This window comes from Pieris napi, chromosome 1 (assembly GCF_905475465.1).
Source record: "Pieris napi chromosome 1, ilPieNapi1.2, whole genome shotgun sequence".
NCBI classification, from domain to species: domain Eukaryota; kingdom Metazoa; phylum Arthropoda; class Insecta; order Lepidoptera; family Pieridae; genus Pieris; species Pieris napi.
In genome coordinates, this window is record NC_062234.1 from 4,140,677 (window position 1) to 4,265,670 (window position 124,994).

Genomic DNA, 124,994 nt, shown 5'->3' on the forward strand with positions numbered 1-124,994 from the left:
GAAGCGTACCTAAACCAAATGTTAGCAATCATCGCGCCCTTGAAGCCAAAATGAGCTCTTTAGTTTTTCCCACACTAATAAATTGTAATATAACATTCTAGTTAATCCGATAATGTCCAAAAAGGTCGAAATCACTTGTATTAAAGTGTCACTTAGATTTATAATAATAATAACAAGGCTTTTTTCATCCACATCTTATTGACATACATTTAACAAAAATAGGTATAAATGAAATTTTTACTCTCTAAGTCCGGGCCAAAGCCTCCTCCAACTTTTTCCACTCTTATTTTATGCCATCGTCTTAAGACATCATTTAGATTTAGAAACCCTTAAATAAGCCAAGTTAGATTTTAGTTAGCGTCGCAGCCCCACTACCTCTAATTTTATGTTAGTTATAAGCTCATATTTTAAACGATTAAAGCTAGTTGACACCCAGATTCAAACAAACTGTTTCATTTAACATATATTTGAACATATCTACAACAACCGCAACTGAACTTAACTCGTGCTATGCAACTTCAGAACTAAAATTCAGTTACAAGTAAAACGCAGTAAATTTTATACTTCAATGCCATCTGAATCTGGGGCTATAATTTTACTTTCTACATATAAAACTATTTATTACATTTTATTCACAGCATTTTTGTATTAATTAAAATATGTTTCTTGTATTTTCCCCTAGTTTGTTATTTTATTCTGAGGACTTGAAGATAAATCGGCCCGTGGCTACGCTAATTAATTGTATAAATGTCCTTTTATGCAATGGTAAGATAATAAAAAAAAGTGTGTGCGTGTAACCTTTACGCGCGATTGAAGTAAAACTTCTTTGGCGTTGACGGCATATATCACTGAAATGATTACATATTAACTTAAATAATAAATATCATATTATAATTTAATTATAGTTATTATTCATGTGCTTTACAAAGATTATTCAAATACGACGGTTAGATCAGCATATGTCAATATAACCTTGTTATAGAATGTCGCAATCGTCAGAAAATGTATTATTAATTTACTTATTTTAAAAATAATAAATGAATTAGTTTATTTAGAGATTTTCAAAAAACTTCGCAATTTAAAATATTTACGAAAATTTTGGAAATAAATAATCCTAATTGATTATGATATTTGCCAGTAGCTGGTGTATAAGTCAAGATATACTTACGACCAATCCGAATTATTATTTTTAAATAGCGGAAACTACACAGACTAACTAACTACACAAGTAAGCGTTACTTCCGTCAGAAAAAAAAAATTAGTTACTCCCTAGTCGCGCCTAAAGAAGTTTTACTTGAAAAATATTTGTACATGAAACAGGGGAGATGTTACATATTACTTAGAACTTCACGAACATAGGTTATATTTATTTTCATAAAAGCTAATAATGACGAACGAATAAACTGCGGTTAAACGTGTATACCGGCTGGTTTAGTGAAACCACAGAATCCTGGTAAATACTGAAACTATAAAGTTTATTTAGATGGGTTATAGAAAGGTATCTGTGGTTTTGTATTTTTAATATTTTTTTTCTATTCATAAAGGAACCGCCTTTTACAGATTATTAATATATATTAAAACATGTAAAAAAACAAGTCTCGCATCGCAGTTCTTCCATCGTAAGAGGTTGTGAAAATGTAATACCAAGTGGTTTAATTTAATCAGTCCCTACAAAAGGGACGTTCTGTGTTAACGTTATGTAATTTAGCTAAACATCACAACATCGCATAGTGACTGTTAATCAATATTACAAATCTTTTATGTTTTAAATAAATACATGGTTTGCCCCATACTGACTGATACAATCTGCGTACCAAATATTCCATCATTATATTATAACTGTAGAAATAACTTTGTGTAACAAATATATGCCCTGACTCCTCCGAGAAAAGGATAGTACCTCCCTGCCGCTTTTTTGTTCGACTAGGCGGGCGCACTGCCGTGCCCTCAGATACCAATGGCGCTTCGATATAGGTATGGGCCTACTGTGCCTGTTCCATAATCAGGCAATGTTCTAAAGGGCAAGCAGGTCATCAACCTTTTGTGCCTGACATGAACCGTCGACTTTTTGGCATGCCGGTTTCCTCGCGATGTTTCCGCTACCGCACAGTCGGGGGTTCGAAACTACAACCCCCGGGAGAGACCCACGCTGAAGTCTGTAGGTCGACACTGCCCTCAATATATTATTAATATCGACTGTATTATAAAAAGTAAAAAGCACTTTATTATCCTAAAGTATACTTTTTACACGCTTTATATATATTAGCTTCACCTGTATGTATATATGTATTTAACCGACTCCTTCGGACTCGATTTTGACCCACTTTTAACGGACAGATTTAATTCAAACTTTGCGAACCTGTCAAAGATCGATGACAATGCAATAATCCGAAAAAAAAATGAAAAAAATTAATAATAGTTAATAAAACTAAAAAACACGCTTTTAAAGCACATCAAACTAAAAAGTGAAAATAATTCCTAGTTTAGGCTGAAAATGGTAATGAACAAAAAATACTGGTATTATTGTGAAAAAGCGTGGGGCGCTCTGTGCCATATTTTTCGTCTATCGAGCAAACCATTGTAAGACAATGTCTACTTTAGTTGAATATAATATAATTTAATTTTTAAAGTAGGTAAATACAAGTCTATACCTACCTGAAACTTGGGTAAATATCATAATCGGTGCCTATACCGAAAATCTTAAGTACAAATATAGGTCGACTTTGTGTAGGCTCCTCAGTCGCCCCAAGCAACGTTAAATGAAAAAATAACACAATAAATATTTCTATTTCCTATACTGTGTAGCTTGGGGACAACACGACATCTACACAAAACTTGTTCGCTTTTTCGACTTTTACTTTTTCTTTGACTGGCTTTATGAAAATAAGTCCTTTTTTTAATAACTTTTTTTAGTCACTTCAATGTTATAAGAATATTTTATTATTATTTTTATTATTATATTAATGAACACTTACAATATTTAAAAAATTCATAAAAATATCTATATAACATGTATGCCATATTTCTTCCACTTCTCTTAACAAGACGATTTACCACGAAATGATATAGTAAATTTTTAATATATATACTGATTTCATTATATAGGTATGTATTAAAATGACATACAGCTTTAATAATGCAAAATAAAACATACAAAGGAATCCTTCGTCGATTAGCACTTTACAAAATCACAAAAAGCGGTACTCTTTAAACATTTCTCTGCATTTGTAGTATTATCAGTGAGTACTATCGTGTAATAAATCACAGCTCACTGGATCTCAAGTCAGTGAACGTAAAATACTTTTTATTGTTTTATCTCATTCACTATCCGGTTTGATAGGAATGGATATGTTTTTACTAGAATTCTGCATTTATGTAGTATTTCCATTTCGTTACCCGCTACTAATAATCCTTTTTTGAACACTTTCACTCTCATGAAATAATCCTTTAAATCAGTTTTTTATTAAAACTCGCACTACGTTCTAGTGAGAGTCTACAACGAGAATATATTTACTTCAACCCTTGTTCGTAACATATTCAATAACACAAATGAAATAACTAGTTCAACTCTATAACAAAATAAAAAAAGATATTGTAGCAAACTACCTAAATAATGTATCCTTATAAACAAATGCAATTTAAATCTGCATAATTCATTTTTTTTATAAATATAGGAAACTTCAAGCGATTCAATCAAACGCCTTTCTCATTAATCTTTTTATAACATTTTCAGATTAAGAAACGATATTAACTGAATTGTATGCGACTATTACAGAATGTGATTGATTTTCAAATACAAAAAATAAACGCTTAAAAGCATTTAAGATTCAATTTAGTTATAGCGGATATAGGAAAAGACTGCGTTCACTTCTGATTATTAGCGCCAGCTAAGAGATTTGAACTAGTTGTTTTGACCCGAAGAATTACGCTTTCTCATCTTAGTGAGCAATATGTTAGTATACATAAAACAATATTGTCCTAACTACAATTATCTTCAGACATCGAAACAATGAAATTAAATAAAAAAAAGGATGCGCATTTGGCATTATTAAAAATAGTTTTTGATTCCATGCAAATAATTAATTACAATCAAATAATCAAAGACTGGAAAAGGAGTCATTATAGTCAATAAAGTTCAGTTTACATTTGAAAAATTAAATAAATAAATATTTATTATTATTCTCTTACATTAAGTGTAACATAAATTATATTATTATTCGAATGTTGTTTTTAAATTATGTCCAATGCCGTAGCATCTTCCGTGGGCAACTTCATTCTGTTAATTTTGTGTCACGGTGCGCGCGCATCGTAAAATTTCACTCTCATCAATTTTTCATAACGCGCCTAAAAAGTATAACTTCAAAAACTATATTACAGAACTAGTTGTATTATTATTTTCGGTTCGCTTGAGTATGTGAAAATTGTGAAACGTTTTGTATTTATAAAGCATTAGCCTACCACATGAACTGGACTGGATCCCTAGTAAATCGATTTACAGCTAAGCGAGGGAAGAAATCCACGAAGTAAAAGTTATTGTTTGCTTAAAATACAAACCGTTAGTGTGGTTCTTTAGAAAACATTGAAAGACATTTTGCTCTTAAACGAATGTGTTCAGTTTTACATATTTTGAAATAAGAATACTTTTCCTATGAAACAGGGCGTTTCCCACTGCAAGAAATTGTTAAGAAAAATCATCACCATTGATCCATATTCCGGGTGACTTTATAAGAAGCAGCTTTTCACATTGTGGCTGGTACCAAAGCCTTGAAAGCAATACTAGAAAGGAGGGGTGTAGTGTACCAAACATACAGTTTGTTTTTGCTAGAGTAAAAGCTTCTATCAAGCACACGTACACCTAATACCTATCCTTACTTAATGAGTTTCTTTATAAGAGCATTTTACAAAATTTTCATTTATAACGTACATATTTACATTCTTTTTAGAAAATCAAAGAATAATTTTCTGCAGCGCGCGATAATTACCTTCTATTTAAAAGGCAATACAATTTCAATTTGTACAATTCTTATTAGAAATTAAAATTGAATCTTTATGTTTTCGTACCTGCAAACAATACCATCTGATCTCCTTATGTTGGTTTAGATTGAATTACAAAATTAATGAGCTCTTCTGAAAGTTTAATCTCAAATAGTAATATAATTTAAAACGTATAATTGGCAAATTTATTCAAACAAAATTGTGGAAAATCGTTTACGTACTTAATGAAATAAGATGAAAACTTGACTTTAATTAAATATATTCATTCTATTCTATAATATTTGTATATAACTTATTTTATTTACGTGAAAAGTACTCATACAGTAAATGAGAGGTTTTTTGCTCCTCTTACAGTGGCCATAAATTCAGAGCAATCACCCTTTTTGTCAAGTGGACATGTTTCGGTTTAGGCCCGGACTGATTTATTCTCACACGCCGAAACGATCGGTTATCCTTCCATATTTTATTTTTACAAAAATCCACAATCTATATGAAACTGTATAGACGTTGACCGTTGATTTATTCTTTATACTTTAGTTGTTATATAAGTATTAACCTAAGGCACAAGTCAAGAAATAACTATATTCGTCGAAGATAGGGCTTTTTGTTCTATAGCATTATTAATATAGTGGTGACTGGTCGTACTTGAATTCGTGTATGCGGTGATGTTGGTTATTTCGACGATGTATGCGTGTTGTTCCCACGAGAATGTAAGTGCGTGCTCCTATTTCACCATGCCTCCTGCTGATAGAGGACAAATCTTTGTTTTTAATTTATGTTATTATTATTAATTACTTAAAATGTCACATGGGACATGGTGTAATGGTTGCAGCTTCTTACAAACATTTTGTAAAACAAAAAAATGGCGATTAAAAAGAGTGTCGGAGAGTTTATTGCCAGTTCTTCTCTCCCGTTCTTTGCCCTTGATTTGAGAACTGGCAGTAAATGTAAAATTAGAAGCATTACTATATATTTCTTTACTGACAAGTCATAAGTGTACATTATGTTACTTATGTGATTAAATGTTGTTTTACTTTACTTTATTTTACTTTAACTATAGCGGGGATACTCCAAAGTAGACGGTACAACCTACAACAAACAATATGTTTGATACATATTTGTATAACCTGTACAGAATCACAAACATTTATATTTCGAAATTTCTTACGAGCCTGCGTTCATAGGGCCATGAAAACTACGAACGCGATATGAAATTCTTGCTAAATTATATATACACTGCTAGGAATTCCCCTTTGATGTGGTTTCTGTCAACTTTGATATAGTCTTATAGCTATTTATAATTATAAATATAATGAGCGTTCTAACTGGCGGTGAACGAAGCTAACCTGCGCCGGCCTAGTTGTCGGAGTAGGTCGGCTTAGCTACCACTGGATCGACAGACCTGCTGCAACTGAAAGCCAACAATTTGGGGAAGGTGACACAGAACAGGGACCGCTGGAATATTTTCGTGTCGCAGAGCCAACGGAGTAAGTGAGTTACCCTCTTTTTAACAGGAGAAATTATTTGAAGACTGACAACGATAAGGTTTTTTTAAATGTTTGATGTCGTTAATTTCTATTTGGTGCGATGCAATGTCTTAGGGTATATCTAATGTCTTTGGCTTAAGTATAATATATTTTTTTAATTAATTACGTTTTGTATTAAGGTTTCAATATGAATTGCATAAACGTAAATATGTATCCAATACGAAGTAAAATCATATCTAGTGCTATTCAAAACGGCATCCCATTGTCCGCAAGAACTAAAACCTATGTAATAAAAATTAATGTATGTAAATTCAGAATAGGATTAATTTTGTTAAATTATTATGAGTTTGACTTGGCATTAGTAGACCAACACGTATTTAACGAATTTTGACAGCTTATTAATTAATTAAAAATAAGAAAAGTTCATCTGCAGCAGTGGTGTAGAGCTTTCGACTATGAAATCCGAGTTTGCGGGTCTAACCTCTGTGAAAGATTTATCTTTTATAAATACACTTAACACTTGTTTCTACGGTGAAGGTGAGATAAGAAACCGTCAATTCGAGGCCTATAAAAGTAGAGTTATCAAAAAACCGGTAATACAATGTAAGACGAAAACTTTTAGAGTAGTACTCTAAGTAAAGTTAACTAAACAGTGTTCGTCTTAAATTGTATTAGCGGTTTTTTGATAACTTTATTTAGAGTACGACTCTAAAAGTTTTCGCCTTAAATTGAGTTGTTTTTTTTTTAATAACTTTACTTAGAGTACTACTCTAAAAGTTTTCGTCTTAAATTGTATTAGCTGTTTTTTAATAATTTTATTTTACAGGCCTAGACGATGGGGTTTAAGGCTATATAAATTATTATTGACTATAGGAATAAGACGATGTCATGTGACGAAATAAATTCAGTGAATATATATAGCCTTTGGGCGAAAATTTTGCTTTACATTTTTTTTATTTTTTTTTTACTGAGAAAAAGCTTGCCAACGCTCGGCACACTGGCACATTGGTAAAAACAAACACAAAATACAATTTTTAGTGTGACAAGCACTTAAAGGCAAACATGACTTACAAATATATAGAGATCATAACCTATTACAACACAAACATAACAAACATTACAAAAAAGAAAACAATTACTTATCAAAGAAAAAATTCAAATTACAGAAAACTAAACAAAAATCCATTTTATAGGGGAGCAGTTATGTATATCCAGACCTAGCTCGTTTATAAGAATGCTGATGTTTATACATAAATGTAATTTAAATAACTGAGTTTGCAATTTTAGTCATCTACCCTTTTCTCTCAGAATTGTTAAAGAGTGATGTGATGTAGCGCAGATGTAAGGCGTCGTAATAAAACGTCAGTCGCACGTGGAAGTTTCATCTCGTGTAATTACTGAGGCGTAGTACCGTCTACCGAGCATTAAGCATCTTTCAGTGTGTCACATTACCAATGTTTAGCAGCGATTGTCACGTTGGATATGTTTTTGTGATGAATTAAACTAAATTTTTGTGAAGAAAAAATAAAGATACACGTTATTGCTTTTCTGGTTTTCGATCTTAAAACGTATATATTCAGAACATGTTATAAAATCATAGGTACGCAAATGAGCTTAAATTTAATTGAATGTTGGTAGAAATATTTAAATAAGAAGTCATTACAATAGCGTTTTGGATCACTAATCCCCGTGATATTGCGGATACCATTATTAAAATAGTATATTAATCACATTACAGCATTAACATAAACTAAATCATGTAGCCCTAATTACGAAGTAAACAGATTATTCGTAAGTAATTATATTACTGAATGAAAAATATTAAAGGTTTTTAATTATGCTTATTATGTATAAAACTATTGCATGTATTAGGAACATTACCTGAAATTGAAAAAACATTCGGCTTTTACTAAATCTTCATTAATTTGATTACGATACTCAAGTTCTAAATCTCTAACATAGATGCACACACTACTATCAACATGATTACTAACATAGACAAGGGAAACATAGAGCTATATCTAATAAACATAGACAAATTAACTTAATATTTTATGGCTGACAGAAATTAGCCACGATATAACTCTTACTATAAATTATTAACATTTTATAGCGTCCAATTATTATTTTAATTTAGCTAAACAAGCAAAATTACTGACAATTGTAAATTTCCACTGAAACATAATATATGTATGTGTACACGATTGATGCTTGCAATAATTGTTGTGAGATTGAAGCGCACAGAGACACTTTGATTACAGCCTTTCCGCTACATCTGTGCTCTTGATCAAAACTTTTTTATGCAAATATAATATTATTTGCAGTCATTTCGTTGGCCTTTTTCACTTGATAAATAAAATTAATGGCAGCTTGTTGAAGTTTCTACTCCAGATACTTGACTGGTCTAATTACGCATTCCATTTTTTAGATTTTTTTTTTGCGCACAACGTACGATTCACAGTTTTGATAGATAATATAATACAAATTGAAACATTAATTTTAAAAGTAAAAAATTTGCTTATCGTAAATATAGCCACATCTCGTTAAATTAGGTTAGATTTTTTTAAGAATAGCATATGATATCACAAAATTTGATTGTAGTTTTAAATTAATAATAGTATCCACAAGATTTTTATATTTTATTTAAATTGGCCTAAGTTTTTAGTATAAGTGTAATTATACCTGTGTCTTATGTTGCATAAACATAAACATTATGCTAAAAACTTATAAAGCATAAAATGGGTACATATTGTAAGTTTTCTCAAGTAAATCATACTTTGTATTTTAATGAGAAATAAAAATCCTTAACCTAATTAAAAAGTATTCTTATTATGAAACACACTCATTACTAACATTTACTTAAGTTTTATTTATTGACTCTGCGACGGAAAACAACATTGCCATAGTTGAATTTCGCCAGTAAAGTATTCAAACCTCAACAATTCTGTCTGCCCAAAATATTTGTATTCCTATAGTAGTTACATCCGAAATCGGGGAAGTAAGAATTTCATTCATAATTCCAAATCAAAGTTATAATCTAGAATTGTGTGACAGCCATAGTTCGTATATCAGAATTCCCATAATGTCACCGAGCCAAAAACATTTTCGTTAAACAACGACGCATACAGAACTATTAACATAAGTAAAGAGCAATAAAGTTCGTACGCAATGCATATAATAATTGTAAATTCTCTGTTTGTCAGGTAACTGCTACGATGCATTGTCTCACAGAGTATTAAATAAAACACATGTGTTTAAAAAAGTTTCATTATGACTTTTTTAACTAAATCCTTTTTAAAACAACTGATTTTTGTTTATTACAAATTTGTACAAGTATATGATATTAAGTATCAATCCTCAATTACATTTTATTCTTATTCAGATATGATAACATAATAATTAAAATTAACACATTTTATTCAAATTAAATTCTTCTATTAACCTATAAAGGAGCCTTAGAGACGAGACTTTGCGATGCGTCAAAAACATGTTAGATTACGACATAAGAGATAATGTTTGTGAGAAGTCTCTTTTCTAAATCGTTCCCTAAGTACGCTTAAATGAAAGCCTCATATTTAATTTATAATTTGTATGTACATTTGGAACAAATGGCAAAATATAGTCTCAACAAGTTCGTGGCTCTACGCGGTTCAAATGAAGGAAGCACAATATATTTGAGTGCACTTTTTATACTCTATGCTATGTTATGAATTTTTCATTTAACGAACGGAGCCGCGCGCTCTCGCGGTAATGCAACGCCGTTTTTGGACATGCATTGAGTTGTAATCCCAGTCCTAACGCCTCATTTGGTACACAGTTATAATCACAAAGTCAGTCACAAAAAGCAATAATATTTTTATAGGATTAAATTGAATAACAGTTTCACTTTTCATGTGGAATTCTGAAAAACATTTAACAAAATCAGTGAACAAGAGGTGTTCAAAAAAAGTGAAATTGGGTTCTTACCCATTAGGCAATTTTCTATCATTAAATGTAATTTTATTATTATATATTTTGCGTATCTATTTTCAAAAGAGAAAATTACCTTTTTTTTAAACCCTTACTATAAAAAATCGTATAGGTACCGCGGCGACTACTCCGTCATCATCTTCAACTTTTATGGCCCTTGCGATGTTCCAATAACTGGAAATATGTAGGAAATAGGTCCAGTGAATATGAAGGATGTTCCATCAATTAGATAGTCAATATATTAATTCGAAGCAAGCTTCCTGAATAGCCATTGAAACTCTGGACTAGTGCACGGCGTTGTATATGTATAAAAACAAATAACTTTAACGAGTTCGCCATGCCGTTGCTTGCGTATTTCCTCACGCAACTTTGTTATTTTTCCTGCGTCCAACGTCCCTGTAATAATGGCCCTGAATTGAGGTATTCGATCATCGCCCTTTGCTGTCCCAGAAAAAACAGCTTAACCGCCGTTTGGAGGTCACGGTCTCATCCTACGATGTTTTTTTCGTTTCCGGTAACTAAGAAAAAATTCGGTCATGATCTTATTGTAACCCCAAACCCCCAAACAGCGAAATTCTGAGTCTCGTTTGTTTCCGCGCGTCAGAAATGATTCTGTGCAACACGCAGACACTTCTTTCATAACCAAATGGCTGCGTAAAATGTTACAAACTTTCTACAGAAATCTTCATTTATTTTGCTATCAAACTAACAATAACAGAATGTGTGCAATTCTTTTAATCATTTGTTCATCTACCGATGTACGGCTTCCCGAGCGGGGTCGTCGTTCCTCGCTTGAACTCAGCACCACCGCGCAACCGTTGAATATGAAGGAGAATTCACCTCTTATGTTGCTTTTATATCTTATTTACCAGCTCCGTAGTAACAGTTTTCAAGCAGAAATATCTTATTAACGTGCTAATTTCGATTTCATTAATTTTAAAGAAGACGTTCCGACACGATGCAAACAAATGACTTCTATTTTAATATCTAATGTCTGGACTATAGATGCCAGTATTTTTGTATTTTGTAAGGAAAGAATATAGCAATAGCTTTATCACTGTTTCTTAAGAACTCCTATGTAAAAAAAAGTAACATAGCATAACACTGTATAAGTAACATAGTATATAATTATCTGACCAAAAGGTATAACTAAACATTGTCAACGTACCAACCGCAGAAACAGCAATGAGCATGCCCCAGCCGCCGAGACGAAGCGCTCGTTTGTGGTGATGAAGTTTTTAATTGTTCTTTCCTCTGTTTTTGTCGATTCGCATGTTCCAGCTGCGCATTATTGAAGCGAGGACATATTATGGAATTGTCAATATTGTTTATATTCAGACTTTTACAGCCTGCCAGTTTTTAAAGAGTTAAGCTACCAAATCCAAAAGGGAGCAATCGTTATTCGTACTTGACCCCTTAAACATTTGCATGTGTGTATTTAAAGTTACATTTACTATGTTTAAAGGGTGAAGTACAATTTATCTTTTTTACTAACTATAAGTAGATACTATTAACATATTCTTAATTGGATGATTATTACTACTAAAAGTGCTAAAAATAAATGTTCAGGTTTATAAATATTTATAGATGTAAGAAGATATAAAATCGTCCTTTGCAGTAGAATATTTTACTTCTATATCATAATAAGATAAATCTGCATCAAACCTTGAAACGTCTGTTAAAGCACTGTTTGTCAGTAAAAAGTTTTGTAAACAAAAATATAGGTACTATCTTAAGCCAGCTTTTATACATAGAGACCGTTCCATATGATAAGCAATTTTATCGATAGAAGATCGATAGAGATATTTGATGATAAAATCAACGATCGTGTACCTTTTTTTACCATTGGGGTTTAATACATTGAAAGTTTTATTATAACGCAATATCTAGTTAAATAAAGTTTATTGAAATATCACAAAAAAAATATCTCTTCATTATTAAAGAAATTGACATTTTTTATTTTAAAATGTTGACTATGTTGTTGGTGTCGGTTTATTGTGACGGTGGCGCGCGCATCTTAAAAATTATAACTTAAAAAAAATAACACAACTCATAATTAAAAAATCTGAGCTGACACCAGCAAGCACGGAATCAAAACAAACTTCAATGATTTTATAATAAGGTAACTTTTAATTACACAGCGCTCTTAATATCCAGCTATTCCTTAATAGCGGCCCATAAAAATGTCTGCGGCTTGTATTTATGCGAGTCCTATGCCTGTTCTTACCGAACGTAACGGACTTTATCTTCATATTTGTTATTACGTGCAATTCTGGTACAATTCTGAGTCTGAAAGAATTGTTTGGTTGGCTGAACGCGCTTATATCAAGGCGATTCTATTTATTGAGGAAGGCCGGCAGTATACAACCAAACAATTATATCTACAATACAAACGCTATAACTAAATTAACTTACCTAAAACCGTAGAGCAAGCAGCCTTAATAGGTAATCCCGTTTTAAAAAAGTTCAAAACACTGTTTCGATTTTAAAGAAATGTGTCTGCGCCATTTCCTATGGTAATTTTTTTGCTCGTCCTAAATTGAAGATTTTTAAAATCTCTTCATCTATTTATATAAATACTGGGTCTATACTGAGTCCTTTATTGTTGAAGGATTATCTATCTAATATATAAAATTCTCGTGTTTGTCACAGTTTTCGTTGCCATACTCCTCCGAAACTGCTTGACCGATTTTGATGAAATTTTTTGTGCTTATCCGGTATCTATGAGAATCGGACAACATCTATTTTTCATCCCCCTAAATGTTAGGGGTAGTCCACCCCTAAATATTTTTATTTATTTTTTAGACAAAATTTTTAATTTCAATATTTTTATGATACAGCATTAAAGAATACATACAAGCCCTAACTTTTACCCCTCTACGATCAACCCCTATTTTTTTATTATAAATGATATACAATTATACATGGCAAAACGACGTTTGCCCGGTCAGCTGGTATGATATATACGTGAGATATAGCTTGAAGTATTCAGAATAACTTGTCTGTTTAAATATTGGAAAATGTAGGAAAATCACTTTTACTTGCAAACATAAAAAATACACTTTTGCTAAGATATAAGACTGAGCGACTTAGGGATACTACTAGATGATGAGATGTGTTTCTCATACAGGTAACATAACAGAAAAAGCATATACACAACTTAGCTTCTTTAAACGTGTATGCACATCTTTTAAATGAATGAAATTAATATAAATGCCATAAAATATCTGAACGTTGCTTTTCTTAGGAGCACACTAGAATGAACATGATTGCACTGTTTGGTCCCCAATCTACAAGAAATACATTGAAGCAATACAGAACATTAAAAAAAGTTTCTTAAGTTTTTAAGTATTAACGATTTTGAAGGTATACTCGTAGTAGCTATATAGATTCCTGCAAGTACTTTGGTATTGATTCCCTAGAATGTAGACGTAAACAATACGACCTGACGTTGATGTTGATGCTATTTGCAACGGTTTAATTGACTGCCCTGACTTATTTTCGCTTTTACTATTTCCCTTCTCATACAATACAAGGCAAACCCAACTATTTCAAATTCCTCGGTCCCATACAAACTATTTACGTAACTCAGTCATGTAACCTATACCTCCAGATTAGAACACAAATTACCAGCAAATATATATTTAACTAGCAGACCAGCCAAGCGTTTGTTGTGACAGCATAGTACTAAACTATTCAAGGAAAACGGCAGGACAGGAACACGTCATGGAGACCACCATGCTTTTTTGATGGTTATGCCATTATATATTTTGCAATAAAATAATATTGCGGGTATAAATTGAGACGGTATCCTATCTTTTAAGTTCAAACTGCACACGGTGTGCAAATTTGATTGAAATCGGTTCGGTAGTTTAGGAGTCCATAGCGGACAAACAACGTGACGCGTAATTTATATATATTAAGATGTAACTAAAAATGCCTAAAAAATAGTATAAAAACTCTGGTATTCTTTATTCGATATCTTTGGTATTCCTCTTTTATATTAAATATATAATAATTATCAACGCATCTTACAATTTATTATATATTATTTTGTATAAGTAGGTAATAATTGTTAATTGTGTTTTATGTTTATGTTTGAATGTGTATTCCGTTTTTGGCTTTTGTATACAATTCAATTCTTTACATATTGTAAATCAAAAATACTAAATATTTATTTAAATAAATATGATTTTTTTTAGGATAAATATAATAAATAGTAGGGATGCATCCGATACCGATGCCGATACCGATATATCGGCGATACTTTGGGTTTGCCGATATATCGGCATCGGCGATATTTACATTGCCGATTCACCGATACTTTTCAAATTTCACGCTTTAAAAAAATAATGTAAACGCGCATTTTGTATGATTTAGTTTGTTGCGCGCGTTTTATTCAGTTTGTTGTCTCTATCATTCGCTTGGGGACAAAGCATTATTATTTATGTATATCTGTATTTCATTTCGCTAAACACTATTTATTTATTACCACTTTGTTGTATTACAATATAAAAATTGAACATAATTAAATAAAAAGGAGGGCAAAAATACATATTATTACATATAAACTAAAAAAAGTCTACATGAAAAATAAAAAGTGCGCATGAATCACGATAATTTACGATCAGTCTTACGTCAGTTAGTTGTTAGTTTGAAAAACTCTTGTTGGATTGATTAGTAGACCAAAATTTTTACTCGAGTCAACTATCTTTGCCAGCGCATAGTTATTAGATATTATGGCTTGCGGGAGATCATTGAGACTTTATTGAACGTAGATTTGAAGATCATTTAGTTGGGTTTTAACTGCTATCGCGAGTAGTATTTTTTCGATACCAAATTTAATAAAATACAGAATTACAACAATGTTATCATTAATTTTAATTTTAACAGTTATTTATTTTATTTTAACTTAATTATTACTCTTAATTCTTAATTGTAGTAACAAAACCTTTCAAATTATTCAAAGTTTGTGACTACTTTTTGTATACATGTATATTTTTTTAATAAACATTATAAACTTTAACTTAACTTGATATATTTTACCTTAATTTAATTTTAATTAAATAAGCGTTGGTATCGGAATCGGTATCGGTATCGACGATATTCCTATAAGTGTATCGGTATCGGTATCGTATCGGCAAAAAAGCGTATCGATGCATCCCTAATAAATAGTAATAAGTGGAGACATTTTTGCACTTTCTACTTCGTTACTCTCAGAGTCTGGAGACATATAAGGCCGGCAACGCACTCACGAGCCCTCTGACATTGCGAATGTCCATGGCAATATCAGATGAGCCTCTTGCCCGTTTGCCCCCTCTTCAGGTGTTCAGTTGCAGCGCCGATTCTCCGTAATTTCCAATAGCGATTGCGATCCCGGCGTTTCTGAGTGCAATTTCGATATAGTTTTGCAAACCGGGCGTTGTTGTAGGTACGCTGAGCCCTTAATTTTTCCTGAGCCCGTCTTAGGTTAAAATCATGATCCAAAGTCGAACATGCTAACGAATAAACCAATGCTTAAAAAGAAAACATACATGGATTTAAGTAAAGCATTTAAAACATGTCTGTTTCAATGTGTAAATGATTTGTAAACCAATTAAAGCCGGCTAGACCGCAGCGGGTGACGGAGGGCGTCTGATTCAATTACTCGCTATGTAAATGAACCCCCGACCTCGGATACGATAAGCATTCACGCCTAGCACCATTTTGCTAAAATACAGTATCGGAAGCGCTCTAAACTGAACGAACTGCTTTTAAGTACTACTAAAAGCTCCATAGTAAATGCACAAAATCACACAATTGAAGTAAACATTGATTTAAGTCGAATTTACAACTATCTGACTTTCATAAAAGATGTTTCTTGTAACCCAAATAAATCAAATAATCTAAATAAGACTGTCAGCAATGAAGTACTATTTAGAGGGAGCGTATATATATTTTCACCATAAACAAAGCCCCTCTCATCTCCACGGTTGATTAAAATTAAAAACCGTAAATCTCCGGCCCGCTTAATTAACTCTTGGTCGTATTTTTAACTTATTAAGAAGTCAATCTACGAAACTAAGCACGTTTCGTAAATATTAAAGCATGCCTAAGCAATGGTGTCGATTTGTTGCAGATTTGGATTTCCATGACGACATTTTAGTGTTATTAATGTTGAAAATAAATACTATATTGTTTCTTAATCTATTCTTCTGTGCACATTAGCCATCATTCAGGCTCAGGGTGACATCGGCCGCCGTTACTATTTATGCCTACAGCTTAAACTAACCTTTTGAAAAAGGTACACATTACCTTGCCTTGAAATACTGAACGAACTTCATAAATTAACGGCCGTTTTTATTACCCGTTGAGTGAGCAAATAAAAGGTTTGCTTTATGTCATTCCTATAGTGGTAGTAAAAGGTAGGTATTTTGTAAATATTTTGACTGTTAAATGTATGTAATATGAGTGTTAATGCAGCAAGCATTGGGGTGAACCGTAATTGCATTTTATCTGGTTAAATAAACAAAATAATAAAGAGAAACCGTAAAAAACGTGCAAATAAGGAAATTCACGTTCTAATGTCGGTTTTAGTTAATTAAATGCAATTGATTAGTCTATAACCTTAAAATCGTGTACATGGTTACCAATTGCCAATTTTTTCCTTAACTTATGATTTCTTCTTTAACACTGATGTTCACGTCCAAACAATATGACGTGGTGAGCAATAAACCCAAGAAGGTTATTATACTTTTTTTATTTAAAAAAAAAACAGCTGTCAAAATCTAATGAGTGTGACGTTCTGTTGCCAAAATCAACAGCTTGAATACTTCTGGGCATGCTTTCCACGATGGTTTTTTATAACGTATTGAAGAATAAATTCGCACTATTCTGTAATTACTGTTACTCCCTGATGTTTTGTGGAGCAGGTTGCACTGATCTTACTCATCTCTTTAGAACATCCAGATATACTTGGATTGGTATCAGTGAATGAAAAAATTCCCAGAATTTACTCCACTAGTATCTATTTACATTAATATACAGACTACGTCATTTAATTAAATTTCATTTAATTACCTAAAATCGACCTTAGAGCGTAAATTTCCTATATGCCCGTTTTTTGCAAAAGAGTTTATATATTCACGCTGTTCACGAAATAAAATTATATAAACTCTAATAATAATATTAAAAAAAAAACAATTTTAGTTTCTCAAATGCAATTCTAATATCTGCAAAGAGTTGAGTTGTTAACAATTAGTTGAGAGAAATGGAATACTTCAATAAAGTTTGACTGGAAATAGCATTGTAAGTAATGTGATCTCGAAACCTTACGAAAAAGAACCATCATTTATTTAAATCTAATGAATGAACAAATAAATATTCATTTATTCACACGTAAATATGTTTCCCGCCAAGCCATTAGCCGGGAACGAAAAAAACATGATAAAACGCAAATTACTAAAACCATTTTAGTAAAGCACGCGGCCATAAATCCAGCGAAAGTATTAAATATACGTTAAGTATAGCCCGCTTTCAAAACGCAATTTATAATATCGAATACATTAGCTGAGAAACGGGAATCAAGCAGGAATGTAGATTATAAAGGTTTTAATATGTTCCTCATTTCCTTTGAACATTTAATTTTAATAGCTACAATGCAATGGAAAATTTGAGGTTTTATTTTCTGAATGATTGTACCTACAAAGCAGATTGACGTTTTTAATAAACCTTTTTATTGATTACCCATAATTTTTTTATCAATTTTCAATCAGACAGGGAAATTTTACAAAATTGTATGTTAGTCTAGTCGACAAGTTGAAAATGGTACAAAATAGAGATACTGCTCTTAAAATTATGTGCGATAGCTCATTGGATCCGGAATGACGTCTAGAAAAATGTGCCAAAAGCGTGTATTAGCACATAAAAAATTGCCAATATTTAATAAACTATTAATATTTAAGCAATTTCATTTTTAAGAGCAGTATCTCTGTTTTGTACTATTTTCAACTTGTCGACTAGACTATGTAGAAGCTTTTCGAATCTAAAAAAAATGGCTAAGTTATCAACAAAAACAACATTACATTAGAGACTTTTCAATGCCCAAAACAGGCTTTCTGACACCTAAAAGACTTTCCTTTGACAAGAAAGTCTGATTGTACTGAAAGAGGCCCATTCACCTCCAACCATTCATTATGTCATGATATCGCGTTTTAATGGTTTCATATTACATTAATAGCAGTTTTGCCGACCTTTAGTCATCGCCATGGCTCTTTAGAATTATCTTCAACTGTATCAATGAATTATTTGTAATTTATCCACCCCACTCACAAACAGACGCATAAATAGTTTACGCAAGTTTAATATTTATAAAGTTTTAGTAAATGAGTTTCTTTTTTATTTTCGTAAGATACAATGTTTCTTATCCCATTGTGTACATTTATGAACGTCTAAAATCAAATTAGTCGAAATTTGCATTTACTGCCAGTCGGCAAATAAAGAGCGAAGAACGAACGAAGAGAACTGGCAATTAGGCTCCGCCGATTTTTAATCGCCAAAATTTTTGTTATACTACCTTCTTCTAAGCAGCTGCAATCATTGAATATAGAAATTCTAGGACATTTTCGTTTTCATTATTTAATATTGACAGATTTATTAAGTGTTAATACATTTCCTGCATGAAATGATTTTTAACGATTTTAAGATTTATGTAAACATTTATTTTATTTTAATTGTTGTATATCTTAAATCGGGAGTTCAATAATAAATGTTGTTACTATAATTCGGGATACAGAAGTTTCATAAATCGTAGTTGTACGAATTGACAGTTAAGTGAAAAGGGGCGCGTTGACCTTTGGAAATTGAGCTTTTGTCGACTGTCTAAGATTCATAAATTATTCCCCATTGAAATAGCGAATATATAAAAGTCTATTTAAATGTGCTACGAAGACAGACCTGACTTTGACCAGCTTAATTAATATGTTAGCTACCTCGCCTTCTAAAGTCGATAATATATATATATATATATATACCTAGATCTTACCAGTGTACAAACAAATAGGTCTACCTCGATAATAATTATATTTATTATACTTATGTATTGCTCGGCGCTTCGCTAACCAAGTTGGAGTAGTAAAGTAAGTAGTCAGGTTCTTGCTTGGAACGCGTAGACCCCGTCTCTCCATTATATACAGATTATGAACCCAACCCGTAAGTATACTAAATAATTACACTGACAAAGCAAGCTCTCTTCTGAGGCGTAGCTGGTCATATGATCTTGCTGGGAGAGATCATGAGGCTATATGTTCTGGACAAATATTGCTGCTGCCGGAAACATAACCTTTTCGCTGTGCGTTCGGCTCGCACTGTCCAGCGACAACAAGCGCCCATTCCCCGGTTACTCTCACTACTTAATGGGTTTCTCGACTCTTCACCGGAGAGCGACCTGTTTGGAAAGCTTATGGGGGTGGTATACTGTGGTTTCAGAGTGTACCTGGAGGGGATAAGAGGGTAATGCTACCCTGTACTGTAAATTTTGTAAATCCTAATAATTGTATTTTATTGTTTTTAGTCTAAGTTTGGCCATTGAGCTTTTAATAAATAAATAAATAAATAACCCACCAAACCCATGTTATGTCATTAGCTTCCTATGTAAACTTTAAATTTCTCTATTGCTATTGTAACGCAAGAAAATGAGGGTAGTACGTAATTTCGTGGCTTAATACGGTTCGATTGAGATGCTGTTATAGGTTGTTCTTGTAAAATAAACAAAATTAGCACAAGATATTTATAAAAGAAATCACAATCAAGTTATCTACCACAATACAATTACTATAATATACTAAACTGAATCTTATAATTAACTTTAATAAATAAAGGTGGGCGCCTGTGTGTTTTTTACCACATAGTTTGTTATATTATTATCCCATAATTGGACACCCAATTTGAGGGCATTTCCCAAAGCTAAAAAAATGAAAAACTTTTCAAATATCTTCACAACAAAATAAAACTAGACTAAATTAATAATTAAAATACACATACAACACAAATCCAAATGTAACACAAGGAACAATTTATAACTCAAAAGCGTCCAATACACGGCAGTCACCATCCGTGTCTGTCGATTTCACTACCCTCAACCTATTATAATGCGTTCCGTAGCCTATTTTTATAAATATTTCGTTAATTACATACATACACACATACATACATACATACACATACACAACATAGACTTAATTTTAAAAACGGAACTTATATTTGATGTACTTATAAATAATGTAAAGAACAAGAAGATCTAACTTTTAATGAAGCTCTGAACAAATTTATATTTATTTACTGTATTGAATGTATTGTCTTTTTGCTAATGAGAATCATTAATGAGATTAACAAGTACGAATCATGTCTTAATATGTACTAATAAATATAACAGATACATATTTGAGATTTGAACTCTTTTTCGTGTGGTCTTCATATGTTAGTCTATATTATATTTGTATTTATACATTGCAAAACAAATATACATAATACTCGGAACAAACGCAGGCTGCAATTTCCCCGTACTAGACTATCTAAAGTTAGTAATTCTTTTTGGGAAAAAGGATACTTTTGAAATAAAACCCCAGAGGCTTTTATCTCTGCCTTTTAACAAATTTAAGAAATGTATCAAAGAAAAGCTGTGTATAAAGGCTTACTATAAAGTTAACGATTATCTAGTTGGTAAAAGGGCCTGGGACTAGTGCTAGACAGGCTACTTCTAATTAATTTGCGATATTTGTTTTAAAATATTGTTTGATGATTTGCTATTCTAAAAGAGTACCGAGAGTTTTTTACGCCGGCTTATTCTGTCTTCCCTCTGTCTTCTTTGCCGATGAGTAGGGATGCCTACAGATTCAAATTCAATGACGTGGAATAAGTGATAGATGTATCTTTTGTTCCATAATAAACATATTTTTTACATAAACATTTTCACTGTCAAAGCAATGAATTAGGAACATGGTTAATTGGTTTTCTATTAGTGAGTACAGGCTGCAGTGAAACGAAACTAGTCCAATTTCCTCGGCCAATCTTGTTAATTACCTATCTTTTAGCGTCGCATACGAGCAAGGTATAAGAAAAGCGCGATATCTACAAACATCATACACTACAAATACAAGTACAAATTCTATTATATCGTACTAAAATAGATAGAGATAGTTTAGTTCCTTTTTTAAAAAGTATTTAAGTGACCGATAGAATTGTATAGCGAAACGTATGGTATTTCGTTCAATCAGTGTTATCTGCCGGTATAGCGTTCTCAATCCTGAGATCGTGCATTTAAATCCCGGCTGACAAATGTGTTTTTCTTTTCATGTAGAATTAATACTTAATCGTATGGTGAAAGAAAACATTGAGATGTTGGATATTAAGAAAAGAAGAGCGTGGCAAACAATCTTTGCAATCGTGGAAAATTTACAAAAAATAATATCAAGGAAAAAAAGAAATCTAATACAAAATGTTTTTGGGTTTCATAACTCTCAAATATTTAATGTTCATTCCGTCGACACGGTAATATCTCTCCTCAAATTAAAGAACATATTTAAATAAAGATTTCAAATCGACAAGATATTTCCACAACATTCGGAGAATTGTTTATATAAGCTTTAATAATGTAGAATGTCAGTCATGAAAAAGGATTGACATATATATTAGGAAAGAAAGAAAACAAGGAATATATTTTCTTTCTTTTCTTCGGCGTCGGGATTTGACGACCCCAGCGCACACTGGTCAAATAGCGTATGACAGATGACAGAGGTTATTTAACCAGAGCAATCATTCAACCTCTTTCCTAGTGGGGGTACCATGCTGTTGCGTTCGGGCTTCAGTAAAATGGGCAGGCATGACCGGGGCAGTACCACTGTCTCACAGAAAACCGGCGTGAAGTGATGCAATAGGTTTACCTAATTGTACTGGCGTTTCGTGTGGTGAGTGAGATTTCCTCAGCCCGTCCTCTTTTCCTAAGATGTATAAAGGTGCAGAATAAACAGACATTACCACAGGTGGGTACCACACGCGCTCGCGGTGGAGCACCCCACCTTGTTAATACGGCTTTCGTTTGGTCACCCGGCTGGTGACCTACTCGTTTACCTTACACATAGATGGGCAGAGGCAAATGAGTCCAAGAGGGAGGCGCCGACGGCTTTGAATTTTTTTGAGAAAGCTTCCGATCTGTTTACGATGTGGTACAGAGACCAAACTCCAAATTTAAACCCGTGAATGCTGGTGTTCCAGAAGACTGTGTCCTATTCCTAACCCTGTTTTATCTGCTATCAATTATATGTTGCAACTTAGTAACATTCATTGATATGCGGACGATAACACTGGGAATACCCTAAAATACTGGCCGTACAGGTAATATTTCGGGCAGTTGTCGATCAGTATCGGAACAAACTTGTGTCTGAAGTCGAAACTCTACTAGGTGGAGTCTCAGACTGGGGTCGAGTAAATCTAGTGCAATTGAACCCCAAGAAGACACAAAAAGCGTTTTTCGCAAAAAAGAACCCTTTCGGGCAATAAAGCACGTCTATGAAAATAATACCGATATAATTCAATACAAATATTAATCATCATGGTATCAGATGTAGAACAAAAAACTCGTCCGCTTTTACCTTATACACACACGAGCACCCCGCACCCTAACCAAAACCCAAAAGTCTTTTTTGTATCGCCGAACGAAACCTTTTACAGACGCTTGTACACTATCACATGCACATAAAGACCACAATTGCCCGTGCTGTTTTTTAAAATAATAACAGAAGCGCTCATAAAACCGCACATTTGCTGCCCAAATTCCGTCTTTATTGTAGTACCTAGTGTTAGGACTATTAAAATTTTTAGTAGCTATTCATCCGTGGTGGAGTTTGAACGCTTTTCGAGTCGTTAAGGTAATTGCTTTTGATTTAGTGCCATAATTCTGTGAAGTTAAAGTAGGTGGAGCATTCGTACAATGCATATTCATTTCCTTTTATGCAGTTTAATTCTAGCGGCGAGTTATTGCTGTATCTATACTAGTACTCTGAATCTTGGGTTGAATTGTATGAAAACGACTCTTTAGTAATAATTCAACTAAATATTTTAATAGAAATTATTTTAAGAAAGATCGCCAAGTATTTTTTCATATATTTGCAATGTTCACGGTAAATTAAACACATAAAAAGGTAGAAATTAATCGCTAAATAATATTTTAAACTATTATATGGTCTATTACAAAAATTAGCTAAAACGTATTTTCACTTGTAAAACGAACTTATGGAATTTATGTTTAATGAAATTAGTTTTGCATTATGAACTCTTTATGTTAGTTATGTAAGTATCTGAGTTCTGAGCGCTAAAAGACCGACTATTATTTTAGTAATCAGGTTGATGATTGATGAGAGATGAATTTATATACTATAGTGTAATTTATATTGCATTTCAATACCGAGCAGTGTTGGCTAAGAGTAGGCTTAATGTTGACTGTCAATGTTAAATACATAACATACATTTCTAAATAACATTAAGATAAACATATGTTCATGGTGAAAGCGTAATTTGAAGAAATTAGTTCTGTTAAATCCAAAAATCGAAGAGTGTCACGAACACAAAGCTTTTATTATTAGCACATTAAAAAAAAATTGGAATCAAATGATCTGACGCAAGACCCATGAATAGTTGTGGGGCCACTGGATTATTATTATTATCAATGTAGCATTGATATTATGTAGCATCTCTACGAGCGCTTCTACTACACGCTACACGCTGACATTCATAAGCATGCTCTAAGAAGCATCTAAATTGAATAAACGTATTTTGTTTTTTTTTTTTTTGACATGCAACGTGTAGCAGAAGCTACGACTAAAGCTTCAATCAAAGAAAATTACATAACATAACAATAGAATTTAGTTACAGTATTATTACTAGACACCGATGCACCAGATTGCATCAAATTTGCTTCATTAATTTTGTGTTAAATGTATATTTATGTGAGCAGTATCAAAAAAAAATCAGGTGAAGCCTAGATTAATATGGAAATACTTAAAAATAGGGTAACCACGAATTAAGTAGCGCGGAAGTCGCGTCCTCATTAAAGAAAATCCAACAATATTGTGTAACACTGAGTATTGAATGACCGGCGCAAACGGGGGGCCCTCCATAATTTTCCTGTCTTGTTTTATATAGAACGAACAATGGAACTCATTTTGGCACAATGAATTTAATTTCGGCCACAATCCACCAAAATACAAGCCATTAAAAAGCGCTTCGTTCGTGCGGGCTATTGTCAGGACAAACTACTATTTGTTAGTTGTAAGGTCGATAAATCCGGTAAATGTTTAAGTAACTATAATAGTTTATCTATACACACAGACATTTTCCCCTTGAACGAGTTTCTGTTATTATATTAATATAAACTTTTATTATATACATATATCAGTAATGTAAAAGAAAAATAATACAACGCTTTAATTGACAAAATTCTTCAAATTAAATATCTGACATTTTCATATCATAAAACCAACATTTTTATTCATAATTTTCCATCGATCATTTATACTTAACAATTTATAGACGCTATCAACAATCTTATTTAAATTTTATTGTTATATAGTATTCATGGTTAAATTAGAAATATAATCGTTGTTCGGGAATAGAACTAATATTGTATCTGACACCTATCTAGCCCACCACATGTAACATCGTCTTCTAACCACATCCGTCGGCTCCCTGTATTATAGATAAGTGATTGCACTTTAAGCCATAGTCAGCTTTATCAAATAGTAATAGATTTAAAATGAATATAATGGCGTCATATATTCATTTTAAATCTTATTTGTATTTATTAAAACGAAGAGATATTTCTCCGGCTTATATGCACCTTTTTGGGTGTGTGATTGAAAAGCCCCGCGTGGAGCCTTTACCTTCTTTCTGTTTTGTCTTTGGTTACGGGAGTACTACGCATTAAAAAATTTCTTTTAAATGGTATTAATACTTTGGGGCCCACAGGAAAGTGTAACCAAGATTCAATGTTTCATTATTAAACTTATTCAAGAAATTAAATTATGTAACACTCGCACACAGCAAAGACAATTAAAGTTAAACAGTATATAAGTCCGCAACGCTATTTGACTAATATTTTTTTCTAACTAAGAGTGCTTTGGTTGGTTGTGACTTTTGTTGATTAATTCTGAAGGAAGGACTGACGATGTCATACTTACCGGAATTCAGTAGTAGGGTGTTCTTCAGAGGGGTCACAAATGTGGAGGAAGGAAAGAGCTGCTGTTCCTCCGACCCCAAGTTACCAGGAGGGGTTGAGTGGGTAGAGCTGTTAGAGCGAGTCCCACACACTATGCGGTAATGCATTCCCCTCAATTAAAAAAAAAAAAAAACAGGGTTTGTCATCATCGCAGTGATTATAGGCGTAGATTGTACGTGTCGCTACATCCTGATCAAACGTTATTAATGAGTCTCATAACTAAATCTCCATCGATATACTTACTCATTCGCTGCACGTATCAATAACTTGTCCGCCGTAATCCACAGATGTCCACGCAATAAATAATGATTTGATCTCTATATTTTGTTATCGAGTAGCTTAAGTAAAGTTCAATCATTAATGATAAACATAGATTGCCTAAAGCTATGGTTATTCATGTAAAAAATGGCATAAAAATAATTAACAGCAAGAGGCCATTCCAAAAAGAATCTACTAGTATAATTCGTTATCATTTAGTCGTTCGCTGATGTGCTTTACTTATAAATGAGAAAAACAACCAAAACTACTATATTTATACTAAGAAGCGATAGTTAATATAAAATAATGTTTGTAGAAAAAATGCAGCAACAGAGGGTTACTGAATTTCGCTGTTTCCTGCTGAATTCCATTGCTAGTTTATATATTTTTTTACAGGATGGGGCCGACGTACAAGAGGCTCACCAGATTTTAAGTGATAGCCGCCCATAGTCACTCACTGTCAGAAGCTCGCAAGTGCGTTCCGGCCTTTTAATATTACTATAATCTTTGACTATTGGTGAGTAAAAATATACCTTTATAGTTTACCAGTAGTCTGGAAAAGGCCTTTATATTTTTTGAGTAATAAGCTAATCCTAAGCTACTTTTTATAACAGTCGGAATACAGACAATCATTTTCCCAAAAAATCCGTTTTCAAGGTCATTATTAAAATGACTGGAATCTTCGTTGATATTTGTGGCATGTCGATTGTTTTTGTGGAAGGACGTGTCAAGAATTTCTATGTCGGCTAATAGAACCTCGATGCTTTGTTGCCCGTCGCGTGATTTGCCGTTCAAAGAAGTTTTCTTATTTGTGTTGCTAATGTTTAAATGAGGTCCCTTTTGGAGTTACTGTTGGCTCATTAAAACTAATAGGTATATTGGATTTGATTTTGCTATATATTTTCAACTTGTTTTACTTTATAAGCAAGCCATTGTAGATTAAAATTAAACCTACTTCCCTTATTTAAATTAAACCTTCCCACTAAATTCAATCGCTCTAGTTCACTCCTGCTTAACGACAACGCTAAACAACCATCCATCGTACTCCCACACACCACATTACCATTTTTTTTTAATTTGGATAACTTCTTGAAAGGTATAAAATTCAACTCTGATGGGGCAGTTGAAAGTTGTTATTTCGACTATATGTTTGCGTGTTGTTCCCACGAGAATGTAAGTGCGTGATCCTATTTCACCATGCCTCCTGCTGATAGAGGACAAGTCTTTGTTTTTTTTTTAAATTTATGTTATTATTATTAATTACTTGATATGTCATGTGGAACATGGTGTAATGGTTGCAGCTCCTTACAAACGTTGTGTAAAAAAAATGGCGATTAAAAAGAGTGGCGGAGAGTTTATTGCCAGTTCTTCTCTTCCGTTCTACGCCCTTGATTTGAGAACTGGCAGTAAATGTAAAATTAGAAGCTTTAATATGTATTTCTTTACTGACGATTCATAAGTGTACATTATGTAACCTACATGATTTAATTATTAAAAAAAAATTAGTTATATTTACTCTTTAAAATACACAGATCATGTTCACATATAAATATTGTGTTTGTCACATGTTTGTCATGATTTTAGGTATAACTTGACACTGTCAGTATACTTAAAACCATGTATTTTAAATTGTGCCTATCATGAACAAAGTAAAAACAACTCTCGATGGTTTCCGTAATAATATAATATTATAATGTTGAAAATATAGTAAATAATCCCTCATGGAATGGTGGGTCTATGGTCCTTTGATAATGGCAGTTATAATGTTCCTGCTGGTCGGTACTGTATTTGAGAGAAGAATCGAAGCGGCGATACGGCGGCGATTTAGTAAGTTAGTTATAAAATTTCCGCTTTGTATCGGTTATTCATTTTTTTATAAACGTCTAACGATAAATAAGTATATGTTATGGCGTGTTATTTGCCCATTTGTATGGAAAGTAAAAATAAATGTATCTCATGAACCGTAAGTTTCCACAAATTAAAACTTTGCAAAACACTTTTTTTAGTAAGTACTATATACAAAAAAAATATGGGCATTCAAATCGATGGTCCATATTGTAAAGTTTAACCATAAATAATAACGGAAACCATTTCCAACTTAAAAGCCTCTTAATAATAATAACATGTAATAGACACCGACGACACATCATACGTATGTTTGATCAAAGTTTTTATATTGAAATTACGATGTAGTTAAAACATTATCATGTTTTTAGTGGAATTTCAACACGAACAACTGAGTCAACGTGAAGCCGCTGTTACTACAGAATCAGACGGACCTGCTTCAGAATGTTTGAAACCGAATCCATCAACTGCCATGATTTCCACAAATTCTGTCCAATCTCTCAAAAATCCCATCAAACCCACCCAATCCTTAACCGCATCACCTATTCATCCCATTATTAAATCTAGTAAATATTCCATGTTTAGAACCGTATCCCAAAAAAATCTCTCCTCTGAAAAAAGTGCTACAGTTATACTAAATAAATCTATGCCAAAATTACACGCTTAAAAATACTTAATTTGAATTGAATGTTAGGTTTTTATTTACGAAATGCTTTATTATAAAATTGTCAGTGCAGCTTAATATCAAATTTTTAATTTAATGATATATGACCATATAGAGATATATTAAATTACTCGATATTAGTGTGTTTTAACTCATCCTATTATTTAAGTAAATGTCAATCTTATTAATATCCCGTCTGCTTGTAGCGATTTATAACATACTAAGGCCCAGCGCTCATTATCGGCATCGGAACGGCTGAGGATTTTAGATGATAAAAAGCATTATACATTAACTTCATGGCAATAAAGTAGAAATTTCCATGATATATGATCGAGGTAACAAAAATACCGCTTCGGTAAGCTTGAGGCTACTGCATCGGCAGCTTTGAGGCTGCTTTGGGATACTTCGGGATCCTTCGGTACGCCGTCGCCCGCCGCGCTGCCGGCGCCAAGGCAACACTTGAGGACAGTGCGGCATGCTTAAGGACGCCTCGTCATCCCTAAGAACGTTGCAGCATGCCAAAGCATAATTGCCGATAGTGTGCGCTTGCATATAGGATGCCGAAGGATCCTTTTCCTTGCCGATGCCGATAATGGGCGCCGGGCCTTAGTTGCTATCGTTTATGTTTTAGTTATTGGCATACGGTGGAACAAGTTATGCCAATAAAATAACAGCGTCTGAATATTATCATAAAATAATTTTAACACAATTATCGTTGTTTTTGTGAATATAAAGTTGTGAAGTGAATTATAGACGTATGATGGCTTGATCTGAACCACCGCCGTACTCTCGAAATGAAACTAGAAGTGGAGTTATAATTGTCCCGTTTATTGGTCTAAGGGTCAAACAAAATTACAAGATGAAGCAAGCTTATGACTAACGTCCGATATTATTTGTATTCTTTTGTAAGTCTATCTACAAAAGAATACAAATAATATCCTAAACTAAGGCCTAAAACTACATGCTGGTAAAGGGACTCGCCGACCCTTCCGCTACCTGCTCTCATACCGGCCGTTTGCTGGCTGCCAGCTTCGTTTACCAGCTTTAGAAACTATATTATCCGTAACAGACTGTGTATGCGCTTTTTTGGTGTCTTCGTGCTGCATTTTTACCTCCCTTTACGTAAAATTATATATTATATATACTAGCTGATCCGGCAAACGTCGTTTTGTCATGTATATCATTTATAATAAAAATAGGGGTTGATCGTAGAGGGATGAAAATTAGGGGTTGTATGTATTTTTTAATGCTGTATCATAAAAAAATTAAACAATAAAAATTTATCTAAAAATTAAAAATTAAATTTAACTAAAAAAAAAATAGGGGTGGACTACCCTTATCATTTAAGGAGATGAAAAATAGATGTTGTCCGATTCTCAGTATGTCTATTTGGTCATACAGACCAATATGCACACAAAAGAGAGTCGGTCGAGCCGTTTTGGAGGAGTTTAACCACAAACACCGCGACACGAGAATTTTATATATTAGATATATAAATTTAAAAAGTTGTTTTTGATAATATCAACTTGAAAACATGGAATATAACTGCAATCAAAGCATACTGGAATCGCGTAGTGATCTATCGGCTATTCGTGTGTTATTTCAAATGTTTGTAACATCTCAACAACAGACAATAGATGCATTGCATCACAGACTATTATTGCCCATAAATACAGGCAAAGTATATTAAGGAATATACTCTAAATCTAAAAATACTCTACCTAAGAAAAGTTATGTGATTAGATTGAAAAAAAGAGAGTTTATTTCAAAGTGAAAGATTACCAAGTTAGTATTGGCGAAGTCAATTAATCTTCTACTATTTCAGTTCTTCCTATTCTGTTTTTTGAGATTTTTTATCTCTGCAAGAAATTCGAGATAGTTTTCTGAGAAAAAATATAAATCACAGGAATTCCTGAAAATAATCACGACGGTGAGATACAAAAGAAATAAATTTCTCTAATGTCCTTCCAAATTTTAAAAATAACGCCTTAAAATAAAAATAAACACTGCTTCAAGAATGCTGATATAGCCTTAAAGCTGCTACGTAATGAAAGTAAATTCCCTATGCACATAAAGGTTTTTTCCGAACAAACACCCCTACAAAATCAAATTTATACCCAGCTTAAATGCAAAATTAGATCCTTAAAAATAGCCCTTAATATTAAACATGTTAATGTTCTGTAACTGATCAAATCTCACACATTATCATATCAATTTCCAATACACATTACCTTGTAACAAAAATCTATTCCGACCTAAAACTATGTAGTGAACCTGAAATTTAAAAAAAAAAATCTAGATTCCAACTGCAGGCAAAGATAGAACACCTAATATTGCCATTATTACCTTATGTTCACTTCATCCCTGAATATTTCTAAAGTTTCATTAGGCCGTAAAACCGATGTTAACAATAACCGACCTATAGGTATGTTTTACCAGTAATGTCCAAAATCCTTTAAAAGCTTCTTACACTTCAAAGCTAAAAATAAAACAATACAACCCTTTAAATCAGAAAGGCGTCCTATTGAAATAGAAAGACAACGAAAAATATCTTAGATAGACCAATCTCGAGAGTAACCTGTCGTGGAGAATACACATCTACCACGTCAAGTCAAAATTATCTTCTGTTGCTGATGCACTTCCTAAAGCTATATGGTTTCACAGTTATAAAATTGATGGAAGTATGGTATAGTGCTTCAAGTAGTAAACTTAATCAAACAATTAAAATACTCTTTCTTTAATACAACAATTTTTTACCTGATTGAAGTTATATATTTACAATTATTTTACATAATTTTAAATTTAACCGATGTTTCGCGTGCTTTATAGTGCGTGGTCACGGTGACTGAAGACAAAAGGTGTTGAATGTCAAAAAGTATCACAGCTGTAGTAAAACTTGTATCATCTGTATGTATTTCCCCGGAGTTGGTATCGACTTAAAGATGGAGGGTTTTGGCAGAAATGGCTCACGGATTGTTTTCGCGGATTGTTGTAAATACATAACTTCAATCCGGTAAAAAATTGTTTTATTAAATGTGTAAAAGTTATGTCAATAAAAGACAATACTATACTCTTTCTTTATCCTACTCTACTCCCACTAACCAATTTTAAATTGACACAAAATTAATATAAAGCAGTTACACAAATACACAACATTCATCTTAGTTAAGAAAATTTAAATAACCAAATACATACAAGCATTCAATTTAACTTTAATCCCACACGTAGGCGGCATAACACTAATCGTATACATTTACCTAAAATCAGAACCGAACACGGTCGCAAAAATATAACCTTTATCGGGGCGAGTCTTTACAACACCTGAAATACGAAAATAGTAGCACTGCCCTGCGATTCTATAACTCACTTCACGAACTCACACAGCGGTTTTCGCATCGGCGGTCTCTCTCAAATCAGTCGTGAAGCAGTCATTTTATGATTTGGCATTCTGATAAACAATAAAGTACAAACTCCCACCTTTTCAGAATGCCAAATCATAAAATGACTGCTTCACGACTGATTTGAGAGCGACCGCCGATGCGAAAACCGCTGTGTGAGTTCGTGAAGTGAGTTACAGAATCGCAGGGCTGGGCCTGTTCCGAATACGCCTGAGAAGTGGAATAATATATTTTACTTTGTATGTTTTTTTCTCACGTAAGTGATTTGTGTTTTAATGGCAATTCGACGACTCATTGGTCTAGTGGTTAGTACCCCTGACTGCGAATCCATGGGTCCCGGGTTCGATCCCCGGCTGAGGAGAACATCGATGTGATAAGCATTTGGTGTTGTTCTTAGGTCTTGGGTGTTTAAATATGTATTTATATCTATCTATAATATGTATGTATATCCGTTGCCTAGTACCCATAACACAAGCTTCACCAGCTTAGCATGGGACTAGGTCAATTGGTGTGAATTGTCTTTTAAAAAAAAAAAAAAAAAAAAAAAAAAAAAAAAAAAGTCTATAAACATATAAATCAGTAGTAAGTTTGTCTTTAATAAACGAAAAGAAAAAAGTATTAAAATACAAAAACGATTTTTGCTAGCTATATGTACACACTAATCTTTTCATGCTCTTAAAATCCTATACGTTTTTGACATACCTTACACTGTATCTGGGACAGATTTATTTTATTTTATCGTTTAATACTTTGTCAAACTCATGAAGCTACAGTAGTGTGAGTAAATCACATCACTTTCCCGCCACCATTTCGGTCAATCCACTCCAATTTGCATGTTTTATTATTTGGGCTGAAACGTTTAATATACATGAGCCACGAGATACGGCTGCTTACACTCAAAAAATATAACTGCTCCCTTCATATAATAACACTAGCACTCAGAATGGTAGAATAATCATTTCAAATATATCTAAACAGTTGAACGACTTGTATGGGTCCATATAGGTTATAATCAAACCTCCAGCTGCTGATTGAATTTATAGTTAACTTATAAACTACCAAATACGTGTATCTTCACTTGAATTGGTGTTCAAGAATTAATGTTTTGGTAGAGCTAATACTATATATACAATATTACTTATTATATCTAGTGAATAATATCATAAAAGAGTTATGATAGTCTTCATATATAAAAATAGCACAAATTAAATACAATAATTGTTCATTTATATAATCTAATCTCGGAATCAACAAGACGGGTATGACTTATGACAAGGACGTATTATCCGGGTGACGGCCTGGTAACCGGGTGCCAGGGTAACTTGCCCGGGTAATTTCCCAAGCGACCGCGTCCTTGCATGCCACTTTCGGTCTTACGTCAGCCTTGTACTAATGTTGCGCGGTTTCCTCTACAATTTAAATTTACCTGTGTGTAACTTACAATGTTAAGAGGTGTGCTACCTCTGGAGCTTCTAAACATTTACTTTGAGTCTTAATTTGTAGTGTTGATTGTAAAACGACGTTGGACTGTAGAGGTGTTGTTGACTAATCACAGTTAATGCGCCATCTGAATTAAATAAAAAATAAAACCGAGTGATACTACTGAGCTTAGAGAGCTATTATAAGAATAACCTTACTTAAAAAAAAAGATTTCCAACTGAAGAGTTGTACAAACATGAAAATTGCTAACTATACGCCAGCATTATATTCTTCGTTGTGCCTACGAAGCACGCAACCTCTCCCACATCGTCCCTTGACACCCCAAAAAAGGACTCATGACCACAACTCAATATTAATAGCTACGTAATTTGCAAGAATATCTTTGCACGTAATCAATACATTAATCGCTCAGCGTATCTCTACAGTAGCTTAAACAAAACCCTTAACTTGCATAACCTACCACAAATGTAAAACGATTTTATACTATTGGCTCGGAACATTCAACTATAACAAAACAGAAGCATTACTTAAACCATCATATTTTTTCCTTCATCCATCTGTTTAATGCACACATTGACTTAGGTTTGTTCACACATACACAATCATCAGTTATTAATTTTCACTACTATCGTTTTAAAATCAATTGTGTTATTTTTTTTCTAACTATGAATAGTTAAGTCGACTAAATAGTATAGTTAACACAAAGCAATTTATTCTATATTAATCAAGTAAGTAAGTAATGTTAAATTTCTTAACAAGATTAGGATAAGGGGACTGATTAGGATTATTTCGTAAGATAGATTAATTAATTAAAATAATTTACAATAAAAAACAAACTTATTTTTATTTTGATAACTATAAACAAACAAATTTTTATTATAATTCAAAATAAAAAGAAAATTTACAAATGAGGCAATTAAAAGCAAATATAATTTAAGACGGATTAATTATCCTAGTTTTACAATTGTTTACTCAAATCAACGAGCTTTTATTTCGTAAAATACTTTTCTTAAAAATATTGTAAAGTTTGTTCATTTTCACCTTACGATAGCTGTACGCTAAGCTCACATAAAAAATACACACATGCATGTAAACATATGTATGTGTATGTTTTACTATACATATAAAGAAATATTTGATGTAATTTTCCCGGTGTCCTGTTTATCTGTGAAATGATAAAAAAACGGTCCATGCATATTAATTTGATCAGAAATAGAATATAGAAGATTAATATATATACTTAAATAAGTTAATGGTTTTAAAGATTGTTAATATGCGTAATGTTAATGTATATAAGGTGTTTTTATTTGTAATAAAACAAATGATACTGATAGACATTAGGTACTTCTCCAGCCTACTTTGTAGGTTTAAACCGAACCGAACAAAATACAAATGTAACATATTCGTGGCAATAATTTAGCAAAGCTTAATCTATATTCCTTTGACTTTTGTGTTTCAAGATCATTACAATGTTTAGTATGTTCGCATTCGTTCACTTTGAAAATGTAAGGCAAATAAAAAATGTGTTTCGTCATGTATGCTTTGGGGAATTCTCTAATAAAGTCTCAAAAAACCTCTCATATATAATTTCTGCCTTCTTACCCAAATCACGTACGTACGTGGGAATACCTTTCAAGCAAAACCTAATGATTATCAAAACAAATAGCAATAATTTAATAGAAGAAGGATAATATGTGATTTATATTAATGTATTCATGGATTCATTTCTGTTGAGATGGTTCCTGGTGTAGGATTTGTTTTAAGCATAAACTGTTTATATGGAATGGAAATATTTTAGCCGTTTTTAGCCGTAGTTAACTTTAGAGATAGCTCTAGACTCTAGAGTGATGATCGTTTGATACAAATATAAAGCGATTCATAGTTTTTCGTAACACGCAACCTGTACTAATTCTAAAGAAACCATAGCTATGTACCTATATATAAGCATGATGTTAGTTATATTTATTATTTACCTATTTTATTTATTAACACTTCGTTGCATACTGAAATATAATACAATTGACATAATTAAATGAAAAGGAGGGCAACTGGCGGCCTTACGATCTCTTTCATGCAACCACTATTTTGAGCGTGTAAACCAAAGCCTAGCCGAGTTTTCTAATACCACCTGTGTACCAATGATTTTTTAACGTATACCTAGTACCGTAATAAGTCTATAATATAAACTTAGACTAAACCAAAATGTTGTATATTGTATTATTGAGTCGGGTACCTTGTAATTGATACATTATTGGCCTAACTTTAGACATAAAATAGATCAAAACAAGACAAAACATCTTCAATAATAATAAAAAAAGTCTTAAACGTGGCACACTTTATCACGCGAAAACTGGGAGCCATTACGTATGCCAAACAACTTTTTTATTGGAAACATGTTAAACGCGGCTCGAAAGCGTTTGTATGGGACTAACAAATACAATATGTAAATTTAATTCCGAACCACTTACACAGATGAAGCAACTCAAATATGTCGATAGAAAACGATTCCATCGATTGAAGAAGAGACGCTTTTCCTCTGCTTTAAGTAAAAAATTGACTAAGGCCGTAGGGATTTATGAATTAATTGTGCGATTAATTTCACGTTTAGATCTATTCAAGTCATAGAAAAACACTTTTTTAACGGATTTGAAGTTATGTTTTATTATAAATTTACAATTATTTTACATAATTTTAAATTTAACCGACGTGTTAAATTTGTCGCGTGCTTTACAGCGTGCGTGGTCACGGTGACTGAAGACAAAAGGTGTTGAATGTCGAAGAGTATCACAGCTGTAGAAAAAGTTGTGTTTTCTGTATTTATTTCCCCGGAGTTGATATCGACTAATTAGTTTATAATAAAACATAACTTCAAATCCGTTAAAAAAGTGTTTTTCTATGTCTCAAAGTTATGTCAATTAAAGACAATACTCTATTCAAGTCAGCTATAGGTTAGGAACAATAAAACTAGTAAACTTACATATTTATGTAATTTCTAACCGATACTTTTTCTGACTCGTGACTGCCATTTCATGTAAAATTCTTGTTTGATTAGCTATATCTTAAAGAAATGTAACACGAAGTGTAGGTATATATATAAACCACAAAGAATATTGAAGAGTGTATTCGTACAGAATAAATCTCGAATTCAAAACGAATTCTTTCACGATTTCATACTACAATAATATGCAAAAAAACATTTTACTTCACGGATAAATGGACTTCTGTGCCCATCACATGTACACAAGATAATGAAAAAAGTTCTGACAGACGACCTCTGTGCGGAAACCGCGTCATTAATGTTGTCAACAGCTCTGGGTTTAATCGGGAAATTATCCTGACTCTACTTTCACTCTCCGAAATGGAATTTCTAAATTGGCTGTCTAATGTTTCAGTTTAGCTTAAAAAACTAATTTACACAATGCCTGTTTTAACATTGTTACAAGCTTGGATTGAAAACGCCGTAAATCTAATCAAGAGTTTATTTGAAAATCAAGAAATAATAATACCTAAAATCCACAAATTACTTCAATTACCCGTAATTTACACAGTACTTCGTCACATGTCTTATCTATTTGCACTTTTATCTCTTCCATGTTAACCTGTTGGAATCGCACGCGAAACTGAATAAACTGGTCGCGTTTCGGTGCGCTTATATTATGTAATAATGGGAATAATCGCGAACAGTATTCGAGAACTTGCAAGCATGGTAGTGATTAGTTGGTTGCTATCCTTATAGCACGATTCTAGATGCGTGTTCTAGTGCGTACTTTCGCACATTGCCTCACTCCGTCCTTCTCGTAAGGCGTTTATTTATTCAACATTCATTAGCCGCGCTTAAAAGGTGACACATAACAAAAAAAACTGAAAGGAAAAAAGAAACAAGTTACAAAATTTATAACCAATGTGTAGCGTTCTAGGATGTCCAGATTGGTTTCGAGACCCTCTCTTGAGTGTATTATCATACCTAGAAAATCCACTCTATAATATTCCTTCATCAGAGGGGTCAAGTCAGGGTTTCCTGTAAACTGTACCACTCGACTACACATCCTGAAAGCTCGCCAACTTCATGTAATAGACCACAAGCCCATGAACAAAAAATACCTGTGAAATGACCCAACCTGAATTACGCTTAGAAGGCTGTTACTATATCTGAAAATAGCTCTGAGCACTATGCCGTCATTTCTGAGCGGTACATGTGAGTACGGGAGTGAATGGACTTTCTCAAGTACAATGGGGGAATTTCGACTAATTATTAATGTACGGCTTTGTTATAAGTGTATAGATGATTAAAAATAAATGTCGAAAAACCTAGTGCCGTACAAAAGTGATGGTGCCGGAAGTCGGTGCAAATTTTTAATTCGACGACAGTTGCAGAAGCAATATAGGTCATTTATTACTGTACGGCATTTGTGTGATTCCTTTTGGACACATATACAGATACTTTACCCGTAAACGCCGTACATATTTCTAGCGGAGCGGTCGAAAGCCAAGGGTCGGAACCCTACCCCTACACCCATATACCCTAAGGTCATTGTAAAATGTACGGCAACATGTTTAAAATATTATTTAACACGGACAATAATGTTTTATAATTATGCCGTCCAAATATTATAGTTAATATTTGTGAAATTAAATATTTATCGAAATTTCAGGATTTACCAAGTTCTTACTGCTGTAAGATCAGAGAATAATGTACGGCAACTTGTTTTTTTACATAATGTTACTAAATATTACCGTTGTACATTATAGCCGTTCATTATAAATGGTAACAAATAAAAATATTATGATAAAAAATATATGAAAATTCCGAAATTTAGATGACTTTTCAAATGCTCCTAGAGTAATATGGGGAGTAATATTTTCAAAGATTATTGTTATTTTATATGTAACAAATATAAGTAAACAAAAAAAACCAGATGCCGTACATTTTACTCCAGATTATTCTTTACAGCTGATAAAAACTTCGACGACGTTTGAGGTGTTCCTTAAGGTCATTAATAACTGTACATATCTGAGTATACTACCATAAGGCTGTAAAGTATATTTACAGCCTTATCGTACCAGCAGAGAGAGGTAAAGGAAAAATATTTTTAACAAAAATAAAAATATAATACAGGGCGTCCCAAAGTCATGAGACATGAAGGTAAAGTACCTTAAATATCGCAGATAGGGTATTTTACTAAAAGAAGACTTTATGTTATTTTTAAAAGTTAGTAATTCTGCATTCAAAGATTTTTTAAAAACTACTTGCCTCATCTGGAAATCGAACCGGCTTAAATTAAAAAAAAAACACCCCTACTTTTATGATGCCAATCGAAAGAAAGGCCAAAACCTAATAACTTTTCTAAAGTAACAGACTCGTAGGGGATTTTTTTAGGCCGAATACGATAGATAATGTTTTTAATTTAATTAAAAAGATATATTCACGCTGTTACTTTCTTTTACAATACTATGTTACTTAAGAAGAGTTATTAGTTTTTGGCCATTCTTTCGATTGGCATCATAAAAGTAGGGGTGTTTTTTTTTACATTTAAGTCGGTTCGATTCCCAGACGAGGCAAGTAATTTTTAAAAAATCTTTGAATGCAGAATTAATAACTTTTAAAAATAACATAAAGTCTTCTTTTAGTAAAATACCCTATCTACGATATTTAAGGTACTTTCCCTTCATTTCCCATAAATTTGGGACGCCCTGTATTGGTAGGCGCTGGTAGCGGAGTATCGAAAGTGTACGGCATTTATCTTTTATTGAAGATTGTCTAAAGTATTAATAACCTGTGTTATTGCCGTACAGATAAAAGTCACCGGAAAATGACTCTTTTCTGAGGTAAGTATTTTACCCCATACACCTATGTGTTCCACAAAAAATGTACGGCATGCTGGAAAATGTTATCTATTTGTGAAGTACTCTCAAGATCATTTAATTTTATGTTGTTTCATATCATCATCACCTATATGCTAATCAGACATATGTTGCGACCCTTGGCTTTCGACCGCTCCACTGGGAATATGTACGGCGTTTACGGGTAAAGTATCTGTATATGTGTCCAAAAGGAATCACACAAATGCCGTACAGTAATAAATGACCTATATTGCTTCTGCAACTGTCGTCGAATTAAAAATTTGCACCGACTTCCGGCACCATCACTTTTGTACGGCACTAAGTTTTTCGACATTTATTTTTAATCATCTATACACTTATAACAAAGCCGTACATTAATAATTAGTCGAAATTCCCCCATTGTACCTGAGAAAGTCCATTCACTCACGTACTCACATGTACCGCTCAGATATGACGGCATAGTGCTCAGAGCTATTTTCAGATATAGTAACAGCCTTCTAAGCGTAATTCAGGTTGGGTCATTTCACAGGTATTTTTTGTTCATGGGCTTGTGGTCTATAAATTCAAATTTTCTGGTATGTGATAGAGAGCCTCTTTAATATATACATTAAAGTTATAAATCATACGTTTCTAACTTGTAGAAACATCAAGAAACATTTCAGTCAACCCGTCTTCGTTACAATATAAAAATACTTTTTTTTTCACAACAAAACATAGAAACGAACATAATTGAGCATACTGTGGCAGGAGTTTAAAGGAACGTTCTATTTTCCATACATTCATCAAAACAAAATCAATGTGTAATGTATTTCAACGCCATCTTGTGTGGTACTTAAACACTACGGAAGAATTAAGGCTCACAAACTACAAAATCTCATAGATGTCTCAAAAGTTTACAAATTTACCTAGGGTTATTACATTTACAAAGCAAAATTCATATTTGTACAAAGTTTGTGTTCATTAAAGACAGAGCATCTTGTGTATGTCTCAACTCTCATAGTCAATACCCATTGTCTGCAAACCAGGTTGCTAACTACCGATATACCTCCCTATGAATAATAAATCGTTACCTTTTCATGGACATTACTTGGTTATCTATTTTTTATCTATAACAAACACCATTATTCATAAGTTTTCATTACATATTGAAAACTTAAAATAATTGCACGCCTCGCAGTGCTTCACTCATGTCAAAAAACCCAGTCTTTCGAAACTTGAATGACTTTTTTCTCACTAATATAACACTTACAGGATAATATGAGTGCACTAAAATCGAGTTAAATAATCTATCAAGCACATATGGTATTTTTTATGAACAATTATTTTGTTTACATAGTAAATAATAACATTAAAATCAATCATTATTGGACGTCCGTCAGTCTGAGTTTATCCGGATATCCATATCTGAGTGGATCCATGTATAGGGTATTTCAACAAGAAGTTTGTTTTTCAATTGTGGCAACACCGAGAACGTGATAGTTTTGACATTTAGTTTTTGGCGGTATTCGTAGCAGGTGCTTTGGCAATTATTACAATGAATTCAATTTCGCTCGAAAATCGCATTAAAATAATTCAAATCCACTATAAAAATGGTGGTTCTGTTAAAGTTACATTTCGTAAAATTCGTGATATTTTCGGCCAGCATAATCGTCCTTCTGAGACCGCTGTTAAGAATTTGGTCGCGAAATTTGAGTCGACAGGCTCGGTACAAAATGTGCCAACACCAACACGTGTTCGACCCGGTCGTTCAACAGAAAACATCGCCGCCGTGAGCCACAGTGTTGAAGAAGATCAAAATTTGTCAATTTCACGACGTTCTCAACAATTGGGGTTATCCAAAAGCACAACATGGCGAATTTTGCGAAAGGATTTGGCTTTGAAGCCTTACAAGATTCAACTGGTGCAGGAATTAAAGCTGATCGACCATTCAAATCGCCGCAGATTCGCTCAGTTCATTCAGGAACAACCTGCTGGTTTTTCTGAAAAAATAATTTTTTCAGACGAAGCCCATTTTCATTTGTCAGGGTACGTCAACAAGCAAAATTGTCGCATTTGGGCTTCTGAAAATCCTAAAGCAATTATTGAGAAGGCTTTGCATACTCAACGTGTTACTGTGTGGTGCACTATGTGGTCTGGAGGCGTGATTGGGCCGTTTTTTTTCGAAGATGAGGCTGGAAATGCGGTAACAGTCAATGGATCACGGTATCGCGAGATGTTAACCACTAAATTTTGGCCTATTATTGATGACATGGATATCACTGAAATGTGGTTTCAACAGGACGGTGCCACATGTCACACAGCCAATGAAACGATCAATTTATTGCAAACCAAATTTCCCGAGCGCATAATTTCGCGAAATTCAGCTGTTAAGTGGCCAGCCAGATCGTGTGATTTAACACCACTGGATTATTTTTTGTGGGGCTATGTTAAAGACAGAGTCTATACGGAGCCAATCGAATCGATTGCAGCCTTAAAACTCAAAATCCGTGAAATCATTAACGAAATAGACCCTCCATTTTGCCAAAAAGTGATTAAAAATTTTGATGAAAGAATCAACATCTGTCAGCGTGGTCGTGGTGGACATTTGCCAGATATCATTTTTCATTCATAATTGCCAAACTTTTCTCTTTGTAATACAATAAAAATTTTATTCATTTTCCTCTAAATTCTTTGTTTTATTTTGTTTTAGAAAACAAAGTTCTTGTTGAAAAACCCTGTATGTGGCAGAGAAATTGGTCGAAAAATGTATCGTACCAGAATACTTTTTTTCTTATTATATAAAGTTATACCCTGGGCTGGATTCCTAGTTAATATTAGCGTTCTAAATACTGTACTTAATTATAATTTGTAAAAAACTAAAATACGACTGTTCCTCACCTTAGAGTTATGGCGCCACTAAATATGTATGTTTGAATATTCTTCGTAGCGTGAGACTTAAAGATAATAATTTATTTGTTATTTTGTTTTAAAAAACTTGAGTTTTTGTTTTAGTTTTTTTTTTTAAATGTGAATGAGCGCTATTAGGCGTGCACTTTTGGATTTTCCAAACTATATTTTAATACCTATATCTGTCTCTAGTCTATAATTAAAATTGTTATGTAGTGTGATATAAGATTACCCATTACATCCTACTCAAACGTTCGTTTTTATCTACTTATTGGTGACCAATCGTCAATGTAAATATGTACGACAACTTAGGTACTTTTTATGAAAAAGACTGTTTTTATTATGTTTATTGTAATGCGTGTAGGAATCTGTTTTAATATCTGTATCTACCCAGCCGATTTATCGAGGGAGATATATATCGCAGGGGATCGTAAATATTAAAAAGATAATTTAAATTTATAGATATGTTATTGAAAATTACTACATGAATCACAAAGTTAACAAAGAAAGAAATACATATTTAAATTGCTTCATTTAAAAATTGTACAGCTTTCACGACGATTCATTTATAATTAATATCCAAATTTGACCTAAACTTTAACCGATGTTCAATTTAAACAAAAATATCTACAATCTTTATAAATAATGGTCCCCGTATCTGCGTTTTGTAATAAGTGAAAGTGAATGCTGTGCCTCTTCTGAACGCAGAACTGTACATGACACACGCCGAAATGGTAAGTTAATTCATCTTAAAAATTATTACATTTCAATAATAATAGTATTCAAAACTTAAATTACTTTTTATTTAAAAAAAAATAGTAACTTTATTTATTTATTTCCACACGTTCGAATTGGAAAATATTAAATTGCTTTCTAATAAATATTCAGGTTTAGAAACGCATTTACGTTGTATCTGTATGTATTAGGTCGATAAGTATTTGAAATTAATAGTAAGTACCTAAAGTGTGTGAAAGTTAGTTTTATATGTTTTTGAGAGAAATTGTTTGATGTTATACCGTTTGGTTCAATACTCCAATACGCAAATATAAGTTAATTATTCTTTGAAGATGTTGTATTTTTTAATAAGAAATAACTACATTACAACGATGTCCTTTTTGGGTTCAGATGGAGGGGTGACTTAGATTTGGATCTATTTCATTAATTTTTTTATAGTATAAGCCGTCTTCAGCGTGTCTTGTTTTGAGTCAAGGATAATGCCCGCCTCCCACTGCGAGCGGAACGGACCCATTACGGACTCCGCTATTCTCGTAACGATGATTTTCATACATTAACATTTTTATTTCCGTGGGAAACTCGGTCAACTCCCTAACCTCATATGTGAGTCTTTCAACTCGCTCTCTCCGCTGCGCTCGTCTCCGCTTTGGTGGAAGCACATGTATGAAAATTATCATCACGAGTATAGCGGAGTCCGTAATGGGTCCGTTCCGCTCGCAGTGGAAGGCGGGCATAATACTGGACACGCATGTCAAAATGGAATGTTTTGACGTACAAAAAATTTAGTTCGCGGCAAGTGTACTCTTACCGTAAAACCAAACAAAAAGCTGTGAATTAAAATATCAATACTTATAAAAAAGTGTCTAAGAGACCTTTTCTTATATCATATACGAGTATTTATGGAAAAACCATTTCTTACAGGGTGCATCCCAAAGTGAATTATCGGACGCCAACTCAAAAGGGGATTTGGTGTCTAGAATCAAGTCCAAAGTTGAAAATGCAGACAAGGATAAGGCAAGGGAAGTCGGAGGCGTATTCTTATTCAATATTATCAAAGGCACGTCAGTTTATTCTTGGAGTAAGTACTTCTACTGACACATAAATATACCTGTATATGTAGTCCAAAAAGTCGTGGATCAAACGCAAATAGGATCCCCTATACTAATTAAACAACTATAAATATTATGTCTAACGCAAGAACTCATCAGTACCAATTTAGTGGATATTATGAAAAAGATACAGGATGTAGATATTTTCGAATTTTAATAAGAATTAGTAGAAAAAGTCAATTTTCTTATAGAAACGCAAAATAAATTATAACTCTGCAGGGGTTGAGCTTAGAGACCTCCCGTAGAACATTTTTTTGCAGCTGATGACCTCATCTATCCCCTATTTGCGTTTGATCCCCGACTTTTTGGCCACCCTGTATATGATATACTAAAATAATAAAAAATACTTGATAAAAATAACTGTTTTACAGCAATGGACCTAAACGAAGTGACTGTATACGAGGGCGAGCCCACAAAGGATCCCGACACAACATTTACGTTGAACGAACATTATTTCAAACAACTAGTTCAGGGCAAGGAAGATGCTAGGGTCATTATGCAGGCTGGAAGGTGCTCTGTGACCGGAGATATTATGAGAGCTATGAAGCTGGAGCCATATATTAAATTAAGTTAAGGTCATTAAGCTTCACAAAAGTACAAGCTTCAATGTAATTAAGTACAGATAGCCAGTGACAGTTGGTAATAACCAAATTTAATTTACCGCGTTAAGTACGGACGTTACGGACGAAAAGGTCAGTTTGATAAAGCGTAAACAATAAAGCCAGTTTTCTAAAGATTCGAATAGTAAAGGTATATGTTGATTGTTATATACTTACAGACCAGTTTTATTTAATCGTGGTTAAATTTTATAACTATGAAAGACCTGCTTCATTTGCCTATTTTAAATAGTAGCATAGTATTAGTAGTGGTAATTTTTTTTTAATAAACATTTTGTATTAGACGTAATTTGTGTTTTAACAAGCCTTACGATAACCTTCCTTTCGTAAATAGTGTTTACTATCTAGTAAATTTTATTATACTTATTTTCTATCACAATATTGCTAGTACCAATTTTAATGTAACACAGTAATTACAGTATATGCATTGTGTATTATATATTTTATTCGTAATATGTAACGGTTTTATCAAAATCTAGCATAGCATAATAATTAAACGTCAATCAATCATCTGTTCTTTATTAATAATTCCAATTTAGCATCGATCCTGTTTTGTTCAGGCCAATGAACTCGTTCTATCATTTATTTTAGTTTGATGTTGAGCTGCAGATGAGCTGGGGAACCTGACACAGGTATTTTTTTACTTAAAAGGGTTTCCAAATCTTAAACATTGTAAGGAATTTTTGTCAAATGATTAAATACATTTTTTTAATGTTATTTATACCAATATTTGCACAATCTAGGAACACATGAAATTGAGTTTACCTCAGACGATCGCCACTTTTATAGTTTACAGTTTAATTCGCTTGAGATACATCTGGGGTGTTGGGGTGAAACAGTTGGGGTGCTTCGTAGATATGGATGTTTAGGCAAAACCGCCTAAACATCCATATACCTAACTGTATCCTTTTGGCGTTATATATTCAATAAAGTGTAAAAACACACAGTTAACAGCTAATACACAGTGTGTTAAAATGAAATATTAACTATTAATTTAAAGTGTATTATTAATTTTTAAGATATTTAGGATTAATGTTTTATCTGAAGAATGTTGATGATTTCTATGTATAAAGCCATGTTACTATATATCATATTTAAAAAGTGATAGCGTGAACACAGGCTTTTACGATCTGCGATCAACAGGTTTCATGTTACGGTACATCGGGTCAAGCACCGCAGAACCCTGACATTAGCCACTTAGCCTAGGTATATGTATAATATATATAAGAATCCCTTTATACATTTCTAAAACTGACTAGGCACCACTTTTTTGGTGTGAAAATATGTCTCCTACACAAATATATTCAGGATAAAATACCTTTGTAACCAGCGTTCGTTGCAGCGTTTTTGCGATTACAAACCTAAATTTTATCCAAAGTTTCGCATTGTGGATTTTAAAAATGATATATAGCGGTTATACAATTATAATATAGCGAAATATTTCTCCTAAATTAAAACAGTTTTTTTTATATATATTTAACTAAATAATATGTACTTAGTATTATTAATTATAAATAATTGCAAGAGAACGGCCCTATTAGGATAACTCAGTACAGCTGCATTAACCCTTGATCTATTAATACTGCACTTGAAGTACACTTGAGTTGGTAAGTGATTTAGGTAAGTATATAAAGATTTTAAAGGACAATAAATTGACCCATAGCATGGACTTGGCAATGAACTTTTTACTCATGGCTCGGTTACTTTATACGAGTATATCAATACTGCAATACATCCTTTATAATATAATCCATAATCTGTTAAAAGATGAAAACATGTTACTAATACCATGTAAGGTCTCGAATCCGTGCTAAAGTTGTGTTCCTACGTAAACATTTAAAAACTTAACAAGTAACCGAAAAATATTTTGATTCAATTCAAATTAAATTGAACTATAGAGGTAGGCTCTATATTTCAATAAACAAGTTGTGGCTACTATTTTACAAGTATACTTTTCTCGTAACTGTACTGGTATGGCAAGTTCTAACGAAGTCTTAAGCAGCATTTTTCATTATTTACATTTGATTCTCATCCGTGAAACGGCTCAGACATTTGTTTAAATTTATTAAATTGTAAAAATGAATTGTCCAATTACTATTTTGACCATATCTACATTACTGACTGCTTGTAATGGTAAGTTTTTTAAACAATATATATTGCATTGTACACGCATTAAATATCGTTAATTATTTAACATTGAATCATAAAATTATATATTTATGTAAGCATATTATGTGTATTGTATAAACAAATATCTATTTATAATTTAAATAATCAGGAGCTCGGCCGAGTAACTATGAAATTAGCAGAAACCAAATAGGCACAGCTAAAAACGGTAATTATTATAACGTGTATTCAATTCATTATTAATAACCCTTTTTCATTAATATCAGTTCATTTTAGTTATATGAATGGAAATCATAAACATTACATGCATCAATCATTGGCTTCTTCTTTTATTTATATACAAAAATGTCCAGCATCGAGTTGTTATTTAAATACTCCCCAAATTGTAGGCTTCATGTTCATATTACCATCATAGGTATTAGGCATAATATCTATGCATATTCATATCTATACATACCGCTTGAAATAAAAAAAAATCAAATAAATTTACGAAAACCTTTTTTAAAATTTAGACCTATACCTATACACCATTTTCTTGTTCTTCATTTATTTTCAAGTAATAACCTATACCTATTCAGTATCGTCAGGCGCAGTAGGTAAGCTGGTTCTTTGGTTTTCCGGGGTTGCCATATTCAACATCACCATCGTGACTAACCATCATTATCATCGCTAACCCATCATCTCATTACCAGGTTTCGGTCTAAATGACATATGGAACTATTTGCTAGGAGTTGGCTACGGTCAATATGGGCAGTACCCTGGACAATATCCAACTGGACCGGGGCAATATCCGGGTAACCAGTATCCAGGGCAATTTCCGGGTAACCAGTATCCAGGTCAATATCCTGGTAACCAATACCCAGGTCAATATCCCGGTAACTACTACCCGGGTCAAGATGGCCCGCCAGGTGCCCATCCGGGGTGCCCGTTATGTGACTCGTCAGTCTACAGTTACTGCTCTCATAAACAAACCCATGACTCTTGCTGTTGCGAAAATCAAGCATGTGAGTTTTTCAACAATATACTTTACGCCTTTACCTTTATATGTCTGTTACTTTGCAAAAGTACTTTAGTACGAATTTAATATTTAAGTCAATAATTTAACTGGCACAATACTAACCCAATGGACTTATAATTATTGTCTTTTTTAAATTATTTTATAACTACATGATATGAATCTATCACCGTAGACTGTAAAGGATATATGAATGAAACTTTTGCAATATTTTAAGATCTACCATTCTCCTGCCGTAAAACGAACTGCAATTTCCTCCACGCCAACTCTTGTCAAGAATACCACCTGATCACCAACTGCTGCTGTGTCGATCTTCAGAAAAGCGCTGCGGCACCCGTTGTTCCTGTGGCTGCCGTACCAGTAGTAGTTTAAGAAGAATTATATATCAAAGCAATTTGACTGAATATTGGGCTGATCTCATAAACAATCTAACATGGCATTTTGATTCAATATTTACAATAAATTATTAATATACCTACCTACAAAAATAAAGTTGTATGTAAAAAAATGGATTAGATATATGATTAACCACACTTAACTTAATCAAATAGACATTAATGTTTCCTGACCTTGTAGAAACAAGATAGATATAAGTATAGAATCGTTAATTTAACATAAGCTTTGAAATAAATTAACAGAAATGAAAAGTTATTTATTTACTGAGTCTGTGTCTTCTTGCATCTTTTCAACTGATTACTCATATGATTTAAATATAGATATTTCATAAAAGAATTGTTTATGAACATTGTATGGAATTGAAAGTGTTGGAAGTACAGAAATAAAACAAATATTTACCTCATATTATTTTACTCATCTTACCCATTCATTCTACACACTGAGTACAGATAAACATTCGGAACACTTAATAAAAATTACAAACAAAATATATAAGATTTTCTTCAAATTGTTTAGCTTGAAGATCATTCAATATTCTTCACTATTTTATTAAATCCTGCCTGTAAATAACTACTGCATTCTTGCTACCATTTGAATATACATACAAATATACTTGTATGTTGATCAAGACAATACTGAACAAAGGCTGCTTAACTCTGCACATCTCTTGCTTAAAACATCAATTTTAAACTCAAACTTAATGTTTAAGAACTTAAAAAATTGTCATCACAGAAATTGTATTTTGAAATCTTAACATGAGAATATAAAACTAATACAACTTACAGCTACCTTATATAAAGTGACATACCTAATTATATACTTATGTTTGCTTCTTCGTGGAAAATTAAAGTAAAGAGCAGAGCAGATACATCAATAAACAACTACAAATTAAAATTTTACCTTGAAATTTTTTTCTGAATTATACTTTTGAAATAATGATCATTTAACAGATAAAAATATTGCTAAAAGAATAAATGATTCCTGAGGCCATACTTAAAGCTGCTAAAAGTAACAACTAGTACAAAAAATTGCCAGAGTTAAAAAGAAACACCTTGACGATAATACGACGAAATGGAAAGTTGCAAAACATAAGTTAGTACCACAAGAAAATGAGTTGGTATCAACGCATCCGGTAGTGATTCTTTTCTTGCACCTGGCAAAGCTCGCCCTTGAATGAAATTTCGAGTTCAAAGTCGAGGTCTCTGTTGTTCCTCGCATTTTGGCGCATGCCAAAAGTGCCTACTATTTCTTCACCCTTTTTCACCTGAAATGTAAGTTATATAGCTGTTGAGTTTATTTATAAATTTTAATAAATTAATATATTTTTTTATTTTTAAATACAGATTTTTATCTGACGGTAGAACAGAAATTGGTCACAATTTCTCCGTCCACCGAAACGTCGACATTTATTACAATACTAAAATAATAATACTTAAAAACAAAATTAATTACGAATTACATATTTTATTAAACAAAATAAAATACACACGATTCATAATTGGTTGGACGGCGTGCCAAGTGACGAGGTACAGGTGTCCTTAAAATTGTCTTATGTTTGTACAAGTTGATAAATATAATTTAAAAGAAGAAAAATTATTAAGAGTTTTTAATATTATATTTGATATTTTTATGAGTCAGTTTTTCATGTAATGATTTTAGTAAAGAGTCAATTTAATTTGTAATTGTATATGGTTTAGTGTTATTTCACCCTATCGTTTATACCTTGGCAGCTGTACGTTATTATTGTTATATTTTTCTACGTGCGGAATGGTATGTTTTGTACATTTTGTGTTAAATAAAATTAGTTTAGAAGTGTGAAATAATTTTTTTTTTGTGTATATGTAAAATTTTACACAGCTCAAATAACTTGCGATAGTCTTTGTCTTAATATTTTGGGTTTGTTAGGACTATTGCTTATAAATTCTCAGTTGTATGGCAAATATACAGACAAGATTGGTTTTACAGGTTATTCAATAACTGGATAGGCCGTAAGATATAATGCATTCCACCAACGCTTTATACAGTAGTAGTAGTGTTTTAAATATGAAAATTGAACATTTTGCTAGAATTTCTCTTAGGTAGACACTGTATTGAGGTGCGGTTTTCAATGTTGTCTATCGCCTATAATTAAGCCAAGGTACTTATGTCTTTGCACTAACTCGTTTGTATCACAGTAACAGTTTACGGAGCTGTTTGTATTGTAGTGCAAGCAGAAGTGGTTGTAGGCTATCAGTTGCGCAAGTGTAACAACTATAATAGTAACTTATATTTTCATTACAAAAACTAAATTAGGAAATAAAAGTATATTGCAAGATGCTTAAACATAAAGTAAGTTGCCAAGATGACAATTTTATACAAATCATCTAGTAAGATACTCACAGTCATATATTCATCAAAGTAGAAAACGGTCTGTTTCCAGTGTGTGTAGGGTGCCTCTGGGGCAGTACTAAAGCCCAACCGTTTATGAGATTTCGTAAACTCCACATTAAAGAATGTCACCAAAGCTTGAATAAAATCATTGCGACGAACCTAAAAATCAAACACCAGTATATTATTGCCCAACATTTTCCATTACAACTTGAGACATTTTGTGTACTAAAAACACCACCAGCAAATATTTTTCTTATTTAGACATATATGAAGAGTTGTCTGAACAGAGTCCTATAGAGAAATATCTTTAAATGCTTTAGTAAAATAGTCTTCCAAAAATATGACAGACGGAAACGTTACGAGTTAAACCAATCACAACAAAAATATTCCTCGCATTAATCTTATTAATTTTTTCTCACCTGAAGATGGAACTTTGCTTCAAAGTTAAGATCTTCTTTCTTGACAACATATAAGTCTATCTCTTTCAACATACAAGAGTTTGTGACCACCTGGGAAAACAATGTTTTCAGAATTAACTAAAAATTTATGAAGTAAATAATATTAAGTTTAAAAATTGTATATTAAGTTTAAATAATAATTATTCATATGCACATAAAATTGCAAGCATTTATTGAATGAAGTATGTACTACAATAAATTAAAGAGCTATGATATTATAATTCCTCCTAAATATATTATATGTAAAGTTGTTTATTGACAAACCTGTTTAGCATCAACAACGTCAACAAGTGGTTCAGAGATAGCCACCTTTCTGATAGACGACATGTCAAAGCCATAGACATCATCCCACCAGTTAATCTTCTCATCTTTGTACTGACGGTCCTCAATACCACAAATAAATAATGTGCACCTATTCATGAAAATAACAGTTGTAGTAAGGGCATTAGACATTTTTTTTTTATATTTTTGATAGTACATAATATATCCCCATTTTAAGGGATAGTGTAAAAATATTAATTTTTAAAATTATATTTACTTATTTGGTTCTATTAAAATCATTATTATAGTTATTTAAATAGAACCAAAATTTGATAATTGCTAACTCTAAAAAATATGGCAACACTTAAAGAAAATTGCAGGCATTGACTAACTAGTCTTTAAAATTAAATTTAGTATTTAAAATGTAATGTCATAATCACCTGTCAGGAAAGAGCATACCATCCTCCCTTAGCCATTTGTCCCGAGCATAAAGAACTGTGTCCAGCATGCTTTCATAGAAGAGACAATAACCCATCCATTCAGAAATTATTATGTCAACCTTTTCAACTGGAAGCTCAACTTCCTCCACCTAAAAAATTGGTTGTAAGTTGCTTTACTGATTAAAAGGCTTAATAACTCCATAAATACATTACTTAAAATTTAAATTGATTAGCCAAATATGATCAGTCGGGTCAGGCCAATGTGAAGAATATACAACAAATAAAAAGAAACCAATTTCTTACCTTTCCTTTAATAATTTCTATGACATCATCAAGTCTGTTCGCCTCAACAATTTTTCGGGCATAATCTACAATATTGGAGCACTCTATGGCAAATACTTTGGAAGCGCCTGCTTTTGCTGCAAACATGGAGAGAATTCCTGTACCACATCCAATGTCAAGTACCGTCTAAAACAAAAACATTTATACCTTATTAGAAGTTATATTAATGTTTATAGTAGTAAGTTAGGTGGTATGGATAACCTGTAAAAAAATTTGAACAGTTTTATTGTTAACAATACCACAAAAGCATTAATAACTTACTTTTCCTTTGAATAGATGCCTATTATGGTACATAGCATTTCGATAGGTAAGAGTCCGCACTTCATCTTTCAACATTTCCTCGTGTATACCAAAATGCGCGTAAGAATCAAAATAGTAGTCCCTCGATGTCATCTCTTCGGCTGTAACATTTTTGTCCGGGCCTAAAAATCATAAACTTGATTAAACCTAAGAAACTAATTCGACAAAAGAACACGTTTTAGTGATTTCAATACCCGGCTTTTTGAATTTTTAAAGTAAAAACCTACCATTTTCTTGCACTGGGGTAGATGCTGCAGATGCTCCTTCTAGTGCGACGTCCATACTTTCCATTTTATCTTTTTTAAACAAAGATTCAACAAAAATTAAAAATTAAAGCGTACTTTATAACCTACACGCGGTTATGCCAATTCAATGTGTCAATTTTCTTATTTCAGCAAAATTCTATTGTATACAGAGTTTTACTGCAATACGCTTTTAACTAATATAATTTTAGCTCAATAGTTAACAAAGAACACAAATTTGAGATTGGAAGCCACTTCGAAAAGAAGAATTACTGAGCTCATTGAAATCAGCAAACTGCAAAATTGATTACTAAAATTTGAAATTGTTGAAACTTGAAGTTAGAACCAAAGAGTATCAAAAACCACAGACAATGAAAGTAGGCTTAAGAAAGGAATACTATGTTGAATGCACAGAGTAAACATGCAAGTATATTCTCTTGCCAAGCCTATAGTAAAGCATATAATGTGCGTTTTCCAATTACAGCACTAGAGCGCATTGTGCGGCATAATGCTCAACGTTGAATGTTCCAACTACAGCAACGCTTCGCACAATTGAGCACTCCCAAAACGAGTGCTCTCGCGTGCTTCTCGCAATAAATACCAACACTGAACACAGTTACAGAAAATTGACCAGTGTTTTTCTTTAAGTTGGCATTTATCGAAATTTTCGTTAGTAAATATTATTTATTGTTGAAAAATTTGTTTCGTCGTAGATTTTGAAAATAATTAAAGTTAATTCAAACTGCTAAAAGAAATAAATATAAGTATGGATAAAGGTATAAATAGTTACTTTTTTATAATCAAATTTATTTTACAGGATTATACTCTTGTAAACATTGCAATGGTTTTGAAAAAGTATATAATTTTTTTAGAAATCATTTTAAAAAAATTACTCAAAACGTAAATGATGTAAACTTCTTACATGAAACTATATATTTTATTGTTAATTTAGCTTGTTAAAACCTTATATTCTTTAAAGATTTTCTCTTATTTCAGTAAAAAAATGTTAATGAAATAATTTGATTATTAAAATAAGCGTAAAAAGTTTTCAACCAATTATTATTGTTAACCACATTATTTATACATTAATGAGGTTGCTAACTCTATTCAGAACATTTTTTTTTTTTTTTCAACACTGACTTAGCACACTCTGCTGATGCATTTGATAACTAATTCACGTTCCAATTAAGCTTCAGCATTGTGCGGCATTGTGCGGCACTGAGTCGCATAATGCTCTGTAATTGGAAAACGCAAAATAATATTAAAGTTTTACTTGGTGATATAGAACTCATTTTAAATTTGAAGATATCTAGACAGATAATTATCTTTCTATAATTGGTATAGACTTGCTCATAATTAACAATTACGAAAGTAAGTAAGGCAATATATTGTATTTAGTTTACTTTACCGTAAGTTCATGATTAATTATTTGATTAAGCTGTGATAAGATGACCTTAAAAGCCCATTAAAACACACTATGTAATCTTAAAATACTTTTAAAACAACAATTATATTACGTGAATAAAATAAATTGTGTAAAAAATTATACCTACTTTTTCAAACTAGTATAGGTATGTTATCTAAAGCTGGCGGCTTCAACACATTTACACTTTGTGCTTGTGTAGTGTCTGTGAATAAGCGCGAGACGTGAAGTACATACATGTACATGTATTAATTTTCGGCATTGGTAGGTATAGTTTTATGTTGTGAGAAAAACTATAACCTTTATTAAAACTCTATATTTATTGTAGCTTTACCCGTAGTGACGTTTTTTTATTTTAGTGCCACTAATACTATTGTCCATGCTTTCTTCAAATCGCATGAAAAGCAAAATCGAACATGGTGCTTTCAATAATGTGCCATTACATGTACATTGTCAATTACAAAACATAAGTAAAGTAATTATTTTAAGTTACGAGACTTTATTATTATGACGTTATATTAGTGGTTTAAAAGTAGTATTGTACGACACGATGGCGTAATTCGGCGGGAAATCGTAAAGACTACTATGTATAAAGTCAAAATTTTACTAGACAAACAGAAATTTTAAACTTTCAGTTGACATTAAATTCGTTAAATTAAACGATTAGTATACAGTTGTTTATATGCGTTTTATGACTAATTATTTTTGTATATAAAATTATCATTATACCTAATACGAAAAATAGACCTGTTTTTGTAGATACTACCTATATATAAGAAATAAAGAAATTTACTCATTTATTTAAGATGATAGTAATATCGCCTTCCCACCACCAAAAAGAAAACTAGACCACTAAAAAGAAAAAAAATCTAAAATTTTTAGAACTTCTACTACCAACTAGTACTCATATCAAGAAATGTAAACTAACCAATAAATTGTTGTATGGATTCATCAATAAAGCTTTAATAAACTTTACATACCATACTAGTGCCAAATATACATCATCAGACCGTCTTTATCAATTTCTTTATTGCTGTTCGGTTTACAATACCTATGACAATCGCTGTAAGTTAGAGTTAATAGCGCAGCTTGGCGATTGTAGCTTGAAGTATAGATTTAGAATTAGATCCTTCACCAAATGGGCGTCTCGGATCTTGACTTGGCAGTCGCAGACTTTTCTCGTAGGACAGACCTTGAAAGACCTTTTTTTAACTCTTCTCTTCATTACATTACATATTCTGGTGTGTATAATAAGCATTGGCATAAATAATTTGTTTTCCCCGTATATTTTGTAGTTTATATGAGGACCTGTATAATATACTTTTGTTGTCTATTACGTGCTTAATTAAGTTAGGTACCTTAAAGTTTTATAGGCACAAACTGTATCGTCAAAAGTTTGAACATTATTTTTGAATGTTTATAACAAAAATAAGGCCTAAACCCTAAAGGAAATAAAATATGTATTTTGTCCACCATCACAGCTTTTGTTATTTATATCATGCAAATATTTACAATAACACAGTCGGGTATGAAGCTTAAGAGTATTGAGCAAACGATTGTAAAAGTACAAATAATGGATATTTTCCAAATTATTGACTAACTGCATTACAAGGGCAAGCTCATGATTGTATGTAGGTCACTAAATTACTCGAACACGCGAATATCTACCAAAATAGCACTATGCGATACATCCGAGCAAGGTGTGACTAAACGCCATTCGACGATTGTAGGAATTCAATGTCATTAACGTTTAATTGAATTAGACCGAGCGAACGTCTAGTAACAAAAACGATTACTATCATTTCACGTGGATATCTTATCGTAAAGTGTGGTGAGAACATTTAGATTAAAAAGATAGTGACCAGTGACCACGAGGCACAGTCCGCACATATTGTGTCAAACTGTCAAAGTAAAATTAAAATTTGTCAGAATAAATAGAAAACCAGCAGTTGAGCAGTCCTCGAAAACACGCGGAGAGCGATACACGCGTTTGCGCGCTATTTTAAGTGAAATATATTTACGAGAGAAAAATATTGTGACCAAGTCACTAAGTAAGTATTTCATTTTAATATAGTAAAATATATAGGTAAAACAGTTTACTTATAGTATTAAAAAAATCTAGATATAATATTTAGGAAATATTGCAATTTGCTTTGCTATAAATAATCCTCCTCGAAGTAAAATCGTCAACAAACTGTTACTACAAAAGCACCTCTTATTGATTTAATGTAATAATTTTCTGTAGAATTAAATAATACAATTTCAAATTAGACACGGAATGATTCCTGTTGTAGAAATAAATGTTTTGTCTAAAGTACAATGTCCTCTTCCTAGAACCCTAAATTAAGTCCTGTGTGAGCAAACGTATTAACCTGCTGTATACCTTATAGATATATTTTCTAGATACTAAGTATTTAAGATGCTGCTGTTTGGCTGCTACCCCAAACAAATTGGAGAGGTTTTTAGTCTATAAAGTTTTTTAAACCGATTTTTATAATTAATTCCTGGTTATTTTATATTTTATAGACTTAGTCAAAAGCCAACTGACCCATTGAAAGGGGCTGCTCTTGATACATACACGCTTGTAAAATGATTGTAATTATTAATCACTGTGACTAATTGCTGTTATTTTAGATAAAATACTTTCAAGATCATGGACAGTAGCTGATAAAGTAAATAAGAATGGTTATTTTGATAAAAATAAATACCTATAACTTTTAAAATTGACGACTCATTGGACTAGTGGTTAGTACCCCTGACTGCGAATCCATGGGTCCCGGGTTCGATCCCCGGCTGAGACGAACATCGATATGATGAGCATTTGGTGTTGTGCTTAGGTCTTGGGTGTTTAAATATGTATTTATATGTCTATCTATAATATGTATAATATATATCCGTTGCCTAGTACCCATAACACAAGCTTCACCAGCTTAGCATGGTACTAGGTCAATTGGTGTGAATTGTCTTAAAAAAAAATGCAATCTCGATGACCGGAAGACTTCAAGACTTCATAGTAATCGAAATAGAAACATGTCACAGGCGCCTTCTGAATATTATCAACCTTATCTAACATAGTAACATTTTTTAGTATACATACTGCTATCAGTGTTCAAAATATGTATTTTTATGATAGAGAATTAAATGCTTTAGCAGGCGAGTTGTGATAGTATCAAGAACAATTATTATGCCATACTTAAACATGCTTAGCATAACTTATTTTTTAGTATAATATTTTTTGACATGAAACTAACGATCCACGACATATTTTAAATAGCACGGCCTGTATGGTGATCTACTTCAGTAATTAAAAATATTTTTGTGGAGAAGAAAGCCCCACCAGATTACCTAAAACTTCTTGTTATTAAACTTCACTAACAAGCTTTTATATGTTGAAATATGAAAACGGTATTAGAATAAGCTGATGGTTTATGCTTTCTCCATATAATTTAACCTTTTCCTCTATCTTAATAAAATAAGTTTTTCCGCTGAAAATTTCACTCTTTTTACACAAAAACATAATTGGTATAAAACCGTAGTCAACGCAGTTTTACGTCAAATTTTAAGGTACATAGTTTTTTTTTTTTTTTTTTTTTTATGTAATAGGAGGCAAACGGGCAGGAGGCTCACCTGATGTTAAGTGATACCGCCGCCCATGGACACTCACAATGCCAGAAGGCTCGCAAGTGCGTTGCCGGCCTTTCAGGAATTGGTACGCTCTTTTCTTGAAGGACCCTAAGTCGAATTGGTTCGGAAATACTTCTGTGGGCAGCTGGTTCCACATAGTGGTGGTGCGCGGCAAAAACTGCCTTAGAAAACGCTCTGTTGTGGAACGACGGACGTCGAGGTGATACGGATGGTATTTTGTATTTTGCCTTGACGTCCGATGATGAAACTCAGCTGCAGGTATTAGACCGAACAACTCCTCTGAACACTCTCCATGGTAAATGCGGTAGAAGATGCAGAGAGATCCCACATCTCTACGCAACGCCAAGGGATCAAGCCGCACTGAAAGTGACTGGTCGTCGACGATTCGAACCGCTCTTCGTTGAATACGGTCAAGTGGAAGGAGCTGGTACTGGGGAGCTCCCGCCCAGAGGTGAGAGCAGTACTCCATATGGGGCCGAATTTGAGCTTTATATAGTTGCAAGCGGTGGCCCGGAGTGAAGTACCGTCTCGCCTTGCTGAGCACACCAAGCTTTTTGGAGGCTAATTTAGCCTTTCCTTCCAGATGACCGCGAAACTGAACGTTATTCGATATGTCAACGCCCAGTATTCCGATGCTAGCTGAGGCTTTAAGGAGAGTGTCTTCAAAGAGGGGAGTAGCGACAAAGGGAGTTTTTTTAGCGGAAAACGCGCATACTTGTGTCTTCTTGGGGTTAAATTGGACTAGATTTAGTCTACCCCAGTCCGAGACTCCACGTAGAAGAGTTTCGACTTCAGACACAAGTTTGTTCCGGTACTCATCGACAACAGCCCGAGAAATACCTGCCCGGCCAGTGTAAAAAGTATCCCCAGTGCTGTCGTCCGCATAGCAATGAATGTTGCTAAGCTGCAACATATCATTGATATGCAGAATAAACAGGGTCGGGGATAGGACACAGCCTTGTGGGACACCAGCATTCACAGGTTTCAGGTCGGAGCATGCTCCGTCGATGACGACTTTGATGCTCCGATCAGCGAGAAAGCTGGAAATCCAGTTGCATAATTTCTCAGGGAGCCCGTAGGCTGGAAGCTTCGAGAGCAGTGCTCTGTGCCACACCCGATCGAAGGCTTTCGCTATGTCCAAACTTACCGCCAGCGCCTCCCCCTTGGACTCAATTGCCTCTGCCCACCTATGTGTAAGGTATACAAGGAGGTCACCAGCTGAGCGACCACGACGAAAGCCGTACTGAGAATCGCTAATCAGCTGGTGGCCCTCTAGATACCTCAGGAGCTGGCTGTTAATAATGGTTTCCATTATTTTGGAGAACAAGGAGGTTATAGCTATTGGGCGATAGTTGGACGGATCAGAGCGATCGCCTTTTTTAGGGATCGGATGTATCGAAGCGATCTTCCAGCACTTCGGAACAGTGCCGAGCGTGTAAAGGTACCGGAAAAGGCGCGTTAGGACCGGAGCCAACTCAGGAGCACAAGTACGCAGCACAATTGGAGGGATGCCATCGGGTCCGCTCGACTTATGGATGTCCAAGGAAGACAAAGCTTTACGGATAGCACGTTGCCGGAATATAACTTCGGGCATCGTAGTATCACACCGCAATAATGTCGGTGGTTCCTTCCCTTGATCATCCAAAGTGGAGTTCGACGCAAAGAGACAGCCTAGAAGATCGGCCTTCTCTTTCGCGGTATGGGCCAGTGAGTCATCCTCCCTATGCAGTGGTGGAATTGAGGGCAGACAGAAATTCCCTTGGACAGCTTTGGCAAGAGACCAGAAGGCTCGAGTTCCCGAAGGGAGGTGGGCCAATTTCTCACCAAATCTGGCAATGTGCTCTGACTTTGCTTTAGCGATTTCTCGCTTGAAGGACCTGGAGGCTGAATTGTATGCTTTTTTACGTTCGCCGATAGTCACATCACAGGATGTCACCGCTTCTGCCCAGGCTTTAAAGCATTCACGCTTACGGCGCAAAGCCGCTTTGCAAGAACGCCTAAACCAAGGCTGGGACTTGCCACCGACCGGCACCGCAGAGAATGGAATAAAGAGTTCCATACCCTGCAGGACCACCTCGGCGACAGAGTCAGCGACGGCATCTGGAGTACTCGACGAAAAGCAAATGGGCCCCCAAGGGTAGGACGCAAAAAAAGACCGCATCCCGTCCCAATCTGCTGACTTATAGTGCCACACGCGGCGACAGCCAGTGAAGCTAGGCCGAAGAGGGCGCGTGAACGGCACAATGCTCCGGACCACACAATGATCTGATGAACCCAATGGCGGTTCAACAGAGACTTGGTAGTTCTCCGGATGTGAAGTCAGCAGAAGGTCCAACAAAGAGGGTTTATGACCATCCACATCTGGTATTCGCGTAATCGCAGGGACCATTTGCGTCAAGTCGTAAGCCAAAGCAAAGTCGTGAAAGGATCTTCCCGCATGATCGGTGGTTTCTGAGCCGAGCCAATCGGCATGGTGGGCGTTAAAATCGCCAAGTATCACGATTTCAGCGGTAGGAACCCTTTCGAGCAGGGAATCTGTAGCCATTTGGATGTGCTCAATGAGTCGGTCAGTTTCGGTATTTCCGCTATGGGACCTATACAGGCATGCGTAGAATCGCGGATGGTCATCGCAGTCTACGCGCAGCCAGAGGTTAGATAGGTCCCTTCCTTCAAGCGTCCCGAGGCGACGAGAACAGATATCCTCTCTGACGTACACGCAAACTCCCGCCCGCGGCACAAATGAATGTTCCAATTTGTACCCCGGGTAGGAGAGGTAGGAAGTATCAGCCGGGGGGGATATCTGAGTCTCGGTAAGAAAGAGCAAGGCCGGCTTCGCAGTCTCTAAGTGGTAGTGGACAGCGTTGATGTTGGAATTGAGCCCCCTAACATTTGTGAAGTCCACGGCGAGTGTGGACGGGGGTGCCTTTGTTAAATTGCTCCGTTTGCCCCGAGAACGATTAATGTTTTTACCGAGCGCAGAATTGCCCCCCCCAGAATACGAAGGGCAGCCTGTGCGTCCACCACCGGGCGCAGAGTGTCCCGGTGTTGGACGCCCAGAGGGGGATTCTCCACCGCGAGCGCGTGTGGTACCCCCCTGGGGTAGATTCTCTTTTTTCTGCACCTTCATATTTCTTGGGGGAGGGGGAATGGGCTCCGGGAGTCTCTCTCACCGCACGAAACGCGAGTACAATAAGGTGAACTTATTGCATCACTTCACGCCGGTTTTCTGAGAGACAGTGGTACTGCCCCGGTCGTGCCTGCCCATTTGGCTGAAGCCCGAAGGCAACAGCATGGCACTCCCACTAGGAGAGTTTATTGTTAACCATAAGGAACGCGAGAGTATCCAGTTCTTAGACGTATTTAACTTTAAAATATCGCCGACCTACTTGTTTTTGTACTTATTTGTTTAATTACTCTTAAGACAATATTTTATTAGTAACCTAGCAATATGACTTGACTTCGAGTACCTATATTATTAACAAGAATAACTAACTTAATCACGTACTTGTCCAATGTTTTACTATTAGGTGTGTGAAATAGGTTTAAACAAACTAAACTGCGCATTATGTTTACGTAATTAATAATTCTAATGTTGTCAGCTTTTAAACTGACACTTCTTGCCTTCCAAGTATTGCAATTGTATGCAGATAAAACATCGGAATTTCTTATTGTAATTATTTGAATACGACATTGAAAGACAGTTTCTATTTGTTCGTTTTGGCTTGTCAAATTTTAAGTTATTGCATTTGATAAAGGTTTCATGGAAATGTCTGTCATGTTCATCTTCTTTATGGACAAACATATTTATTTACAATGCGGTAAGTATTAATAAATCTGCCTGTTTTAATGTTAACGAGCCTGCTTTAACGTTAGATTATTATCGAATGTGCTAATTTAAATTGTAATCGTTTGACAAGTGCAGATTGCACACGTCGAGCAAACAGTTCGTCGCCCTTTTATTTGCTAATTAAATCGATAAGTACATCTTAAAATGCATTTATCTTATCATGTTGTGAAGGGTTGACAAGTACAATACACATATACATTGTCATCGCAAGGAGCAGTCATAAATGACTTCTGTGTCTCGTACAACTTATAATTTTATCATAAATAATGCGTACTTATGTTTGACAATTAACTTACTTTGATGGCTTAAAGCGGCCTTGATCTAATACGTCTCATAGTCTATTTTAAATAGAGTAGGTACTAAATTATGACAGTATTATTCTGTGATAATTTAGGATGTTGCTTAAAGACACAAGAACTAAGAATAATTACGAATGTTTACTATTTGAATAATCGGTAGCATTAATGTTTCTGAAACTTTAAAGAACCTTATACGTAAACATAAAGTTTGGCTGATCATAAAAAAGAAAGATAATGAAATAGTAGTAATTATTTTTACATTTACTTTTATACATGTCCTTTGAAGGAAAACACTATTTTCTCATTTGCTCGTTAATTTATTGTTTCAATATAACATAATTGTTGTCTGAGTACAATTTAAATAAATATTGTAGTCATATTAAAAGTAACCAGACTTTAATTAGGTAATTAGTATGTTATCGTTGTTAGAAGTGTCATCATGCCAATTGCTAAAAATAATAGATTATTTCTATATTATTGTTCGATACGTGTGATACGTATAACAAGACATATAATGTTACGCTTTTTTATACACTGTGACTTTGATTTCAATGTTAATATCGTGATGTACTATTTATCGCTGATTTTCGAAACATGTGCCAATAAAAAAAATTACAAAAATTCACAAATCACATTCTCGATACAGATTCAGTTACAATTCGTCGGTAGTATATATGTATTACTAGCTGATCCGGCAAACTTCGTTTTGCCATGTTTATCATTTATAATAAAAAATAGAGGTTGATCGTAGAAGGGTGAAAATTAGGGGTTGTATGTATTTTTTAATGCTGTATCATAGAAAAAATAAAGAATATTTTTTTTATCTAAAATTAAAAAAAAAATTAGGGGTGGACTACCCTTAACATTTAGGGGGATGAAAAATAGATGTTGTCCGATTCTCAGACATACCCAATATGCACACAAAACTTCATGACAATCGGTCGAGCCGTTTCGGAGGAGTTTAACCACAAACACCGCCTCACGAGAATTTTATATATTAGATTATAAATTAAATGTACCAATCTAAGAAATATGCGGTATCTAAATTAGATCAGTAAAAAAGCCGCTTCAAAACGTTTTTAGTAATCAATTATTGTTTCAATGCGTCTTTTTATCAAAATATAGATGATATTATACTATACTATTCATGATTGTATAATACTTCGTCGCGTAATAATCATGATTAAGTATAATCGGAATGTCAACAAATGAAAATCATATTCTAAATTATTCACTTTTATTTTAATGAAGATAAAATTTATATTATTGAAGCAATATAGCAATAATTATTTTATAATAAGTACCAATACAAGAATTGAAAGCTTATCATCGATTGCGTTGCCGGAAAATAATAAATTAGCTTAACTGTTTGCTAATAAATAGTAAGTAGGTACAAACTACGTAATAGTACCAAAGGGAAACATATCATTTAAACTCGTATTTATTTTTAAAATTTTATATTTATTTTCATAATTTTCCTCATATGAAGCATTACTACTAGCATTAAAACATAAAATACGAAGTTTTATTTAAGTTCGAGGGTAAATAACTATCTGCATCTGATAACCTACGATTCTAGAAACGTCAAATTAAATGAAAAGAGAGGTTTTAGGAACAGAAAAAGAACTATAGCCTGGAAACTCCATACCTAGTGATTTATTGACTAAGCTTGCACCTAAGAGATAATCTTACCAAAACACAAAAGAGCCAACAACCTATTAGCTTTGAAATGGCAAATATTTACACAAAATCCAGTGGCGCTATAACCCTTGGTCTAAACCTCAGATTTCTGTATCTATTTACTGCTTTTTTCTAATAAGAAGGAATATAATCAGCCTGATACGCGCCGTCGACTTCTTGCGTCTAAACTTGAAAGGCAAGTTCTTTAGCGTAGCGTTTACTAAAGCAAGTAGCGTTTACATGTTTCAACTAAAGTACTATCCTAAAGCACTCTCCTAAACACTAACATCATGTAAATCGGCCTTTAGTGTTTAGGAGAGTGCTTTAGTACAACTTGAAAGGCAAGTTCTTTAGCGTAGCGTTTACTAAAGCAAGTAGCGTTTACATGTTTCAACTAAAGTACTATCCTAAAGCACTCTCCTAAACACTAAGATAATGTAAATCGGCCTTTAGGCATCTCGGTTTCCTAGCGATTTTATCCTTCACCATGCAAGCGATAGTTCGAATGCGCACTCAGAAACTTTATTGGTGCACAGCCGGGGATCAAACCTACGAACTCAGGGATGGAGAGTCGCACGCTAAAGCCACAAGGCCAACACTACTCGTTAACAATCAAATACTAAATTGTTATGACGTATAAAATGTCATTTATTTTTAAATTAATTATTTATTATCAATGTTATTCCATACGTAATTATTAAGTAGGTACAAGTTTTAAATATCCTGTCTATAATAGACTAGTTAATTATAGTTGATAAGTGCTGATAAATAAATGAATAGTAATAAAAACTGCAATATTTTTAAGTAAACTCTGAGCTTCGTTTAATTATAATCATGGAACTGATGAAAGGCTTGAAAACCTTGAATCAAAAGACATACTAGGGCTTGACCAGAATTCATTTTATTAAGATTTGTTTGCTATTCTCTTTAATGACGAATCACAAGTGTACATTGTGTTACCTACGTGAATAAATGAATTTTGACCAGAATTCATTTTATTAAGATTTGTTTGCTATTGCCAAGATATTGTTGAATTTATTACAAAAACATGTTGCTGAGCTGATATCTTTCATGCAAACGTCACACATATTTGGCTTTCCGACAACTGACCTCAATAAAACTTGATGATCGTTTATTGGAGTACTTCCCACTTCCTGTTTAATTTGGAATTTTACTTGCACGACTAAACGGACCAAGAATAGGTGTTATTTCCCATTCATAACATACATTCCTATTTAATGACACATTTTATATATGTTTCTGTAAAAGTAATGTTTTTAAACCAGATACGAAATGGCGTAGACTAAGATCACTGGTATGACTGTTTTCCTCCTAAAGGCCGATTTACATTATCTTAGTGTTTAGGAGAGTGCTTTAGGATAGTACTTTAGTTGAAACATGTAAACGCTACTTGCTTTAGTAAACGCTACGCTAAAGAACTTCCCTTTCAAGTTGTACTAAAGCACTCTCCTAAACACTAAGATAATTTATTTCGGCCTTTAGGGAGCGTTCAAGTATTACATAACGAATTTGAGGGGGGGATCCGTTTGTAAAACGTTACAATGCGGGGATAGAATTACGCGTTATTGTTAATATTATTTTCGACTTTCCAGTACTTTACACCACATAATGGTAACTTTTAGGTATAAAGAGTCACTAGGTGGTCACGAAACGTTTTACTATACTTGGGTACAGAAAAACGTTACGGCGCGTTTTATAGGGGGGGGGGGGTCAATAATCTCCAAAAATTGCGTGACGTAATACTTGAACGCTTCCCTAAACTGTTAAAACCATTTCTAGGGTTAACTTAAATTATATTTTTAAATTTTGTATTACACACACAGTATACTCATTCCGTTATATTGAGATGTTTCTAAAGTTCGTTCACAGTATAATTTGATTATATTAATATAAATCACTTTTATTAATTCTATAAAGTCACTGTCGGCAGCTTGCGTCTCATTGATGTCTCATAAAGAACCAATTTTATATGTGTAGTAGTTAAGAATGTTGTTGAGCCGACTTAAAAAGCCGTTGTGTTCTCATTTCATCATATACATATATATATACGAGGTTTAATAGATATCATGTGTTTATTTCAGACCGAAAATGACCCAGGAAAATTGTTTGGAAAGTGATAAAGATGAAAAAGAAGATTGCAATGATCGTGGTAGTACAATAAAATTGAAACGGGAACTAGGATTATTCTCAGCTGTAAATTTAATACTTGGAGTAATGATAGGGTCTGGAATATTTGTCTCTCCGGCTCTTGCACTTAAATATTCTGGTTCGGTTGCTATGTGTCTTATAATTTGGACACTATCTGGAGTTATATCATTATTAGGTGGGTGTAGGTAAGACATTTCTTTCTTAATAATAATAATACGTATTAAGTCTATAGCGGTGAATTTATAAGTTATTAATTAGTACTAACAAAATTAGAATAACATGTTATTGAAAGTTAATAATATTTATTCAACAGGAGCCCTGTCATTTGCTGAACTTGGTACACTTCTTGGGCAATCTGGAGCTGAATATTCATACTTTCGAGAAGCTTTCGGGAAAATGCATAAATTTTGGGGACCACTTCCTTCATTTATTTGTGCTTTTATTTATGTGATAATTTTACGACCAGCTGAAGTAGCTATAATTGTAATGACCTTTGCGGAATATGCCATTCAGCCTTTTACGACGGATTTGGATCTGCATTTCAAGTCAATAGCAATTAAACTTACGTCTTTATCTGCACTGTGTAAGTTATAATTTATCCTCTAATTTGTAATTTCATGTTTAATATAATGTGTGCTACTCCGAGAAAAAAAGTAATGCTAAAATTCCACTACGTCTAACTAATTGGAGCCCAAACAAATGTTTAGACAATATCTTTATTTTCTCTAATAATATTTAAAATAACTTATTAATTTAATGATGAAATTATACCTTTCTATAATTTCGTTATTTATGTTAGTAAGCGCACGTTTAAAAAGGTTAGCTCGAATGTAATTGCAGTATGTATTGATATTTTTGAAAATATCTACCAAAACCTAATTACTATTACTTAATAGAAATGGAACATTTTTAAATTCCTACTGTCTTTTTGCTATTCGGTTTGAAACCCTTAAAATCAAATATTATTAGATAAGCATAAGCTGCAACCTACGAAATATCACAAAAATGTGTTTATATATTCTAAGAATATAATATGTTAAATTATACCGAGACAAGTGTGTGAGAATCCTGCCAACAGTTTAAATTAATGAATTCAATATACATACACCCGTACATACACCTAATCTTAAGCTCATAATTTACTGTTCCATAAGGAAATTTTACGATACATACAGGGCAGATACCAGCGTTGCCAGATTTCTTTTTAGTCAAGTCGGGATTTTGGCACTTTTAAAGTGAAAAAAGCGGGATTCATTTGTCGAAAGCGGGACATAGTAAATTTTTTTAAATAATCAGAATTTTTTAAATATTCATGTTTTTAATTGAGTTCTAATCACGTTTGCGTGACAATAGACAGCGAAAATAGTCACAGAAAATGTATTTAAATCAGATTAAACCTATCGTTAAATAGTTCTTATTCATCTTCTGATTAAAAAACAAAATAATCAAAATAGAAAAAGTTTTATTTATTAGAAAAACAGCGTTTCAAACAATACTGTGAAGAGTGAGTGTTTCAAATTGCAACTTAAAATAAGACAGTAATTATTTATAAGAAATACTTATTATAATATTTCTATGAAGATAAAACTTCTTTAAAAGTTTCATTTTTCTCTTTAAAAAAGACGAAGAACTCTTTACAGACAGCTGCAGATTAAACTTGATGAGTAACTCTGACTTTATTAAATTTACGAAGCATTTTAAAAAGAAGGCGTTTTGGAAAGCAGTTTGATGTTAGGATACTTCATATAAAGTTTGAAGATAATCCTGGTATTTTTTTTGGATACTGTCGAAAGAGTTGGTACCATTATTGTGCGGTCGTAGTACATACTTCTTATTGCCATCGAGTTATTCCCGAAAAGCGGGACTAAGCCTGTCCCGCGCGGGACATTTCATTTTGATTTAAAAATCGGGACGTCCCGCCAAAATCGGGACGTCTGGCAACGCTGGCAGATACATAATATAAGCGTTTACTGAAAGGTGGATTATACATATTGTATCGAACTATATGATCTAGCAGTCCTGAATTTTGAAAATCGACGCCCAAAAGCCCTCGTTGGGTCCCACTGAATTCGTTATCCAATATCCATAGATATTTTTCAGAAATCACACTTTTCACCTACATTTTTTACATAATGGCGGCTCTACACACTCGTTTCACTTACTTATCGCTGCGAACCGGAGCAATCCAGACTTTTATCTGACCCTGACAAGCGGCGGAAACTGGAGAGTTATCAGACTGATAGTACCGTAAACACTGTCACTGTCTTATGACGCCTCGACGAATATGTACAACCACCATGATATTGTCTCTGATGTGCTTAAGTGTCAGTTGTCAGTTTGGAAGGATCCGAAATTTGAATTCAGAAGTAAGAAATAACGGTAAAGCTAAAAGCATTATTAAAGAAGCTTTTTCTATTGTATTTTTTAAAAATAAAAGACAAACTTAAGTGTTAATTTAAAACTATAGGCAATTAAAAGTGTTATACGAATAAGATTTTGCTTAAAACTTCACGTTAGTAAACGTTATAAAAGAAATGGCATCCAACGAATTAACTAAAGAAAGATTAACCGAAGAATACAAAAGGGTGAGACAGCGTTGCATTGACACATGTAATACTATTGTTAATTTGAACTTAGACACCACTGAAAACCAGGATAATAAATCAAATAAAACTATATTGTATGCAGAAGGGCTCCAAACGGAAATAGAGAACTCAAACACAACTATTGTTTCGGACAAGAACTACCTTACTAGTCTTTATTTATCCGAGATGAGAAAAAAAACGGAACATCTGGATGAGTTGATTGCTTTTACTAAAGGCTCTATCAGCGACACCGCCCATGAAATTGAAAGGTATATGCTAACTAGGTTATATTTCTTTTAATATAATAGACATAAGATAACATTGAACAAAAACAAAGTTTTTTAGGTTAAAAGCATTAATAATGCCTGCAAAGGAAGCTCTATTAAAACCACGAGTAGTATACAAAGATGTAACATCCGAGAATATTAACAAAGCAAAAGAAACATTTCGTGAAATGAAGAATGAATTAATGAGTCTCATTCGATCACTCTTTCCTGATTTGTATGAACAAATTGTAGTTACATTAGGCGTAAGTATTGAATATTATTAGAATTGATCACTGTTTAAATGACAGTACAAAATAAAATATCTAGAGGACTCTTTAATTTTCATCAAAATTATATGTACATACATAAGTAACACCTTTTCAATGTTATAAATAGATTTGGGTATGGTTAAGGACAAATTGTCATTGTAAACATCTTAATTTAGACTTTATTTTTTTAGCAACTCATGGAAGAAAGATTGAATGAAGAATCAAGTGGATACATTGAAATTACTGATGAAAACTATGCAGTTATTGAAATTTTAAAAGATATCTCTATTGTTACTAAAAATCCTTATAATACAAATCAAGTTAAATTAGCTTACCAATGATATAAACATTAGCATGAATTGTAAAAAAGTTTTGTATAAAGTATAATATTATGTAATTTGTTTAATAAAAATGTATTTAAAGTTATTCTTGTGTATAATTAAATACTATTAAGATTTTACTATTAACTTGTCTTGGTTTTAACACTACAATTTTTTTAAACATGTCTTATTGCTACCCTGGACAATATGGTTGTAGACAATCTATGGCATTATTTTTTATTTAAGTCATCTGTATATTATAGATGTTCTAATAGTATACTTAATGGTATCATGATAGTTTAAAAATCATAATAAAATTTTGTTTCAGTTGTTATGACCTACATAAATATAACAAGTGTGAAATTATTTGTTAAAGTGCAAAATGTGTTTGGCATGTTTAAAATTTTTGCTTGCCTCATTGTTATTGGAGGAGGAATTTATGTAATTGCAACTGGTGAGTATTGATGTAAATGCAGACATAAACTACAAAATTGTGTTAACAACCTTTTTAATAACAATGCATTACTCTTATTTATTTGGTTTCAATGAATTGTTGCTAAAGAGATTCTTAGGAAAGATTATCTGTGTCACTATAGAGTAAAATCTAATTCTAATGTTTTTTAAGGCAATAATGAATACCTTCAAAAAGGCTTTGAAGGCGACAAAATAACCGCAGGAGGTATTTCCCTTGCTCTATATTCAGGCCTATGGGCCTATGACGGATGGAGCAGCGTCACCGTCGTTACTGAAGAAATTATTAATCCAGCTGTGTTAGTATTTGTTTTAGTATATTCATGATGAATTTGCTACGAGATTATGAAATATTGTAATATTGCAAATATGCTTTGAGTATACTTATCTTTTGAAGGCTTAATTAAGTTTTTAAAGATAACAGTAATAAAAAATAATCTTAATGATTACTTAACTTTATACATTTGATATGACTAATGCAGTTTTCATGAATAAGAGGCTAGTAATTTTAAAAGATATTTATTTTTTTTGTTTACATATCTTCACTGTAGCAAGCCTGTCAATTACACAGTTTGTATTTTTATAGGAATGTCCCTCTGAGCATATCCATAGCAGTGCCTCTCATCACAGCACTCTACGTATTTATGAACGTAGCCTACATGTCTGCTCTAAGCTTTACTGAGATGACTTCAGTCCCGGCTGTGGCTGTCGCGTTTGGTGATCGAGTTCTCGGTGCCGGTAGCTTCTTAATACCTCTTGGTGTTGCCATCGCAACATTTGGTTGTGCTATGAGCGTGCAGTTTGGAGTCACGAGGTGAGGTTCTAAACTGTAAAGACCATTGTTCCAACTGTCTCGAGATAAGCTAAGGATATGAATAGGTATGTTTTATGATAAAAATTAACTTGAAAATGGCAACATAATATAAACCTTCATACTTCCCTTTTTAAGCAAATAATATTTTTCCACTATCCACAATTAATCAATATAGATGGGATATGTTTTATGTAATTGTTTAATGTAATTATTAAAGTGTTTACTAATTATTACAGGGTATGTTACACAGCAGCTCGAGGTGGCCATATGATTGAAGCATTTTCTTTTGTTAATATAAAAAGACTGACTCCAGCGCCAGCTGTAGCCTTACAAGTAAGTGTTATGAATGCCATATGGTCTTTAAAGATTCTCAAATCATTTTAAGATATGCTTTCATAAACCGAACTTATTTACTTTAAAGACTTTAGATAATTTCTAAGACTTCAAGTGTCGATTTAGCGTTCGCGTCATGAAGTTCAAGCCAAAGTCCTAGTCAGTTGCATCTATTAATGATTAAATTTTCCATAAACATAATATGAGAAAAAACTTACAGTGGCATATTTTGTAGATTTATCCTAAGTTATTAATAAAATTTAGCTTCATTCTATACAGATTGAGGGTTACCAACTTACCCACAGAAAAAGTTAACAGACAATATTAAATGTTATATATTTATAAATAACCATTTCATTATTAATATATGTTTATTTGTTTTAGGCATTAATTACCACAATATTTATCATCGTTGGCAATATTGCAACATTGATACAGTTTGCAAGTTGGTTCTTATGGTTCTTTTATGGACTGGCTATGGTCGCGTTGCTCGTCCTAAGAAAGACGCATGGCCATTTGCCGCGGCCATACAGAGTACCAACATTAGTTCCTTGTTTTGTATTATTAGTTGCAATATTCCTTTCGGTGTTGCCAATAGTGCATGACCCGTCAATTAAATACTTAATGGCCATAGCATTTATAGTCATAGGAATCGGAGTTTACACACTATTTGTGTATTATAAGAAGACGCCAACGAAATTATTAAGTAAGTAAATATATAAATAATTAACTTAGTATATATGTATATGTTAACGTAACATTGTAAACACCGTTAGATTGTAATCTATCTCGTGAGATTATAAACTGTCGAAAGATTGTGAACCTCAGCGTACTGCTTACAATTTAACGTATTATTATTCGGTAGATTGTACTACACTAACTTAGTTATCATTCAAACTTCTTTGGTCAATTACAGATTAATTTTACTTCCCAACAATTTCATATAACTACCGATTACAATCTAACGGTGATTACAATTTTACGGTGACATATATAAATCGAAATCGAAAATAGAAAGTTCTTAGATGCATTAATTACATTTTTTTTTATCGATTCTATAAAAAAACTGAGAAACCACTAAAACAAGTGAAGTATTTTTTTAGTCTTATTTAATAAGTACATCCCCATAAATAAATTAAATGCTCTTAAGCACGAATCTTGAGGTGGATGACCGATGTTAAAAACCAAATTAATATTTGGCTAAACTGGTGTTTTCTTTTTAGATAAATTTACATTCCTGGTACAAGTTCTATTTGAGAGTGTGCCACCCAACATTCCTGCAAATTATGAAGACTGAATTTGTATACTATAAGTTGAATAATTTCATAGTATATTAAGCAACGTATCTGGATTACCAGTAATTATCCAATATAAAATATTATATTTTTTTAATAAAGCATATTTAATTTTATTGTTTTATTTAATATTACCTCGCCCTTGCCTCACATCCTTGCCAGAACTAATTTATTTATAATATGACATTTCTTCGATTATTTTGATGCCATGAGTTGTTGATTTTATTAAAAGAACTCATCAAAAACAGTTTTTATTATACAGGATTATGAGGCAGTCGAACGCAACCGTGTTATAGCGGACGAGCTTGCGACTTACAACTCCTACAAACTCAGAATTGTGTGTGTTATATGACCTCATTACGAGCTACTTCATACCATGTTATATTGTATCCAATTTTTTAAATATGCACGGCCTTAGATTCTGCCTTACTAGGTAGCTTCAAAGATAATTTTACTTGTTTGTATAACAGCAATGCCATATTAAATAAATTGTGGCTCCATCTGTTGTTTATTTAATATCTATGTACTATTAAAATGCATATTAAATATACAGGGTAAAGACAGGAGGTAATTGAAGTGACTTTTTGCAATAATTTTAATCCATATATGCATTATGCAAAAGTTAACCATTATTAAATTCTTGATAAGTATTTATTTAAAATAATTTATACATATGTATATATTCTTTTTAAATATTAATTTAATACTTTTTTCAAATAAATAAAAACGTTTAAATACTTGTTATTAATCAATATTCAAACTACAACTATTGGTCCATATTTAAAAATGCTATACGAAAAGTAGTTCAATATTTTTTCCATTAAAATACCTTAAAACAAAGTTACGTTATGAAACTTGGCTTTCAGATTATTTAAAAAACTTGAGCGTTTTCTTAGCTCTCCAATGCATAACAAGGGTTTTTTTTGAAAGAAAAAAAAAACGGGTGCGTGTACTTATGTACGCGCGTAAGAAATTATACTTCTTTGGCATTATTAAAAATAGTTTTTGATTGCATGCAAATAATTAATTACAATTAAATAATCAAAGACTGGAAAAGGAGTCATTATAGTTAATAAAGTTCAATTTACATTTGAAAAATTAAATAAATAAATATTTATTATTATTCTCTTACATTAAGTGTAACATAAATTCTATTATTATTCGAATGTTGATTTTAAATTATGTCTAATGCCGTAGCATCTTCCGTGGGCAACTTCATTCTTTTAATTTTGTGTCACGGAGCGCGTGCATCGTAAAATTTCACTCTTATCAATTTTTCATAACGCGCCTAAAGAAGTATAACTTCAAAAAGAAAGCAGGCGGAATTTTGTATTCGAACTAAACTTAAGGTCGTCTTTAAAATTAACCAAAAACAATACTCAGTGTAAATAAAACAAAAATACAAATTTACAACTAAACCTAAAAAAAATGGATGTCGCATTGTTGACTTACTTTGAAAAAAGCTTATGGTTTAAATTATTACTAAAAGTTACCCCTATCACCTCCTAACGGTAATATGTCCGCGCTGCCAAAGACCAAAGTCCTGCGGCAAAAATTAACTAGATACAATTTTTATTTCTATATAAATTTGAAAATTCATCAAAGTGATGCCAACTTGGGGGGTTTTACACCCAAATGGAGAATCAAGACTACTTAGTTAAATAGCGAACATAAGGGCCGATTTACATTATCTTAGTGTTTAGGAGAGTGCTTTAGTACAACTTGAAAGGCAAGTTCTTTAGCGTAGCGTTTACTAAAGCAAGTAGCGTTTACATGTTTCAACTAAAGTACTATCCTAAAGCATTCTCCTAAACACTAAGATAATGTAAATCGGCCTTAAGGGAGCGTTCAAGTATTACATCACACAATTTTTGGATATTCTTGCCCAAAAAAAAATTTCTTGAAGAAAATTATGTTTTGATATAGATATATCAAAACTTTATATATATAAATCGCTTATACTTTTGGTGCTTTTCACGGCTAAACCGTTAAACTTTTTATTTGCTCATCTGCTAATCTGTTGTCTGTGGCGGCTGTCAACTATCGGTCTATAAAAAAATATTGCCCATTGTTGATTGTCATTTGTCATCGATGTTAAAGTATAAAGTAAACTATATAGTAACTGACCGCCGTAATATTGTTTGAAAATTAAATTTTCAAACAATACAAATAACGTAAAATAGGTATTCAAGAAATAATATAAAATGACTTATCATTATGTTGTAACGGCCCAGAAGCCTACGGCTGTAACAGCATGTATAACAGGTAAAGAGAAAATCCTATTTATGTTGTGTATTGTGTTGAGGTTATGTATATGCAATGGAGGTGCCTGCCCAATGTAGCTTGAATATAATTAATTAGATATATAAAGCAAAGTCACTTTAACAAAGACTATATTAAGATTATTCAGCAACTAAGTGGTTAAAATTATGTAAATTTTACATAGCGTGATAGTTTTAATAAGCTATAAAAGTCTAATATTATAAAAGTTGTTTCAGATTTTGACAACTATTACAAATGAACTTCATATTTGGTTAGGCACACCTAAGATATTTTCATCAAAGATTGTCGAAAATATCTTAGGTGTTCAGTATTATTACATGAATTGCATTCATCATAAATTAAAATATGAAACAATAATAATACAATAGGTGAAATTGATATCAAGTGATGAGAATTTGCACTCATGCTAGTAATTTTTTATTACATGAACACAATATGTTAATGATGTGAAAATATGATGTTAATGTTTTTGTTCATTGTCTAGTTATACATTTTTTATATCAGGAAACTTTACTTCACCAACGGATCTGAACCTGCTCGTTGCAAAAGTGTCCCGCCTTGAAATGTATGTAGTCACTCCAGAAGGGCTACATCCTATGAAAGAAGTTGGCCTGTATGGAAAAGTGGCAAAAATGAAGATGTTTAGACCCCCTGTATGTAAATCAATAATGGAAATTTAATTAGATAAAAATAATATGCATCATGCAAAAAATATCATAATCTGAGCAAAACATTCTGTTATTCCCAGTAGGACATGTAGTATAAAATATATTTAAATGCTATGTTATATCTGTTTCACTGATAATTATTCCTTATTCTTGAAACTATTATTGATTCACTGCGAATCAACCTGATTAAGTAAAAATACTTAGTTTTGATACATGGTTGTAATCCTGTAATAAGTTAGTATATTTCTTTGATATTTTTTTTTAGTAAATTGAGTGTCTGAATTAAAACTGTTTGTTTTGTCCAACAACAACTAAGTTATGCTATTTCTAATTGGAATAAGTTCTATGGCTTTTGTCTTGTCCACAGCATGAAAAGAAAGATCTTGTATTTATATTAACTGCTCGATACAATGCTATGATTCTGGAATGGAGAACAGGCCCTAATGGAGACTTAGAAGTGGTAACAAGAGCTCATGGTAATGTGGCTGACCGCATTGGTAAACCTTCAGAAAATGGAATCTTAGCTGTTATAGATCCACAAGCCAGAGTTATTGGTTTAAGACTTTATGATGGATTATTTAAATTAATTCCTCTTGATAAAGATTCTACAGAATTAAAGGCTACAAGTTTAAGGTAATTTTATGACATTCCTATTTGTAGTTTAAGTGTAGTTAATATTATTATTATGAATATATAATTTTCTTTTTGGAGATGGTTGGTGCCTTATTCATAAGCACTTATCTGTCTCCTTTCACAACAGTGTAAACAATATAAAAGAAAGAAACAATTTGATAACTAGAGAAATTTTAATTGGACTAATCAGTATTTATAACTAAGGGTATTATGTTATAATATGATCTTAACAAGAATAAATCAATGAAAGTATTATACTCTACATATTTATGGTCTATCTACAGTAGAAACTCGATAAGTTAAAGTCCAAGGGAAACACAAAATATTTTAAGTTATCAAGGGTCTATGTTAGGGATAGGTTAATATAGAGGTAGGTATGTACATATGTATGTACCCTTATTCCTTTTTTTACTCAAATGCGTCGGAAGGATTGGTTCAATAAAATACAGAAATTTAAAGTATCCTATTTATTTATTCACATTACACACGTTACATAAAAATAAAACAACAATTTAGGTTCAGTCTACTTAAAAAAATCTGTGATTACTTTTGTTTTAAACAATTCAGTTTCTAAATTGATTTGATTTTCAATGACTAATAGAGAATACATTATCTTTTATGTTGCTACACTGCTCTATAAATGATCTTACAGTTATTAAAGCTCTTTTTGCTTCATTAATTGATACGCAAAATGACTCATTGACAAACAATTTTATGTTATAGAGGACGTGGAAACATTTCTTTAAGTTACTGAGGGCCAATTCAGAGATTACTTATTTAAGTTACAGAGGTTGCGTATTTTAAGTTATGGAGGTTTTTTGGCTCTGATGGGAAGGAAACATATTATTTTGAAGTTATAGAGGTTTGAGTTATCGAGGTTCTACTGTATATCAACACACTAAATATTTATTACTATAGTACATACTTATTTTTTGTATAAGAATTCACTTTGGGGTGTAATAAAAACCATTATAATTTTCAGATTAGAAGAATTGAATGTATATGACCTCGAGTTTTTACATGGTTGTGCTAATCCAACACTAATATTAATTCACCAAGACCTAAATGGTAGACATATTAAGGTACTTCTCAAATTTATTCTCTATAAATATATTTGATGAACCTTGATCATTGTTGTTGTTTAGATTTTTTATCTTATTATTTTATAATAAGTTTGTGTCTTTTAAAAGTTGTTAACTTTTTAATTGTAAAAAAATTCATTCCAGACACGTGAAATAAATTTAAGAGATAAAGAATTTATAAAAGTCCCATGGAAACAGGATAATGTTGAAACAGAAGCCTCCATACTGATTCCAGTTCCGAGTCCTTTAGGTAATATTATTAATACTGCTAAAAAACAATTGTATTATGTGAACTCCAAAATAAATGTTATGCTTATGACTTAATGTTATTATATAGCTGATGCCTGTGATTATGCTAGGCTCAACAATGTTATGTTTTTTCTAAGGTTTCTAAGTTATTGAATTTGCTATAGAGCATGTTTAATCTTTTGTGATCATTCAAGGCCCAAAAATTTTTTGCATTTATTCTGTTTTTTTTTGTTGGGTACTTATCTAAACTACGGGTTTATCTGGGAGTAATGTAATCAATATTTCAAAAAGACTTTGTTTGCATACTACATGCATTAGGTACCACTTACGAAAAAAAATTCTAAGCATTTAATTATAATATGTGCATGAATTCCAATTTTAAATAATGTTTCAGGGGGAGCCATTGTTATTGGGCAGGAATCTATTGTTTACCACGATGGTCAGAGCTATGTAGCTGTTGCGCCACCACAAATAAAAGTAAAGAATAGGATATATACATTTACTCATGTCTTATTTCTTTATAAAAACTGAATCAGTCTAATTGCATCGTAAGATTTAGAGTTAAGCCTAATATGTCCTGTATATAATAATCCAATACTTTTTTACATTCACAGCGCTAAATCTAAAAATAGTTTTGCAATTACATTTACATAAGAACTAGTGTGATCAATGAGGGCAATTAAACTTATTGAAACCTTTACTAAACTATTCAAGTTATATATTGTATTAAAAATTTACAGATGACTCCAATAAACTGCTATAGTCCTGTGGGTCCGGCCGGGCTCCGTTATCTGTTGGGTGATATTGCAGGTCGACTTTTCATGCTAGTCTTAGAAGTTCAAGATAGAGGGGACAACACACAGACTGTAAGAGATCTTAAGGTTGAATTGTTAGGTGAGGATCATTTGAAGAGCTTTTTACGAAAATTGTATTTTATGTAGAGCTTTTTTTAGTATGGTTACTAAAAAAAAAGGGTGCGTGTACGCGCGTAAGAAGTTATACTTCTTTGGCATTATTAAAAATAGTTTTTGATTGCATGCACATAATTAATTACAATTAAATAATCAAAGACTGGAAAAGGAGTCATTATAGTCAATAAAGTTCAGTTTACATTTGAAAAATTAAATAAATAAATATTTATTATTATTTTCTTACATTAAGTGTAACATAAATTCTATTATTATTCAAATGTTGTTTTTAAATTATGTCCAATGCCGTAGCATCTTCCATGGGCAACTTCATTCTGTTAATTTTGTGTCACGGTGCGCCCTCATCGTAAAATTTCACCCTCATCAATTTTTCATAACGCGCCTAAAGAAGTATTCTTCAAAAATATTTTTTTCTTAATATTTTAAGGTGAAATCTCAATACCGGAATGTATGACTTACCTCGACAATGGCGTGGTCTTCATTGGGTCTCGTCTCGGAGACTCAGCCCTTGTGCGACTCTCCGCCACCAAAGATGAGACCAATCAGTACGTCAAGGTGATGGAAACGTTTACCAGTCTATCACCTATTGTGGACATGTGTGTCGTGGACTTAGAACGACAGGGACAAAATCAGTTGATTACTTGTTCTGGTAAGGAATCGTTTAGTTTTAGTTTATTCCAAATGTGAGATGTTTAAGGGGGGAGGGGGTCGAGTCAAATCTCATTTAATCGTACGTTGGGTCTCGGCAAATATCACGCAATTTTTTTCTGATTGAAAAAATAATTAGGAAAATGGTAGACCCTTAACGCCATCTCTGCAACTTCCCTCTAACTCCATACCCAAAACGCTCAACATTTCAATTATTTTGTTTTTGAGCTCTTCGAGCTCAATAGTACGAATTCTATGTTATTTTGAGTTCTCCGAGCTCAAAAAGATAGCTTCTTACGCGTTTACGTAAGAAACCCACATTTTGAAAAATCTCACGTGAGATTGGGGGATGGGGGAAGGGGTTGAATAAAATCTCACGACATCTCACCAGGGGGCAGGGAGGTACAGAAAATTAAAAAAAACACCTCACATAATTTATGGACGCCCCCAAACTAATAATTTCTTTGTATGTATGTATATTTTTGTAGAGCAGTGTTAGCCGGCTTGAGAGTGGCTCGAGTCCAGACTGTACATGTAGTCTTTGGTCACACTGTGGTCTTTTCTGTCTATGTCCACATTTAAAAATCGCTCGTATGATGACAGAAAATATCGTGGTTTCCTCACATGCCATAGGGATCGTTCAAGTATTACGTAAGCAGATTTGCTGCAATTTATCCTCCCCCCTTCCTCTTGTCAGCAAAAGTAAGCAAAGCTCTCAAAAACAAATAGTACATAAACGTATTTTTTGTAGGATTCTTTAAAAATGCATTTAGTTTTCAAGCATAGATAATGTGTGGGTAAAATGTATAAAAAAAGTTAATAAGTACCGTTGACGTAATCGCCAAATAAGAAAATCAAAGACCCCCCCTTTCCCTTATTGGTTACGTTATACTTGAACAGCCCCATAGACCCAAAAAGTCGAATGTGTGTGTCATGCACAGAAGACTGATCACCCACTTGCCTATTTTAAATAATCTCTCTAAACAGTTATAGAATTCTGAGGCCAAGACCGCCACTGATTTTGTTACATTTGCTAGAATTTTCCTTTTTCTGATAGATTATTATTAAAATAAAATATGTTTATTATGGAACATAAGATACAGGTATCACTTATTCCACGTCATTAAATTTGAATCTGTAGGCATCCCTACTCATCGGCAAAGAAGACTGAGGGTGTAGGCCGAGAGAAAAAGCCGGCGTAAAAAGCTCTCGGTACTCTTTTAAAATAGCAAATCACTAAATAATAATAAAATAGCAATTAACTGATTAATATTTCCTATAATAATTATCTTTTGCAAACATAACTGATTGAATCCTATATTTTGGTTGCTCTACACGGTATATTTTGGTTTTGCATTGCTTTAATAGTCAGTTAAGAACCATAGACACATAATTAAAAATGTTTAAACTCTCTCTCTATGTTCTCTGATAGATTGATCTCAACATAAACCCATTTGTCACAAACCAAAATTAAATTATAAAAATGGTCACAGGGGCTTTCAAAATGGGCTCATTGCGTGTTATCCGCAACGGAATTGGCATTCAGGAGCAAGCGTCTATCGATCTCCTGGGAATAAAGGGAATGTGGGCTCTCACGCTGCAGCCAGGCGCATCTTATCACGACACATTAGTCCTGGCTTTCGTTGGACAGACCAGGTATTGTATTAATATAGTTTACAGGCGATTCTGAAATATTTGTATCCAACAGTTTCGGTCTTAGAGTTAGCATACTCCAATTCGGCCTCGGCTGATTTCTACAAATACAAAATGTTTTATGGGCATTTCATGTGAAGTACATTCGAAGCTTGATGACATCAAAAAAATCGCGGGTCCTCACTAGTCCATTGAAAAGTTACATTTGGGGTTGCGTTTTTTAGAGGACGCAATTTTATTTTTTTGACGTGTAGGGGGGGTCAGTGTAAAGCTAAAAACAAGTTTGTGGGGTCGCCACCCTTGTCCCACGGCCGCCATCTTGGAAATAGGGGTTGAAATGGTATTTACGATATATCTCTTAAACTATTTATTTGATAAAAAAAATTTGTTAACATTTTTTGTTGCAAATTAAATTCTGTAGGGGACACATCAAAAAAATATAATTGCGTCCTCTAAAAAACGCAAGGTAAGGACTACACTGGGTCCCAATCGCTCGGGATAGAGAAAGATGGCAAGCTTTGGAGGAGGCCTCTACCGGAGAGGGTTCCTGATACTTTCTAACTGTAAAAGATATTCACTAACACATGAGATAATTAGATATTATTGTATTAGGAAATAAGATAAGGCTTAAAATAAATATATAAAAAAAAAAAACATTCAAAGCTTATATTATTGTACTATGTAGTGTGAATTTATTTAATAACCAGATGCCATTTTTATGTTTACAGAGTACTTACATTGAATGGTGAAGAAGTGGAAGAAACAGAAATAAAAGGTTTTGTCTCAGATAGACAAACATTCTTCACAGGGAATGTGTGTCACAATCAACTGATACAGGTACACTTTGTTGAAATTTACTTACTTACTCACTCACTCACTTGTTATCAAATACACACACAAAATATATAACATTTTAAGTACCAATCTACATCACAATAAAATGGGCTTGCACCATTTAAACTAAAGTTATCATCTGTCTCTTTTCATCATAGTGTTAACACAATTTGTCAGAAAGCGCGAAACAGTACTTTATTTCAAACAGTACGATTAGACCGATTTATTTTTAGAATATATTTAATATGTACTAATAAACAAAATGTTTGTATAAGTAATCAGATAACTTAAAAACCTTAAATCTAATTTCCAGGATTAATTAATAAAGTCTCTTTGACGCGAAATGTTATAAACAATTAATAGCGATTCACACAAATTTTTATTCCTTATTATTTTTGGCTAACATTTTCCATGAAATGTCTACAAGAATAATCTGTTCTATCAACTCTTATATTTTCATATACAACTTATAGATAAATAAATAAATACGAGCTCGAAATAATGTTACAATGCGATGAAAAAAAAAGAATGGATGATAAAAGTGCCTTCTTATAAAGAGGAATAAATCTTATTGGTTTCAATAACATAGAAGCTGATAGTATTGTCTTTTATTGACATAACTTTTAGACATAGAAAAACACTTTTTTAACGGATTTGAAGTTATGTTTTATTATAAACTAATTAGTCGATACCAACTCCGGGGAAACAAATACAGATAACACAACTTTTTCTACAGCTGTGATACTTTTCGACATTCAACACCTTTTGTCTGCAGTCACAGTGACCACGCACGCTGTAAAGCACGCGAAACGTCGGTTAAATTTAAAATTATGTAAAATAATTGTATTTATAATAAAACATAACTTCAAATCCGTTAAAAAAGTGTTTTTCTATAGAAGCTGATTTTAATAGGCAAGGGTAAGAACTGGCTGTCTAGAATTTATGTATGAACAATAAAGTCCGGGATCCATCGCCCATTTTTGCACTTGATTACTATCAAGCTAATTTTCCGTGAGTAGCTTTATTTTGATGAGACGCCCAATAATTTCCTGTACGAAACTCTCGATTGTGGTAGCTAACAGAAGTAGCAAGGATAAAATATGTTGATTTGATGATTCTCAAATATTTATTACTGACTGAATTTTTTTCTGTTAAATCTCAAGACAATTATCTAAATTATTCAAAAAAATATTTGTCCTACAAAATCTATGGTTTGATCAAAGAGTCCCCTCCTTCCGACATGTATCGATAACGAGGTCATCATAAATGATTCTAACCAGGTGATTTTGTTTTTTTACTTAGTTCATATTTATGTTATTTAACAGACATATTGTCCTACAAATTGCGCGGTACGTTATCCTGGTCCTACGCTCAAAAGTAGTAGTACAGATACTTGATGTAAAAATAATTATTATCAAGCTGAATCTTCGTGAATAGCTTCGTTTCGATGAGTCGCCAAAAACAAAAATGGGCGATGGATCCCGGACTAATAACATAATAAAGATTTTGAGTACGAATTACAGAATAATTTTATCTTAACAAAAACTTTTAATACTTAAAATTGTGTCAGTCAGGTGACAGACGAAGGCGTGCGCCTGATAGTGCATCGCGACGGGCAGTGGGTGCTGGGCGCGTGCTGGCGCGCGGGAGGTGCACGCTCCGTGTCCGTCGTGGCGTGCTCGGAGACGCGTGTCGTGCCCGCGGTGGGGAACAGGATATTTTTACTGGCCATTATGGAAGGGAAACTTAATCTGATCTCGTAAGTGGACTATGGACAGTCATGCTCGTAGAAGGCTCGCGATTTCGTTTCTGTCGTTTTAAAAATTAGTTCTTTACTTGAAGGACCTCAAGTCAACTCGGTTCGGAAATATAATATATGGGCAGCTGGTACCAACACTACTATTTGAATATAAGGTGCTGATATGCCAAAGTCAAAAGTTAAATATATATTACATTTCGGTAATTATTGTACTGTGGCAAACAATCGCGGAATTGCAGCTATTCGAGAGCTATCTTATTCAAAACTACCAGTTTCAAGTTGTCTATAAGTGTCTGGGTAATGGAAGGTGATAACGAAAAAGCGCGGCAAATTTAAAAAAAACTAGTATGGTATCCCTAAAAGTTTGATATATTTTGTGGATTAAACTTACTGGATTTTATTTTATTATTTTTTACATTGATAGTAACTGTATTTTTATTAAATTAAATACTATACGTATTTAGTCTTTTACTATTGGTACTTAAAATTACTAGCATGACATGGAAAACTAAAACTATATTTATTATAAAACACAACATTATTTGGAATAATCAAAATCAGAATCCAAAAAATAAAAAAACAAAGTTTAGGCTATTATACCTGTTAACTATTTGGAAAAAATATATAATAGAAATAAAAATGAGTAATTGCATGAAGGATCAAGACAATAAATCATACTAACTTAAGAAATTGAATGACATTCTGTGTTGCCATCTGAAAGTTTTCTAATAATTCAATTATCTTTCATTAGCCAGACTCTAATTTTTTTACAGTAAATTTTATTTGCCTACTGTTATGATGATGAAGAACTAAGTCTTACTGTATCTTTAATGTACCGAAAAGTATGTAAAAACTAAAGTATGGGAAAAAAATATTATAAAGAGTTTGTTATTTGGTTTAACATGCTATTTTAGGAAATTATTTTGCATTATATCTATTTCTTCACTAAGCAACTTACCGGTTCTAGAGAAGTGTGTATGGAAGAGGAAGTGGCTTGTCTGGACTTAGGTCCCGGAGGTGATGAAGCCCTCTTGGGAGTGGGACTGTGGACGGACATCTCGGTCAGAATACTAAAGTTACCTGACCTAACACCGCTTCATACAGAGAAATTATCTGGAGGTTAGTGTTTTCTTTATAACAATTTATTAAGTTCACCCATCTCTGCATATATTTCCATCATCGCTTTATTGCCATCTCAAATTGAATTATTATTTACTACAATTAAGGTTTTTGCTATGATATTTTTAATTCTACACAGAAATAATTCCCCGATCGCTACTCATCTGCGTGCTGGAGGGCGTTTGCTATCTGCTTTGTGCGCTCGGAGATGGCTCAATGTTTTACTTCATTGTGGACCAACACACGGGTGCTCTCACTAACAGAAAGAAGGTCACATTGGGCACACAGCCCACTGTACTCCGCAGCTTCAGGTAATGAAAAATATACTTTTTTTTTAATTTCATTTAAACGTTAATATCTATTAAATTAAGTTGAGAATTTAATTACATTGTAAACTCTATACAAAGAGTTGCCGATAAATGTTAAAAAAAATCTAAAAAAGGAAGTTTATTTCAGACTAGTGTTAGTAATTACATAAAAACAATTCGTATTTCAACGCTATTGCGTTGTCTGTTATTTTTGTAATGTACCAGTAGTTAGGTTGTATTTTTTTACTTATTTAATTCGTATCTTCGTGATAAAGCACATGCAAGCATGCGCAATTTGTAAAACAAAGAACGGATTTCTCGGACAGTTCGGTACGTATGAAGAGTACCGACCTTCGAGTTTATTTCTCGATAGGTCATAGGACAATAAAGCGACAAAACAACACACACACACATACACACCTCCGCAGTTTTAACTAATTTCGGCAACTTAAAAAGTACTTTTTAGTATTTAATTGTTGTCGTTATTGAGTTTACACTGTATTTGACATTTGCAAATATGTTCCTAAAAACCTTATTTTAGTACAACTTTACAAAGTTTAAATGAGGGTAGTTTTAAAAATGTACACTTGATGTACTTGATATTTTCAGGTCTCTATCAACAACAAACATATTTGCGTGTTCCGACCGGCCAACGGTGATATTCTCGTCAAACCACAAGTTGGTCTTTTCTAACGTCAACCTCAAAGAAGTTACTCACATGTGCTCCTTGAATGCCCAGGCTTATCCAGACAGGTAAATATTATAGCTTCACCTATTTTCTGGAAGATATATTTATCTGTCCGGTGGATTAAGATAAAATTATCATTTCTTTAACCTTCAAAGCACTTAGACTATAAAGAAATGTTAAATAAAATATTCTCCATGTTTAGTTTTAATTTAGTACGCATTTTGATATTCCATACTTTATATATACAATTTTATTTACATTTCTTTCAAAGTTAAACTTTTTTTTTAGCTCCAAGCCATTTTAGCATCGTTGTTTAATATTTATAGTTTGGCGCTTGCGACAGACAGCACAGTAACAATTGGCACTATCGACGAAATTCAGAAATTGCACATTCGCACTGTGCCGCTTAACGAATCGCCACGACGCATCGCTTACCAGGAGGCCACAAAGGTAAGAAAGTTTTTGCTTTCTTATATTATCTAATTAACCTCATATTCAAATTACTTGAGACACTGTTAGACATGCAGAAAATAAGGTCGGCCGTTGCAGTATTTTTTTTCTTTAAAAAAAAAATACTATTGTTTTAGTAGCATAGTAGAGTCTATGGAATGGTCATAAAAGGCAGCCTCTGCATCCCATAAGCCGCGTCCACACCGAACGATCCAAAATGGATCGGCGATCCCGCGATCCAAGATCGCGATGCGTGGAGCGTGGATCGTGCTGGGCCGATCCAACAGCAATCTTTTGCGATCCTGACTGGCTGATCCAACACGCTCCAGGAGATCCATACTGAATCAGTTGAACTATGTCTGGCTATGGAGCAACAAGCTACATTTTACTTGTATATTTACGACAAATTAAGAAACGAAAAAGATAGTATTGGGTTATCCATAACGGTGGATCTCGCGATTCAAAATCACAACTTTCCACACCGTGCGCGGCTAGTGAGTGAGGCCCCTTTGAGCGTGAACAAAAGACCGACAACAAATGGATCGCAGGCGGTGTGGAGCACGCGCTCCCCGCTGCGCGCATAGATCGCGATGGATTGTTCGGTGTGGACGCGGCTATAGGCACTCATTTTATTTGTGGATGCGTCGCCGGCCTTAAAGGAATATCCAAGGTCGTATCTCTCCGTAGAGGCTTCCACTTAATAAAAAAAGGTTTTGCTAAATTTTCAGTCTTTCGGTATAATAACAATGCGTGTGGACAAAGTGGAGTGGTCGTCGGGGTCGGGCAGTACGGCGGTGTCCGTACGCGGGAGTGCGTCTACGTCCGCGGCCAACAGCAGCGGAGCTCCTCTTGCTCATCCTAAACACGCGCCCCTTACGCAGCCCAAGCACATGCCCACGGCCGTTGATGTAGAGATATATAACCTGCTCATATTGGATCATCATACTTTTGAAGGTATATTTTTATTTAATACCATCGTCAGGCCAACGGCCACGGTGGTCACGAATCGTTTTACTATACTTGGGTACAGAAAAACATTACGGCACGTTACATGGGACGGGGTCAATAATCTCCAAAAATTGCGTGACGTAATACTTGAACGCTCTCTTATTGACATACATTATACAATACATATACACATATATATACATATTACATATAGAATTTTACTACTTTAAGATGCGCTCTTCCACTTTATTATATGTTTTGCCGTCGTCTTCCAATTTTTCCAGCCACCTTTTCGATCCCGTCAACCCATCGCTCTATCGGTCTGCCCTTGATTCTTTTTCCTTTTGGACTGGCCATTTGGTTACTGTTTTAGACCATCTGCCATTATAACGTGCTAAGTACCGTAATCAAGAGAGTAAAAATAATTCCTGGTGAATTATAACGAAATATGACTGACAGATTTACTATTTTTGAAACAAAATAAACATGTGTCTCCTCACACACACCTAGGGGCCGTCTCCACAAGCGAGAGAATCGCGACGAGTCCGCGTTTTTATCGTCGGGTAATCTCCACGAACGAGCGATTATTCTGCCAGCGTATCGTCGCGATTCGTAACGGAATCACAGCGTATCCGCAACGGCTCGTAACGGAATCGCCGCGTTTCTTTGACGGCACATTGTGCTCTTATTCTGTTCAGTGTTCATTTAGAGTTCAGTGGTGCCAGACGAGACCGAAATAAGTAGTGTCTAAATCAGTCAATAAAATAATTATTTACTATGGATGTATTGTTTTTATTGATGTATGGTCACGCACGTCCCGCGCTCTCTGCGAGAGCGCCACGTTCCGTGGCGAGTGCGCGACGTGCGCGCCACCAGTAGCGATTGGCTCGCAGCGATGTAATGACATTTTGCGCGCACTCAACCACCCGTCGCATCGCCGCGTTAAGATCGCCGTGTGGAGACACGTTCTATGAGATTGTATAGAAATGCGTGGCAGGACGATTGTATCGTCGCGATTCTCTCGCTTGTGGAGACGGCCCCCTAGATAGAAATGTTGTCTGTTACTTCGTAGAAATATCTACGTACGGTACCCGGCCATTTAAGTCGCATCGTGCTTTAGAAAGAGATACTCGGCTAGCTTCGGCTTCGTATAGCCCCGTCCCTGTCTCCTAATAGATAGCGGACTGTTAGTATTTCGTGTGACAGAGATGACGCTCTACAAAGCGAGTATCTCTTTCTTAAGCACGATGCGACTTATAAATGGCCTGGTACTGTAAATGATTTTTGTATTGCAGTGCTTCACGCCCACCAATTAATGGCGAGTGAATTTGCCCTTTCACTGTTGTCTTGCAAGTTGGGAGATGACCCCACATACTATTACGCCGTAGGTACTGCTGTGCTCAACCCGGAGGAATCTGAACCGAAACAGGTAACCTATGAAAGGTCCAGCAATTCTAATCCTGTGCACTGTGTCCGGTATGTCAAAATTCACACTTTTGACATGCGGGAGCATAGTACGCGCCAAAAAAATTACTCCAAAAAAGGGTGCGTTGTACACGCGTAAGAAGTTATACTTCTTTGGCATTATTAAAAATAGTTTTTGATTGCATGCACATAATTACAATTAAATAATCAAAGACTGGAAAAGGAGTCATTATAGTAAATAAAGTTCAGTTTACATTTGAAAAATTAAATAAATAAATATTTATTATTATTCTCTTACATTAAGGGTCTGTTTCACAATGTATGGATAAAGTACCAAATAGGTATGCAACACATAAATTATTTGGAAGATAAATTGTGCTATTTGACATTCATCGGACTTATAGCTTATGATGGACTCTATGTGACGAATAGCGCTATCTGACAGTCGTGAAACGCAACAATAGTGTTTATCCTACCAATAAGTATTAAATAGCTAATTTGGAACTTATATAGAACTTATCCGTACATTGTGAAACAGAAGACCCTTAGTGTAACATAAATTCTAATATTGTTCCAATGTTGTTTTTAAATTATGTCCAATGCCGTAGCATCTTCCGTGGGCAACTTCATTCTGTTAATTTTGTGTCACGGTGCGCGCGCATCGTAAAATTTCACTCTCATCAATTTTTCATAACGCGACGTATAAAGAAGTATAACTGAAAAAATAAAAAAAAATATTTATTAAAACCTCAGTTGTATAAAAATAGAGTAATTAATATTAATGTAATACATAAATTTATTACGTGTTCTAGGGCAGGATAATATTGTTCCAATGGTCTGATGGCAAATTGACGCAAGTTGCGGAAAAAGAAATAAAGGGTGCCTGTTATACACTCGTGCAGTTCAATGGGAAATTATTAGCTTCAATTAATAGTACTGTAAGTAGTTTAATAGGAATTTAATAAATATCGAAGTTATGCAGAAACAACAAAAGTACACGTCGAATTGATAACGTTTTAGGTGACTTTGAATATTACATTTAATTCAGTTTATGTCAAAATTATTTAAAAAATAGCCTTTTTGTTTATAACTCACTAAAAGCCTCAAACTGTATTGGTCTATTGGATTTAGTCTACGAATCTTAAACCTAAGGTCGTTCGTTCGAATCACAGCCGTGCACCAATTTTTGTTTTATGAGCATTTCAAACCCATACTTGTCTATACTATATTACAAGGATTCATATATTTGTTATTATTATCCGATCACCAACTTATTTTGGAAGAATAAATGAGTTTGGGGATTAGTTTGATTACAAATAAGACTCTACATGCATGTCTTTATGTGTAAATAAAATATACTAGATTACTATTTTTATATAAATATACTAGGGGACCCGACAGACGTTGTCCTGGATATTTCAAGCGATTAGTAAAGCAAAGTATGAAAGTACCGACTGCAGCGCCATCTGCCGGGCTGATTTGTGAATCTAAACCATTCCCAGATCCCCTTGAACACACACAAAAAATTTCATCAAAATCGGTCCAGTCGTTTGAGAGAAGTTCAGTGACATACACACTCACAGAAGAATTATATATATAAAGATATGACATAATGTTAATTGCTTTTTTTTATCAGGTCAGGTTATTCGAATGGACATCGGAAAAAGAATTGCGATTGGAGTGTAGCCACTTTAACAATATTGTGGCGCTTTATCTTAAAGTAAAAGGTGACTTCATACTTGTTGGTGATCTTATGCGGTCTATGTCACTCCTACAATATAAACAGGTATTATAAATATTAATTTAAATGTCTCAAATGGTATAACTGAATATTAAATTTAACAGAAAAGCATTTTTAGTTGTAGTGGTATTTCAAATATTTATTTGAAATCCTCTTATGTTATTGTTTCTTATTAAGTTATCAAAACTTTATATTCTTTGGCTTTATATATGTCACCGTAAAATTGTAAACACCGTTAGATTGTAATCTATCTCGCGAGATTATAAACTGTCGAAAGATTGTGAACCTCAACGAACTGCTTACAATTTAACGTATTATTATTCGGTAGTTATATGAAATTGTTGGGAAGTAAAATTAATCTGTAATTGACCAAAGAAGTTTGAATGATTACTAAGTTAGTGTAGTACAATCTACCGAATAATAACACGTTAAATTGTAAGCAGTAAGCTGAGGTTCACAATCTTTCGACAGTTTATAATCTCGCGAGATAGATTACAATCTAACGGTGTTTACAATTTTACGGTGACATATACTTAAGGCATAATGTTTTTAGATGGAAGGCAGCTTCGAAGAAATAGCACGCGATTACAGTCCCAATTGGATGACCGCCATTGAAATTTTAGACGATGACACATTTTTAGGAGCAGAAAATAGTTCAAATTTATTTGTGTGTCAAAAAGATAGGTAAGTAAAAGAAAACTAACTTTTATAAAAACTCAAAATTTTTGTGCATTTCAAACACAGGATAATATTTCAATTTATTTTTTATCTTCGATGAAATATCAAATTTATGGAAATGTCAGGTTAATTCTACATTTGCTGCGCTATTTCTTATGTGTATTTCTCTTTTGTCCTTTAGCGCGGCAACGACGGATGAAGAGCGTCAGCAGATGAGCTACATGGGGCAGTTCCATCTGGGAGAGATGGTCAATGTAATGCGGTTGGGTTCTTTGGTTGGTCAACACGCTGACACCGCCGCACCTGTACATAACCCGGCCACCATCGCCACTGTCAACGGCGCCATTTGTAAGACTGTTTGCTTACAACCTAGATAGATGGCGCTATAATTAATTTGTCTAAACAACTGAACGTGCTTTAATTATTAATGACACATACAAAATTTTGCGCGTAAGTTGACGCGTTGACGGCTCATTGGTCTAGTGGTTAGTACCCCTGACTGCGGATCTATGGGTCCCGAGTTCGATCCCCGGCTGAGACAAACATCGATGTGATAAGCATTTGGTGTTGTGCTTAGGTCTTGGGTGTTTAAATATGTATTTATATGTCTATCTATCTATAATATGTATGTATATCCGTTGCCTAGTACCCATAACACAAGCTTCACCAGCTTAGCATGGGACTAGGTCAATTGGTGTGAATTGTCCAATTTTTTAGTAGATTCAGTAGTAGTAGTAGTAGTATAAACTAACCAAATACATATAATTAATTCTGCAGGTCTAGTCGTCCAACTATCACAAGAGCTGTATGAATTCTTGCACCAACTAGAAGAGAAGCTTACGCACACGATCAAATCAGTGGGCAAGATTCCTCACACGTTTTGGCGATCGTTCAACACGGACATAAAGACTGAGCCCGCGGAGGGATTTGTAGACGGAGATCTCATAGAGAGCTTCTTAGATCTCTCTAGGGATATGCAACAGGAGACCATTCAGGGATTACAAGTAAGTATATCTCTGCCTTTCAATAAATTTAAGAAATGTATTAAAGAAAAGCTGTGTAAAAAGGCTTACTATAAAGTCAACGATTATCTAGTTGATAAAAGGGCCCGGGACTAGTGCTAGACAGGCTACCTCTAATTAATTTGCGATATTTGTTTTAAAATAAGTGTTGTTTGATGATTTGATATTTTAAAAGAGTACCGAGAGTTTTTTACGCCGGCTTTTTCTCTCGGCCTACACCCTCTGTCTTCTTTGCCGATGAGTAGGGATGCCGACAAATTCAAATTTAATGACGTGGAATAAGTGATACATGTATCTTATGTTCCATAATAAACATATTTTATTTTATATAATGTCATTGACCCTGAACTGGTTAAATCGAGGCCAACAACGCGTTGTATACTGTTCGATTAAATTAATTTTGACAATAAACGTCATTGTATAATTATTTTAAGAATAACTATTAAGTAATTTTACAGTATTTTAATGGGCTAACCGCGCTTTATACTGCGGCACAGTCTAGGGGATGTATTATATCATAGTTCTAATCTGAAACCATGAGTATTGCATCAAAGTTTAAACTTATTGACATCACATATAAAACAGATCAACATTATTGTTAATCAGATTTATTTTTCATACAACCACTCCGTAACAAACGCTTGCAAAACAATTACTATAAAATGCAACTGATCTAGGCTATATGAAAATCAAAAATCTATTATGTATTATTTGAGGTAGTATTGTGTATTAGTAAGTGTTTTTTTGTTTGGTATAAAATGAAATACATAATACAACCATTCTTACCACCAAGTATAGTTTTTTTGTGAAAAAAAATATATTGAAATCCTTTGACACATACAAATTATTACTGATCTGTGGCTACGTCAGAATATAGGAATAGATTTTTATTTTTTGGAGTTTATGGCCTGGTATCTAGACCTAATATAGGAATAGAATTTGAGGTGCAGTGTGTGTACTCTTTAAACTGACTGTGTTGTCTAATTAGAATACGCAAAACTTTTACAGATCGACGATGGCGGCGTTATGCGTGAGGCGAAAGTGGATGACCTTATAAAAATTGTGGAAGATTTAACACGAATACACTAGTGTTTGATTAATAAGTAATGTATATTTTAAGTTCTTTTCTTATTTGTATGATGTTGCAATAGTAATAATTTGATTAAGTTATATTTCAATTTTAAATCTTTTTTAAACAAATAGTCTTTGAGATAATACTTAAATAAATTAAAGTAAGAAAATATTGTGTTTTATTACAAGCAGATGCTAGCAACTTTATATTTGCTTTTATACTTACTTTGAGGATGAGTTTATTTATTTTTACCTGACATGAAAAGTCTGACTTAAACTTTTGGACCATTAAACCTTTAACATAAAAATTTGTTGAGGAGTTTGCAGATTACAGATAAACTAAGTGTTCACTACATTAATGCTTAGGTTTCCTAGAAAAGCGGTGCCGTTAACTAACGGCCGTCATTTTACGGTTGTTAATAACGGCCGTCTTTACTTATTAAAATAATGCAAAAAAACAATCATTTTCGCTCGTCCAAGTCACTTTTTGCACTAATTGTACCTAACTACCTACCCGAAACCTACTCCGATGTTATTTATAGACAACGTATCCAACGCTACATTACGGCCTTTAGATAACGACACCGCTTTTCTAGGAAACCTAAGCTTAAGCTTAACACCCATTTTCGAATTATGCTAAAGTAGTATACTCTTTTGTTTTAATATATATTACTTACTCTAGACAAGAGAACGCCACCTTCGCGCACATATCCCCCTCCACGCTCTCTTTCCAGCGATATCTTGGCCAACCGACGTGGTAGACCCAGATATGCTTACTTAACACTCCCATCCTCTCCTATTCACTCTAGGTGGCCAGGCCAGCAGAGTCTATTGGCATTAGCTTCCCCCATGATATTGGCTCTGGTACTGTACCATATATATACAATAACATTTATTAAATGTACAGTAAAAATACCGGTTTATTTGTGCATAAAGGTGTATTACGTTAATAATAAATAGCTACTGCTAGTTTTGTGCAACATTTATTTATTCATAGATTCTAAAATTAAATCTTCTAATAAATCTTGGAATTTTCTTATTGTTTTTTGCAATCTGAACAATACAGGCCATAGCTCCTGTTAAAATAAGGCAGTGATTATTTAACTGGAACTCATTCATACAAAAAATGGCTTACATGACAACAATTTGTATATGTCGCGCTTACAGAGATATAATTATATCTTGACTGAAGTCCAGTAATACCACAGATGTTTCGTCAATTATTTTACTTCATAATAAATTATGTGGTATGCTTTGTTTGCCCTACCATTGATCCTTTGTTGAGCTTTAATTTAATAAAATCTATGTATCTTATATTATATTATATGCACAAACATATCAACAGACATTGTTTGTACCATGTTAACAACTAAAATGCATTAATGCACGGAAATTGCTTGAAGGGTAAAGGCAACTATCATGAGAAAAAATGGCGCAACAACCTCTTTAGGTTTTGGCCTCAGATTTCTAATCTGTTTCATGATCATTTTTTAATCTAATAGGCAACAATAGGTGATCAGCCTCCAGTGCCTGACACACCCCGTCGATTTTTTGGGTCTAAGACACGTCGGTTTCCTCACGATGTTTTCCTTCACCGTTCGAGAAAATGTTAAATGCGCACATAGAAAGAAAGTCCATTGGTGCACAGCTGGGGATCGAACCTACGACCTCAGGTATGAGAGTCGCACGCTAAAGCCATTAGGCCAACACTGCTCATATATCATGAGAAAACCTTCATGTATTAAACACAATACTAACGCACATATTTGTGTTTAGAAGAAAATTATTCAAGAAACTAAAGCCACAATCCATATAGGGTTTTAGTGCCACTAGATTATTATTTATTGCAACCAAGTCTATAATAGAACTTTTACTATTTTTAGTTGTCTATAGTCGTATTTTTAATTAGACGTTTGACGTTTACGGTGTTGTCAGTTTTTAATGAAATAAAAATAGTGTTGTGACCAAGTAAAAGCCCCTGAATTAACGATCGGTGATGGCACTAGTCAAAAAACTGATTGTAGTTACATAGTACTAGTACCTTACTTATATCAGAGCACTTTTATACAATTTTGAAATAGAAATAATATTCTTTTATTGTTTGAAATGATTAACTATTCACACTCATTGTTCATACATCTGATTGAAAGAGAACTGAACGCATCACTATTACTTTAAATATGGCAACATTATTTTACAAAGTGACATTAGCTACTGTCAGTTGGCTTCGTCTAATTAAAAATACGACTATAGTCTGACACTAGGTGGAATTTATTAGTCAGGAATCCATTGTCATAATGGCTTTTCAAAGGCACAACACTGAAAGCACCATCCACTCCACTCTTCCACTTGACACTGAACTTATTGCTATTCTACAAGAATTGTACACCTTCTACAATCTACATGGTCTTGAAAAAAACTTGATGAGAATGACCCAAAGTTATATTTACCGACAATATTTTAAATGAATATTTAATTCTATGAATTCAATATATATTGATGTTATATTTAATACTATATAATAATTTGAATGTAATACATAAATTAACCTTATATATCCAACAGCCATAACTTAAATTTTTTATCTACTGATAAGGTAACATCACAGATATAGAATTACTTCCTAAACTGATCAGCTTTGTAATGTAAGAACCACATCAAAGCAAATAGACAACTCGGAGGACTGCTAATGGGGCCTGGTGAAGTCACTAAAGCCTCTATTTCTGGTATTGTTTTTTCCACAACTTCTATGATTTCATCATCAACACCACCTCCTGAAATTAGCATTTAAAACATAAGGTGGCTTCACCGATGAAAAACACAATTTGTCTTTCCAGCTTTGTTTGAATGCTTTAGTTCTTAAAAACATAACCAACAAAGGGGAAGACAAATAAAGTTTATTGAAAACTGGTATAAAATATTTTTCCTTATTCACAATAGTAAACATAAAACTAAAACTTCTTTAAGAGATATATAACAACACATTTATTGCACTACTCAACTCAACATTTTAAGTGCTTAACAGTAATGGTCCCCAACAGAAACTAATACATAATATATATATTTTACGTAGTTAGTCCCAAAGTTCTGTAACTGGCACATTATTTTTAAATTTCGAACATGGTTTTATAAAAAAAAATAAAGTTCAGAGGGTGCAACATGGACATCATCCATCATCAGTAATGGTCTGGTTGGGAGTGTCCTATTATGGGCCAACTGAGGTTCATTTTTGCAGAAAGGGGTTCGAAATCAGTGCAAAAGTGTACCAAGAGACGGTTTTGGATCAGCTTGTCAAAGACATCACTTTGTGTTCCAGCAGGACTCTGCGCCTGCACACAAAGCCAAGAACACTCAAGCTTTGAGCATAATCCTTTGGACTATAAAATTTAGCAGGTCTTAGAGAGGAAGATGTGATAAGCCCCATAAAAATTTGAAGAGTCTGAAATCATCTTTAAAAAAAGAAGTCACTGAAATCTACATGCATATGATGCGTGCTGTGATAGACAACTGGCCGCGGCTCTTAAGGGTATGTATTAAAAATAAGGGAAGTCATTTTGAAAAATTTGCTATTTCTATTCCTTAATTAATGTATTATAAATTGATATAACACTCATTAAAACCTGATCAGTACTTATGATAAAAACAAATCATTATTTCTATTCATGACAGAACTTTGGAACCGACTATGATACTCTCTACCTCTTACCTTGTTCTGTTTTCATTTCATCAGTAACTTCACAATAAAAGAATGTTTGTAAGGCACCCTGGACACCAACTCCTGACCTGAATAATTGTATATATACATGTGAATTTCATAATTAATTTTTTTCACTTACAAAAGTAATAAAAATTAGGTAATATTTGTCCTCTTAGAAACCATACCTATATGAAGTGATTCTTTGCAATTTCTTCAGAGGAACATTATAGCCACATTCTTCAAGAACTTCTTCTTGTGCTATCTCTTCTACGCTTTTATTCTTATCAATGATACCAGCACACATCTCTAGTGCTATTCCCAAAGAAGCTGGATATTTATTAGTATCTATTTGGTCAGATTGTCTGTCTTTTGGATGTACATTGTTATAATAAATTGCTGAAATGAGGATTTTAAAATAGAGTTAATATGAAACGGTAATGTTGCCCAAACTGCACAACTAATCGTGAAAAAACTATTGAATTATTTGTAGATAAATAAGTGTTTTTGTAAAAAATAATGTACAACAAGCAATATCTTTCAACAAGTGTTGTATATAACCGAGTTATATGTTAACTCACCAGGCCGAAATTGTTTAACAAAAATCATAACCTTTCTTGTAACATTAAATACAATAACAGCTACACTATCATGTACTTCAAGCAAGTCCCAATTCTTTTGCTTTCCATTTTGAGTATAATGTAACCGAAATGGCTTCACATATTGAGACTCTGGTAAGGGAGTTAGATATACGTCCTTTAAATCTTCCATAATACAGAAATTGACAATATAGTGAATATTATAATTTTTTTATTGCGGACCGATATCAAAATTCAAAAAATACTTTTCTTCTTTACCCCTAAATCCAGGGTTGCCAACTCCTACAAAATGTTCCCCCTAGGACCAACTTCAAATACACCTAAATATCGATAACCCCTAAAGATTTGTTGTATACTCGAATTGAGAGATAATTTCAGATATGCATTAAAAATACTTTAAAGTAGCATAAAATAGTATAAACTTTGATCTTGAAGTATTTTAACTTTTTGATATTTCAGCTATAGCCACGCTTGGATTTTATATTTGGTTCAGTTTGTTGGTTGAGTTCTCGGCTTAATATAGAATCGTGCATTTTTAGGAAAAAAGAAGTAAATTTCTTGTATAAAGTACCCCCTAAATAAATAGTTACATTTATTAAAAAACCAGCAGGACATCTCGATTCTTCCTAAATTTTGGCATAAAAGTCCGCCTCACTAAGTTGAAACCATAGGGAACATTCTGTTTACTGTTATCTGTAGAGTGTAGGAGTTGGCATCACTGGTTTTTTTTCCTCATAATCATATATTGCTAATGATTAATGAATAAATCTGTGCATTTAATGCGTGCAGAGTGGGTACTTTATTTAAATATAATAATTTTTAAATGTTTAATTAATAAGTGATTATATTACTAGCTGAAAACAACATGATTATTGGTTAATACTAAATATGTCCAAAGCTGAGAAAGGACTGAAACCGGGTATTATTATCAAACTCTCGTGTGAAACTGTTCAAAAGTTATCCGAAGACGAACAAAGTGTAAATGACAACCAAAAAAGCTCAACGTCAAATTTTGATGTTCAAAAGCAGATTGGTGATGATCATAAAGATATTACAAAAAATCATAGATTGCCATTAGTTAGTAAAGAGGTTAAACAAAGTATCATTTTGGAACCAAATGCAAAGAACAGTCAAGACATAAGCTTATCAAATGATAATCTAAAAAGTTCAGAGTCTTGGGGTGAGTATGCCCCTTACATTACATATGAAGACGAAGAAGCGTTTTATACTGATCCCAATACACACAAAAAATACAAATGGAATAAATCAAGTAATATTTGGGATCCCCAAGCAGAAAATGAGGTGCCTGGTAGACAGTATAGCTATGAAGATGATACCCATGTTTACACAGATTCTGATGGATCAAAATTCTTCTGGGATGCCTTAAAGAAAGCATGGATACCTAAAGTTGATGATGACTTTCTTGCTTTATATCAAATGTCATATGGTTTTGTAGACAATGTTAAACCTAAAGATGTTCTTGAAGAAAAACCTAAAACTGAAAAGAAACAGGAGGCTAACTTAAAAAGGAAAAATGAACCACAGTGGTTTGACCCATCCGATCAAAATAACACAAAAGTCTATGTCTCCAATTTACCATTAGATACTACAGAAGATGAATTTGTTGACCTAATGCAAAAATGTGGTCTTGTTGAACGAGATCCTGGCACACAGAAAATGAAAATTAAGCTCTATATGGACAAAGAACAAAGCTGCTTTAAGGGAGATGCTCTTTGCACATACATAAAAATTGAATCTGTTAATTTAGCTTTGAGCTTACTTGATGGCTGTGATTTTAAAGGTAACAAAATAAAGGTTGAGAAAGCTCATTTTCAATTGAAAGGTGAATATAACCCAGCATTGAAACCTAAAAAGAAGAGGAAAAAAGAACTTGAGAAAATTAAGAAAATGCAACAAAAGTTGTTTGATTGGAGGCCAGAAAAAATTGTTGGAGAACGCTCTAAGCATGAAAGAGTTGTGATTGTTAAAAATCTTTTTCATCCCTCTGACTTTGATAATGAAGTTCAGTTGATACTTGACTATCAACAAGACTTGCGGGAAGAGTGTGGTAAATGTGGTGATGTCAGAAAGGTTGTAATCTATGATCGACATCCTGAGGGGGTTGCCCAGATAACTATGAAGGAACCCGAACATGCAGATGCTGTAATACAACTTATTAATGGCAGGTGGTTTGGCAAACGGCAAATAACTGCTGAGATATGGGATGGCAGAACTAAATACAAAATTGCCGAGACAGATGCAGATATAAGTAAAAGGATTGACAAGTGGGATAAATTCTTGGAGCAGGGAGAAAAGGATTGTAAAGATGTGGGTAAGAAAGTCCAAATTGAAGCTTCATCGGAAGAAAGTTGTATAAAAGAGTAAAACTACTTATTACTTATAAAATCTTTTTATTAAACTATCTAAATGGAAGTAAAGGTTTTATTTTAAAAACATCTTTCTATTTTTTCCTACCAAAGTTGTGTGTGAAATTTTATTGTTAATAAATATAATTAATGTATATTTTGTGTTGTATCTGGCAGACTAATGTATAATAGTGTAATATATAATCTCTAATAAGGCGTCTCCAGTTTGACACCAATACGAAAAGTTAGTTTTAGCAGTTTGGTTGTTTTGGGTCTATCGCTATCTATCCCATTACTATGAAAATTTAAAGATTTGTTAATGTGTATGTTATAAAAGTAAATGAATTTATCATGTGTGGACTGTGAATTGTGAAATGTCAACTGTCTGAGGCGGGGCCCGGTGGCTAGATTACGAGTTATAATAGAAATACAATTATGCTCATAGCACAGACCAACTACCAAGACAATTTAAGAAATACAAACGTACAATACGGCATATGCAATTATGCATCACGTTTTTTTTTTTACATAGGTAACTCAATTAATTTCACAGTTTAATATCACATTACGTGACATCTAAGTCTAAGGCACTTTTTTTAAAAGCACAGCTTCAATGTCAAGTGTCAAAACTCAATCTACAATTACATTGACAACTTGACAAAATGAAACTAGAGTCTAGAACCACTAGAGACAAGAACTATTTTAATCTGATTCGAATTTTGTTTTATTAAACACAATAACAGGTTTATGAAGCTTATATTTAACCTTATAATCCCAAGATATGCGTATAAGCAATGGATTTTGGGTATCAGCGATCAAATTCACTTGCTAGTTGAGGTGCCTGTACACAGTCGAGCTAACCAGGCGGTCTCGATGCATAAAAACAGGATATGATAACATGGCCGTGCAATCTGACTCCGGCGGGAAGGACGATGTGAAGACACAGTTTGTAACACGAGAAGGGACGTACCGGTTGATGACGCTTTCGGAGTACTCACGGCCTAACCGTGTGGGTTATACTAGTGGCTCTGGTTCCACACATGTTCGAGTCTCTTTGGTGACTTTGCCTCCAGGTGCTGCTCCTGGCTCTGATGGACCTACCTCAGAAGACAGAATTTGTTTTAACCATGGAAAAGAGCTATATGTGTATGTGTATAAAGGCATTAAAAAGGTATGAAAATAATATTTAGCTTTACCATATCTTAATATCTTCAAGTAAAGATAAAACATGCTAAGATGATATGATATATATGCAAGTCAGATCTGCTTAGTAAAATATTATATGTGCTTAAGGATTTTCTAATTAATAATTTGTAACATAACAATAATGAAATTTACAATTTTAGGTACAAATTATAACTTCTTCAGGCATGTAAAACATGTTTAAGGACTGTCTTAGTTTGAGAGATAAATTGGGTTGTGACTAGCTAAGACTTATATGTAGAAAATGACTTACAATTAACTAAAACATTTTTGTCATAAGTTATATTAATAGCATTAAGATTATTAAGAGAATTTTGTATACTTTTATTAATATTTAAATTGGTAAAATTAAATTTAAATTATACTTCCATGAACATTAAGATATTTTTGTCTATGATGATAAAAAGGCAGATGATAGTAATCTTCTGTGTGTAATTATTTTAACAAATAAACAATATAGTTTGTATAAACAACTCTTAAAATTGTTATAAATTGGTTTTGTACAATGAATATAATGCTAAGACTATCAACTACTACACAGTAGTTACAATAAATTAGATTAAAATCTTTCATAATCTTATTTTCCTCTGAGATAACTTAAGCACACATAATACTGTTTCCTGCATTATGTAAAATGGCATTCAAAGAAATCATTTCATTAAGTTTGAATGTCTATTTTTACAATTAGATTAATGTAATGCCGTAGTATACTGCTACCTTCAATTTTTTTATAAGTAACTCATGAATTTTGATTTTTAGGCAGCAGACCTCACAAAACCAGTCGATAAAAAGATGTATAAGGGCACAAACCCAACCTGTCATGACTTCAACACGGTCACGATGACACCAGATAGTGTTTCATTAGTCATAGGCTTTTCTACTGGCCAAATACAATTAATAGATCCTATTAAGAAAGAATTAAGTAAACTTTATAATGAAGAGGTGAGTCTAAGGATAAAAAATCAGTCAAAATGAGTTGAATTTATGACTAGTGAGATAAGATAAAAAACATGGCTCTAATTTAAAGTGAAATGTTAGCCAACAATAGGTAGATTTTAATAGAAACTAGAGAGATAATATTAGAAGATATTAACAATTTCATTTAATTGAGAAAAAAACAAATTTATGAATGTGATTTAAAAGCAAATACAAGAACAAGTGCTACTCTTACTTTTAAATTTGTTGTTTTTTGGTATATATATTTATGTATACTAGATTGATTTCCCAACATAAAAATTCCAGAGACTGATAGATAAGAGCCGAGTCACATGCATTAAGTGGGTGCCAGGCTCAAGTAACCTTTTCATAGCAGCGCATGCATCGGGCCAACTTTATGTGTACAATGAGGAGTTAAACTGTGGGACCACAACACCACAATATCAACTTTTCAAGCATGGTGATGGCTACTCAATACATACTTGTCGGACTAAGAGTACTAGAAACCCACTTTACAGGTAGTTGATACAGTTTCTGCATGAAATGCTATACTTTTTTTTTAATGGCAATAAATTCCAACTTTCTAAGGTTGGTAATTGAAAAAAAAATTAAAAGTTATCTTAAGTTATGTGTTGTATAACTTCTATATATTAATAGCTATTCCACTGCTTGATGTAACTCAGAAACGGCGTAAGTTAGATTGATTAAAACTACACATCTAGCTTCTGGCGAAAGGAAAATAACTATAGTATAGAGATAATTATTAATGGTATAAATTTTCTTTTTGTCCTAGTTGATAATTTATTTATGGTTTATGATTACAGACTTTTTGTAAAATTTCAGGTGGGTGATAGGTGCGGAGAGCTGTATAAACGAGTTCGCGTTCTCTCCGTGCGGCACGAATCTGGCGGTTGTCTCTCAGGACGGCTTCTTGCGCTGCTTTCACTACGATACCATGGAACTCGTGGGGCGAGCTCGTTCCTACTTTGGCGGCTTCCTCTGCGTCTGCTGGTCACCAGACGGGAAATACGTTGTAGTGGGAGGAGAAGACGATCTTGTCACCGTCTGGTGCTTCAGCGAAAGACGGGTGGTGGCCCGGGGTCAAGGGCACAGGTCATGGGTCTCGGTCGTAGCCTTCGACCCATACATAGTCAGCTTGGGTGAGCCGGACTCGGAAGATACGCGCGAGGACAAAAGTGAAAGTGCACAGAGTTACAGGCTAGGCAGTGTTTCTCAAGACACACAGTTGTGCTTCTGGGATTTAACCGAAGACGTTCTCAAACCGGCCGTGCGAGCGAGAGCATCTACCCACCTTTCCCCTAATAGCAACAATATTTCCTCGAACGGTATCCCCGGAACGAAAGTACCGCAAAAATGTACCAAAAACAACAAAATCGGGCATAAACATGCGGAATTAGGTGGAAATAACGCCGCCGGCGAACCTTCCGGCGCAAAAGCAAAATCGAAATCGAATAACATTTCCACTTTGAATATTAACGTCGGAAAGGCGAAAGAGGAAGCGTCCGGATCGTTAGGGGTTAATTTTACGCAACGACTGGCAGCTTTATCTTTCGGGGAACGTCGGTCAGATCACAGACGGAACTTTAGTTTGACAAAGAGTACAGATAAGTCATCGGCGGCCAATACGGTAGCGTTGAGGGGGAAGTCAGCGGGGGCGCAAACGAACGATAGCTGTGACCCCGTTAAGTTAATAGGGACTCCGTCGTGTCCCCGTTTCGACGAGTGTCCCGTCTTGGAGCCGCTCGTCTGTAAGAAGATAGCGCATGAGAGGCTAACGGCCTTATTGTTTCGGTCGGAGTACTTTATAACTGCGTGTGCCGACGGGTGCGTGAACACTTGGTCTCGGCCGTTGCGTTCGGCGCCCGGGCCGACCCGCCGGGACCGAGTCGACCTGACCGACTAGCCCGACCTTATTGAGTTGTACCGACAGTATTGCTCCATTAATTATGCCAGTTTTATAAATTTACTCTTCATAATCTTGAAAAATTCGACAATTTTTTTAAATCATATTAGTTAACCGTCTTTAATATTATTTATTATATCTCGGAGTGGTAGTGTGTGGTACAACGAATAGGGGTAAATATATTCGATGTCTTGCTTCATGGCTACTAATACTTTAATGCCTCGGTCGTTTCTGACCGTAACAACCGGTTAAAGACTGTTTATTTTTTAATAGTAATGCAGGATAATACGAAATGGCAAAATGTTAACTAACAAATAGTAAAGTAGTCTAGGTACTTTTTTAAAACAAGCCTTTTTTGAGAATATATTTTATATCTTATTTGGAGCAAGATATTAAGTGATAAAAAGCGTGTTAGAGATTTGAAATTGTATAAACTTGTGTATATACTTTAAGCCACCGTCTCTTGTAAATATAGGAAAGCGATCGCAATCCAAGATTGTCCGAGTCGCCACTATTTCGGCTGTTAATACTTTATGGATATGGGAGCGTTCAGGTATTACGTAACGAATTTTGGGAGGGGGGGGGGGTTCCTTTTGTAATACGTTACGATACTGGGCGGGGATTGAATTACGCGTTATTGTTAATATTATTTTCGACTCTCCAATACTTTACACCACATAATGGTAACTTTAGGTATAAAGAGTCAGTAGGTGGTCACGAAACGTTTTACTATACTTGGGTACAGTACTAGTACAGTACAGAAAAATGTTACGGCGCGTTACATGGGGTGGGGGGGAGAGTCAATAATCTCCAAAAATTGCGTGACGTAATACTTGAACGCTCCCTATATTAAAAGTATGTTTCATTACATACAATTAAAATATGTTTTCAAGGGTCAATGTAATGTGGTACTGGTGAACTGCATTATGTGGACCCTTACTACTTGTTTTGAAGAAGTAAAACTAGTTCGGTTGGAGGATAAATTTTCTTCATTGGGTCAAACTGGAACATGCTTTTAAAACATCATAGACTTGGAAGGGGCATTATTGTAACGATTCTTACATAAATCTACACAATAACTAATTAGTTAGAAAAATGAGTTTATATAGAAATGCACCACCATATTATAACTCTTTGTGTTTATACTCTTAAAATTATTTATTTAATAAATTATATTGTTGTATTATAATGCGGTTTCGAATTAATAATTTCGTATTGTGAAAAAGTGTGGCGAGGATATAAGTTTCTGTAATTTGTAAACGTGGGCACATTATATTCCTATGTTAATTCCAATTTAGAATGTTGCGGAAAACGATTACGGATATCGCTTTTGATATTGACAAAATTGATATATCATATAGTTTTTTGTAGCACAAGAAAATTAAAGAAAACATAGTTCCGTTTACTAAATTCACAAAAAATTTCTTCTATAACTGACTGTTAATACCTGCCAAGTTATTAAACTGCTGCACCTTGTTAAAAGAAAGTGATATAAGTACTAGGCAATTTAGACTTGAACTATTTCTTATTGATATCATATATTTCGATAAATTAGTTATTAATTCTCCAACTTCATACTACACAATACTTGACACTTTCATTATTTTTTTTGATAGTTTCTGTGTAAACGAACCTTCTGGAAGTATTTAACGGCAATAATCATTGTAATTTTCAGATTAACTTTTAGACCATAGATAATATCGCAATCATATAATAATAAATAAAATAAAAAATTTACGCGTAAAAATTCGCGTAGTTTATTTTAATAGGGAAAGACCTAAAAATCTATTGTCTCTTGCCAATTTATATGACGGTTCTCGTCTAGAAGTGTCAGGATCAGTTTTGCACATTCCTATACCCGCCGATTATGTTGGTGATGGCATGTAAGACATAAATGTTTATAAAAATCAATGATATAAGAACTGATTAAAAGTAATAAACTAGTGCACATACTAGCGCCATTTTTAACTTTATAACATTTTCATATTGGTTTAGTTATAATGAATATTTAAAATGACTATTCTGTTACACATGAATGAATATTGTTTAATTATTTGCGATTAAAGCATTTATTCAGTTTCTTGAATTTATCCGAATTATATTGTATAATCTATTACAAGCATCCGGTCGAAGTTTTATTTTATTTAAAAGAATAAAATTAGAATATAAGTAGTTAAAAATTCGCGGTACTTAATCAAGAGTACTAAAAACTTCTAGAGGATTTTCTATAAGTCATATTTAACACGCTCGTTATATCTTTTAAAATTTTCCGCTTTATGTGTATATGTTTATTACTTTAGTGCTCATATAAAACATATTTTCACAATTTTGTTGTAAACGTAAAAACCCTTTTCTTAGTTTATTAGAAATCTAGTCCAAAAATTGAATTAATGCTTTAAGAACAAATTACTTAACAAGTTAATTGTTATATTATGTTGTATATAGTCAATCAGTAAATAAGTAATTTTATTTACTTTAGCCGCATTTATATATTAGTGTATCTTGAGTCATGAGCAAACGGTTGTAGGGAAAATATTTCCTCGTGTTTTATATGATAATTTCTCTACGGCTGAAGGAGATCTCTCATGAATGTTGCTTATGGCATTACATATGAACATCAAACAAATTAATGGAAATTTACGTTAAACTAGCATTGCATCTTCCACTGAGTTTATGGATTAGGGGCATGTGTTAACAAAAATAATAATAGTACCATGTAACTATATCTACATAATAATTTATTATAATCTTAAGTTTTTGTGAAGGAAGATGTCAATACTATTTAATGTATATAAATTTGTTTCATGTTTCTTGTGATAATAATATTCACAGGATCCAAAATGAGAAGCCGAATGTTTTTAAAAACAAATGATTGTTATTTGTATGAGGCGTTGAAGGAGTTTGTTCACGCTTGACTTGTTAATTTATTGAAGTTTTTAAACTAGTGAGACACGAATTTTGAGCCTATCGAGTTTATGATAAAATAAATAGACGATTCTCTTTATTTATGAGTTTTAACCTTTTACCTTTCCCCTTATTAGTGTAGTCAGAAGGACAGACGAGATATTAAATTTTAAAAAAAAAGATGTGCTGTCGTGGGACACAATTTGCAAATCTCTTAAAAGACTTGAGAAAAAAAATACAAACATGAGGGAAGAAATACCACCTCTTCAACGGCTAAAGAACTATAAACTCTCTTTCCTTAACTTTCGTATTATCTTTTTCTGCCATTTTTGGGAAGCGTGCACGAGTGGTCCTCCTTGCCGACAAAACACAGACTAAAAAATATTGCGCAATAGTCAATACTCGCTTGTGTATACGACTGTCGCGCCTGCGCAGTGCGCGCGTCTCATTTAACGGTTTTATTCCACGGACTTTTTCATACGGTTTTACTATCACATTTTTTTCAGTTCGGTCGCGCAGCAAAATCCCTATATCCTCCAAGCCTGCCGTAAGGAACTTCGTTCCAAAAGTTTTACTGGTAATTAGATTGTTGGTTGAGGATTTCGCAGCGACCGGGAATATTGAGGACAACAGATTTAGCTACGTAAACGGCCAGTAATTATACGCAATTGGCATTTAATATATGGTGAAACCACAGATAATAAAATGCCGAAACCAGGAGGATGTTTTTGTGTTTATATGAATGAAAAGGTTTAGAATTCAAAACAACGCTTTAATCTAATAAATGTTTAATAGAACTAACACTCGCTAAAATCCAGGATCCCATTCCGTTGTGTGAGTGACATCTACGAGTTTATAGCACACTACGATATCTCCGGGCTGTACGTCAAAGCTCGTATCATCGAACCGGATCCCGCATTCTGTGTCATTCTTTATTGATGTTACTTCGTCTCTTAAATGCTTCATTGAGGCTAATTTACCTGCAAATATTTTAAGTTATTAAAAAGGTAATCTTCACAGTCCACGCGAATGACGTCAATTATTTATAATTATTGTAAAATTAAAAAAAGCAACTAAATATGCTCAGATACGTGTAGACAGTTTTTAATTAATAAGAAAGTCAATTTTATTTAAAACAAGAAATACTCTCAAGCAACAATCTGATATCAAATCAGAAATAATCAAAGGTTAATTATGTGTACAACTTTTATCAACTTCTTAAAATAAACAAAAAATTTTACTTTTGTAGTAAGCTCGGAAGCAGATAAATTTTATTTGCCTTTCCTATTTCTTCACGTAATAATTTTTTTTGTGGTAAGAAGTTTACTCACCTTCAAACACGACTTGATCATTCCGTATCACTTTATACAACGCCTGTCTCAAAAGCGTTCCTTTGGTACAACGACATCCAGCCACCGGCACTTTCTTCTTGCCTTCCGAAACTAGGAACTGTTGCAAAACTTTTGCCTCACCTAAGAAAAATATATATTTTATACTTAGAAAAACACATTTTAAGGGATTTGAAGTTATGTTTTATTATAAATTTACAATTATTTTACATAATTTTAAATTTAACTGACGTTTTCGCGTGCTTTACAGCGTGCGTGGTCACGGTGACTGAAGATAAAAGGTGTTGAATGTCAAAAAGTAACACTACCTACCTACTAACTCCTAGTCGATAGCAACTCCGGGGAAATAAATACAGATAACACAACTTTTTCTACAGCTGTGATACTTTTTGACATTTAGGGTTGCCTGGAAGAGATCGCTTATTAGAGATAAGGCCGCCCGTTGCATCCCTTAAAAGTTTTATGTATGTATTGTGTTATTTGTGTTTCTTTTATTTTTATTGCAACGAAGTGTAAATAAATAAATAAAACATAACTTCAAATCCGTTAAAAAAGTGTTTTTCTATGTCTAAAAGTTATGTCAATAAAAGACAATACTATTTCATACTTTTTTGTTTGAAGACAAATTTCTGAAGGTGATTGAGACAGAGAAACATAGATGTCCTAAAAAATTAAAAACCTACCAAGAAGCTCCTCCTGCTGTGTGGTGGGAATCTTCTGATTGATGAGCTGCTTCACCTCATCCACCAATTTGTAAATAACGTTGTGCCTTTTCACTTCTACATTGTTCTGCTTTGCCTCTACGGCTAGAGCGGGAGGTATATCCACGTTGAATGCGAATATGACTGCATTAAATGCTTCTGCTATCTAAAAATACCAAGCAATGACTAAGATTGTTTTATAATTACTTTAAACATACGTTAAAATACATGTCACATTGATAAATACATAAACAACATTGATATATAAAAAACCCAAGATGCACAATCAACGTCTAAAAAACGTCCTCAAAAAATGAGCGCAACATTCTAAATTGTGCACTCATTTCAAATAGTCTCGCGTCTAATACGTGGAGTCGATGTTATTTATTTGTGTTTTTTTTTTATAAATAAATTTATGTACTTTTGAACTTTTTTGTGTGTAGTTTTTGACAAATATATTTACTAACAAATTATTTTTTAATTTAAAGAAAAACCTTTTTAACCGGATAAAGTTATGTATTATTATAAATTTCCAACTATTTAACATCCAACACCTTTTGTCTTTAGTCACCGTGACCACGGACGCTGTAAAGCACCCGAAAAGTCGGATAAATTTAAAATTATGTTTAATATGTAGTTGTAAATAAAAAAGTAATGTTCGACTCCACTCAATACCTTGTCCTACCGACCACGGTCGGTCGTAAAATTTTATTGCTTTAAGTACGTATACACTGCGTTGTAATAACAACTTTAAGAAATTCGCGTAAGGTTGATTTTGCAATAATATATGCTTGTAACATATACTGTTATAGACATACTGTTATAGAAAATGACAGAAATAGTGTTTCGGGACACTTTCGAGCGTTACTTTTATTCGAGACTGTGCATCTTGGGTTTTTTATATATCAATGATAAACAACTATGTGTCACTGTAAACTAATGCAGTAGTGTCAGACAAACTTTTAATGTTTCAATTAATTTATAAATGTTTCAAATATCAACATGTACCAGAACCAGAAGTGGTCTATTCAATATCATATAGTAGTACTAGCTGACCAGGACAGTAAATAAATGTCGTGTTACAGATTAGCTGAACTTAATTTATGATTTTATGAAAGTAATACAATAAATTTAAGTTCACTCCTATCAGAGCGAATTTCAACACCCAACATAACAATTTGCCTTGATTTGTTTTATTATATATATAAGTACCTTGTTATTCCTTGGTTTACACAAAATAACCGCACGCATAAATATATAAGAACCAATGACAATATTTTCGAATTACTGACATTATTCTAGATTTTTAAAATCTAAAATCCGCTAATATTCGAAAGCATACCTCAAGGTCATTAGGAGTCAACTGGCCGACCCCAAAGTGTACTAGATCCAGCCTCACAGTATGATGCTCGTCGTAAGTCTCCAAAATGTTGAGAATCGCTTCAACTGAACCATCCACGTCACCTGCAATCAGTGGCGTAACAATAGGGTGGCAAAAAGCCAAGAGATATTATGTTCTATGGATGAATGTGAAGTCTCCAATACACATTGGGCTAGCGTGGAGGCTACAGACCATTCCTCTCGCGTAAGAGAGGAGGCCTATGGCCAATAGTATGGTATGGTACATATACATCGTGTAATTGAGTACTCTGAAAATCTCAAAGCTGTTATGGCTATATTTTAATTTAAACATTATCATTTTTTTAATTTGTGGATAATAAATAAAGTGTTAAACTAACAAATATCAGCAATATTTTAGTTATAATAAAATAAAAATGCAGGTAACTTTTCTATTTCTACGTCGTTTTTTTTTAATTTGGTCAGATTATTCGTGGGAGACTTCTGTAATGAACTTTTATAATTAAAAAAAAACGTAGAAGTAGAAAAGCGCAGGTTAAATTTTTTTTTATCTAATAACACCGTCGTAGAGCATTGTTGGCCTAGTGGCTTCAGCGTGCGACTCTCATCTTTGAGATCATAGATTCGATCCCCGGCTGTGCACCAATGGACTTTCTATCTATGTGCGCATTTAACATTTGCTCGAACGGTGAAAGAAAACATCGTGAGGAAACCGACATGTCTTAGACCCAAAAAGTCGACGGCGTGTGTCAGGCACTGGAGGTACCTACTTGGCTATTAGATTTAAAAATGATCATGAAACAGATTCAGAAATCTGAGACCAAAACCTAGAGGTTGTAGCGCCACTGATTTTTTTGAAGTAAAACTTCTTTAGGCGCGACTAGGGAGTAACTCAGATTTTTTTTCTGACGGAAGTAACGCTTACTTGTGTAGTTAGTTAGTCTGTGTAGTTCCGGTATTTAAAAATAATAATTCGGATTGGTCGTAAGTATATGTAAATTGTCATATACTCCACGCTTCTTGACTTATACGCCAGCTAGTGGCAAATATCATAATCAATCAGGATTATTTATTTCCAAATTTTTCGTAAATATTTTAAATTGCAAAGTTTTTTGAAAATCTCTACCTAAATATACTTATTGATTTATTACTTTTAAAATGAGTAAATTAATAATAAATTTTCTGACGATTGCGACATTCTATAATATTCAATAACAAGGTTACATTGACATGTGCTGATCTAACCTTCGTCTTTGAATAATCTTTGTAAAGCACATGAATAATAAATATAATTAAATTATAATATTCATTATTAAAGTTAATATTTAATCATTTCAGTGATATATGCCATCAACGCCAAAGAAGTTTTACTTCAATCGCGCGTAAAGGTTACACGCACATACTTTTTTTTTAATAACATTATCGTAGTATACCTTTAACAAGTACACTGAGGGTTGGATGGCCATCCTCTTGAATCATCTTGTCCCTCGGCCCGGAGGCGCGTACGCGGAACCGTCCCATTGCGCGTCGTTTCATCAATTGTTCCCGGTACAAAATATTATGTTCCGCCGCCTTAGCCGTGATCACTTCGAGATCAGATTGTTGTTTCTCCTTCATAAATTGGTTGTGACGCCAGCGCATTACTTCGTTGGCTCTTTTCTGTAACAATCAGAATTCTATTAGGGGCCGTTCATAAAATACGTTCGCATACAAGGGGAGGGGAGGGGTCTGGCTGGCAAGATGTGACAAGGGGCGACGGGGGGTATACGGCAACGTGACGTTCGCCGTTTATCATTATTAGAAAAATCCTTGGACTTCTGAATAATAGAAATATTATTTATATATTCGTTATGAAAGATATTTATTAATTAATTTATATTTTATTATAACTAAATAAATATTTTTAATTTTCAGAATTTGTGTACTATTATTTAGAATTTATCACACTCAGCAGGGGTGGGGGGGTCTTTAGTTTTTGTGCCGAAATATTTCTTGGGGGGGGGGGGGGTCACAGAAAGTGTGACAATAGGGGGGGGGGGGTCAAAAAAAGCAGATTTTAGTGTGACGTATTTTATGAACGGCCCCTTACAAAATATTGTCTTTGATTTAGTTTTTAAATCCGTTAAAGAGTTTCATTTTTATCCTATATAATAAACTTTTTGGTATACCTCTATGATTTTTTAGTTTGTTTAAAACCGCAAGGATGTACATGTCAAAAATTAAGCGTGTATAATTTACTACAATATACTCGACTCATGCAGAATGTACGGTTTGTACCTATTTTACCCGCTCAGGTATCAAACTTTATTCATAATAAGTTCTCTGGGCTACAAACGTTACTATTCGTACCCACAGCGAAAATTAAGGCCGATTTACATTATCTTAGTGTTTAGGAGAGTGCTTTAGGATAGTACTTTAGTTGAAACATGTAAACGCTACGCTAAAGAACTTGCCTTTCAAGTTGTACTAAAGCACTCTCCTAAACACTAAGATAATGTAAATCGGCCTTTAACCTCTCAAGAAAGGCATTTATATAATACAATGTATGGAAATAATTAACCAACGGCTTAGATTAACAAAGGTTTTTAATTGTCCGTTGAGTGAACTGACAAAAGTTTTGTATCATGTCAGTTCCTTGTACTGTAATAAAGTTAGTCAGTAGTTAGTCTTTTTGTAAATATTTTAATGGTAATTGTATTAGTTTTTTTTCTGTGTATGTATTGTTATGTATGTGATGTAAATATATATAGTTACCGCATCGGAGTAATGTTATTACGACAATAAATAATGAAACAAGTAATATGTTATTAGTATGTTATATATCTACTAGCTGACTCGTCAAACGTTTGTTTTGCCATGTATATTATTTCTAGGAAAAAAATTTTTTGTTCAATAAAAATAGCTATCTACAATAATAAAAAATTGGGGTTGATCGTAGAGGGGTGAAAATTAGGGGTGGTATGTATTTTTGTATGCTGTATCATAAAAAAATAAAAACAAAAAAACCGGCCAAAAAAATAAAATGTTAGGGGTATGAAAAATAGATAGTAGCCGATTCTCAGACCTACTGAATATGCATATAAAATTTGATAAAAATCGGTCAAGCCGTTTCGGAGCAGTATGGTAACTAAGATTGTGACACGAGAATTTTGTATATAAGATAACATTGTTACTATTAGCTTTTTTTTGTGAAATAAAAAAAAATTCATTCATAGTGTATTTTGTTATCTATGGTTCTCAGCATGTGTTTAATTTTTCAATTTTATACCAAAGTTTACAAGTCCTTATCATCCTAAATGTCTTACGTCTAAAACACACCTCTGATGGTACTTCTAGTACCACATCGCCAGCAGCAGGAAGTTCCCTCCAGCCCAACACTACTACAGGAGTCGAGGGTGGAGCTTCAGTAACTGAACCACCTTCTGCATTTTTAAGTATTCGGACCTGAAAGTTAATTATATATATAACTAGCTGACCTGACTAACTTCGTTCCGCCCTACAACCTTATAATATCGTTGTTACTTTAATTTAACTTATTTTAGGATTTCATTAATGTTAAGTATTACATTAATACAACTTTTTTGCAAATACAGAAATGTTTTATTGCTTGCCATTGCGAAAGAAGGATGGCAGTTTTACACATTAGGCATCTTCTCTCTAGCGTCAATATGGCGATACTGCATGTTAAGCACTTTCTGATATCCAACATCTTTTGATCAGGATCAAAGCATGGTTATGCATCTCCTCATTCACCTCAAGATCGGAATTTCTTGAACTGACACGAATTCGACGTAAAATGATGCGTAGTTTTGTCAACAGATGGCACCATATGGTTTTTGCATTCGTAAAATTAATTAATTAATTTATTGTTATTCTATAACTTATCCGATATTTTAATACTTATCCGATTAAATCCAACAAATCAAAAACCATGGTAATCGGTCCAGCCGTTCTCGAGTTATAAGTGTTGTAACAAACACGACTTTCTTTTATATATATAGATTATTATATTAGTTTAAGGTACGTTTTGAAAAAATAAGTATTACTATATGCCCGTTCTTCTCAGAACAAGGCCTCCTGGTAGTTTTGCGAACGGATGGCGTAGTCCTGCTCTTTCGTGAATTTTGTAAACGTTGTTGACATTCATAAGCATGCTCTAAGAAGCATCTAAATTGAATAAACGTATTTTCATTTCATTCATTTCATTTCATTAAAAAATGTCATTTTGAATTGACAGAATAAATATAATTTATAAACTTACTTTCCCCCATCCAGTACCAGCAACCACGATACACCCTTGACGCAGTGTACCGCGCTGCACTAGTACTGTTGCTTGTTTTCTGAAATGAAAAGTATTGTAATTAATTAGTTAAAGAATTTTCTATCACATATATTTCCACAATAACATATGAGCGATACGAATAGAACAATTGTTATTTAAAGATTTTTTTTTATATATGTAGGTATTCGAAAGAATAAACAAAATTAAACATAAAGAGGAAAAACAGTAAACGTTGTACTCTATAAAGATTATGGGAGATAGTGGTAGCAGAAAAAATTACAATTTATAAATAAAAACTTTAATAGCAAACCATTAAAAAATGTTAGGGTATGATTTTCGGGTTATCAATTAAGGTGTATAAAAATAAGGTTAAGACATATTCTAGATTCAACAGAATATGCACAAAAAATTTCATAAAAATCGGTCAAGCGATTTGGTTATGAATACGTGAGACGAAAATACTAATTATACAATATACATATATTATATAAAGATTATTATAATACAGTAATAGGATGTTAAAACATGATAATACTTTGTTGGTATAATATGAAAGTTGGGGGATGATATGTATTTTAATGAAGCTATTTTAGTTCAATGATAGTAGTCATAATTATATATAAAGACTAGCTGACCGGGCAAAGGTCGTTTTGCCATGTATAATATCATATATAATAAAAAAAATAAAAAATGAAAAAAATATTTAGGGGTGGACTACCCTTAACATTTAGGGGGATGAAAAATAGATGTTGTCCGATTCTCAGACATACCCAATGTGCACACAAAGTTCATGAGAATCGGTCGAGCCGTTTCGGAGGAGTTTAACCACAAACACCGTGACACGAGAATTTTATATATTAGATAGAGACTACTAAACATTAAATATCTTTTCATAGTCTGTGAGAATAAAAACTCACCCAACTTTCGCATCCACTTGGCTTTCTATCACCACCCCTTCCACATATCCCCCTGGGTCAGCCTTAAGTTCCATCATCTGAGCTTGAACAATGAGAGCTTCGACCAGGGAGTCTAAATTCAGCCTTTTCAATGCTGACACAGCAATGGACTGAACGTCACCTCCTAACGCTTCGCAAACTACACCGTACTGCGCTAGGGATTTCATTGTGCGTTCCTAGAATAAAGTAAGCTAAGTATATCTAAGTTGACTATGAAAAATATACAAATAAATGAAAAGAGCATACCTACAATGTCTACACCTGGCTTGTCCACTTTATTTATCGCCACCAAAATTGGAACTGAAAAAGTAATCTGTTTTGGAAGAAATGCTGATTCTCTTTACTACGCTTCTTAATCACAAAAGCAAAGTCTGGAAAGACAGATATACATTTGTATGCTGTTGTTGTGTTACAATGAAATTACTGTACCCATATTTCAACAGTATATGGTTCACAGTCCAATATAGACAATAGAATTGAATTTTAGAGAAAAGCTATGAGATTCTTTTGAGCACTGCTTCTGAATTTTTTTTTATAGAATAGGAGGCAAAGAGCAGGTGGGTCACGTAAAGTTAAGTGTTCACCGCCCATGGACAACTGCAACACCAGGTAGTGGTACGTAAATTAATATATTATTGGCTTGAAAAAAATGCACTCTGCTATCATTGCTGGCTTTTTATATGAATTCAGCATGAGGAGAAAATATAGTTAAAAGTATATATTTTTTGAAGTTATACTTCTTTAGGCGCGTTATGAAAAATTGATGAGAGTGAAATTTTACGATGCGCGCGCACCGTGACACAAAATTAACAGAATGAAGTTGCCCACGGAAGATACTACGGCATTGGACATATTTAAAAACAACATTCGAATAATAATAGAATTTATGTTAAACTTAATGTAAAAGAATAATAATAAATATTTATTTATTTAATTTATGAAATGTAAACTGAACTTTATTGACTATAATGACTCCTTTTCCAGTCTTTGATTATTTAATTGTAATTCATTATTTGCATGCAATCAAAAACTATTTTTAATAATGCCAAAGAAGTATAACTTCTTACGCCCGTACATAAGTACACGCACCCTTTTTTTTTTGTTTCGTTCGCATAAATGCTACGCACGAAATGTTTTCATAAATATATTACCGTTAGCTTCTCTAGCCATCCGTATGGATTGGACAGTTTGTTCCATGACTCCATCATCAGCTGCTACAACCAGTACTACTATGTCAGTGGCGTGTGCCCCGCGTGACCGCATCGCACTAAACGCCGCGTGACCAGGCGTGTCTAAGAACGTTACTTTATCGCCCGATTGTAGGTGTACTGAAATTATGGATGATAATTATTAATTTAGTGTTGCCCAAAATCGCCGCCGCCTTATTGTAGCAAGACCAAGACTGAAACCTGCAAGATTCTTGCGTCTTGCAGTTAAGACAAACAGATTTGGGCGTTGTTAACGCCCGAACCCAATAACCTATCGCAATCCATAATGCACCACCTGAGATAGTAATCCTAAACCAAATGTTGTAAAAGTGTGCCAATAACCAGTCGACGGATTGTAATAGCCATCTGTCGACACAAGCTATCCATGGGAGGTTGGATCATTGTCTGTGGATAGACCTTTGTATGAAAATGACAGTTGACGAAAGCTCGATTTCAACAGTTAATTGTTTTAACAGATTTTAACTTACACCAGTTTTTTAAATAGTTAAAATTGTCTTGGTCTTGCATTTGGGCAACACTAATTATTATAAAACAGTTAAAGTGAAATTTTTATTACGTGATGAAAAAAGGAATTATTTTGTCTAATGACGCCTTTTCACGTGTTTTGACGATTACAAAGTCACATTAAATAAAAGATATACATATACGACAATATACATGTACAGTCAAAATCCGTTGTAACGACATCGATGGGACTATTGCTATTTGGTCGTAAAAACCGATAGCCGTAACAGCCGATGACATTGTTAAGTATTTAATACATTAGAATTGAGCCGGGACCTTTGATTTTGGTCAATAGAACTGGTATGATCTAAACGATGTCGTCGTAAACGGTTTTGACTGTATATACTAATTTCCTCACCTTCAAAGGCACCAATATGTTGAGTAATACCACCAAATTCAGTTTCAACGACAGATGTATTCCGCAATGCGTCTAACAGTGTTGTTTTACCATGGTCAACGTGCCCCATAACACAGACAACTGGGGGGCGCCGTCGAAGGGCTTCTAAAGGGGCAGGAGGTGCTGGAACTGCGTCTTTATTCTAGGATATTTTTAGAATTACATGATTTTTTTTGGCATAATGCGTAAATTAGTAAGATGCTTTAGTTCCAAAATAAAAGCATTTAACTTATAAGGTTTTATTTTGCACATGGTATATACATTATACATATCTATCTAAACGAACACACCTTATTCTTTACAGGCATTTAATTTTGAAGAATTTTGTTCCTAAGTACATTTGATTTTATTAATGAATATCTTATGAGATATCAGTTTAAATATAACTTAAAACAATGGTCAAGTACAATTAATGCATGGCTTGTATGTTGATGCAGGTATGACCACGGAGCATACCTAGTATAAAATATTTGGTACAAATTGTTTGTGCTTTCAGCTACAAGCCGACATGTCTAATGTGTTGAATATTACACTTATAAGAAAAAGATCATCCAGCTTTGAAACATGCTGGTTATAAATATAGTGTTTATTATTGTTTAGAATGTTGTGTATAAAATAGAGTAAATAATGAATTATTATTAAAAAATATAATTATTTTCTCATTTTGGCAGAAAATTTTTGCCTCTGCACTACTGACAATACATAGTTTTATTTCACCTAGCTCTACATTATTAAAGATTGACCTGTTTTTGTATTTTTGTGAACCTAATATAAGTTATAAGCATCTAAAACTTAACATACCTCCTCTTCTTCCACTTCTTCCTTTGGTTTAGCAATAATTTTAAATCTACAACCAGATATTTTAACAATGTCTCTAATGATCTGAGGATTGTGAATAACAGTATTTTTTTTATAAACAATATCAGACTCCTTATCGGCAAATTCCAATGCTTTAAACACATGATCTGAAAATTTCACATTTTCAATGTTAAGTTATGAAGTAAAATATAATATTAGGTTAGCGAAATAAATTAAATAACCACTGATAAACTTCAAGAAATTAGGGGCTAACTATCATGCCAAACGGTGTGTTAGACAGGAAAACTCTGACTAAAATTGAAATGGCATGATGACAATTAAAATAATTGTGAGTACAACTTTCCAAACTCAAATTTTGACCATTGACCCAGAATAACTTTTGTAGCACACATAGGATTGATAGGGATTTTTAAAACTTTATTTTTTCTATATATATATATTTATACAGGGGTTTACCCAGCTCTTCTTAAATTTTTGGCTTTCCGGGAATTTTTGTTATTTGACCACTATTTTTATGTCTAAATTGACTGGACATTATACTATATTCCTAGATAGTAAATTTGTAAACTTAACACTGCTTTAAAAATATTGAAATTTTACTTTAACTCAGGGTTTTTGACAGAGGAACCTGCTGCACTAACCTATATCTTTTTTTAACACATTAGCTATTTCTTGAACTGTCATATTCCTCCATATTCCAACAACTTCAGTTCCAGCTTTTGGTGCATATCTTATAACTCTTCTGCCTTGGTTCTCTATTGCCTGTGTATGTTATTAATGCTTGCATTATATTTTAATAAAAAATTGATAATAAATTGTTTGCAAACACAGAGATTTCATTAATTATTATATTTTATTAGGGAACCATTACAGTAACCAAAAACAAAACTATTTCTCGATTATTGAATCGTAGAAAGATCTGATAAAATGTAAGTGAGAAAATATATTTTACCCTTTCTTCAGGACTTTTCCGTTTTTTTTGATTTGATACAGACAAGGATAAAGCTCGTGCATTGTGTACAATTTGTGGTGGCTTATATGAATTAGGAAAGTACAAAAGTCCCTCCTTAGAACATTTTGAGGGTAACCTAAAAGCATTAATAATAAATTTTTTTAAGTTTAAAACCATAATAAACAGTATATTGCAAGTAATAACACACTTACAATTTTAAAAATGCCCTTCTATACATTATGTTTACAAGATGTAGACAATAAAACAAATCATATGCTTTATGATCTTATAATAAGTATTAGATTAATTTATTAAGAATATAACCTTTGTTTTTTCTACACATAACTCGATACAATTTCTACTTTATATAATATTTGAATAACCATTATAGTAATAACATATTTATATATAGTTTTTATACAATTTTCATTTATTTTTGTATTATAAAAAGATAATAATACAATGTATGAATATTATGAAGTCAAATTTAAGTATTTAACTAGAAATACTAATATTAAATGTAAGTGTAACGTCTGAGAAGAAGAAAGTATGTCAATTGTCTGTACTGCTGACTGCACGTCACACAACAGCTCACAGAGGGTATGTTCCGATATACACTGCGAGTACTGTATAGTGCTCCCACTGTTCAAAAATTTGTTCCGCTATGGACTGCAGTATACAGCCGCAGCGTCCTAGGAAATATATGACGTCACAAATCCCCGCTATACTTCTACTGCGAGCACTGGCGTTTTCGAGGTAAGGTACTCGCAGTGCTTTGATCACGTGATCAATCAAAACCACTTGAATGCCTAACGGCTGATATAACTTACAGTTTAATAACAAACATTTAAAATTCTAACTTACTTTCTTTGTAGTATTAATTCAATTGACAGTTAATATTAATATAGATTTTTTTAATGCGATAATACTCCAATAATAGTTTTTCTTGTTGAATTGAAAAACTTTGATGCACTCATTTGAAAACTGTGTCGAAAAACGAAGCTGACTAGTATACTGGGGGTCTAGCCATATTGGTGTCGAAAAGTATTCTACATACACTACCGCTTTTGCGTAATTGTACTGTCGAAAACGCTTCGTTCGTAGCCAAGAGGCATGTCGATACATTACCGCAAAGTCGACAGCGTAGATACGAGCTGCTGTTCGTAGCACCTTATTCCGTCATATTGTCTCTGGATTAAATGTATTCCTAATGTCACTTTTATAAACAAATAAAAGTTAAAACTTTACAATATTATTGCAAATTAGCAATTGGAAGCTGCAAAAGGGACATTAGAATGTCAGCAAGGTCGGAACAATTTTCGATTTAAGTGGAATTTACGGAAGGTGCAAAGTGAATATATGAATTTAATTGCATGTTTAAATTAATTATGGTTTGTTTCATGTTTTGTCGGAAATTTGAGGCTACAAATAAATACAATATTTTGAAATTGCATAATCGTGATATATAATAATTAGTAGTACTCATACTTTGATATTTTTAGGATTTGACCTCACAACTAATCTGCAAAATGAAGAAGCAATATATTTTGTTACCGGTTAGAAGAAACAATAGAAATAGTACTGTGGATTGATAAATAAAGAGTGAAAATAAGGTTGACTAGAAGTTGATAAAGTCCAAAGAATTAAAAAACAATAGAAAAAAAACGTAGACTAGTGTGAACACTGAAATTAGAGTTTGATTTAAGCTTTAATTAGGTTTGGTGTTTGTGCTTGAACATTTTTAATGTCAATTTGAAAGCAGATTTTTATATAAGTGTAGATTTTATTAGTGATTTGCTAGTAGTTGGAATTATCTCTGTTTATGTCCAACAAACAATTTCAGTTTAATTTGGAGTCATTAAGGTTGATTGTTTATAATAAATTTATACTTTTAGAAAGTGAGAATTGAAAAGCAGCAAGTACTCAATGAAATGAAAAGAGGGATTAATAAAAATTATAAAATAGAAACTTAGTCTGGTATGACATTAAAACCCTTAATGAACCTTTGATTCCATATTGATGTTCCAACATCTTAGATATAAATTTAAGTTTGATGCTGATTTTAAGTTAATATTTATGTCAATTAACTTTTGGTTATATCAGTGATTTGCTACTAGTTAATATGTAAATGCAAAATCTGTTTAAGTAAGAAATGAATAAACATTGTATGTTATGTATTTCTCAGTTTTATTTTTGGCAATTTACCTATGTCTTCTTTAGTAGGAAAAGCCATTAAAGTGGTTCACAAAATATTGTAAAATAAACTAATAAGTTTATTTTACAAGAATATACAGATAATGCATATATGAATGACCCGTACCTACTAATAGTTAGGAATATTAAACAAACAGGTAGCAAAATAAAAATGATTCAGTTATGGTTATTTTTATTAAAATAAGGCACCATATCTTCCTTAACATAATGAAGTCTGCATTATTTCATACTCCACTTGTCTTATTTTTTACATTATTCATAAAATGCTTCATTCCCCATTATCAAATTCATTTTCAGGTACATAATATAACACTTAAATTAATTAAAAGATAAGACTTTAATAAAACTTGTCCATTTGTGTTTTTATTTATATTTTTAGTTGTCTTATTAGCTTCTCTTTTTCTGAAAATAAAATATTTTAGTTAGTACTTTGATCAAATAGAAAACTGACAAACTAAACTGTAAGATCAGTCCAAGGTTTGTTCAATAGGTAACTTTAATATTAAAACTCTTTACTTAATTCTAAACTTAAAAATATACCTACTTAATTTGTCACTTTGCTGCTTATTGTCAATTAAAGTTTTTAATAACCAAACAATGTCATTAACTCCCAAGGGACTTGAATTCAAACTTCTCATTCATTAACAATACTATAATAACTTCTCTAGTATATTAACATTTGTAAATAATTAAAGAAAATATCTGCTTACCATTACTTAGTATTGCTCACTAGATTTAATATATTTCCAAAGTTCAAGAAGTATAAATCCACTTTATTTGATTAATTTAAATCAATATTATATCATTAGCTTCTATTATAATTACAATAAAATATATTTAGAACTTCTAATAATGTTCATTAGTGACTGCTTTCTCATCTGAAATATAAATAAAATGTACAATCATTTTACTTTGTGATTACATAATATAAGCAATATTAAATGGTATATGTATTTTTCAAACTAAAGAACAATTTTATAAACTTACATGCAATATAGGTAAATATCAATAAAAGATATCCAATATAAACAGGATTTACCTCTACTAATTTGCCGATTTTCTTGAAATTTTATATTTATCTGTGTCTATTATGTTATGCTCGCATTGATTCATAGAAAAACTAAAACTCTTAACTTAAAAATATTCACTCTAGTTTAAATTATTATAATTACACGAGATCGTTAAAAAAAGACAGATAACAAATTAAAACCATTTCGTTAAAACGTCCAAAATATGAGATGTTTTTAAAACGGTAGTCATTAAAGATGGCAATAGTTGTACTGAATTATTGCAAACAGCAGCTTTTGAGATCACGCTAAAACATGGCGGAGAAACGCCGTTTTTTCTACACTGCCGAAACATTAATTGGCCGTTGGCTACCGAATACCGTAAGCGTTAATGTGTGTCTTTTCGTAGCACTGTCATGGCGTCGCTTATTGTATCCCGACTCACGCCTTTAGGGCCTAGGCTACCGACTGTCGACACGAGCTGTCATTTTCATACAAATTTAGTTTTCGACTTTCTACATACACTACTGTTAAGCCATCTTGGCTAGACCCCCTGGACTGCGTTCCGTTTTAAATTGTAACCAGTATAGCTGGCTATAGAGAAACGGTTTCACAGTATACTAAATTGACGGTACTCTGTACAGTGGTCGCAGTGTATATCGGAACATACCCAGAGTTATCTTATAATTTTGAACAAAAATTGTTGAGTGACGAATGACGATGAGTGATGACTCGATGACGCCATCAATTCTTTGGTGTTTTTGTAGTCGGTTAAAATTTAAATAATAATTCGTATTAAAGCACATATAATTACTGTAATTGGTCGTTGCTCATTTGTAGAATTGATCACTTTATGAAATGGTTGGCCAGGCTACCTCAACAGTTTTTATCACAGATAACCATGTCGCTGTTGAGTCATTCAGTCAGTCATATAAGATTCAGAGGCTTATTCGGTATTTCAGTAATAGCTATTTCAAAAGTTATCTGATTTCCACAAAAAAATAATTTGGAAAAGAAAATCTTATTGAGTGGAATCACATAATTTGAAGTCTCAATTACAACGATTTATCTATCTACTCGGAGTCTCGTCACATTTAGTATTAGTATTATTGATAGGTTATATAAAATGATAATTAATTTGCAAAATGCTAAATGTATATCTAGTACACTACTAAGCATTGTGAATCAAATGGTAAAGCAGTATTATATCACTTTTTTATACAGTTATCGATTAAACATTTGTATATACATACTAATTCTTTAGTCTTGAAGTTAAAAAACGTACAGACCAAACCATGTTTTGTGCGCAGATATAAGAAAAAAGCCTTTCTATTTATTTTATTTCTTCTATATCAAACTACACCCTACGATAAACCTTTAATAATCACGAGTATCCAATAGTTTGGTCTAATTGGGCTGCGGTTATTTTATAAAAATATGTAATCATATAACTATGCTCTGTGGGTGATGCGATTGAAATTTTTCCATAGACAATTGCTATTTATGTCCGCTACCGCTATTCATTCTATTGAGTTACATTTTCGTTTTACGAAATACGAACTATTTCGTAAAGAATACGATTTGTCATCCAGTTCTAAGTTCTACAATTTTTGCATTTTTACAATACATATTTGTGTATTGTGCAATAAATTCAGTGATCCAAATACGTAGAAGCGATTCAAACAGCTTTATTTAGATTTAAAATTTTCGATCATTTGACAGTCTGGTGAGGTTTCTTCTGTGAGACTAGATCGTAGTATCTTGCGTTCGGTGTTACCTCTTTTACCCTATTACACTATTGCTCGATAAGTTAATTTAAGTGCCTGATGGTGGAGAAAGTATGTGCGGTTAGTGAATCATTAAGGAGGGTAACAGAATGGGGGCTTTTTTAAACAAACCTGAGACTAAGAAATACAATGAGAGCGGGGAAGGTAACGGTCTGCGCTATGGCGTGGCGTCAATGCAGGGCTGGCGCGTGGAGATGGAAGATGCCCACCACGCTCAACTAACACTGAATGGAACGTTGTCAGATTGGTCGTATTTCGCTGTTTTCGATGGCCACGCGGGTGCCCGAGTGTCCGCGCATTGTGCAGACAATCTTTTAGAATGTATCTTACAAACGGAGGAGTTCAGACGGGATGATATAGCTGAGGCTATACGGGCCGGGTTTCTTGATCTCGATAAAAAAATGAGAGAATTACCGGATCTGTCAAATGGAGTAGAGAAGTCTGGGTCGACAGCAGTCTGCGCGTTTGTATCGCCTAAACAGATTTATATAGCAAACTGTGGAGATTCCCGAGCTGTTTTAGCCCGTAACGGGGCACCCATATTTGCGACACGCGACCACAAACCTGAGTTACCATCAGAAAAATCGCGAATTGTTCAAGCGGGAGGTACAGTAATGATACAGAGAGTCAATGGGAGTCTAGCAGTGTCTCGTGCTTTGGGCGACTATGAATATAAGAAGGTGTTGGATCGTGGACCATGCGAGCAGCTTGTCTCCCCTGAGCCTGAAGTATCATGTCATGAACGACTAGAGTCTGAAGACGAGTTCTTGGTGCTGGCATGTGATGGAGTATGGGATGTGATGAGTAATGAAGCCCTCTGTGCATATGTACATTCACTACTACAATTAACAGATGACCTTGTTGCTATCACCAATCAAGTAATTGATACCTGTCTCTATAAGGTAAATACATCACACTGATATTTATTTCTCAGTGGTAAGTATATTTCATGGTTGTTTTCCAAGAATCAAATCACTTTGTAGTTTTATATTTAACATAGCATTTTCATTTTCTTTTAAATTTTTAGAAAAATAATATGTTTCACATAAACTATGTGAACCGCAAAAAAATGTTTTTCTATTTTTTTTTGTTTGAATTGAGTTTGAAGTTCACAATTAACAATTTTATCTAATTAAAGTATAAATCTTAATGTGCTTATGTAAGGATTCATTTGCTACACTAACATACATACCAGTGAAGGTTAAACATACCCCAATTCATATATTGATTCATTCTACTTAAACTATTTTTTTTCAGTAGCATAAGAACAAAATACATTTTATTGCAATAAAATTTGATAAATTTTATACTTTACTGTTATAAAAATTTAATATCTTCTATGTGATATTGGAGTAATTAACATACTAAAATAATGAACACCCATGAGACTAATTTTAAATGAGATGAGGTTTTTCATAGCTATTATGGAAAAATTGGTTAATAAATGTAGTAATTACTTTTAAGCTTTAATTTGGTATGTATCAAACATAGCAAGCTTGTATAGTCCATTTAGATTGATATAGCAATGGTTTTATATTTGACTTGTTTCAATATGAACAAGATTAATTGATAGTTTTAATATAGAAAATATAATAATCTTTGCTTAATAAGAGAATCCCACTTATTATGCTAAGAATAGAAAGTGTGTTACACAGTCTATAAACAAAAGATTTCCATTATAACTTTTAAACATAAGTTTGATGGAAGTTGTGAGTATGTAGATAGATTTTCTACTAAAATATTCAATCTTTTCATTATTTAAGACT

General features: G+C 33.3%; 10 protein-coding genes and 1 long non-coding RNA gene across 14 annotated transcripts in view; 7 read left to right on the plus strand and 4 right to left on the minus strand.

Moving 5' to 3' along the window:
- The first annotated feature begins 46,493 nt into the window (after positions 1 to 46,493).
- Positions 46,494 to 48,432, plus strand: LOC125049750 (calcium-binding protein P-like). The gene is made up of 4 exons (XM_047649191.1): positions 46,494 to 46,624; positions 46,770 to 46,826; positions 47,347 to 47,622; positions 47,851 to 48,432. Exons 1-4 carry the CDS (start codon positions 46,570 to 46,572, stop codon positions 48,003 to 48,005), a joined length of 543 nt encoding a protein of 180 aa, XP_047505147.1. The 5' UTR covers positions 46,494 to 46,569; the 3' UTR covers positions 48,006 to 48,432.
- LOC125049739 (protein arginine N-methyltransferase 1) lies at positions 48,424 to 52,774 on the minus strand. Its single transcript, XM_047649180.1, has 8 exons — positions 52,428 to 52,774; positions 52,162 to 52,322; positions 51,862 to 52,026; positions 51,559 to 51,707; positions 51,122 to 51,269; positions 50,819 to 50,908; positions 50,409 to 50,558; positions 48,424 to 49,293 (listed from the first exon to the last, which is right to left on the minus strand). Exons 1-8 carry the CDS (start codon positions 52,489 to 52,491, stop codon positions 49,150 to 49,152), a joined length of 1,071 nt encoding a protein of 356 aa, XP_047505136.1. The 5' UTR covers positions 52,492 to 52,774; the 3' UTR covers positions 48,424 to 49,149.
- Positions 52,775 to 55,773: 2,999 nt separating this feature from the next.
- On the plus strand, positions 55,774 to 71,974 carry LOC125050786 (b(0,+)-type amino acid transporter 1-like). 2 transcript variants are annotated; one of them, XM_047650797.1, is made up of 9 exons: positions 55,774 to 55,916; positions 65,439 to 65,680; positions 65,819 to 66,088; positions 69,274 to 69,399; positions 69,571 to 69,715; positions 70,003 to 70,230; positions 70,467 to 70,563; positions 70,948 to 71,269; positions 71,787 to 71,974. In XM_047650797.1, the coding sequence occupies exons 2-9, from the start codon at positions 65,446 to 65,448 to the stop codon at positions 71,858 to 71,860; spliced, it is 1,497 nt and encodes a 498-aa protein (XP_047506753.1). In that variant the 5' UTR covers positions 55,774 to 55,916; positions 65,439 to 65,445; the 3' UTR covers positions 71,861 to 71,974. The 2 variants fall into 2 exon arrangements, with proteins under 2 accessions (XP_047506753.1, XP_047506761.1); XM_047650805.1 differs by lacking the exon at positions 55,774 to 55,916 and having other exon boundaries at positions 65,556 to 65,690.
- LOC125050798 lies at positions 67,497 to 69,051 on the plus strand. The gene is made up of 3 exons (XM_047650818.1): positions 67,497 to 68,359; positions 68,436 to 68,619; positions 68,817 to 69,051. The coding sequence occupies exons 1-3, from the start codon at positions 68,040 to 68,042 to the stop codon at positions 68,964 to 68,966; spliced, it is 654 nt and encodes a 217-aa protein (XP_047506774.1). The 5' UTR covers positions 67,497 to 68,039; the 3' UTR covers positions 68,967 to 69,051.
- On the minus strand, positions 69,920 to 70,970 carry LOC125050804. Its single transcript, XR_007117207.1, has 2 exons — positions 70,782 to 70,970; positions 69,920 to 70,279 (listed from the first exon to the last, which is right to left on the minus strand). It is a non-coding gene; the product is annotated as an uncharacterized LOC125050804 (long non-coding RNA).
- A 2,020-nt stretch (positions 71,975 to 73,994) lies between the features above and the next one.
- LOC125050459 (DNA damage-binding protein 1) lies at positions 73,995 to 92,216 on the plus strand. The gene is made up of 23 exons (XM_047650342.1): positions 73,995 to 74,123; positions 74,646 to 74,794; positions 75,177 to 75,442; positions 76,425 to 76,524; positions 76,669 to 76,774; positions 77,168 to 77,250; positions 77,514 to 77,667; positions 78,130 to 78,351; positions 79,844 to 80,006; positions 80,732 to 80,840; positions 82,412 to 82,596; positions 83,564 to 83,715; positions 83,855 to 84,026; positions 84,633 to 84,776; positions 85,038 to 85,161; positions 85,890 to 86,115; positions 87,405 to 87,538; positions 88,347 to 88,472; positions 89,171 to 89,320; positions 89,829 to 89,959; positions 90,135 to 90,301; positions 90,731 to 90,957; positions 91,984 to 92,216. Exons 1-23 carry the CDS (start codon positions 74,063 to 74,065, stop codon positions 92,062 to 92,064), a joined length of 3,432 nt encoding a protein of 1,143 aa, XP_047506298.1. The 5' UTR covers positions 73,995 to 74,062; the 3' UTR covers positions 92,065 to 92,216.
- A 2,257-nt stretch (positions 92,217 to 94,473) lies between these two features.
- On the minus strand, positions 94,474 to 96,621 carry LOC125063579 (uridine diphosphate glucose pyrophosphatase NUDT14-like). The gene is made up of 4 exons (XM_047670089.1): positions 96,322 to 96,621; positions 95,929 to 96,139; positions 95,753 to 95,829; positions 94,474 to 94,820 (listed from the first exon to the last, which is right to left on the minus strand). Exons 1-4 carry the CDS (start codon positions 96,509 to 96,511, stop codon positions 94,663 to 94,665), a joined length of 636 nt encoding a protein of 211 aa, XP_047526045.1. The 5' UTR covers positions 96,512 to 96,621; the 3' UTR covers positions 94,474 to 94,662.
- A 458-nt stretch (positions 96,622 to 97,079) lies between these two features.
- Positions 97,080 to 98,772, plus strand: LOC125063569 (HIV Tat-specific factor 1 homolog). The gene has a single exon (XM_047670080.1). The coding sequence runs from the start codon at positions 97,228 to 97,230 to the stop codon at positions 98,722 to 98,724; it is 1,497 nt and encodes a 498-aa protein (XP_047526036.1). The 5' UTR covers positions 97,080 to 97,227; the 3' UTR covers positions 98,725 to 98,772.
- A 592-nt stretch (positions 98,773 to 99,364) lies between these two features.
- LOC125063561 (WD repeat-containing protein 20) lies at positions 99,365 to 103,462 on the plus strand. Its single transcript, XM_047670069.1, has 4 exons — positions 99,365 to 99,876; positions 100,668 to 100,850; positions 101,151 to 101,362; positions 101,688 to 103,462. Exons 1-4 carry the CDS (start codon positions 99,604 to 99,606, stop codon positions 102,766 to 102,768), a joined length of 1,749 nt encoding a protein of 582 aa, XP_047526025.1. The 5' UTR covers positions 99,365 to 99,603; the 3' UTR covers positions 102,769 to 103,462.
- Positions 103,463 to 106,430: 2,968 nt separating this feature from the next.
- LOC125052635 (translation initiation factor IF-2, mitochondrial) lies at positions 106,431 to 118,689 on the minus strand. Of its 2 annotated transcripts, none has more exons than XM_047653595.1 (15): positions 118,545 to 118,689; positions 118,221 to 118,356; positions 117,910 to 118,030; positions 117,251 to 117,414; positions 116,411 to 116,591; positions 115,471 to 115,647; positions 114,570 to 114,619; positions 114,281 to 114,495; positions 113,343 to 113,421; positions 112,400 to 112,525; positions 110,515 to 110,740; positions 109,065 to 109,186; positions 107,705 to 107,888; positions 107,004 to 107,144; positions 106,431 to 106,652 (listed from the first exon to the last, which is right to left on the minus strand). In XM_047653595.1, the coding sequence occupies exons 3-15, from the start codon at positions 117,950 to 117,952 to the stop codon at positions 106,480 to 106,482; spliced, it is 1,881 nt and encodes a 626-aa protein (XP_047509551.1). In that variant the 5' UTR covers positions 117,953 to 118,030; positions 118,221 to 118,356; positions 118,545 to 118,689; the 3' UTR covers positions 106,431 to 106,479. The 2 variants fall into 2 exon arrangements, with proteins under 2 accessions (XP_047509551.1, XP_047509543.1); XM_047653587.1 differs by having other exon boundaries at positions 118,433 to 118,688.
- A 4,250-nt stretch (positions 118,690 to 122,939) lies between these two features.
- LOC125057838 (protein phosphatase 1B-like) overlaps positions 122,940 to 124,994 on the plus strand; it is an 8,171-nt gene continuing 6,116 nt past the window's right edge. Inside the window, exons 1-2 of one of the 2 annotated variants that reach the window (XM_047661874.1) lie at positions 122,940 to 123,222; positions 123,256 to 124,130. In XM_047661874.1, coding sequence (XP_047517830.1) covers positions 123,318 to 124,130 — 813 coding nt within the window. In that variant the 5' untranslated portion in view covers positions 122,940 to 123,222; positions 123,256 to 123,317. Of the gene's footprint in view, positions 124,131 to 124,994 lie in introns of both variants that reach the window. The other variant, XM_047661789.1, reaches the window with a different exon arrangement.

What these genes read in the sequence shown, in the direction of transcription:
- LOC125063579 (XM_047670089.1), bottom strand. Translation starts at nt 96,511, where the DNA reads ATGGAAGATTTAAAGGACGTATATCTAACTCCCTTACCAGAGTCTCAA. An exon ending in CAAAGAATCACTTCATATAG is followed by an intron (nt 95,830 to 95,928) that starts GTATGGTTTCTA and finishes ACAATTATTCAG; the next exon opens with GTCAGGAGTTGGTGTCCAGG. An exon ending in TGAAATGAAAACAGAACAAG is followed by an intron (nt 94,821 to 95,752) that starts GTAAGAGGTAGA and finishes TGCTAATTTCAG; the next exon opens with GAGGTGGTGTTGATGATGAA.
- LOC125049739 (XM_047649180.1), bottom strand. Translation starts at nt 52,491, where the DNA reads ATGGAAAGTATGGACGTCGCACTAGAAGGAGCATCTGCAGCATCTACC. An exon ending in ACGTTGTTGATGCTAAACAG is followed by an intron (nt 50,909 to 51,121) that starts GTTTGTCAATAA and finishes TTGTTTTCCCAG; the next exon opens with GTGGTCACAAACTCTTGTAT. An exon ending in AAGCAAAGTTCCATCTTCAG is followed by an intron (nt 50,559 to 50,818) that starts GTGAGAAAAAAT and finishes TTTGATTTTTAG; the next exon opens with GTTCGTCGCAATGATTTTAT.
- LOC125050798 (XM_047650818.1), top strand. Translation starts at nt 68,040, where the DNA reads ATGGCATCCAACGAATTAACTAAAGAAAGATTAACCGAAGAATACAAA. An exon ending in ACCGCCCATGAAATTGAAAG is followed by an intron (nt 68,360 to 68,435) that starts GTATATGCTAAC and finishes AAAGTTTTTTAG; the next exon opens with GTTAAAAGCATTAATAATGC. An exon ending in AAATTGTAGTTACATTAGGC is followed by an intron (nt 68,620 to 68,816) that starts GTAAGTATTGAA and finishes TTATTTTTTTAG; the next exon opens with CAACTCATGGAAGAAAGATT.
- LOC125050459 (XM_047650342.1), top strand. Translation starts at nt 74,063, where the DNA reads ATGACTTATCATTATGTTGTAACGGCCCAGAAGCCTACGGCTGTAACA. An exon ending in TCTTAAGGTTGAATTGTTAG is followed by an intron (nt 77,668 to 78,129) that starts GTGAGGATCATT and finishes TAATATTTTAAG; the next exon opens with GTGAAATCTCAATACCGGAA. An exon ending in GCTTTCGTTGGACAGACCAG is followed by an intron (nt 80,007 to 80,731) that starts GTATTGTATTAA and finishes TTATGTTTACAG; the next exon opens with AGTACTTACATTGAATGGTG.
- LOC125052635 (XM_047653587.1), bottom strand. Translation starts at nt 118,458, where the DNA reads ATGTATAGAAGGGCATTTTTAAAATT. An exon ending in AGAAGGGCATTTTTAAAATT is followed by an intron (nt 118,357 to 118,432) that starts GTAAGTGTGTTA and finishes TAATGCTTTTAG; the next exon opens with GTTACCCTCAAAATGTTCTA. An exon ending in ACATATTGGTGCCTTTGAAG is followed by an intron (nt 115,648 to 116,410) that starts GTGAGGAAATTA and finishes CCATAATTTCAG; the next exon opens with TACACCTACAATCGGGCGAT.
- LOC125063569 (XM_047670080.1), top strand. Translation starts at nt 97,228, where the DNA reads ATGTCCAAAGCTGAGAAAGGACTGAAACCGGGTATTATTATCAAACTC.
- LOC125063561 (XM_047670069.1), top strand. Translation starts at nt 99,604, where the DNA reads ATGGCCGTGCAATCTGACTCCGGCGGGAAGGACGATGTGAAGACACAG. An exon ending in TGTATAAAGGCATTAAAAAG is followed by an intron (nt 99,877 to 100,667) that starts GTATGAAAATAA and finishes TTTGATTTTTAG; the next exon opens with GCAGCAGACCTCACAAAACC. An exon ending in ACTAGAAACCCACTTTACAG is followed by an intron (nt 101,363 to 101,687) that starts GTAGTTGATACA and finishes GTAAAATTTCAG; the next exon opens with GTGGGTGATAGGTGCGGAGA.
- LOC125050786 (XM_047650797.1), top strand. Translation starts at nt 65,446, where the DNA reads ATGACCCAGGAAAATTGTTTGGAAAGTGATAAAGATGAAAAAGAAGAT. An exon ending in TGGAGTTATATCATTATTAG is followed by an intron (nt 65,681 to 65,818) that starts GTGGGTGTAGGT and finishes TTTATTCAACAG; the next exon opens with GAGCCCTGTCATTTGCTGAA. An exon ending in AATTTATGTAATTGCAACTG is followed by an intron (nt 69,400 to 69,570) that starts GTGAGTATTGAT and finishes ATGTTTTTTAAG; the next exon opens with GCAATAATGAATACCTTCAA.
- LOC125049750 (XM_047649191.1), top strand. Translation starts at nt 46,570, where the DNA reads ATGAATTGTCCAATTACTATTTTGACCATATCTACATTACTGACTGCT. An exon ending in ATTACTGACTGCTTGTAATG is followed by an intron (nt 46,625 to 46,769) that starts GTAAGTTTTTTA and finishes TTAAATAATCAG; the next exon opens with GAGCTCGGCCGAGTAACTAT. An exon ending in CTGTTGCGAAAATCAAGCAT is followed by an intron (nt 47,623 to 47,850) that starts GTGAGTTTTTCA and finishes CAATATTTTAAG; the next exon opens with ATCTACCATTCTCCTGCCGT.